General features: G+C 35.9%; 1 long non-coding RNA gene across 1 annotated transcript; it reads right to left on the reverse strand.

Moving 5' to 3' along the window:
* Positions 1 to 22,570: 22,570 nt before the first annotated feature.
* LOC141490074 (uncharacterized) lies at positions 22,571 to 94,716 on the reverse strand. Its single transcript, XR_012469059.1, has 5 exons — positions 94,500 to 94,716; positions 59,963 to 60,013; positions 54,834 to 54,926; positions 51,559 to 51,783; positions 22,571 to 22,669 (listed from the first exon to the last, which is right to left on the reverse strand). It is a non-coding gene; the product is annotated as an uncharacterized LOC141490074 (long non-coding RNA).
* Between the last annotated feature and the right edge of the window lie 49,463 nt (positions 94,717 to 144,179).

Raw genomic sequence — 144,179 nt, forward strand, 5'->3', positions numbered from 1 at the left:
CTGGGGAACTTAGCAGGGCTTTCACCACATCTTTGTAGAATCAATCAATTCAAGTTGGCTTGCTAAAGTGGAAAAGATGGAGCCAAGGCCAAGGAGGATGACAGGGCTGGTTCCTGCCATCAGAAACCACGTTAAAATGGCCTACGACAACTTAGTTATAAAGGGGACCCCCAAACTTGGCTCAAACTTATTATTTAAGAAAGATTCCTTATCATGAAATAATCTTGATGGCCAGCTAGTGATTGAGAAAACACTAGGTGTTTTGACTAGTATGGATATTTTTTTTTGAAGAAATCTCTCATACCATTTAATGAAAAAGCAAATTATCTTAATTTTGCAAGAATCTATAAGGTTAAAATAAAGTGATGGGTTGAAGCAGAGGGCTGTGAGGTTGGGTGCATAATTTCACACTCAAGAATATTATAGATTGACTTCTAAAATACTCTCCTACTGCTGAATTACCTGATTCCTGTAAATTGGACAACTCATTTATTAACAAGAACCTACTGTGTATACGCACTGCATCATCCCTCTCAGCAACTTTTATTTAGCATTCATTGGTCTCAAAAAACAGAAATAAACTCAATTTGTTTGCCAGAAAATGCCATTTCAAAGCTGTGCAAAGATGCATTTGAAAATTTGTTTATATCCTTTTAATTTATATCCTGATAATCCAATTAATGTATTGTTTATAGTCTATATAAATTTAATTTTGTTTAAAATCCTTAAAAAAAAGAATTTGAAGCTAGCGTGCAAAATTGGATTAATTTTGGAAACCAAATAATTTAATTAATGCAACAAGAATTTTAAGAGCACCCACTATGTTAAAAGCACTGGGCTAGGTATTGGAGATATAAAGATAAAATTGGAATGGTACCTGCCTTCAAGAGGGTTGAACAAATGATTTGATATTAAGATATTTTCCTTTGACATCATCAGGAAGACAATAAAATCTTAGACTCACTTTCAATGAGAATTGTAGTCTCTGTAGACATAGTTTGTTATTTTAGCTACATGAATTCTCGAGTCTTTCCCAACTCCAGGAATCTATGACCACATTTTATATCAGATTCCTCATCTGCTTTCCTTAGTAAGACTGCAAATAGACAAAAGCTCCTCTGGCCATGCTAGACCTCTTGCCTTTTCTGGTAACATGACAATGGTTACATTATAGGGCCATATCCATTGCCTTTTACTTCCTATTACCTACCTTTCTCTCTCTCTCTCTCTCTCCCCCTCTCTCTCCCTCTTCCTCTCCCTCTCCCACTCCCTCTCTATTTCTTGGCCTACCTTTATTTCTTCACAAGCTCCCTCCTTAGTCTTGTCCAAAGCAGATCTGCTCTGTTGTTTTTCTTGTATGACAATGGATCTAATATGTAACAACCTATTATATTATTATTATTATCATTATGCATATTATTATAAAATGACAGTGTAATGAGTAAATAACAGGGAAATACACATTTGAGGGTATGTTTGTGGACAGAAGAATATGACTTATAGCATAGGTCACTCAGTGGTCAGTCCCTTTGGGACAGAAATGGGAGGACTTTAATTTTGAATTTTGAAATTAAGAGTTGAAATTAATGAAGAACAGGGACTAGATTTACAACCAATGATGTTTCCTTAAGAACTTAAAAAAAATCATTCTTCAGACACATATCAATCCCCTTTCAAAGCAGCAAAATCCACCAAAAATAGAAATAGTACAGAAAATCTAGGAGTTGGCTCATCTCATTGCTTTAGATGAGATAAACTAAATTGTGGAGTTCTAAGTAGCCGAAGTTAAATACCCTTTGATAAACAGAAATCTCTATATAATATTCCTCATAAATGGTCAGTTGACTTCTGCCTCTAGGGATAGAGAACTCACTTTAACCTATCAGTCAGCCCTTTCTATTTGTGGTTGGCTTTTATTATTAAAAACTTCTTCCTTAAGAAAAAACACTCCTGGGGGCCGCTAGGTGGCACAGTGGATAAAGCACCGGCCCTGGAGTCAGGAGGACTTGGGTTCAAATCCGGTCTCAGACACTTACTAATTACCTAGCTGTGTGGCCTTGGGCAAGCCACTTAACCCTGTTTGCCTTGCACAAAAAAAAAACCCACTCCATATGTACACATAATATATATTGAATATGCTATAAATTATATAAAGAGTAGTACAAATAGAAAAATACATGTTTTATTGTATATACTATATATGCAAATGTATTCTAAAGAGAATATTCTTTTTTAGATTTATATTTTTCCCTCCCACACTTCTTACCAGTCAAAATTCTTTAAGAAAAAAGGAAGACTTTGATAACATCATACATATTCAAATAAATAAATTTCCCCTTGGCCATGTCTAAAACTGTATATGTTATTCTGAATTGTAAGTTTATCACTTCTGTGCTAGGAAGTAGGTCCCCTTCTTCATCACTGGTCCTCATACATCTTAGTTTGCCATTGAATAGACTAAAGTTCTAAAGTTTTCAAATTTTCCTAAAATTTTGACTACTGTTTTTACATGGACCGGATTTAAATCATATATTTAGAGCTGAAAGAGATCACAGGAAGTATTTTACCCAATCCTTTCATTTTACACATGAGGAAGAAGGTCCAAGAAGATTATGACTTAATCAAATTATGACTTAATCAAAAAACTTGATATACTAAATCACTACCTTATTTCATAGGTAATAATTAGAAGAATTGGTATTTGAATTCATGTCCTATAACTTCAGATTTAACATTTTTTTTTTTTACTGAGCTATGCCTCTTCATGCATGATGATTCAATGAAAGAAGGATTGACAAAGGGACTTTGGATGAATGATGGTATCTAAGAGATATGTCTATATATAGGTATATATATGTCTACCTAAGAGTGTTAATAGAAATGTATTTGTATGAAGTAAGAAGTTGCTTCATTTCTCTCATCTAATCTCTTAATTTTCTTAGTTTCTAATTTGTGACACTGAGGTAGAATTCTTTGTTTATTTCTTTTCACAAATAACAAGTATGGATGGTTCAGGAATTTTTCAGGCACCACGTTGATCTGGAAAAAATTGGTAGCAAAAAGTTTAGAACATGACTTGAGCTATATTTCTCCAAATAGGAGCTCTTGACTCTGTTTTCTTTTATTTTGGATGATTTGTAATAAACTATAGGATACTAAAATGCCAAGACTCTGAGTCTACAAATTTACAGAGGTTTGATTTTTAAAGAGGAGACTTCAAATAGGCAGTGTAGACCAACAATTTTATATTTTAATATTTTGAGTAACATTCAATTTCACCTCTTAGATTAATTCCAGATCCAGACAGCAGGGATTAATCTGAACTACCTGATGACACTATATTTAGGTGTCTGAGGTTGAGTACTCCATGGTGGTCAGTGGGATACTGGAATCTTTCAGTAAGTCCATCTCACAATTATGCTAGAAAGAAAATAATGAAGTCACTACCCTAGTGGATGAAGTAGAGTGTAACTGGAAGGCAACTCAGAAGTTGCCTTCTTTTACTGAATAATAAATGCATCAATACCACCTTTCTAAAGACTCAATGGAGTCACATGACAAATCTGAACAGTTTATACTATACAAGTATAACACTTATATTGAGTTTAATTCTTGCATCATAGTAGTTCTAATATCATCAAGAATATAAGAATTAATAAAATATTTTTTCAAGATAGCCATTGATATATTTAAGATAGCAATCATGTAACTCATATGAACTTTCTCATTTATAAGAGCTGTTAGAAGGAGCATATAGTAAAAAGATGGAGTCAATGGGTGATAAAGGAAAGTACTGAGAGGAAGGGAAAGGAAATGAAGAAGCTAAGAAATTTCACATGAGAGTCAAGAAAAAGCTTTTTCAATGGAATGGAACAGGGGAAGACAAGGGGGAATGAGTGAGCTTTCATTCTCCTCAGAGATGGCTCAGAGAGGAAATAACAAACACACTTAATAGGGTAAAGAAATCTATTTTACCCTAGAGAAAAATGAGAAGAAAGGGATGGGATAAGGGGAAAATGGGGGGAGAGTAAGGGGGAATAGGCGATAGAAGAGAGGGAAGATTGAGGGAGAGGGTACTCAGATACAACACACTTTTGGACAGGGCCAGGATGAAAGGAGAGAGAGAGAGAGAGAGAGAGAGAGAGAGAGAGAGAGAGAGAGAGAGAGAGAGAGAGAATAGAATAAATGAGAGTGGGGAGGAATAGTGGAGGGAAATACAGCTAGTAATAGCAACTGTGAGAAAAAATAATGAAGCAACTTCTCTGGTGTATTTATGATAAAGAAAGCAACTCACCCCAAAGAAAGAGCCATTGGAATCTGAACACAGACTGAAGTACATATTTATTCCTTTCTCTCACTATTCTTGAGGTTTCTCATCTTCGGGGTGGGGGGGGGGGTTATGTTTACTCTTATAACAAAATTATTGTAATAATAGTAATAATAAATTTAAGTTCACTTGCAATAAAAAAGAAAAAAAGATAGCAATCATACCTTAGATAAGTTTTAATTTTTTTCAAGCTAATTATATCAAGTTTTCTCAACTGGTTTCCATATGTCATTATTTTAAGACCATTCACAGTCCAGAATGACTTCAATAGAAAATCTTCATTTTGTCAATCTCTTTCATAAAACACAACCCTGAGGGTTGCATATTGACTTAGAAAACCATATTAACATTATTCATGTTCTTCTTTATTTTTTTATTTTAATAGGTGTTTAATAGGTATTTTCCAATTATATTTTAATCTGGTTAGATCTTGGACCACATAAACCCAGTAGACGTTTGACACTATTTAGCTGTGAGGTAGATAGGAATGTGTTATTATTCCTGTTTTACTAAGGAGACCATTGATGTTCCAAAAAAAGCTCTATAACTTCCCAAGGACATAGAGCAAATTAAAAAAAAAAAGACATTAGGACTATAACCAAATACTTCTAAATTTAGAAATTATGCTCTTCGTACTAGAGCATATCATATCACTTAAAACCTCACATCAACAGAAATTGATAAATAATGAAGCAAACACATAGGTATGTGAAGAACAATGGATTTTGAATTAGAGATACTGAGTTCAAATCCTAGCTTCATCTTTTGCTGCTTATAAAACATTGTGGAACATAACTGAATCTCAGTTTCCTCACCTGTAAAATGAAGGGTTAAATTAATTATCCTCTGAGGTCTCTTCCATCTCTAAATCAATGACTCTTTGAACTGCAGATTTTGACTAAATTTCATCCTGGAGATAAAATTGAGAGAATTGAGCAAAGTAAATTTGGAAGGTTTTGGTAGCAATATTTGAGAGAGCAATATTTTGAGGGTACTATTCTTTTTTTTGATAGGAAGTTTTTAAAATTTATTTTCATCCATTTGCACATGTATATTTACAAGTTATAAAGTTTGCCTCCACCCTCCCTTCTCACCCCCTCCCCTCAGTTGGGAATGCTCAGGTTAGCATTTTACATAAATATTTTGTTAAACACATTTACAAATTAGTAGTTTTTGGTATGAGGAATTAGGATTAAGGGAAAGGGATATATAAGAGATCATTTTTATAAAGTGTTCATCAGATGTGGTAGGGTGTTTTTTTCTGTGTATTTTGTTTTGTTTTGTTATTCTTCCTCTGGTTGGGGACAACATAGTTCATAATCTGAGAAATATGGTTGTCCTAGCTCTCTGGACTGCCAAGAGGGGTTGCTTCCATCAAGGTTGTTCATCTCACAATGTTGATGTGTAAATTGTTCTCTTGGCTCTACTCCCTTAGCTTAGCATCAGATCCTGTAAGTCATTCCATGCTTCTCCAGAGTTCAACCATTTGTTTCTTATAGAACAATAATATTCCATAGTATTTATGCACCACAACCTATATAGCCATTCCCCAGTTGATGGGCATCCCCTCAATTTCCAAGTCTTTGCAACTACAAAAGGAGCTGCTATGAATATTTTGGAACATGTAAGACTTTTTTCCATTTTTTTACAATTTCTTCTGGATATACTCCCAGAATTGGAATTGCTGCACCAAAGGGTATGAACAATTCTATTGCTCTTTGGGCACAGCTCCATATTGCTCTCCAGAAAGATTGGATATATTCACAACTCCACCAGCAATGCCTCAATGTCCCAGTCCTCTTCAAACCTCTCCAACATTTATCATCCCTTTTTCTCATCTGAGTCAATCTAAAAGGTATGAGATGACACCTAGTTTGTTTTAATTTGCATTTCTCTAATCAATAGTGATTTGGAGCATTTTTTCATATGATTACATATAGCTTTAATTTCTTCATATGAAAACTCTCTGTTCATATCCTTTGACCATTTATCAATTGGGGAATGACTTGTGACTTTATAAATTTGATGCAGTTCTCTCTCTATATATTGTAGAAATAGACATTTATCAGAACTCCTGGTTGTGAAGATTGTTTCTCATCTTGAGAGTGCTATTCAATGGAAGTGCATGTTTTCTTGTATGAGATAGGAAAAGGTGATTTTCACTTTGCTGAACAGAAAATATGATATTTTCCCATTGAAAATAATAAAAGAAAAAGTTTCAAGAATACATTGCATATGAATTAATATTTTTACTACCAATACTTGAAATATTTATCTAATATTTAACTTCAAAGGGTTATATTTCTTTAAAAATAATGGAATTAATAAATTAGCTTGATTTCTTCATTTCAAGACTTTAGCAAAAATTGAAAATATGTTTCTACTTTTTTAAAATAATGACATCAACAAGTTTCATTTTAAGTTTTTAAATGAGCTTTGAATTTTTCAGTGATATTTTATTTCATTTCTTCAATTATAGGCAAGGAAAGGTTTCAATATTCATCTTTTGGTAAACTTTTGAGTTCCACATTCTTAACCCCCCTTTTTTCATTCCCCCTCCCCATGACAGCAAGCAATCTGACATTGGCTAAACATGAACAATTATGTTTAACATAATTCCATATTAGTCATATTATGAGAAGCATCAGAACAAATGAGATAAAAACCATGAGAAAAAGAATAAGCATATAACAAGTTTTAAAAAGTGAAAATAGTATGTTTTAGTCTGCATTGACTCCATAATTCTATGTCTAAGTGTCTTCACTTCTTTTAACACCCTCCAGATTTCCAAATATTTCTCCCTGTTTCTCTTTTATTGATTATATTGATAATATAGAATTTCACTACTACTATATTGATAATATAGAATATTAAATTTTCTTTTATTATTTTTAATTAAAACTTTATGTGTAACCCAAACTATAAACAATCACTTATTAAATATTCAATCTGTGCTGTATACCATAGACATAAGTAAAAAAAAGAGAATCAATTAAGTTTGTTGTGAATTTTCCAAGTAAATGCTTATCTTCTAATTTTGCTGCATTTCTTGTGTTTGTCCAAAAATACTTTTTAATCTTATGTTATCAGAATTGTCCATTTAGTCCCTCCTCTTTCTCTCTACTCCCAATTTGGTCAATAATTTTTTTCCTTTTTTAATACTTATAAAAGATATCTTCTTTGTGTTTACAATATCTTCTTTTATATTTAAATTGTATATCCATTTAGAACTTACAACAACATTGTAGTATATGATGTGAGGTGTCTCCAAGATGGCGGAGAGAAGACAGGCACAGTTCTAAAGTCTCCTGATCTCTTCCCCATCTATCACATGAAACAAACCTCTTAAAAGAAAGCCGAACCAGGAAACCCAGAAAGAAAAGCTAGGAGAGGAAGATCTACCTCAGGATTTGTCTCCCGCAGCACTTGGCTGAGTACCGGCAGGTGAGTCTGGGCTCCGAGGGAGACAAAGCCTGGGATCAGCCAGATTAACAGCTGAATTGGAACCAGGAGTCTGAGGGCCGGAGAGCTGGACCTGCTGGATCAGAGGTGGGGCTGGACGAAAGGGGCTTGGGTCCGCGGGGAAGCAGAAGTGCTGGTGTTGGTGCTCGGGGACCAGGCTGGGAGAAGAGTTCTGGTGCAGGAGAACTGCAGACACCATCCCTAGGGCTTCTCTGGTCTGAGAAACTCTGAGGGCACGCCTCCATTGCACAGAGGCCTCTCCTCAAACAAAGGCAAATTACTTCTGCCTCAGGCCCAGGTGTGTGAGCAGAAAAACCAGCCCAGCTGAGGAATGACCTCAGGCCAGGGTAAAGCCCACCATTGATTGAAGGCAAAAGAATTCAATAGTTCCAACTCCTGCCTTCTGGCAAAGGGAGAAGGCCTCCCAACCAAGGTCACAGACACTCCAGACAGGGCAACCAGCACCTCCTACTGGCCAGCCAGAGAAACTGCACTCAGTAAAGCCTTTAGCGATCCCAAGCCCAGGTGAACCAGCCCCGCCCAACTCAAGGTCTTAGCATAATGAAGAAGGGTCAGCGGAAAGGTGGATCCATAGAAAAATTCCTGGAAGGGAAAGACCCCAACCCAGAGAGACCTGGAACCTCTGAGGAGAATACAATCTGGTCTCCAGCACAGAAAGATTTCCTTGAAGAAATAAGGAAGGAGCTTAAAAATTTGGGAGAGACAATTAATACCTTAGAAAGTACAATTGGACAAACACAAAAGAAGAATAAATCTCTCAGATCATCAATTGGACAATTGCAAAATGAGAATAATTCTCTCAGATCCTCAAATGAGCAAATGCAAAAAGAAATTAATTCTCTCAAAACCTCAATTGGTCAAATGGAAAGCTCTTTCAAAAGTAGAATTGACCAATTGGAAAAGGAGTTGCAAAAGGTTAATGAAGAAAACTCCTCCCCCCAAAAAATAATGGACTCTACAGAAACTAATGACTCCATGAGACAGCAAGAGTCAGTTAAACAAAATCAAAAAATAGAAAAAATAGAAGCAAATGTAAAATACCTCATCAACAAAACCACTGACCTCGAAAATAGATTGAGGAGAGGCAACCTGAAAAGTATAGGACTTCCTGAAAACATTGAAGAGAAAAAAAGCCTGGACTTAATATTACAGGATCTAGTGATGGAAAACTGCCCTGATACCATGGAATTGGAGGACAAAGTAGTTATTGAAAGAGTACATCGATCCCCACCAGAAAAAGATCCTAAAATGAAAACACCAAGGAATGTTGTGGCCAAACTCCAGAACTATCAGATAAAAGAGAAAATCCTGCAAGCAGCCAGAAAAAAAAACAATTTAAATATCAAGGAGCCACAGTAAGGATCATGCAGGACCTGGCTGCATCAACTTTAAGGGATCGAAGGGCCTGGAACGAGATATTTTGAAGAGCTCGGGAGCTCGGAATGCAGCCAAGAATCTACTTTCCTGCAAAGCTGAGCCTTCTCTTCCAGGGAAAAAGATGGACATTTAATGAAATGGAAGAATTCCAAAAATTTCTGATGAAAAGACCAGAGCTAAACAGAAAATTTGGACATCAAACAGGAGGTTCAAGAGACACATGAAAAGGTAAAAAAAAGGGGGGGGGCAGTAAAAGGAAAAAAAATGCAATCCAGTAAGTTGAAACTGACTATATCCCAGCATGGGGGGGCGTGGGGAAGAGACTCTCAAAAATCCTGAGAAATGTAACTCTAACAGAGAGAATATACCTAGCCAGAAATGATGGACATCCATGACCTATCCATGAGACTGCTATCTAATGGGATGTAACTGACTTTAACCCCACTTGGGAGAAAGACTCTAATAACCCTCAGGAATTTTGACTCTATTCAATAGAATATACTGAACTAGAAGGGACAGACAGAATTTTCTATGACCTAGATAGAATGATCTAAAAAAATACACTACCTCCCTAAAAAGGGGGACAGGAAAGAGACCGGAAGAGGGAGGGGATTGAATGGGACAAATCTCATTACACTAAGAGGTACAAAAAACCTATGGTAATAGAGGGGAAGAAGGGAGCAGAAGAGAAACACCTGAATCTTCTTCTCATCAGACTTGGCTAAACGTCAACCTACACATACTAGTTAACTTATAAAGCATCTAACCTTTCAAGTATTAAAAGGGGAAAAAGGGAGGGGGGATGGAGAAAGGGAAGGGGAGTGGGGGAAATAAGGGGAAATAACAAAAGGAAGGGAAGGGAAAAGGGAAAAAGGGAAAGGGGAAAGAAAGGGGAGGGTGTGATATAGGAGGGCAAACACACTGAAGGGGGTGGTATTCAAAAACAAAATACTGGGGAATATGGATAAAAGGGGGGGAAGGGGGAAAATACAAACAGAGGGAAGATAGCACAGAGGGCAATAAAGAATTAGTATATGATGTGAGATGCTACTCCAAATTTAATTGTTGCCAGATTGATTTTTCAATTTTCCCAGCAATTTTTGTTCACAGATTCTTTTCTTTAATATATAAATTAGGAAGAGCTGCTGAACTGTATGCTACATTTGCATCTAAATCTTGTGTTACTTATCTGTATCATTGATATATTTTTCCATTTTTTAACCATTACCAAATAGTTTCAATAATCAATAAATTGTAGCATAGCTTGAGATTTGGTACATGATAGCCCCCTTTCCTTTCCTTATTTTTTATTATTTCCCATAATATTTTTATCTTATATTCCTCTAGATGAATTATTTGTTTTTTTCTAATTCTATAATCTAACCAACTACCATTGGTTGTCATTGGTTAAATAAATTAATTTAAATAGTATTGTCATTTTTATTAAATTGGCATGACCAAAATGTGATTAATTTATTACAGATCAACTTATTTAACCTTATTTTTTTCTACATAGTGTTTTGAGGTTTTATTTATATACTTTGGTAGTTAGACTTCCAGATATTTTATTTAATCTTTGGTAATTTTGAATGGAATTTCTCTTTTTGATTGCTTCCTGGATTTAGTGGAATTAGTAATAATATATGGAAAGACTGATATGTTTGCATTTATTTTATATTCTGCTACTTGAGTGAAGCTAATTATTTCAATAAATATTTAGTTGGACTTTCTAGGGGATATTATTATAATACATACAAAATGTGATGTTTTCCTCTCTGTCTTTGCTCATTTCATTTATTTCTTTTTCTTCACTCACTATAGTATAATTAACATTTCTTATACTACATCAAATAATAGTGGTAATATTGACATACTTGCTGTACTATTGATTTCATTGCAAAACCTCTATAATTTTACCAATTCTAGCTTGTAAATTTTAGCTACATGTTTATCAGAATGTGGGAAATTCTATTTAATCTTATACTTTAAATGTGTTTTTTTCAAGTATCAAGTGTCACCATATTTTTCAAAATCCTTTTATGCCAAGGATGCAATATTGCTGTTTTTTATCAATTATTTATTATATTTAGCTTTCCTAATATTAACCAAATCCTGTTATTCTAATAAATTGAACTTACTCATAGAATTTAGTTTTGTTAATTTTTTGCTTTAGCCATTTTGCTAATGCTATATTATAATTTCTATCCCTTATTTCTTTATTTATTCACTATTATATTCCTTTAAAATATCTCTTTCCTTTCTTCTCTCCATACCTATCTGTCTACCTATGTGTATGTATACACACATACATACAAGTACACAATTGAGAATTTATATTCAGCTCTGATATTTTCATCAAGTATGTTTGAAAATCTTCTCTTCCATTTGAGTAACATTTTTCATATTTGTAGTATGATGATCAGCCCTGCCAAGTAAGTTAATTCATATTTTGCCTTTTAAAATATCTTATCTCAGAGTTCTTTTAAGGAGGGATGCTTGTACATAAAGTTGAGCGCTTTTTGCCTCTATAGATCTTCAGAAAATATCTAAAATTTGCACCAGACCAAATAATGATCAAGAAATCCAATGAGAAATTAAAGTGAATGGTTTTTTTTCCTACCACAAAACTATACCAAAAGTTGACCAGTATTTCATAGAAAAATAGAAATGGGAGATGCCAGCAAAGTCAATTCCAGAAGAGGTATCAAGAGTAGAAAGCTCCCTTAAGAAATTTCAAAGTAGAAAGAAATCCCCAAAATGGTCAGATGTCTTCAAAGGTGGACAGGAAACTCCATTGAAGATCTTGAAAGCCATCAGTAGCAACAATGACCAGTTTAATATGATGGCATTAAGAATGGGGCAGTTCAGATACTGGGGCTTCAAGTTTCCCATTATTCTGCCATAGAGCACTCCAATGATTCAATATTTTAAACCTCAAAGTTTGAAGGAGGGATAAAGTTAACCCCATAAAAGAGAGGTCAGTATAGGAATCCAGGTAAATGAGATTAAACAGGGGCAGCTAGGTGGCACAGTGGATAGAGCACTGATCTGGAGTCAGGAGGACCTGAGTTCAAATCCAGTATCAGACACTTCATAATTGTCTAGCTGTGTGACCTTGGGCAAATCACTTAATCCCATTGTCTTAAATAAATGAAAAAAAATGAGACTAAGCAAGGGAATCATCTCACCTAAAAGTTCATGTATAGCACTCTATTTCAAGAAGTAAAGCTGGAGAAGTCACAGAAGAAACTGAAGAGAGTTAAAAAAAAATTTAAATCTAGAGATGTCCCCAAAATTAGATTAATAGGAGTGAATAATTACATCTCACTGTTTACAGAGACTCAAAATTGAAAAAAAATGGATTCCCCATAAGTCATGCAAATACCTAGAAGTAATGAACCTTAAGGTATAAAAGAAAATCAAAGTCCTCAGGAAAATCATTGGATAGAGAATAAAGAGTTTATGACTGAAAGAGATAAATTTTCCCCAGGAATATGCTTACTACAAAATAGAATCAGCCAAAGAAAAATAAATGACATCAAGAAACAACAAGATGAGCTAGGACAAAATCAAAAGATCGAAAAAAGTCACATTGGAAAGCAAGTCAAGGGCAGAACATTCAGGAATCATTGAACTCCTGTAAAACTGTCACAGAAAGCAAGCCTAGAAACTATTTTTTCAAAAAATCATAAATGAAAGCTTCCTATTTGGAACATAATATTAAGTAAAAAGAGAATTTATCAATCATTTCCTAAAATAAACTCTAAAAGGAAAAGCACAGGAATATTATATACAATTATTATTATTATTATATAAAATGCAGAGGTTTCCCATAAAAAGTTACTGAAAGAAGATTAAAGTGCCAGGGGACTTAACCCTGATGAGCATATCAAAATGTATCAGTGTACCTTATCAGAGTTTTGATAGCCCTAGGCTAGATACTCTGTGGGTTCCTTTCTGTTCATCTGAACTCATTCTGGCTTTCCCAGAAGGAATCCTTTTTTGGGGTATATATATATATATATATATATATATATATATATATATATATATATATATATGTATATATATATATACATATATATATATATGTGCATATATATATACATATATATATATGTTATATTTTTGTACATTCCTGGATCAGAAGGAGCTCATTGATTTTTATTTTTGTATTTCTTGATTTATATTTTCTCTTCTGCTTTCTTTTAGATCACTGCTGGTCTATTTGTGAGAGTTCTAGGCTCCTCTATGACTATTTATTCTTTCTTCTTACCTAGAAGTAGAGAACCTATCACTTTTTTTCCTAATCAGGAAATCTGAGTTTAGGAGAAGATTGAAATCATGAAAGTTTCTCAGGAAAGGGACATCTGCTCAAACTGATCACCTGCCAGAAGTGCTAGTGGGAAGTCATTGGAGATTTTCAAACAGCTGTATGTTCTCTCACTTGGAATGTTGTAGAGAACATTCATAGTTAGGTGTAGGTTGGTCTGAAAGACTTCTGAGATTCTGTGAATATTCATATACTCAAACATATTTATATATACATAGGCATAGGCATATATATTTAATCCAATACACATATTCTTAAGTAGATCCTACCCTATTCAGGAATTAACTCTATAACAATGCTGATGGATAGTCATCTAGACATTGGAGGAACTCATATAGTGATGCGCCACTCAGTTTTAGCAAGGAAATTTATTATTTTTCTTTGCATTCCAGAGCTTTGCATAAAGCTTGTGCTTAATGAATATTTCTTAAATTGCAGATTCAGATGTATTACATCAACTGGATGAGGCTTTTAAATTGGCCTTGTGAATTTTTAATTTGCTTTTTAATGTTAATAATATTTTATTTTTTCAATTACATGTAAGGATAATTTTCAACATGATTTTTACAAGATTTTGAATTTCAATTTTTCTCCCTTCCTTTATCTTCTTCCCATTTCCCAAGGCAACAAGCAATCTGATAGAGGTTACATATGGTGCAATCATGGAAAACATATTTCCATATTATTCATCTTGTGAAAGAAGATACAACAAAAAAGAAAAGGTCATGGGAAAAAAAGCAAGTAAAAACAGTTTCCTTCTATCTGCATTTAGACTCCATCATTTCTTTCTCTGGATATGGATAACATTTTGTGAGTTATTTTTAAAATACACATTACACACACATGCATGCACGTGTGTGCATGCACGCATGTGTGTGCACATGTGTGCGCGTGTGTGCATATTGACAATTGCATCAAAAATTTGGGTTCCTTTGCTACTTATGTATTTTATGATATATATTAAAGGATTCTGAGAATGAATCTATAGTCTTCACCAGACTTCCCAAACTATTCATGGCACAGACAAGGTTAAAGTTCCTGACTCTAGGTAATTTCAGATTCATCTTTAGGACTAATTAGATGTATGAATTTCATAAGTCTCTACATTTCTCTGCACCCCCAACTTCCTCACTCACAAAATGAGGGGTTTGGATTAGATAGTCTCTACAAGCTCTTCTATGACTTTATGAATGGGAAGGAATAGATAAATAGTAAACTTGAACTCCAGGCTGAAACAGAACTAGAATTAATAATGGGACCAATTAGAGTAACCCTAGAGGATTCTTCCATAGTGACTCCTAAATGCTGGACATTGAAATCAAATGTAATGGAATTTTCACTCAGCAGTTCCTCCAAAGAAGGAAAAAAAATCCCAATCATTTCTTGATCAAATTATCATAATATAGAGCTTTCATCCAAAATCCTTGTTCATCTTTGACTCCAACTCTTCATAGGACTAGTCTGTTAATAATGAAGCATTATTCATTCATTCAAGATATATATTGCCCCCCCCTTAAAATTAGGTGTTTATTTTCTTTTCTCACCATGAAGAGTAGGCTCTGAATAGGGTCTTTCAGAGATCACAAGCCTTTCACATTGTGATAGTAAGAAGAATAACTGCCAGTTATAAAGAGATTTATGATGGCAAAGCATTTTACATATATTATCAGATTTCATTTTCAAGACAGCCTTTTGAGGCAATTAGGAATAATGGAAATAAAATGTTCGGAAAGAGGATGAGAATCCAAAACTTAGATTTTAGGCAGAGACCTACTACTAGCTAGCTGCTATCCTGGGCAAGTCATTTGACTTCTTTGACCTTTAGTTCCCTAACCTGAATACCACTAGCAGTATTCATTCCTAATGGCAGAACCCATGCTTACTAGTGGCAGTCATGATTAAAGAGTAGATACTGTACCAGTAGATACCAACTAAAACCAAAGACTTTCTAAATCAGGGAGGGATTCCTAAACTTTAAAAACTGATAGCTAAATTTGGTTTCTTTTGTATTACCATGTATTTTATTTTATCTATTTAATTAAAGCATTATTCTCAGAAGGGTTCCAGAAACATTTGCTAGACTGCTAAAGTGGTCAAAAACACAAAATAGGTTAAGAACTCCTCTTCTAATTGGAGGCCTCAGCCTGAAGAAAACCCTATTGAAGAGAAAAATGAAAAATTCTGAGGAGAAATCAATGATCATAATTCAGCATTACCTTGGCCAAGCAGTCATTTCCAAACTAGTAGAATAGAAAGTGTAGAAATCAAAGTTCTTATATTCAAAATCTTGTTCTGCACTTAGTGCCTATGTGACCCTGAGTAACTAATTAAATCGCTCTAGATCTCAGTTCCTTCATCTCTAAAATAATTTGGAAGGAGTAGATGTTTTCTAAGGTCCTTTCCATCTGTAATTTTATGGTCCTATGATTCTAAAATATTATCTAGCTTCCAAGCCATAGAGAAAATGGCAACCAACTTTCATCTTGAGTAGAGCTGGAAAAAAAAAGAAGGGAGATGGATTGTATCCTATTCATTGGCTCCATGACTTTTACTCTAATCTTCCACCTAATTACATGTTGAAAGGGAACTTTGATATATAGTTCAGCTCTCTCAATTTACAGATGAGGAAACTGAGCCCCAGATAAGAGGATGTAACTAACCTAAAATTACTTAACTAGCCCTCTTGTTTCAAAAAGATGGGACTGGACAATGAGGCATAATTTGTTCCAGGCTGCTATGGTGGAGACATTTTTTGCTTAGTCCTGAACCTAAAGTCATAGTCTTGGACTTGATTTCTAAACCTTCAACTTGATTTATATTTTCTTTTGTCCCTGCCTTTATGTCCCTTGGATGTGAGAAATACCTCCAAATGGTTCCTGAGTTCTGGCTAGAAAGAGACAGATCTGTCTAATTTGGACAATGTTGGACATTTTAACAGGAACACCTGTCAGAACACTCTGGGTAGGGCTTTAGAGTATGGAGAAGGGCAGAGAAGGCAGCTTTCTCCATTCATCCCAGCACCAGGGGTTAATAGAAGGAAAATATTGATGTTTTATTGAATTACACCTATAGGTCAGATCATGTAACATATCCATGATCTAAACAATGATTTTGTTCGGGTGGAATGCACAGCTGAGACAGATGAGATAAACTTTCCCCTGGAATCTCTCTCCAAGCCTAGTTAAATTGCTTCCTTTATTTAATTACAAATTAATTGAAAACACTCCCACTCCAATAAAACAATACTTAGCCCTCCGATTTGTTGATAATAGTCTAATCCCCTTTTAAGAGTCCAACAGAGGGTCTAACATGATTATGTCATCAATTTTACACTTGCAAGACCTGGGTAAACAGGGCTGCCTGAGGTTCAGTAAAAGGATACTAGAAAGAGGTGATATTGAGGAGAACCAAGGGAAAAGGATTGAATTTTTACTGGAGAGACCTAGGGAGGCGACTTCTCATGAGACCCTCTTCAAAAGTTATAGCATCGAATGAAGATTCAGCATATTCAGATATATAAAGAAATCTTCAATTCAGCCCAAATTGAAGTCATTCGGTTCCACTCAATTTAATAAAAGAAACATTTATAAAATATTTTTTTCTAGTAAATGTGTTCTAATAAATAATATTTATTAAATATTTACCTTCACAAATGAGTCACTCTGATGCCATGGGAAATCAAGGAGGTGAACTAGCATTTTTGAAGGTCATGCCAAAGTGTTCAATGCCACAAAAGATTGAATTTTTAATAACAAAATTCTCCAAGTCATACAGCTAGGTGGCACAGTGGATAGAGTGTTAGACTGAAGTCAAGAATATCTGAATTCAAATTCAGCCTCAGGCACTGATTTAATGCTTAGCGTTTGACTAGCACTTCAATGTTTGCAAAACATTTGACAAATATTTTCTCATTTCTTCCTCATAATAATTTTATTGTTATTTATTCTATTGTTGCCATTTTAAGAATGAGAATATTGAGACAGACAGAAGTTGAGTGACTTATTGAGGGTCACTCAGTGTTCTAAACATGGACAAAGCAGAGAAAGTGTCAAATGGTATTGTGAGAAGAATAGTCTCATTTAGGAGTTCCAAATACCAATGGAATCACAAAGCCAGTCCCAATCCCTTGTAGTATGCATCTTTTAAATTACTTATTTGTATTCCTGCTGGGTGGAATGGAAGTTCCTTCAGGGTGGAAACTATTTGTTTTCTTCTCTATCCCAAGTGTCTATCACAGTGCCTTGTATAAAATAAATGTTTAATAATGTTTGATGAATTTAATTAAAAAGTAAATACTAATCATTTCAAAACCCGTTCTTTGTTTATATTTCATCAATCAAGAGTAGCATCCTTAGTCAAGAAAAGTGATGTAATGTGCTTGCAATTCATTATAGAATTACTGACTTATTTAAAGAGAGACAAGGAAGGGTAAAAAGGGGAGGAGTAGATCAAAAACATTCATGTTGCTCTTCTCAAAGAAAAGTCTTCCATTATGGAAAACAAAACACTCCCCAAAGGGAAGAATCATTTTTAAAGAAGCCACTGAGATCCAAGAAATGACAGCAAACAATAGTATGTGGTTGGGTAAGTCACTCACCAGAATGGGAGACATGGAGACTATCAAAATAGAAGAGATAATCATACTTGAAGTTGCATTACCCTGTCTGCATTTTTCTAGACAGAATAACAAAAACCATTAAATTATTCTCTGCTAACCTCCAAGGGGGCAATAACAGCCTTTGTTTCTGCCACTTGAGACACCCACTTAAATTCAGTTGAAGGGGCTGGATGAGTCTTTGGCAGAAGCAACAGCAGCAGAGTATTTTTAAAAGGAAAAAGTTAGCATTAAATGACTTACACAAAGCAACTTGAGTGACTCCCTTTGATACTTTCAGGAGAAAATGAAATGTGCTCCCATTTCATGGGTTCAGAATTACAGAATCTCAGAGTTGGAAGGGATATCAGAGGCTGTCTGATAAAACCTGTATTTGCATAAAAAATAATTTTAATTCAACATCCTTGTAGTTCCTCCTATATGTATAGGTGTTGAAGATGCCAAGGCAAAATGGTTCTGATACAAGGTAAATTTAGTTTTGATTGAAACAAAAGTTTCTGCCCTCAAAGACTTTATATTTTACTTGGAGAGGGGAATATAATCTATATGCAAATGGATTGCAAGAGTCAGAAGTGAAGAAGAGAGAACCATCCAGGCATTGGGATACCTTGGGAAAAGACAGGGATAACACATCATTGCTAATTAGACCTCTGTCACTCCTTGCAGTTTACCTTCAAAGACTACGGGCAAATTATGAATTTTTTTTTGACATCTTAGACTCAGTTGTCTAAACCCGATGCACTGTGGTCCCTGACCTTGGAATCATCCAAACTTTTATCTGAACTGTTTGAAATCTCTTTTCTTTCTTTTTTTTTTAATAAGGAAGTTGTTTATTTCCATTAAAATATATCTTATTTTCCCCATTTGTATGTAAAAACAAAGTTTTGAGTTCCAAATTCTATCTCTTCCTCCTTTCCCTTTCCTCTCCCAGAGATGGTGAGCAATTTGATATAGGTTATACATGTGCAAATGTGTAGAATATATTTCCACATTAGTTATTTTGTGGAAGAAAACAAAAAAAGAAAGAAAGAAAGAAAGAAAGAAAGAAAGAAAGAAAGAAAGGAAGGAAGGAAGAAAGAAAGAAAAAGAAAGAAAGAAAGGAAGAAAGAAAGAAAGGAAGAAAGAAAAGAAAGAAAAATAAAGAAAGAAGGAAAGAAAGAAACAAAGAAAGAAAGAAAGAAAAGAAAGGAAGGGAGGAAAGAAGGAAGAGAGAAAGAAAGAAAGAGAAAGAAAGGAAGGGAGGGAGAAAAGGAGGAAGGAGAAAAAGAAAGAAAGGTAGAAGGAAAGAAACAAAGAAATGGAGTAAGAAAGAAAAGAAGGAAGAAAAATGGTATGTTTAATGCTGAATTCAGATGCCATCAGTTCTTTGTCTGAAGGTAGATGGCATTTTCATCATTCGTTCTTTCGACTTGTCTTGAATCATCATATTGCTGAGAATAACTAAGTCCTTCACAGTTTGTTCATCCTACAGTATTGTATTTCCCGTGTATGATATTTTCCTTGTTCTGGTCACTTCACTCTCCAGCAGGTCATATCTTTCCTAGTTTTCTTAGAGCATCCTGTTTGTCATGAAATCTCCTTTCTTAAAGTCTGGGAACTGTCTGACTGGGCTGAGGGAGGGCACACTTGGTAAGATGACATGGTTATTTTTCTCAAAGCCAGTCTTTTTGTTTTGCTCCCAATATCTTAACATTTAAAGCTAGAAGGAAATGTAGGCATTCTTTGTTCCACCTCCCTCATTTTAGAGATAAGAAAACTAAAGTTTAAAGACTTCAAGTGACACACTTAAAGTCACACAAGAAGTAGTATAGTCAATATTAAATCTAGGGTCTCTGACTTCACTTTCTCTGCCTCTCCACTATACACAACACTGAATTTCACAGAAACAGTTGTAACAATTTAGGACAGAAATCAAGGAGAGTACCATATCTAAACAAAATTGAAATTGTGTGAAAGGCATGAAAGGTAAGACATTATACATTTCTTTCCTGGATAGAAACTTGATAAATGAGTATCACTCCAAAAACAAAACAAAACAAAAAAACTAATGCATGTAGACACCGCTGAAGTTGGAGCCACAACAACCAAAAATATAATGCAAACAATGACATTGTAGAGGTGAAGGTGAAGTAAACGTTCTGAAATATAAAACATGCTCCGGTCAGATTTAACAACCTGACTGGACAAATATTTTGCTGAAGGTAATACAGACCAGAGAAGTGACCCAGAGTTGAGGCACAATAATGGCAAGTCCATTGGATCTGAAGTCAGGAAGCCTAGGGTGTAAATGCCACCATGCCTCCTTAAGAAGTGGGCATAAGGGCATAAGGACATGGATAGAGTTGGAATCAAGAAGACTCATTTTCGTGAGTTCAAATCTGGTCTCAGATACTTGTTAACAATGTAACTCTGGACAAGTCACTTAATCCTGTTTGCCTCAGTTTCCTCATCTGTCAAATAAGCTGAAGAAGGAAATGGCAAACCACTCCAGTATCTTTGCTAAGGGTCAAATAATAGTGAAATGACTGAACAACAGTGATGTTGGGCATATCACTATACCTTTATGGGCCTCACTTTCCATATCTGTGATGGAAATGAATTTGGACATGAGGAACTCTTAACTTCTCTCTTTTTTAAAATCTATATCTAAGATCCTATGTTATAATCATTATGAAGAGGAAGGTAAAGGGTGTGTTCAATTACACATACATCTTCTGAAAAACTTATTCAATTAAATTTATAAAATGTAATGCTTTGGTAGAAGGATTCTAGATTTAGAGTTGAGATCTAAATTCAAGTGTGAGCTACTATTTAATGCTACTATTGCTTTGACTCATTTTCTCCCCTTTACTGGTCTCATTTTCTTAATCTGCAAAAGCAGTGGAGTTAGACAAGATGATCATATTGCTCTGAATCTCTGAATCTCTAATAAAGTTTTGCTTTACCCAGCTAAAATTTTTTTAATTTTAGTTTGGATGTAGGAGCCATGTGGAAAGTTGTGTTCCCGGACTTAATCTTTTAAAAACCTTGTTTCTTTTTAAAATAAAATTTTATTTCTATATTTTGTTTTTATTATTGTTGTTTAAGCATTTTTCTTTTGTGTCTAACTCTTCATGATCCCTTTTGTAGTTTTCTTGGCAAGGATCCTGGAGTGGTTTGCCATTTCCTTCTTCAGCTCATTTTATGGATGAGGAAACTGGGCAAACATATATAAGTGACTTCTCTAGGATCACCCAAATAGTAAAGTATCTGAGGCCATATTTGAACTCATGAAAATGAATCTTCCTGACTCCAGCTTCAGCATTTTATTCACTGTGCCAACTAACTCCTCCTGGTTTAGGCCCATGCTTTAAGAAAGGCAAGGAGTTTCATAAGGCACAGCCAGAATGAGAGCTTCATCACTGAAAACCATTTTAGATTCTTTCTTTAGTGTGACTATGGAACAACATCTGGGCAGAGGAATGAACCCAAGATGCCTGAGGGGAACACTCAGAAATCATTTCCCATAGCCAAAAGGCAGCACTTTGGAATGGGAAAAGTCTGAATTTAGAATCAGAAGACCTAGTTCAAACCTTCCCTCTCTTAATTTTTTTGCAAGTCTTTGGGCAAACCAATAAATACCTCTAGTGTTCTGTTTCCTCTAGGAGTTGAAAACGACCTGCCTCATTGGGTTGTAGTGAGGAAACCATTTACAGAAACATGAAATCAATAATTGTCAGTTATTATTCCCTGAAGGTTAGGAGTGCTCAATACAAACAGAAAGTCACCTCTCATATATTCAAACTACACTCCTGTTTCTGTTGTGCATCTGTTTTACTTGAGATTCATTTCCATTTGCTTTTTCCTTCCTCTGTCTCTTTGTCTCTTCTGTTTCTGTCTTTGTCTTTCCATCACCTCTTCTTCTTTCTTTGTCTGTCCCTGTCTCTCTGTGTTTGTCTCTCTGTCCATCCCTTTCATTATGAATATATCATAGAAGATTTCCATACTTACATATGTTAACTGTTCAAGGACTCAATGTGGATGGAAACATTAACATATCTGATCCAAAGCAGCCCTAACAACTCCCTCCTGCTTCAATTATGAGAGTTGGAATTCTGTCCAATTATTTAATTGTGATTGCTCATTGAGAAAACTGGCGCGCCTAGGTGGCAAACTGGTATTCCGCTCAGTCTACTGATACCATTGGATAAGACTTTCATCTAACCAATCCATTGTTGCTTGATTCTTAAAATGACTGGGACGACTAAAGTGAGTACTGCATGGGTAGATGATGTATTGTAGTTCAATACATACATTGGCAGCTAGATAACTCAGTGCTGGGCTAGGGTTAAGAAAACTGGAGTTCAAATCCAACCTCAGACATTTATTAACTGTGTCATGCTGCACAAGTCCCTTAACTTCTGTTAAGCAGAATGAAGAAATGACAAACCACTCCATTATCTCTGTCAAGAAAACCGACAACAATACATTATCTCATCGCAGCATAGCCAGAATAAGCCGAAATAATAGCATCCATCTTGTTCCACTTTGTTCTCTGGTTAAAAAAAAAAAAAAAGTAAAGTCCAGGTTAATGAGATTATCTCCACATTCAATTTGCCTTGTTGTCTTAAGGGTATTAAAAGGTGTTGATGATTAGCATTTCCTAATTTTATTCTGCCCTTCTTGTCCTTACACAGACTACCTCCAATACCTGTAATGCACTGCAAAACATCTTTTCTTCCTTCAAGCCCTAGCTCAGGTACCACCTCTTCCATGAAGAATTCCTAGATTCTCTCAACAACAACAAAAAAATAAGTTATTTTTATTTCTTGAAATAGCTTGAGTTTGAGCTGGTCTTTTATTCTCTGTATTCAATTTTTAACTGAAGGTAGACAATATGAATGTACCTTTCTCATAGTAAAAATTCAATACATGTTTATTTCATTGAATTGATAAAAAGCTTGGTCTACTTGTTGAAGGGACAGGATGCCTGTTCCAAATCCATGTCTACGCTGTGTTTGCCTGTCATCAAAACTGGTCCTTAGAGAAAGGAAAACAGATGCTTCAGTGCTCTTTGTGAGAGGGTTGCCAGTCTTACTGAAGGGCAAAAAGAGCATGCAGTTTTATATGGTGACAGTGTTTGACACCTTCTCTGAGAATTCCAACTGGAAAAATCTAAAAAGGATTGGACCAATCATTCCTTTCAGGCTGTGATTATGTTTTCACATTCTGCAGACCTGTTGATATCCTTCTGGTCTTAGAGCTGCATCATCACATACCCTGATGGAGGTCATTGAAAGGGTGTGTGAATGGGGAGGGGGTCAGGGATGAAAATAAAAATCTTGTCCCCCCCCAAAAATCTTGCCACTAAGATTCCTAAGCCTTTTTTTTCCCTTTTGTGACAACTAAGCATCTGGCTCACACCACCCTAGGCTATGGGAACCCAAGGTTCTAAGAGTGAGGTCTCCATGATCCTGACAAGGAGGGAAAGTAATCCAATCATGACTAATTAATTTTCAGTTCACAGTTATTTGAATATTTCCAGTAGGTAGGGATTTCAAAGTTTTAAGGCACCACAGTGATTTTCAAAAAATGATGGGTTTGTAGGAAGGATGGGGAGTGCATCTGGGCTAAAAAAATAAAATGGAGAGTGAGTTCCCCTCCCACCCACTTCCTCAACTTCTCGCCAGTTTTAAAAAATTGCAGTTTTACATGACAAGGTAGTTCCAAGGGATAGAAAGACTTAAGAAAAAGAAGGAAAGGAAAGGAGAGGAGAGATGAAAAGAGAATGGAAAAGAGAAATGAAAGGTGAGGAAAAGGGAAAGAAGGAAAAGAAAAAGGAAAGGAAAGAAAGAAAAAGGGAAGGGAAGAAGGAGAAAGGGAGAAGGGAAAGAAGGAGAAAAGGGGAAATGGAAGAAGAAAGGGTAAAGGAAGGGAAAGGGGGAAAGGAAGGGAAAAAGGGGAGAGGAAAGGAAAGAAAGAGGGGAAAAGGAAAGGAAAGAAAAGAAAGTAAAAGAAAGGATAGGAAAGGAGAGGAAAGGAAAGGGAAAAGGGAAAAGGAAAGGAAAAGGAAGGGAAAAGGAAAGGAAAAGGTAAGGAAAAGGAAAGGAAAGGAAATTACATGCTAAGTTAGTTTTCTTCATTCATTCTTTTGTACAGTTTGAGTTCCACATTTTCCCACTACCCTCCCTTCCTACTCTCTCCCCATGGCAGTAAACAATCTGATGGAATTATACACATTACAGTTATTTTTAAAGGCATAACAGAATTACGTCTTCAATTCTACAGTTCTCTCAAATTTATCAAAACAATTCTTCACACTTACTGCTAGTTATCCTTGAAGAAATTTTATTACCTTTGATTTGGACTCTGGAAAATTTATGCTTTACAAATCAGAGCTCTCTATTAATCTCACTCAGGTGGGAAACTGAATGTGGGCTGACTGCCTTAAGCAAAGGACATTCAGAACCTGCAGTGATACTGAACAGGCTTAGATCCCCTACACTTGACAAATTCCTCCAGAAGGAACAAAAAACTGGCAGAAGAAATTTTGGAGACAGCAGTAATTCAAGAACTTTGCTGGTGAAGAGGATCAGGAAAGGCACCATACAAAGATAATTCTCGGGCTGCATCTTGAAATGCAGAATTCTATTAGATAGAATTAAGAAGGAAATAGAGTCCAGGGACAGATGATGACCAGTGCAAAGGCATGGACTTTAAACAGATGTGAAGTGGGATGTGTGTTTGTTTGTGTGTGTGTGTGTGTGTGTGTGTGTGTGTGTGTGTGTGTGTGTGACAGAGAAAAGGTCAGTCTACTTGGTTTACCTAGTGTAGCAACGGTAATGGTATATGGCAAAGCTGAAAAAAAAAAACATGTTGGCCAATTTGTAAAGAACGTTAATAGCTGAACAGAAAAGTTTCTATTTGATTCTAGAGGCAAAAGTGAGATCTTGGAGCTTTTAGAGTAGGAAGTAACAAAGTCATATGATGTTCATCCTTTATTTTAGAAGAGGACCAATGACATCACTGGATGATGTCTTGACTTCTGTGTGAATTGCCTTTAGTTGAGGTAGAGTTGCACAGTCATTACCTTCACTCTCTCTCTTCCAAAGTCATCCAAGTTCAGTGTCAGGACAAAAGTCAAGATGACATTGGTGATATGTCTTTGATATCTGACCAAGCTCTAAGCATTCCACAGTGCCTGCTTCAGCTGTCTTTATGATCATTGGAACAAATTGTTCTCATCTGTCTATTCCCCTGGGAAAAAAGTCTTCTCATGTTTGGGGGAAGCATACTGCTACTTCACAGATGGGTTTGAGACCTGTTGGTTATTCTCAACCTTGTCCAGTCCATTTACTGAGAGAGTTTTACTGGGATGTGGACTTGGCACAAGAACAAATATCCAGGAGGCAGATAGAAATCAAAGAAGAAAACTCGGGAGAGAGATTCAGACTGGATGTATAACTCTGGGGCTGAATTTGCCCATGGCCATCAATCACACCAGCTGTTTCTATCTTACTTGAATAAAGGGAGTCTCAGTCAACTGTCCTATTTGAGTGTTGTTGCTGTTCAGTTATTTCAGTTCTGTCCAATTATTTGTGACTTGATTTAGGATTTTCTTGACAAAGATATTGGAGTGATTTGCCATTTCCTTCTCCAGTTCCTTTTACAGATGAAGAAATTGTGGTAAATAGGGTTCAGTGACTTGTTTAGGATCACACAGCTAGTAAGTGTCTGAGACCAGATTTGAACTCAGGAAGATGAGTCTTCCTGACTTTAGTATAGGTACTCTGCATTATAGCATCACCCATCTGCCCTGTTTGAGTACTGCATTAAATGTAAGTCAATGATAATCATGAAGAACACAGACTGAAAGGATATGGAACAGGCAGGAAACATTAGCTACCATTTAGTTTCCCTCTTTCATTTAACTGGAAAACTTAGAGATAGAGACAGGAAGTGATTTTGTACAAGGTCTCACAGGTATTGAGATAACAGAGACATGATTCATCAACCTAAAACCTTTGACTCCAATTACAGAGCTTTTCTCTTCTACTTCTTCATTTAATGGACTATGAAACTTAGTCTTGGAAGTTAATGTGTCAACTAAGTTCATATTAAAAGGTGTAATCAGTGCTCTCTTCTTTGAGTGTGTGGACCAGGGCCAGGACAGTTGCTGCAGTTTTTGGTCAGTGTTTCTATGGCATCCTTAGTTCAGCCTTCACCAGGTGGCATTGCTGCCCTCACACTATTTTTAATCATGGATCAGTTATCCCTGGCTGTGCAGCAACATATATTAATAAATTGCACCCACTGGCATCTCCAAGGGGGCCAGAACATCCACCAAAGCAGTCATGAGTTGTTCATAATAAGATTAGAGGATTCATGCTCAATTGTCTCTTTTTTGCTTTTATTAAAATGGAAACAACAAGAAAAGAGTTACAAAAAATCTGCTCATAGCCCTTAGTAGCATGTCAGTAAAGATCATTTGAATCAACTATGTTCCTTTAATTGTAAAGACAAAGTTGATAATAAAAATGATAAATGATCCCTCTCCTCCTTCCCCACAGACTGTATGTAGGGGTTGATGGTATGGATCTAAGAGTACAACAGTATATGGAAATTCTAGCATGGAAATTTCCTCCATCAATAGTGGCAGACAACTGTTCTTCAATTTAGTTGCATAAGAAATGGATAATTTAAATAACTTTCTCATTGTCACAAAGGTGGTTTATGTCAAAAGTAACCTTTGGCCCCAGAATGCTTTTTCCAAAGGTCAGTTTCTCTAACCACTATGTAATTTGGTCTCTTAATTATGATAATATTAGTGATAATTGTAACTCACACTTTCATAGCATTTTCAACTTTACTAAACACTTTAATCACAGAGCTAAAGAACAGTGCAAGTTTTTTTTTTTTTTTAACCCCCCATGTTACAGATCAGAAAACTAAGGTCTTAGGTTAAATGACTTCCTTATGGTCTCAAGGATATAACTTGTAAGTAGTAAAGCCATGACTTAAACCCAAGCTTCCTGGTTCTACATCCAGCTTTTTATTTTTCCTCTATCATGGTCACAGTGCCCTTGAAACCACCTCAATCACCGGGTGTCTCTGGGCAAGTATCAGACCTATAGCCTGATGAGGGCAGCTAAGGCAAGAAAAAACTTGAAAGGCACTTCTCATGATTATATCAGCATGTCTTTGTTAGGAAAAAAAAAGCCTGAAGCTTTGGGAAATCAAGTAGAGTCAGAGACATGGTTAAATATGAATACACCCTTAATTTTGGCTTCCCCATCTAATATTTAATTCCTAGATTGGAAGGATTTATTGAAACAACTTTCTAAGTCCCTTAGATCTCAGAGTTTTATTGAAATTCTATTGCCAACCTAGGTATGACTTGTTCATCTGACCTAGGCAAAAACTGGTCTTCCTCAATCCCCAAGGTCTTGTCTTCTCACTGATAATTTTTGGCTCTTCAATAAATATGATACAGTAGTCTTCTCTTAGGAACACCCCAATTTATTTTTTTTTTTACCCTAGAGGTACTCACAGCACACTTTCTGTAGAGGAACTTGGGATGGGCCACTGGAGGAATGTTTCCACCAATCTACTTCTGGAGCCCAACACTCCTTAGGAAGTCAATTTAGTGATGCCCCATGCCAGCTGTGAGGGGTTGTACCCAGCTGAGCAATCCTCTGTCGTAATCACATCATGTTCTGAAATTTCAGCTTTGATCACTCTGATCTTTTTTCCCCCTTGACCTGAGATGAATGTAAGGAATGATCTTAAAACGACCCCGTTGTTTTCAAAATCCAGTACCATGTTTGACTTGGCGATCTCCAGTGGCAGTGAATTACACCAGCTGACTTGGCTTTGCTTCATGTTTTTATTTTGGGTCCATTTGCCTCATCAAATGACCCCTTGTTCCTGTGTCAGGGAGGTAAAAATAGGGCATCCAGCTCCACACCTGAGTCCTTGCCAACTCAGCTGTCTGCCGAGAGACAGTCTCTCCTGCCTAGAGCTGACACATCTGGCTTTCATTACACTGATCTCATATTCTCTTGAGATTGTATGATCAATACCTAACATAGAACAGGGGACAAAGACCAATAATTTAGTTCTAGTTTTCTTAATGAGCTTAACCAATTCATCATACTTCTTAGAATCAGGGTTTTCAATAAATAGATATGAAACTATCATTAAGTTTTAAATTCAGTTTGATTCATTTCTATTTAATTCAATAACCTTTGGGAAGTCACGTAATAACTTCAGTTTCCTTCTTTGTAAAATGAAAGGAATGGACCAAGTCAGAGATTTTTAATCTTTTTTTATGTGTGTGTGTGTGTGTGTGTGTGTGTGTGTGTGATGAATCTTTTTGGTTTTCTGGTATAGCCCATGGATCAGTTTTCATAATAACTTGTCTCCATGATTTAAATAAAATACATAGGTTTATTTTTTCTTATATTTTTAAGATAATATTTTATTTTCTTCAAATCACATGTAAAACAATTTTAACAATTTTTTTAAGTTTTGAGTTCCAAATTCTATCTCTCTTTCCCTTTCCTTTCCACTTTCCCCTTCCTGAGATAGTAAACAATCTGATACAGATTGTATATGTATGATCTAATACACAGGATTATAAAGGAAACCAATTCTTTTGAAATACAATTATGAAAATACACATTCATAGACTACATGATGAGAACCCCTTAAGTGGATAACTTATAAGGATCTTTCAATCTCCAAATCTTATGATCATCATTAATTTAATCTAATTTTATTCTACTTAATCTATTAAATCAATAAACTTTTTTTGGAGTATTTATTGGTCTCTGTGCACTTTACAATCCAGTATTGGGAAAATTAGAAGTAGAAAATAAGAATGTAAAAGACAAACCTAAGGTCAGAACTAAAATTATTAAAAAAGGAATGTATTAGGGGTGGCTCGGTGGCACAGTGGATAGAGCACCAGCCCTGGAGTCAGGAGTAACTGAGTTCAAATGCAGCCTCAGACACTTAATAATTACCTAGCTGTGTGGCCTTGGGCAAGCCACTTAACCCCATTGCCTTGTGAAAATAAAAATAAAAAGGAATGTATTAGTGTTAGATGGGGGTGGGCAAAGGAGAAGATGAGGTGATATTTGGGCTGAGTCCTGAAGATCTTGATACCTTATCTGATAGATGTTCCAGAAATGGATTTCTGTATCTATACTCTTTTGTCTATAGGATTCTGGAGGTTCTCAGTAGGAAGGGGGAAGCTCTTTGGGAGTGATAATTACTCTTTCCTCCAACTGAAGACTTTGCAATTAATGCAAACTATACTCCACTCCATTGCTACCATCAGTGTGTGGCATCCAGAAAAAGAGAAGCACCTCCTCACAAAATGCTAAATCCTCTCAAATAATAAATTAAGGAAGCAATGATATATTGAGTATCTACTACATTACTGACACAATATTATCTATTTGCTCCTCAGGGTAACTAGGTGACACTGTGGATAGAGCACTGGCCTTGGATACAGGAGGAGAGGAGTTTGAATCTGACCTCAGACACTTGCCACTTACTAATTGTGTGACCTTGGGCAAGTCACTTAACCCTGATTGCCTTGCATCCTGGGTCATCTCTAAATGTCCTGATTCATATCTGACCATAGGACCCAGATGGTTCTGGAGGAAAAAATGAGGCTGGTGACTTAGAACAGGATCCCTTCACTCAAATACAATTCATGTGCTTGTCATGGCATTATCTTTCCTGATATTGTGGTCTTCTTTGAAATGAAGTGCAAACATTATCATTATTTGCTACTCATTAATGCTTCATTCTGATCTATAAATTTTGCTTTTTTCCCATTTCTTCCTTCATATTATCAGTCAATATTCATCTTTGTCAGGGGCACAACTCTACTTCTCTGTGGTTTAGAGAAGGAGATGGAACAAGAGGAAGGGTTCCTTCAAAATGTGTTTCTGCTATCACTACTCTACTGCTGATTTGGAATTTCAATAGCAAGAGGTACTTGAGATGGTTGTACAAATACATGGACTGAAGGACAACAAAATGGTTGTTCTTCCCAGCTGTTGAGCACAACTAGGAAAACCCAGACTATAGGCTTCCAAAGGTCACACAGCTTCTAGAGATAGGAAGGCAGGTCTATGAGACAGACTAACTAAATTCGTAAATAAAGTCAGGCACAACAGTTTTAAGGATCTGAACTATTTCCAACCAACTAGGATTGGAAGGTTCAAGACAAGACTCTTTCCCACTGGATTTCTGTGATCCCAGAAGAGCAGTGATGTGTGTGTGTGTGTGTGTGTGTGTGTGTGTGTGTGTGTGTGTGTGCGTGTGTGTGCGTGTGTGTGTGTGTGTGTGAGAGAGAGAGAGAGAGAGAGCGAGAGAGAGAGAGAGAGAGAAATTTTCATATAGTTTGAAGATGATTGAAAGAAATCTAACAGCATTTAAAAGAATAAAAGTCATTGGCCAAAGAATAAGGAAAGATTTTTCTGGTGGACCATAGAAAGGGATTTATTAAAATATTCTGATTTCCAAAGATATTGAGATTGAGATTTGGGAAAGTGTATTCTAGAAGGGCAGAGAGACCTCAACTGACCATCTAGTAAACTAGTAAGCTGGTTCATTTCTATGACCAGTGTGTCTCTAAATATGACCTAAATTGATATAATACAAGGCCCAATAGGAGTTCAGAGGAAGGAGAGTCACACTTAATTGTGTAGAAAGAATAGAGAAAATGCTTCATGTGACTGGTCATCTTAGTCACAGCCAATGGTAAGAAATTAGAAAGAATAAAGAAAAGGAGAAACATGTGAGGAGTGGTCACCTGTAGTACCTTTAACACCTATGAAAGAGAGAAAACAATCTTTTTTCCCCTTAATTCCAACCCAATTTTCAAGTGTTTTTATTTTCCGAAGTAAAGTTAAGGAGAGCAACTTGGTCTAATAGAGAGCTTACATCTTTATTAGAAGGAAGTCTTCTGTTCAAGTCCCTTCCCTGATACCTATTGGCAATGTTATTCTAGGATGCTTTACACAATTATGATTCTAAATTGAGGAAAGTTACATATCTTCATTGAAAAGGAAATTTTCCTTGCTGATAAACTCCTTGTATCAATGAAAACTCTTCCCTAAATTGCTTATTATAGTTATTTTTAATAATATTCTTTGTCCTTCATTTTTGAAGAAAACCACCACACCAGGGAGGTGATACCATGACAAACAAATGATTTTGATTTGAGTGAGGGTTGAGTGTACTAAAGTTACCAGCCTCATTCTCCCCCGCAGAGTCACCTAGGTCCAGGGACCAGATTTGAATCAAGACCAATGGAGATGTGCCTGGATGCAAGGCAATCAGGGTGAAGTGACTTGCCCAAGATCACACAGCTAGTAAGAGTCAAGTGTTTGAGGCTGGATTTGAATTCTTGTCCTCCTGACTCCAAGGCTAGTACTCTAACCACTGTGTCACCTAACTGCTCTACAATTATTTTTAAAGGCATAAGAGAATGATATCTCCAATTTTACCATTCTTTCAAATTTATCAGAATTTATATTTTCTTCATACCTACTACCAGTTTTCCATGAAGAATTCTTTGTTGACTTTAATTTGGACTCTGAAAATAAGTTACTCTTTACAAATCAGAGTTCTCTATTAATCTCATTCAGGTGGGAAGCCAAAAGTGGGGTTGACTGCCTTTGACTTAGGACATTTAGAAGCTTATAGTGATGCTGGACAGATTTAGCTCTAGTCGACTGGTCAGATTCCTCCCAGAGGGTATAAAAAACTGGCAGAAGAAACCTTAGAGACAGCAGTGATTAGAGAACTCAAGAGATTCCATATGACTGGAAAAAGACAGGAACCTTGGTTAACTTCCAGACTCTGGATTGTAAAAGCCAAAATCCCATAAGACACAAATGTTTGTGGGAGGAAATGAGCTGTGGATCCTCCTTTGGGGAGGGGTGGGGAAGTCATTGTTTTCATAAACAGAAACATTCTAATGACTGGAATAAAGTAAAGGTTGGCAAAAATGGTGTAGATACAAAACATTGAGATTTGAAATAAATCCTCTTGGAGTACTTGGATTACCACTTGCAAAGGAGGGGCAAGTACAGGCTTCCCTTCTGAAGTATCACAGTTTGGGGATACTCCTGGCCAACACTCCCAGCCAGGTGTGCCCTGGCTGCATAGAGAACTCAGATACTGACCCATTAATGACTGGGCAGTCCAGAAGTTTCCATAAATCAATGTTGTCATGTAACCAAATGTGAACTCCATAGAGATGGCATGTTACCATGTCAGGAATCCAGAGCTTTCATTTGCCACATTTCCTAGTCTGGGATTTCCTTTTAAATGTCAAGTAGGTTATCCCTTTGTCCCACTTCCCTCCCAACTATTGTTACCTAATGGCATGTCTGTGTAATCACACATGTATATATACACACATGCATGTTTCCATATGTATATTTATATAAACATACTGTCATATTACATATGTAAAGTTTTTTTTAAACTGGTTCTGTGATTCATTTTTACAAGGAACTCTCAATGGAGAAACTTCCTCTATCAAGGCAGATTAATACTGGAACTGTCACTTATAATCTTAGAGAAATCCCTGAACATTGGTCTATATCTATATCTATATCAATATAACATCTAATCTAGGTTTTTGTCTATATATCTACCTCCATAGCCATAGTGATTAGACCTAGGATATCATTAAACCTAGGATGTCATCTCGGATCAGGAGACTCTATATCAAAAGCACTTTTTCTGCAATGAAATCTGATTTAGAAGTCAAGTGTCTTAGGCTCACACAGACAGTATGTCCGAAGTGGAATCAAATCCAGGTCTTTCTAAATCTATCCATTGTGTCACACTTCCTCTGTACTTCTATCTCTAGCTCTATAACATCTCTAGAGATAGATGATCAATATAAAATTTCTTAGAGTTATGGAACAGTACATGTACAAATAGTTATAAACATCATTATTTTTGAACATTTACAGAGATACAGATCCCTCTCGACATAATAGTTTTCTATTTTGATAAATTTTATTGAGATATATTATATCTCTCTATCTAGGAGTAGAGGGGATATAGTATATTATGGTCTCAAAATTGAATCAGGAGACTTAGGGTTTTTCTCTGTGACTCCACCTCTCACTGTTGTTTTCTTATTTTTTCCCATTGTTTTCAATATACTTTTCATCAAATTTGAATTGCTCGGGTTTAAAGGAATATTTCTTAGATTATTCTTACTGACATACAAGATGTATGCTTTCTAAATATCAGGAGACTGGATACGAGTTAAGTCTTGATCTCAGAACTGACTTGGACACATCACATTTTACAATCAATCTCTTGAGACCTGGCTGTTGCTTGTGAGGATTAGAAAAGCAAAGGCAGTAGCAAGCTGTTTCAGATGCTATTTAATAAGGTGGGAATAAATGGAGGAATAAACTTCTTGTAGTGAGCTCTGCACTTATGGCCATATGGCTTTATTCCTTCTCCTACAATAGGATACCATGTGTTTTAGCATTATCATATCAGGAGAAATGCTTGATTCCATGCCAGACACTCTGATTGGAAATCCTTGTTCTATTACTATTTATGTAACTATGGGCAACTGAATTTAATTCTATGAGTCATAGTTAATTTAACTGTAAGATAAAGGAAATAGATTACATGATAGTTTGGGGGTCCTTCAAACTCTAAATCTACAATCCAATAATAGATGTTCATACCTTTAGATTAGGAATTGTAATGATTATTTTTCAATTTTTTTTGAGCAAAGCCATACACTATATCTAAAATTTCACAGCATAATTTCCACACCCAGAATGTCATATAACAACTGAAATTATATTTCAATATTCCCTCACCTCTGAGCCAACCACTCTGGAGAGCAATTTGGAAATATGCCCACAGGAAAATAAAAGTGATCCAGTATTACCACTATTAGGTCTATATCCCAAAGAGATCATAAAAATTGGAAAAAGTCTCAAATGTTCAGAGATAATTATTTCAGTTCTTTTTGTAGTAGCAAAGAATTAGAAATTGAGGAGATGCCCATCATTTGAGGAAAGGTCAAACAAGTAGTGATATATGAATGTAATGGAATACTATTGTTCTTTAAAAAATTATGAGAGGCTGTGCTTTAGAGAATCATGGAAAGACTTGCATGAACTGATGCTGAGTGCAAGGTGAGCAGAACCAAAAGAACAATGTACACATTAGCAATAACATTGTGAGATGATCAACTATGATAGATGCAGCTCCTCTTAGCAGTTCAGTGATTAAGGAAAATTCTGAATGATCTGTTTTGGCTAATCCCATTCACATCTAGAAAAAAAAAATCCATGGTGTCTAAATGCAGAGAAAAGCATATGCTCACGTTTTACAACTTCTTTTATATTTTTCTTTTTAATACTTTTTTCTCTCAGTTTTAATTGCTCTTTTACAATATGACTAATATGTAAATATGTTAAACATGATAGTATATGTACAATTTAGATTTTTTACCACCATGGGGAAGGGGAAGGGAAGGTTGCTTGAAAAATGTGGAACTCATAAACTTGAAAATGGATGAATGTTGAAAATAACTTTTGCATGTAATTGGAAAAGAAAAAAAAGTTTCTCCCAACTCCCCTAATAATTTACTAGAATTAGAAGAATCTTTTTTTTTTCCCCTTAGGTTTTTGCAAGACAAATGGGGTTAAGTGGCTTGCCCAAGGCCACACAGCTAGGTAATTATTAAGTGTGTGAGGCTGGATTTGAACTCAGGTACTACCTGACTCCAGGGCCAGTGCTCTATCCACTGCGCCACCTAGCCACCCTAAAATTGGGAGAATCTTAGAGCTCACCTAGTTCACTCCAACTTACCTTTGAAGTTACAATTGTAACTTCTCAGCTGTTCTATTCATCTACAGTATTCTATATCTCTAGTCCTCAATCTAAGAAAAGAGAGAAAAGGAGGTGTCTCCTTATATATCTTTGGGACTCAGTTTATACTTCATAATATAATCACATTCAATTTAAATTGCTTTTTCATTTACAGTTTTAATTGCTAATTTTAATAAAATTTTTAATTCCTAATTACATTTACATTGTTATATACATTGTAAATATCATTTTCTGGCTTCTTTGTAATTTATCATTTTTATATGTTATGTTCTAACATTATTCTATTGCTTTCAAATACTATAACTTTTTAGTCATTCAATAGATGGACATTTAATTTGTTTCCAGAGTTTTGCTATTAAAAAATGCTGCTTAAATATTTGGGTTGCATATCTGATGTATTTATTTTTATATTAAGCTTTTAGGGATAAATCTAGTCATGTAATCATTGGGCTTAAAGAGTATTTTCATTTTGGTTACTTCAAATAATTCCAAATAGATATCCAGAATGGTTGAACCAATACACAATTGCACTAATAATACATCAGGTTACTGATCTTCTCACAACTCCTGTATTTATTAGGCTTGTTCTCTTGTCAATTTAGCCAATTTCTCGACAGATAAGTGGAACCTCAGAGTTGTTTTGATTTGAATTTTTCCTTGGATTGGTGATTCAGAGCACTCTTTCACCTAGTTGTCAACAATTGAAATTTTATTTTGATAAGTTACAATTTTATTTTGAGAACTGTTTCTTCATTTTGTTGGATTACTTTTCTCTTGGGGAATGGCTTTAGTTATCATTTATTTGTATTAGTTAACTTTGTTTATTATATATATCAGACTCATTTCAGAAATATATGATGAAAAGATATTTCCTCAGTTGGCTGCTTCCTTTTTTATCTTAGTTGCATTCATTTTCTTTACATAAAAAGTTTTCAATTTCAAAACAATGAATTTTATCTTCTGTGATCATTTCTTCCCCTTTTTGCTCAGAATTATTCTCTTAACTTTAGGCATGAAAGAAGGTAGCTAGCCCTTCTAATTTCTTCTTAAAAATTTTTCAGTTAAAATTTAGTTGTATCCATTATGAATTTGTTACGTCATATTATGTAAGACTAGCAGGTGACATAAAGCATTGGACTTGGAATCAGGAAGATCTGAGTTCAAATTCTGCCTGAGAAATTAACTTCTCACTAACTGGAGATTGTAAAATCACTTAACTCAAAGGTACGTTAATGTGAGGATCAAATGAATTAACAAATGAAAAGCCTTTTGCAGACCTGAAAGCACCATACACACACTAGTTATTATTATATACACACAATTATATATTATTATATATGCCAGAGAAAAATTTCTGTCAAACTGCTTTCCAGTTGCCTCAGTAATTTTTTTACTTGGAGAGTTTTAATCTAAGGAGTTTAATTTTGATTTATTGAAAAATTGAACTATTGAATTCTTCTCTTTCCAATTTGTTCCACTGTACCCTGAACCTACTAAGTATTTAGTTGGTGGAATCAATTTTTTTCTTACATTTGTGCAATCCAAGCATTTATCCTGAATATCCTTTCAGGTCTTTAAATTATTCTCTATTTCTTTAGGGATTAATTATATCTTTCCATATATTATTATTATCATTATTATTATTATTATTATTATTATTATTATTATTAGTAGTAGTAGTAGTAGTAGTAGTAGTAGTAGTAGTAGTAGTAGCAACTTTTAGTAAAGTTAATGGTATTTCCCTTTCCATTATTTCTTTCTGGATTTTGTTATTGCTCTATAGAAACAATGTGGATCTTTGTAGGTAATTTTGTAACTTGCTTACCAGAGGTGTCCTGATAAATGCTAAATAATCTGCTATACAAAAATTTTCTTCTTCTTCTTCTTCTTCTTCTTCTTCTTCTTCTTCTTCTTCTTCTTTTCTTCTTCTTCCTTGACTTCTGCTTCTTCTAGTTCTGCTTTTTCCTCTCCATAAACATCACCCATTACCATAGCTGATTGTTTTTACAATAATGATATACATGAAATAATAATAATCTCATTTGATCCTCACAACAATCCCAGGAGGTGTGATATCTCCATTTTTTATAGATGAGGAACCTGAGGCAAACAGAGGTTAAGTGACTTATTAGGGTTACACAGCTAGTAAGTATCTGAGTCTGGATTTGAACACAGGTCTTCTGGACTCCAGACCTGACATAACCTCTATAGCACACATTATAACTTTCAGTCTAATTTTATTTATTATGATTTTCTCTGAGAATTTCTTAAGTTCAGAAAGCCAATAAAATAACAAATCAATCCTGGATTTGTGATTTTTTTAGATTTCAAGATGTAAATGCTTAGACTGACAATTTAATAAACAACTCTTAAGAGTTAATCAGAGCTAGCTCCAGCTTCTCCTTACCTTTTAATTTAGAGAAGCTATTGTCTCAATTTTTTCTGTGTTCTTTTGTTAAGTTTTTTCCCCAAGGCAATCACTATGTAATAGGTGATTTTTTTTCAGTCTTTTTTGCCTTTATAATTTCTACATTTTGTCATGTCTATTACTATAATTTCTAGACCTATGTCAAATACCTAGAGGAAAGATTTGTGGTTGGTCAGTAGTGTCCAAGTCTTTGTGACTCTAATTGGGGCTTTCTTGGCAAAGATACTGGAGTGTTGGAAGCAGATCCAAGATGATGGAGTAAAGGCAGGGATTCCCCAGAGCTTTCCCCCAAATCACTCCAAATGCCTTTAAAAATGATTCTAACTAAAGTTTAGAGAGGCAGAACTCACAAAAAGACAGTGAAACAATTTTCCAGGCCAAGACAACTTGGAAGATCTGTGGGAGGGTCTATCGCATCAGGTTAGAAAGGACTTGCAATGTAGCCCGGACTTCACTGGAGAGAAGCAGCCCCAGTCAACCAGAAGGAGACTCTGGGGCACCAGAGTCAGTGGTGGCAGTGGTAATTTCCAGTCCTCTTAGGCCAGGGATTGTCAAAGATAACTTGGAAGAGGAACAGGAAAACTCTGTTACATCAAGGTGAGAGTGGAGCATGGTCCATACAAGGCTTCAGAAGCACAGACCTGACCCCAATGGACAAGGAGCAGGTCTTGAGAGCTACTTATAGAGCTCTCAGCTCAGGAAGGGTGATCTATTTGCTATCTCTGAGGCAGGATTCCCAGATTACTCAGATCCCAGTCACAATCTGGGGGTCACAGTCTCAGGAAAAGGAGAAGAAGTACAACAGAGTTTACTGCCTTATCAGAGCAGGGTTTCTCCTCACAGTTTCAGGACAGAGGGGACTACTTGGGGTCACTTACAGACCAGAAAACAGGGTCAGGAGAGTAGTCAAAACCTCTCATAAGGCCTTAGAGGAATTGAAAACTTGCAGGTCCCTGTGGATGTCTCTGAAAACAGCTGCAAAACCCCTCAAAAGCTTGGGGCAGTGTGTCTTCCACCCTGGAAGTAGAGTCCCCCCTTAACATAGAGAAATGAGGGAAAAAATCTGACTATAGACAATTGTTTTGGTCATATGGAAGATCAAAATATTCACTCAGAAGATAACAAAGTCAAGACTTCTTCATCAAAAGCCTCCAAGAAAAATATGCATTGGTCTCAGGCCTTGAAAGAGCTCAAAAAATTTTGAAAATCAAGTAGGAGGGATAGGAGAAAACTGGAAAGAGAAATGAGAGCTATTCAGGAAAAACTTGAAAATGGAGTCAGCATCTTACTGAAGAAAATAATATCTTAAAAACCAGACTGGGCCAAATGGAAAAAATGATCCACAAGATCAATGAGAAGAATGCCTCAAAAAGCAGAATTGGCCAAATTGTAAAGGAGATACAAAAGCTCACTGAAGAAAAGAATTCCTTAAAATATAGAATAGAATCCTTAATTAAAAAAACTTATCTTATTTTTGTAATCTTACTATCTCTTTTACTTTATTTTTTCCTTAAGGATATGATTTCTCTCTCATCACATTCAACTTAGATCAATGTATACCAAGAAACAATGTAAACTAACAGACTGCCTTCTGTGGGGAGTGGGGAGAGGGAAGCAAGATTAGGGGAAAAACTGTAAAATTCAAAATAAATGAATAAATTAGAATAGAGCAAAGGTAAGCTTATGACTTTGTGAGAAATCAAGAAACAATAAAACAAAAACCAAAAGAATAAAAAACTAAAACAAAATATGAAATGTCTCATTGAAAAAACAACTAATGGAAGGGATGTGGGAAATCTGGGACACTAACACATTGTTAGTGGAACTGTGAACTCATCCAATCTTTCTGGAGAGCAATTTGGAATTATGCCCAAAGGGCAACAAAAAATGTGCATACCCTTTGATCTAGCAATACCACTACTGGGTCTATATCCTGTAGAGATGATAAAAAAGGGTAAAAACATCACTTGTACAAAAATATTCATAGCAGCCTTGTTTGCAGTGGCAAAGAATTGGAAATTGAGTGAATGCCCATCAATTGGGGAATGACTTAATAAACTGTGGTATATGTATGTTATGGAACACTATTGTTCTAATAGAAACCATGAGGGATGGGAATTCAGGGAAGCCTGGAGGGATTTGCACGAGCTGATGCTGAGCAAGATGAGCAGAACCAGAAGAACATTGTACACCCTAACAGCAACACGGGGTTGATGATCAACCTTAATGGCCTTGCTCATTCCATCAGTACAACAATCAGGCACAATTTTGGGATATCTGTGATGGAGAATACCATCTGTATCCAGAGAAAGAATTGTGAAATTTGAACAAAGACCAAAGACTATTACCTTTAATTTAAAAAAAAAAAAACCCAGTTAACTTATTATATTATTTTACTGTCTCTTATACTTTATTGTTTTCCCTTAAGGATATGATTTCTTTCAACACATTCAATAGATCAATGTATACCATAGAAACAATGTAAAGACTTATAGACTGCCTTCTGTGGGGGGTGGGGGAGGAAAATGAGATAGGGGGAAATTTGTAAAATTCAAAATTAATAGATAAATTAAAAAAAAAAGAATTCTGGTTCTGGATTCAGGGGACCAGGGTTCAAACTTTCACTGATAGATGCTTCCTCAGTTTGTGAATTTGGACAAATTAGTCAATAAATAATTTAAATAATTTAATTCTATTTTTAGTCCTAAATTTCCTTCCTCCTCTTCCCATTCATTGTCCAAAAGTAAAAAATAAAAACCAGATAGGAAGGGAAAATTAAAATAAAATATGCTTCAATATTGAAAAAAACAATTGACCTGGAAAAACTGATCCAGGAGAAATAATTTTAAAATTATTGAACTAACTGAAAGCCATGACCAAAAAAAAAAATCTAGATGTCTTTTTAAAAGCAATTAAATTCCCTGAAGCAGAAGGTAAATTTGAAATTGAAAGAATTCACTGATCACCTCCAGAAAGAGATCCCCAAATGAAAACTGTCAAGAATATCATAGGTGACACAGTGGATAGAGCACTGGCCCTGGAGTCAGGAGTACCTGAGTTCAAATCCAGCCTCAGACACTTAATAATTACCTAGCTGTGTGGCCTTGGGCAAGCCACTTAACCCCATTTGCCCTGAAAAAAAAAACAGAATATTATAGCCAAATTCAGAACTCCCAAGTCAAGGAGAATGCATTGCAAACAGTCAGAAAAAAAAGATCAATTCAAGTATCATGGAACCATAGTCAGAGTAATATAGCATTTAACATTTTCTACTTTAAGGAATCATAAGACTTGGAATATGATATTTCAGAAGGTAAAAGAGCTTGGCTTACAACTATGAATCAACTATTTAGCAAAATTGAAAATACACTTTCAGGGGAGAAGATGAACATTCAATGGAATAGGGAATTTGCAAGCTTTCCTGATGAAATAAACAGAGCTGAAAAGAAAATTTCATCTTCAATTACAACTCAAATGAAGCATGAAAAAGTAAACCAGGAAGACAAATCATAAGGGACTTAATGATATTGAATTGATTATATTCCTGCATGGAAAGATAATTTTGGTAACTTATGTGAATTTTAACATTTATTATGGTAGTTAGAAGGAGCATATATAGACAAGGCACAGGTGGGAGTTGAATTTGAAGGTAAAACAAATTTCTATGATAAAGATTGCATTTCTTAAATATAGAGAACTAAGTCAAATTTATAAAAAATAATAGCCATTCTTCAATTGATTAATGACCAAGAGATATGAACAGTATACAGATGAGGTTATCAATGTAATCTGTTTAAATCATTTTAAAAAATCAACTCACAGGGACAGCTAGGTGGCGCAGTGGATAAAGCACCGGCCCTGGAGTCAGGAGTACTTGAGTTCAAATACAGTCTCAGACTCTTAATAATTACCTAGCTGTGTGGCCTTGGGCAAGCCACTTAACCCCATTTGCCTTGCAAAAATCCCTAAAAAAAAATCAACTCACTATTGATTGGAGAAATGCAAGTTGGAACAATTCTGAGGTACTACTTTATAACTATTGGGTTGACTAATAGGACAGATGTAGAAAATGACAATATCTCACATATTGCTATGCTGTTAGAGGAATTGTGAAATGATTCAACTATTCTATAGAGTAATTTGGACCATACCCAAAGGGCTATAAAACCATACTTACCCTTTGATCTAGCAGTGTCATTGCTAGGTCTTCATACCAGATGAGATGAAATAGAGGAGGAAAATAATCCCTCTCTATATAGGGATATTTAAAGCCATTCTTTTCTGGTGATGGGGAGCTGATAAAATCTTCAGGGGTTACCTATTGGTTGGGGAATGGGTGAACAGATTGTGGTATGTGATTGAGATGGAATACTGTTCTGTTATAAGAATTGATGAACAAGATGCTCTTTGTAAAAAAAAAAAAACCTTATATGAGCAGATGCAATGGGAAATGGGTTAGGGACTGTAGTGTATGGGAACACAGTAAATGATCTTCACCCAGTGTCCTTGAGTACTAGAGCCTTATCTTACTAAGTACCATGGGAGTGGGAGTGGATTAGAGACTGGAAGGTATTTAAACACTGGTGTTTTGTAAATAAAAGGAGCACTTGGAGACCTTGATGGAGTACTTGACTTGCTCCTCATCCTTGTTTCCCACCCCTTCATGCTCTCCTGGGGAAAATTGAGGGAGTACAGAAAAGGGACTCAACATAAGAGTTTGACAGGGACTCTACAGAAATGTACTGAGTATAAAGTAACAACAATATTGCAGGATTATCAGCTTTAAATAACCTACCTCTTCTCAGCAATGCTATGACTCAGGAGAAAACTGAAGTATTTATGATAAAGGCTACTGTCCATCCCAAAGACAGAATTATGGCATCTGAATACAGATTAAATCATACTTTTTTCCTACTTTATTTTTCTTTAGGTTTCTCTTTTTTTTTTTTTTTAGGGAAGGGTTACGTTTACTTTTACAACATGTCTATTGTGGTGGTGTGTTTCATGATTACACAGTTTTAACCTCTATCAAATAATTTGCTTTCTCAGTGAGGGAGACTGGGTGGGAGGAAGGGAGAGAATTTAGAACCCAAGGCTTGGAAGTAAATGTCAAAGTTTGTTTTGCATGTAACTTGGGGGGGATTTTTAAAAAAAAGATGCTGGAAGAGTTGGCCATTTCCTTTTCCAGATTATGTCACAGATGAGAAAACTGAGGCAAACAAGACTGTGTGACTTTTCCAGAATCACATTGATTATCAGTGTCTGAGATTTAATTTAGGTATTTGCTTTTGTGGCTGCCACATCACACTGCTAACTGATATTGAATTTGCAATCCACTAAAACCTCCAGATATTTTTCATAACAACTACTAATAATGCATCTACCAATTTATACTTTTGATATTTCCTATTAAAGCCCAAGAATTTGCATTTGTCCTTATTGCTTTAATCTAATTGAATTCATGTCAATGTTTAATTTTTATGGATTCTAACTCTTTCAATCAATATATTAGCTATATCATTTATGCCTTTATCCAAGTCACTGATAGAACAGGCTAGAGCCTGTGATTCCCCTGATAAAGGAATTTCCAAGATAGGCTTTTCCATCTAAAAATTCAGGTCAATTCCTTATTTGCAGTTTATAAAACTATAGTTTCAGAAAGTTGCCTAGAACATTGAGAGGTGAAGCCAACAAGGATTAAATAAGCACCTAACTATTCTTAGTTCTGGGAAAACAAAGAAAAGTTTAAAAAATTCCCTATTCTCAAGTAACTAGCTCACATAGTAATGAAGAAGACATATTCAGACAAGAGTATATAAATAAGAGATACAAGGGGAAAACTGAGCAGCAATTTCAGAAGTCATTAAGATAGAGAGCAGGAACAGTTTCTCATAGTTGGTAGGTCTTTAGTTGATACTTGAAGCATGCAAAGGAAGCTAGGAGGTAGAGGTGAGATTGAAGGGCATTGTAATCTTGGAAGACAGACAGGGAAAATGCTCAGTCAGGAGATGGAGTATTGTGCTAAAGGAATAGCCAGTAGGCCAGTGTCATTGACTCATAGAGCGTGGGGAGATTACAAGCTTCAAAAAGACTAGAAATTTTAAAAGAGGGTAAACTTTGAAGGGCTTTGAAAGGCTAAAAGAAGATTTTCCTATTTGATTCTGAAAGTAATAGGAAACCATGGGAATTTAGTGAATAGGGTGATATGGTCAAACAAGCCTTGACAGAAGAGTGAAGCATGAATGAAAGGAAGGAGAGATTTGAGGCATGTAGACAAGCCAATAACTAATGTAAAAATCTACACTTGAGGTGATAAGGGCTTGTACCAGGGTGAAAGCATTAATATAAATAAGGAGAGGTATATAAAGCAAGGTTGAATGAAGAAATTACTCTGCTTCCCAAATGGTGCCATTCAGTCCCATCCTCTATTCTCGCTTTCTAGAAACTATACTATTTCATATCTAACATTAGACTTCTTCTTACCCTATCATTCTGGGCTTTATCTGTCCATTAGAATACATGTATATACTGTTTTTATGGTGAGGTACTGCCTAAGAAGGCATAGAACCCTCTCTGAGAATGTGATTGGCATTAGGTGGCTCAGTGGATAGAGCACCAGCCCTGGAGTCAGGAGTACCTGAGTTCAAATCCAGCTTCAGACACTTAATAATTGCCTAGCTGTGTGGCCTTGGGCAAGCCACTTAACCCCATTGCTTTAAATTGAAATAAATTTTAAAAAGTTAATTACCTGAGAATGTGACTGGCCAAATCTCAAACTAACTAGACTAAATTCAATTATAGTTATTCCTTCCACATCTCAAGGATAAGGGATAAGTTTCCCCTGTGCTCTTGAAAATTCATGTGAAATTTTTTGGCCCTCCCTTCATATCAGTGAAACAATTTTAATTTTTTTCTTTTTCTTTTATGGGGTATTTGCAATACCTTATAAAATATATATCAAAACTTCAATGGGAAAAAGTCATGATGTGGAAGGAATAGCTATAGGGTGCTCATCTCCTACTACAACCAATAACTCTTCTTCTACCATGAAAACACTCTTTAGCAAGAATCCTCCCAATCATAGGCAATTTCCCTTTACAATTTTGTTCAATCAGCTGTCTTTCCCATCCTCCCACAAACTTTCAGTTACTGTTGAGAAATTATAGGCATCAACATCTCTTAAGTTTTATCCCATGGACTTATCTTCCCATTCTGATTAAATGTTTATTTCCCTTTGTCCTTTTAAAAATCTCTTTATATTTCTTTGGTATAATTTTGTCTCAGACCAATTTTAATTTTTTATCTGACATAATTAATTTCATTGCTTCTTTCCTTAAAGGTTGTATGTTTGTATTGTTTGGGATGTTTATAGGATGAATATTCTGCTTGCTATTTTTCCAGGAATATCTTAAATGTTGGAATCTATCTTTTTTGATCATTGTAAGTTCTAGTTTATAATCAAGGCAATGATCCAAAACAACTCCAAAAGACCCATGATGAAGAAGGCTATCCCTCTCCAAGAGAGAAATGATGAACTCTGTTTGGAGATTAAATAAACTTACTCTATTTTTCTTACTTTTTTGCAGCATGGCTAATATTGAAACATGTTTTAAATGACTTGATGTGTATAATTGACAATATATTGCTTTCTTTCTCAGTGGTTGGAAAAGGTATGGGAGGATTGGAGAGAATTTGGAACTCGAAATTTCAAAAAATAAATTAAAAGAATTAATGGGGAAAACTTAAGCTCAATGCATCTTTAAGTTTATCCTTGAATTTTTGGTTGTTTTATTCCCTTATCAATAATATGTAAATTGTCTTAAGTAATGCTTTAAGATAAAGTTTGATTTATGCAGATACTTGTTATTTTTTTGTCTGCATGCACAAGTTCTGGATATAATCAGGTTTTATTTTATTTGTCATGTCCTTGTGGAAGATCTTTGATCTTTCATTCATCTCTGTGCAGACTGTCTTCAAATTCAGTTATTTTGTCTTGTGTAGGATCCATGTGCTAGTTATCATTATTTCTTTTTTGTTTTTCTTTTATAAATTTTCCTTTCATTTTAGGTTTGTTGGTATTCCAAACCATTTAATCTTTATTTCCTCTCTTTTAAGAGATTTTTCTATCCAGGATTCAATTTCTTCTAATTGCTAATTGAGTTTTAAATTCTGTGTTGAAAATTAAAATTTCAGACCAGCATTCATTCCTAATTTCTTTTATTTATTTATTTCAATTTTCAAGCATTCTGAAATTTCTTATTGTTTCATGACCTCTAGAAAGTCCGAAGCATTCTGTCTTTCATCAGGTACTTTTCTTCATTTTCCTTTATTTTATTAATATTCCTGAAGAGAGTTTGTTTTCTCTGTTAGGTTTTGGTTATTCTGGTTTTTGACTATTGATTTATCCGTTTGTGAGCTGGGATTTCAGGAATGTTTTTCTCTTGATGATGACTTTGGTGTCTCAGTTTTTGCAATGACCCAGATTAGTGAACATACAACTCATTAACATATTACTGAGGTAGCTGGTGCAATCAATAGAGTGTCCAGTTGAAGACAGAAGACTCATCATCTTCCTGAGTTTAAACTTGACCTCAGGGGGCAGCTAGGTGGTGTAGTGGATAAAGCACTGACCCTGGAGTCAGGAGTACCTGGGTTCAAGTCCAGTCTCAGACACTTCATAATTACCTAGCTGTGTGGCCTTGGGCAAGCCACTTAACCCCATTTGCCTTGCAAAATCCTAAAAATAAAAAAAAATTGACCTCAGAAACTTACTAGTTTTGTGACCCTTTGTAAATCACTTTACCCTGTTTGCCTCAGTTTCTTCATCTATAAAATGAGCTGGAGAAGGAAATGGCAAACTACTACAGTCTCTTTGCCAATAAAACTCCCAAAAGGAGTAATGATGAGTTGGACACAACTGAAAGTGACTGAAAAACAATGAAACTACCCAATCTGTTTGTAAGATTGAGTCAAATTGGATTTTATTCCCCTCTCTTTCCTGCCTGATGCAATCCCAAACATCTCTACTCATTCTTTCCTTGCTTTCCTATTTTTCATGTGGTTGATCACAGCACCCATCTCTTACTTCTTGCATGGAGAGGAAATAGAGAGGGTGGGATTTAGGCAGAATCATTGCACTAACAGAGGGTCTCTAGTAAAATGATAATATATTTTCTCCAAAATAATTCCTCCTTTGTTCTACTCCTCTCCTTTATGTGGCTGAAGAAAACAAAATGTGGTGATTCTTTCAGGGGTAGGAAGCTGGTGAGAGGACATTCAGCCATGAGTTAGCAGCATAGGAGCTGGATCCTTAAATCAGCTTATAAGTTGGTGTCCCTGATGGAGATGTATGAGGCTATTAGAGGAGGGGAACTGAATGGCTTAATACTGTAGATAGTAAATGAATTCCCAGTGTTTATTCATTAAAGGTCTTACTTTATCAAGACTTTTGTCTCTGTGGCTTAGTTTTAATCTTATATCACTTCTTTTTTTGATGAGTTGGAGAGTGATCAGTAGATTCAGAGAAAATGACTAATATACCATCTTATGCCCAATGGTAGGGTTTGAATACAATTTCTTTTTCACTCTAGAAAAAAGACTTCTCCGCTGTATCAAGCATCATCCCTCATCCAAGGTCACACAGAACAACAGAGTTGGAATTCAAAATCAGATTTTCCAATTCAATATTCATTTTTCTTTGCTATTAAGTCAACATTGGTTTTTTTTTTTTTGTTTTGTTTTGTTTGTGAGGCATTTCAGCCATGTCTAGCTCTTTGTGGCCCCATTTGGGGTTTTCTTGGCAAAGATAATGGAGTAGTTTGCCGTTTCACAGATGAAGAAACTGGGGCACATAGCATTTAGTGACTTGCCCAAAGTCACCCAGCTACTAAGTGTCCAAGACCCAATTTGAGCTTAGGTTCTCCTGACTCCAGAGCCTTCCTTCTATCCATTGCGTCTTTTTAACTGCCCTGTAGCTGCTATTTTTCTCTCCACTTTTCTGAAGTCTCTAATACTAATTACTGTCTAATCATAGCTTAAAAGTTAAAGTTAAAAATCATTGTATCCAACCCTTTTTTATCCTCTGTCATTTTAGAGACAAGGAAACATATTCAGGGAAATATGGTGACTTACCCAAAGACACATATTTAATATGTGGTTAAGATGAAAGTGGGCCAAGGGAACCTAAACCTGGATCTCCTAACTTCAGGACAGTATTTTTTTTCCAATATAGCACCCAATTTCTACACACATTATTCTCTAATTGATCTCATCTACCTTCTCCCAAAGAATATAAACTCTTTGACTTTTGGTACTACTCCTTAAATGTGTTTTGTTGCTTCCATAGTGCCCATCACAATACTGAGCACTTGTTGATTGATGGAGATCTGCTTTGACTCCTTCCTTGTGCTTGTATTTTACATTATTTCTTGACAGTTTTTGTTCCCCCCCCCCCCCCTTAAAATCCAGAACTGCTCTTTAGCTTGTTTAGGGATCTAAACATCTTCTCAAGTGTGAAAGAAACCTCTTCCTATCATTAATAACAATAGGAGACAGGAGGGGCAGGGGGAATGGTAAAGTCATAAATTAGCTCAGGGTAGGGAGGTAGGAGGAAAATGGCTCCAAACTGCTGACAAGATTAATATGCAGTTGATGGGGAGTGTTTTCACACCAGGGTGCCAACAAATAAACACAATTCAGAAATCTGGCCTTGGCCTTACCAGAGGAGGCAGATTCCTGAGCCAAAGAAAGGGAACAAACTCAGGAGAGAAAGAAAAAGAGAGGCATGATGTCCCCATGGCTGTTGTTATGCCAGAAATTCCTCTGGTTAGATCAGATGGCAGGTGATGACCTAAGCCATGGGCCCTGCTGGGTTACACATTTTCCAACTGAAAACAGGGAAAGAAGGGCAAGGGGGCAGAGGTAGGGTTTGGTACCAAGGCTCTCGTGCTCCCCTCATGAAAAGTCTGGGCAGCTGAGTTTGGCTCAGCTACCAAACCTGTGGGTGGCAAACTTCCACCTGCTTTGTGGGCAAGACCACAGCTTGTCCCCACAGGAAAGAATCTGGGAACCTGATTTTTTGGCAGGACACAAAGTGCTAGTTTTTTCAAATCCATGTCATACTTCTATCTCTTTCTGGAAACTCTGACTCTCTTCTCTCCTTTGGGTCCCCATTCCACTTGTCCTTTGCCTATCCAAACCTCCAAAATACACACACATACACCATAGATCAGTCTGTGATATCTTAGGAGGAAACTTGGTGAGAACCAGTAAGAGAAACCCAAGTAATCATCTTTCTTAGAAGTGTAAGATGATGTTGAATTGGGAGAGGCAGAATGTTTCCATTCAAACTCACTTTTAAAAACAAAAATATCTTCATTTACTTCCTGTAGGTTCAATGAAAATGATTTTGAAAAAAAAATTCATGGGTAAACCTACAAGTTAGCAACATACCCAGTGGTCACTGGGTCATTTTTCAGTCAGATCTTTTCAGCCAATGATCTATATTCTATGGGAAGGTTGGAGAAGAAATTTGTGTGAAGTTGTAAGTCAGAGAGGAGGCCCTTTTGAGCTTCCTTCTAACTCTGAGATTTTGAGATTCTATAAAATATTTTATGTTTATCTGCAAGACAATTTTAGTTCAAAAATTTCATTGTTTATAGAAATGTTGTAGTATTCCTTACCCAAAGGTGTCATTTGGGAAATAGTGGCAGCATAGTATACTGGAAGGGGTCCTGGACTTGAAATCAGAAGATCTGGGTTTGAGTCCCTGTGTTATCCAGTTGTTATCTGGTTCATTTTTTTTTTCAGTTTTTGGAGTCAAGGTCTCTCCTGGAATATTCAATCTGTACAGGTACAGATAAATCCCCTAATATAATATTCAAGCCTACCACCACCACTATTAATTTTTACTTTGGGAGTTGGTGAAATATTTAGGAATGAACCTTAGAAACCTTCTCTCTGCTGAGCACAGACTTTTGAGTGAGCTTGTTTTAGTTTAGAGTCCTATAGGAATTGAAAGCTTAGAAGCAGTTAAATAGCTGTTGTCTTCCCATAATTCCCCTTTGCATGAAAACAAAACCATAGAGCCAAACACTGAAGAACTAGAGGATGCAGTACTCACAGGGAACCCTACTTATCTCAAGATTGTCATGGACTGACTCAAGATTATATATGGGATCCTGGGTAAAGATTGCTCATTGGTCAATTTTTATAGTTTCGTTGGGTTCTGATGAAAATTCTGAGATGAGATCTGCTTTTTTTCCTTCTACCTTTCCCTTTAAACCTTGTGAAAAGTGTTTGCAGAGTAGTTTTAAGTTCTTTAAATTTCAACTTAAAGTTTTATATATTATTAATGCCTAGTAACATAAAAGTTTAAAGTTTTAATAGCTTTAAAAACTGTCCTAAGAATTTTGATTGCCCTTCTCCATAAAGTTTGCCAGTGACTTTGCATGAACTATGTCACTTGATTCTTAGTAGACTCCCTAGTATTGTAAGTATTACTCTTACTGCTATTGTTGATATCTTTTACCCCATTTAAGAGATGTTAGGTCACTTGCCTATGGTATGTATCAGAGATAAAATTCAAAGCCCAAGTCTATTCATACTCCAAGTTTAGATTTTTGTGTTGGCAATAAAGAAGACCCCAACCAGATAGCAATCTGGAGCTATTATTTCCCGGGCTTATTTTCATTGGAATCCAGGTCAGAAATCCCAGGGATAGGATGACCTGATTGAAATTGGAATGCAAGCCACTGCCAGATTATATCTTGCCAGATTATAGATTTCTGTATATATGCTTGGTGTGTGGGTTTGCCCGGGGATTTGGCATCTCTAGGCAAAAGTTCTTGTATTATGTCACCTTCTATAAGACACCTTCTCTATTGTGTGTGTGAGGTGGTCAAAGAGAGAGAGAGGAAGAAAAGTTGTCTGTCTTGTGCAATCCAAAATAGTGTGAAGAATCAAGATGAGAGCCAGGGAGGAAGGGAGGCTATATTTGCAGTCACCTACACAATTAATTGTCTTCTGAAATTAAAAGTCTCTATCTTATCAGCCCATCAAACCTTATCTCTCCCTTTTGAATTTGGAGCTGTTTGGGATGGTCCTTTCCTCTGCCTGGTGGAGTATAGGATTTCATTGGCCTGTGAGCTTTTTCACTAAGGTTTCTTTGCTGACCTTGAGGGCCCAGGACACAGTGTTGATCCCAGGGAAGACAGTAATAGTTCTGTTGACAGATACATTTCAACAGCTGTATAGAATCTAAAGGGTGGGGAGCTGGGGGAACTGGGAGTGGAGGGCTTCAAAGTTAACCCTTTCTTAGTGTCTACTTCCTTTTTGTAAGAAGGCTCTGCTTTTATTGACTCCTGATTCAGAAGATGAGAATACGTGGAAATGGTTGAAGAAAAAAAAAGACTACTTAGTTATCGACTCTGGCAAAGAATATTTCAAAGCTTCAAACATTTGGAGATTTTGAGTCAGAAATAGCCCTAAAATGAATCTAGTCCAAATCTCCCATTTAGTAATAATAGTTCATTTATATACTTATTTATATAGTGCTCATTATGTCCCAAGCACTTTAAAATCTTTTTTTTTTTTTTTTGTTTCTCACAACAACCCTGGGAGATAGTTGCTGTGGTTATCACTTTCCGCTCGAAGAAACTGAAGATCACACAGTAAGCAATCTAAGGCTAGATTTGAACTCTAGACCCTGTACTCCATCCACTTCATCACCTCGCTAAAGAAGGGTATGTGAACCCCTGAAAATTGAAGCTAATTAGTTGAGGATTATAAAACCAGGAAACTTTAGAAGGAAGATTCAAACCTAGGGCTCCTGATTTCTAATCCAATGCTCCTTAACACCATTACCACACCCAACCCATCAGGAAGAGGTGAATATTGAGGAGGTTTTCTGGACCAAGGCCAATTAATATGTTACTAAAATTGGGTTTCTTTGGTAAAGAGTCCCATAAATCATTTATACATCTCTTCATGCTACATTTGTCCTGTTGAAAATGAGATCATTTTCCTGAAAACTAGGGAAAGAGAAAGAAATGAATTGCTTTTCTTCCTTTCAATCCACTTTAAATGACAAAGTCTAATCCACAGCTTACCTTGATATTTGTTTAAAATATATACATAGCTGGAGAGTGATGTCTTCTTTGCATTCGTTGTGCCACTTTAACCATGTGACATTTTAAGTGATAATCCAGTGGGACCATTTTCTAATACTGGTGTTGAGGGACAGGACTAACACCCATGTTATAATAATAGCTTGCATTTTTCTGCAGCCCTTAAAGGTTTACAGAGTTCTTCACATACTTTCTCTGACAATAGCCCTGATGGGGTGCAAGGTGATAAGAAAGGAGGTAGTATCAGTATTACTTTACAAATGAGGAAACTTAGAAAATTCTCCTTAAATATTTATTAAACACCTATTTTGGACTCCAGATACAAAGGTAAAAAGATAATGTATACTCTCAAGAAACTTCCAGTCAAATGGGGGAAATAACAATTACCTATAAAAAGAATAAATTGGAAATAATCAATAAAGGGAAAGTACTAGAATTAAGGAAGATCAGGGAAGACTTACTATACAAGGAGGAACTGAAGTAAATTAGGGAAGCCGATAGGCACTCATTCTATTGCAGATTAAAGGGGTCACCTCCATTCTGCTTCTGGACAGTTCTAACTGTGTTCAACTGTTGACTTCCCTGACTTCCTTTAAGTCCTAGCTAAATTCCTACCTTTTTCAGGAAGCCTTTCCAGATCCCCCTTAATTCTGCTGCTTTTTTTCTGCTAATTATTTTCTATTTATCCTGTATACAGATTTGCTTTATATATATGACCGTTCAATATAGCTTAAGATCTAATAAGTCTTCTTGATTGCCAAGTCAGACACTGATCCAAATTGAGCTTGTAATCCCCAAATTGCTTTCATATGAATGACTTTCTAGTCATACTTCTCCAATCCTATACTGAGTTTCTCTTTAAAGAAACTTAGCAGAGACTTTATTTTCTGCAAAATACTAATATGAAATTTAAAAAATATTTATTTTAAACACTAATTTAATATTTTTTTACTTGTAAATCCTCTTTTTCCCTCTTGCTCCTCCCTCACTTATTGAAAAGGCAAACCACGGGACAGCAATTATACAAAGAGATGACATTTCAAGAATAAAAGGGAACTCTTTATATGGGAATTTCCTCCATTGATAAAATTCAGCAGAACAAACATTTTTTAAGCATCTACCATATTTCAGAAGCTGTTCTAAGCACTAAGGATATAAAGAATAACAGAAGCAATAATACCAACAACCAATAGTTCTTTTTCTCAAGGATTTCTTTGATATCTCCCTACATGTCTGACTAACCACTTGGTTGACCATGATGTTTTTCTTTCAAGTTGGATAATTATCTTCCTTGACAGATAAACAGAAACAAAATAAGAATTGCCTTCTTTTAGTTGTGATTTGTCCTCATACCATTCACTCCAACAGCACCTCTTATCTCTTCCTCCATCCTCCTTCAATTCTTTTCCCAATGTAACTTTTTAAAAAACTCCAAAACTAAATATCCTTTTCCCCCAACTGAGTCTTCCTCTCCAGCTTATTCTGAACTTTAGATTTCAAGGCGATATCTTGTAAGAAAATGCCATATTTTTGCCTTTTAATTACCTTTGCTGCCACTTTGCTCTGCATATCAAACAATACTCAACATCTCTTTCTTCTCTGTTATAAAATTTAAACTAGTGTAATTACATCTTCGCCACCTTCCTTCCATTTGTTTTCACTTCTCCAACCAGTCTCTAAACTGTTAAAAGCAGATCCAGAATAATAGTTCAACCTTGCTACTTCCTTTATCTGCTGAAATGGATATTAGTCAAGAATATATCTACATGAAAGAAAGAAAATTCTCCAAAAGATATATTAAGAAATCTAGCATATCATCTGGTTAGATTTATAAAATGAATACACATGAAACAGATAAAGACTGGTACATTCTTAATAGTATGGGATTAATAAAGGCAGGATTTAGCGAAAGGGTAGATACATGTTAAAAGGAATAATTAGAAAAAAGAAAGCTTTATTGAACCCAGTGATGCTTCAAAATAGACTTGGAAAAATGGGCACTGAATGGGCTGTCATAGATTCAATTATCATCTCTATTCTGATGATTTCGCTGATCTGCTTATCTTGCCCTTACTTTTCTCTGACATCTGCTTATTGTATATTTCTAATTGGACGTCCTGTGTCCTGTAGACATCTTAAACTCAATTTGTCCAAGTTTGAACTCTGAAAACTTCCCTTCCTCCATTGTTCCTTCTTCTAAACTTCCATATTAGTGTAGAAGACAACACCATCCTCTAAGTCCTCCAGGACTGAAACCCAGGTATCATCCTTGATTCCTCACTCTCTCTCTCTCATTCCCATATGCAATTTGATGTAAGTTTTATTGATTTTACCTTTATAACATCTCTCACTGATATATCTGAGAGCAGGAATGCTTTCCTTCCTCATCTCTACAGTCTTTACTAGTTCCTTATTGCCTCCAGAACTAAAAAGGAAATTTCTATTTAGCATTTGAAGTCCTTCATAGGTTCACCTTCCCTTCCCTTTCTATCCTTCTTATACTTTATTTCCTCCCCAACTATATGTTCTTCATTCTAAGTGACACTGGTGCCTCCTTGCTGTTCCTTTCCCAATTCTTCTTTGGATGCCCAGAGTTCACATAGTGTCTGTCACAAAGTAGGTGCTTAATAAATTATTTATTAATTGACTTACTTACCTTGATCCCTTTTATAAATTCCAAACTCATATTTCTAAGAACCTTTACAGTATATAAATATATATGTGTGTATGTACATATGTGTATGTATGCATATAATGTGCATATGTGCATATATGTAGGTAAGTGGGAAAGCTAGGTGGCACAGTGACTAGAAAGTCAGGTCTGGAGTCAGGAAGACTCATTTTCTTGTATTCAAATCTGGTCTCAGTCACTTATTAGTTGTGTGACCCTGGGCAAGTCATTTAACCCTGTTGGTCTCAATTCCTCATCTATAAAATGATCTTGAGAAGGAAATGGCAAACCACTTCAGTATCTTTGCCTAGAAAACCCCAAATGGGTCATGAATAGAAAGAGATGACTGAACAAGTATACTATGTATATGTGTGACGATCCATAAATGTGTGAATTCATAAATTTTTGTATGTACAAGTGTGCATCAAAATGAACACATATGTGTATTTGTGTATATAGACATGAGTATGTCCCACTGGTATCTCATTTTGAAAATATCCAAAAATGAACTTATGATCTAATTCCTAAAGCATATTCCTCGTTATATCACTATGTCTATTTTACTATCACTAATCCAATTACTTACATTCAAAATCTATGTGACATCATTTACTTTTCCTTCTTTGCCTCATTTTTCATAAGAGCATGATCATAATGGATAGAGTGATGGATTTGGAGACTGAAAAGAACAGATTTTATTAGCTGTAAGACCTTGGACAAGTCATTATAGGCAAATTGATTTGTATCCATACAGGGAGTTTTCATACCTATACTTTTCCCATATGGATATAATTCTTGTCCAGATATATCACACACACACACACACACACACACACACACACACACACACACACACACACACACTCTCTACTTTTGCATCAGTTTCTTATCTGGTTTTACTCTTTCCTCATACACACACACTGACTGACTAAATTTTCTTAAGCAAAAATATAGCCTTCTGCTCATAAATTTCAAGAGGCTTCTTGTAACTTTATGAGTTAAGTTCAGACCCCCTTATCCTGGTATTCAAGACCCCTTTTCAGTTTTACATCAACATATATTATATCAATATAATATTATTTAAATACTTCAATGCTCCAATGAAACTCAGCTACTTCCTGTTTCCGCACATTCTTTCCCCCCTCCTAGTTACCCCTCATACATACCCTTCATGCATCTCATACTTTAGTTCTCTGCTGTCTTTGTTTCTGCTATTTTCTAAGTCTGTAATGCCTTTCTTCCCTACCAGTGCATCATGGAATGTCCACTAGTCCTTTGATGTTCACTTCAAATGACACTGCCTTCAAGAAATTTTTTCATTGGTAATAATCATTCATCTCTGCACCTTCGCAAAACTATATACTTATCGCCCTTATTCATTTTTAAAATGATTCATATTTATTTTTTAATTGTTACATTTTGGATATTCATTAACAGGGTTTATATTTTTGCCTAAATATTTAAGAAACAGCATTTTTGTATCTGATCTGAATACCATTGCTATTTAGTGTTCAGATAAATGCTGTTTAGTGTTATCTTCCTTTACATTGCTGTAATCTTTGTGTATTTTTGTGTTTTTTTTTTATTTTGCTCATTTCATATGTACCTACATTTCATAGAGGACAAGTCTTCTCATGTTTATTTGAATTCTTCATAATTGAAGTTTCTTACATAACAACACTATTCCAGTATAATCACACACTATCATTTCATTAAATCTTGGAATTTGAGAGTTGGAAGGCATCTTAATAATCAAAATTGCTATAGCAAGACTTAAGATTTAAAATATACAAAATAACATGTACATAGTATTTTAAGGTTAACAAAACACTTCACATATTTTGTCCATTTGATCTTCACAATAACCTTAGGAGAAGAAGCTATTTTTTACTCCCCTTTCAGAGATGAGGAAACTGAAGTAGATAGGATTAAGTTATTTGCTCAGGTTCAGATAGCTAGAAAGGGTCTAAGACTGGATTTGAACACAAATCTGACAATTTTAAGGGACTTGTGATGAAAAATACCATCCATATCCAGAGAAGGAAGTGTGGAGTTTAAATGAATACCAAAGCTTATTATCTTCAATTTTTAAAAGCTATCTAATGTTTTCTTTTTTTCTTTTGGATTTGATTCTTCTCTTATAACATATCAATTTCAATTTATGCTCTAGTATGGTTACAAATGTAAAACCTATGTCAAGGGGAGGCTAGGTGGCACAGTGGATAAAGCACTGGCCCTGGAGTCAGGAGTACCTGGGTTCAAATCCAGTCTCAGACACTTAATAATTACCTAGCTGTGTGGCCTTGGGCAAGCCACTTAACCCCATTTGCCTTACAAAAACCTAAAAAAACAATCTGATATAGGTTTTTTTGCAAGGCAAAAAACACAGCTAGGTAATTATTAAGTGTCTGAGATTGGATTTGAACCCAGGTACTCCTGACTCCAGGGCCAGTGCTTTATCCACTGTGCCACCTAGCCTCCCCTTGACATAGGTTTTACATTTGTATCCATACTAGAGCATAAATTGAAATTGATATGTTATAAGAGAAGAATCAAATCCAAAAGAAAAAAAGAAAACATTAAGAGATAACAAAATTTCCACCTAGCTGCCCCCAGATTGCTTTTTGTCAGTGAGATAGAGAGGGATGGGAGGGAAGGGAGGGAGAGAAATTGTACAACTCAAAACCTTGCAAAAAAAAATATTACTACATTGCATGTAGTTCGAAAAACAAATAAAATATTTATATAATAAAAAAATAATAACCCTGCTGTAGAAAGATTTGGTAGGGATGGAATCTATGAAAGTAAAATATCTCATGTCTTTTCTGTTGCTGGGGCAATAATAATCTGGTATCATTTTCCTTCATAACTTTCCTTTATTACAATGGGAGTTCAGTGGTGTCTAAAGGAGAGTGTATTACTCTGGTGTATAAATAAAAATCATCAATAAAACTTAAATCAAAGGAAAATATAAGAAAATAACTGCATAATTTTGAGCTATATAATCTCTCATCCTCTGTTGTTTCATCATGTAACTTTTTCTATTTAAAGTAGTAAGCCATTATGGCATTTGTTATAAGGTATTTATCTAAACCTTCATTCCTCCAAACTACTTTCCATCTTCTCCAGGAGTATTTGGTGAATAAGAAATCTTTCATCTAGGTATTTGTGCTCTTTCACTTATTTAAATATTAAATTTCTGTATTGGTTGCTTGCAGGTCATGCTTATTTACTCTTTTACTCTGATTCTCTTGTTTCATAGATTGATTTGTCCTTCTGGTGCTTTCAAATATAATATAGATTCTTGACAGTATCTATTTTAACCTGATTTTTTTAAAGCAAAATCATGATTTCAACTCCTTTTTTAGATTTTCCTAAAACTCATTAAATTTTGCTACCATCCTTCATTTATTTTGTATGTAGATTTCTATTCAAAACTTTTTCATATATATATATATATATATATATTAAAGTTGGGTAGTAACTATTTTGTAAGTATTCCATCTTTTGGATGAGCTTAGCACATTAGTATTCAATCAGATAAGGAGAAAAATCATCTGTCCTCAATACTGTTATATTACTTTAAAAACAATCAACATGAGAAATATTGTTTTGCTTGAAACAAAACTGTGATTGTCTCAACTCTGAGATAGTTCTTTTATTGTCCAAATACTTTCCTTGCCCAGTATGAGGTAGAATTCTACTTTTTCCCCCTTCCTTACTACTATTTCATCAACAATTTGATTGCCTAACTTTCATCTACAATGATCTCTTGCATGAAACAATAATTTATATCTTATCCTTCTTCATTTCTTCCCCTCTCTTGGAGAGTTCTATTTTATTTCCTTTTATTGACTTTCCCCATAAATATTCTCTCTTTGTTCTTGCAATGATTCTCAATCATCTAAAAAACATCAGCATTGTTTACCTGCTAGAAGTAAATCATTTATAGCTTTGATTTTTTTTTCATCAAAACCCTGACTATTCATTTCCTTTCATCATTTATCAATTGGGGAATGACTTCTCTGTCATTTTGATGAATGATTTCCCTCCCCCTACTCTCCATCCACTTATCCATTAACTTGTAGTATAGTATAACTTCTTGTATACATATTTTATCTCTGCTGTAATGTAAGTTCCATGAAGATAGGGCAGTGTCTTTTCCAAATATTTTTTGCAACATCTACTATGTTTCATCTAGTATCTATACATACTGTATACTTAATGAATATTTACTGAATTGAACTGACTGATACCATAATAAAACATTAATTTATAATGCCCGCCTATCTCATAGGTTTGGTTGGTTTGTTTGAGACTGAATACTTTTTTGGCATAGTATTAAAGGGCATCTCTTTCATAATAACATGGAACGTTTACAAGGTATTAATAACTGTGCTGTCATGGACTCAATATATTCATCTTTCTAAAGTAACAAAATATAGACAAAAAGACTATAATAAAATTTAATCAAATTCATAATTTGGAATATATCATGAGGAAAAGAAACCCATTAAAAAGCTTTAAAAGAATGTAAAAAAAGGCATCATCAAAACAGCAAAAAGGAAAGAATCTATATTTATATATATTCTTTACACATACACACACATACTTTCTCTCTCTCTCTCTCTCTCTCTCTCTCTCTCTATATATATATATATATATATATATATATAATTTGGAAAGTTGGAGAAACAAATATATTTATATAACAATGTCAGTACCGATATAGCTATTTCCAACTTTCAATCTATAAAGTTGAGTTTAACCATGGATATCCTTCAGAAAAAGAAAAATTAAATGCATTTGAAAAGAGTATGAAGAAGTAGAAAGTTTACATTATAAAAAAATAGACAGGGTAGTATCAGGAGCTCGGGTATGGATGAAGTAGGTAGGACACAGTTATTATTAGTGTTTATGGAATACTGTATTTTCCCCCAAGTTTTCCTAAGTCATATTTTAAAATGAACGCATTTATTGTTGAATAAAAAAGGAGAAGCAAAAATGATCACCTTAAAGGTAGGTGATATAAAATGTTGGGATGGATTTTTACTCATGCCATTATCATTCATTCAGCAAGTGATACTGAACAACATATTGAATTTTGTGTGTTTTCATATCATTCTCTCTTTCTGAAGAAAGGGGAAAAGGTGATTTGGCCATCCCTCTAATATTGGCTTGTTTCCTTCTCTGCCTTTACCAGATGTTGCCAATTATTCATGGTATATTTCTTGAGCAGTGCTTGGGAAGAATGACTTTTCTTCCACAGTTTTCAAATAAAGTGAACAAGTCAACAAATATGATTTGAACCTTGAATATTAAGTGCTTTCTTCTTATATAGTATTATTATTTTGTAGTTCATGAAATTTAGTATACAAATTTGCATATAAATTTTTCCAATATGAATATCTAATACTCATTAAATGCTTTCTTTCAGTGTTTGTATAGTATATGTGTGTCTGTGTATATACCAGAGATGGGGGTGGGGAGAGAGAGAGAGAGAGACAGAGAGACAGAGAGACAGAGAGACAGAGAGAGAGACAGAGAATGGAAGGATAATGTGCCGGATTTTAATTGTCCAAATATTAATATTTCCTTTTTTGTATAAAAGATTCCATTGAAAGATCTGATTTCCATATTTTTTCCAAAGAGCCCTGGACTTGAAAAATAAGTAAGTACTTGCTTGGGCTATAATTCTGGAATATCCTTATATACCTGATAAGCTTGGTCAAGTCACTTTCCATTTTTGGTCCTCAGTTTCCTCATCTGAAAAATGAAGAAATGATGCATATGTTTTAATCCAATTCTAATATTCCTTAATAAGTGCATGTGGCTAAAGTTTTTGCTTAAACTTTCATTCTCTATCTCTGCTTTTCATGGCCAAATTCTGAGAAAAAGATATGTAGCGTTATTGCTTCCACTCCCTTTCCACTCCCTTCTTAACCTTTTGAACCTTGACTTTTAATTTCATCACTAAACTGTTTACTCCAAGCTTACCAATGATGTTTCAAAATATGAATTAGATTTATTTTCAGTTCCTGTTCTTCTTGGCCTTTCTGAAGCATTTGACATTATTGACCATCCTCTCTCTCTCTTGCTTCTCTCTTCTCTTAAGGCTCTCATGATATTGACCTCAACTTTTTCTCTCTCTCTCTTTTTCTTTCTTTCTTTCTTTCTTTCTTTCTTTCTTTCTTTCTTTCTTTCTTTCTTTCTTTCTTTCTTTCTTTCTTTCTTTCTTTCTTTCTTTCTTTCTTTCTTTCTTTCTTTCTTTCTTTCTTTCATCTTCAGAATTCTAAATACATGTGTAAGATGTTGTTCATTTCAGGTACTACCCTATCCTATAGCATATATAAATCAACTCACACTTTTGAGATCAATTTTGCTTATATTAGAATATGACAATTTGTAATATACTGAAGCGACATGGAGACTAAAGCTATTCTCTAATTATGGAACAATTTATCCGGTTATAGTTAGATGATATGAATTTGGTTTCTAAACATAAACCAAAATAGAGTCAATCATGAAGAAAGCCATCATATGAAATGAAAAAAGATTAGAAAGATAAAAAGGAAGATTTCAGAACTGTATCACTGAAGCTTGAAACCGAAAGTGAAGTTGAGAAATAAGTTCAGTTGATCAGAGAAAGAGCTTGGAAACAAAATCAGAGCTGTCACAAAGTTGGATCATATGTCATGACAAATAAAATGTTAATCAAGTCTAGCTTAGAAGTAGCAGAATTTATTGATCATAGAATCTTCATTTGTTAAAGAACTTTTATGGATAATTCCTGAGACAAAAAATAGGACTTTAAAGTTTAAATGTCCAGAGTTGCGAGTTACCTTGAGCACCTGGATTTTCCTACTCCATGTATCTTCTTTTAAGTTTTTGTAGTTGTTTATCCATTTTCTTTCCCAGATACTGAGTGACATGAATGGTCAAAGATACATATATAGGTATATGTATATGTATGTATATATATGTATATATAAGTATATATATAGCAAACCCAGTTATACTTTTGAATTATGATATATTAGTATTCATCTACTTATTTTATTATGTAAGTACCTACAATGTTATTCTTTTTCATTTTGCTAATCAGATTTTTGCTGCTTTACCAAGAAAATAATAATGTTTAAAATCTACACATGTAATCATGGTGAGTTCTTGTATAACTGCATAAATGAAAAGCATCAGTGGGGCTCAGGATTGAAAGTCTTAAATAGGAGGGATTATATTCTCCCACCACAAGATTATTCCTAATTCCCTGAGAGAATTTACAAGTGAATATATAATAGAAATTCTTTTTTGGGAATTAGGATTTGTCAGTCTAAGAGCAGGTATGAGTGAATAAAGTTAACCCAAAGAATAAGTAGGTAGCCATAGTCACCATTTAAGGAGCATGAGGTACTTTAGTGCCAATGAATGCCCAACATATCTTTCAGCTACATAGTCATCATTCCCTGGTCTCTAGTCCTACATCTCCAATGGCCTATTAGATGTTTTTACCTGGATGCTGCATGTGTATCTCAAACATATATTTATGTCATAATTCATTATAGTTTCCCCCCATACCTTCTCTATTCCTAAATCTTCACTTTTTCTATTGAGGGTATTGGTATTTTTCCAGTGAAAGTTAATGATGCAGGAATCCAGAAAAGTGCTACCTGAAAAGAAATGAAAAGATGGCTATACTGAGCATCCTCTTTAAAGTGACCTTTACTACTTTAGAGTTATGCCCAATTCTACTTCTCCCTCACCCTCTATATTCAACATGGTGCCAATCTCCTCAATGTCACTTGAATCTGCTTTCTCATTTGTCTTTGGCCACTATTACCTGTTATATATCCTTTGGCCATTGTCTCTTAATTGATCTGGTCTCAATCTTTCTCAATCTTGTAATCTTTCCTTCACATAGCTATCAATTTAGCAACCCTAAACTAAAAATATGATCATATTTGCTTAAATTTTACCTTTACTTAAAAAAAAAACCTCTAGAGCTTTCTCTAAAATTAAAATATGAACTCCTGCACTTGGCATTTAAAACCCTTTGTGATCTGGCTTGGTCTGCATGACTTCAATGAAAACCTCACTTTTACAGAGGATGCTCAGGACAACCATTTCTTCATTTCTCAGCAGGTAGCACTTTTCTGGACTCCTCCATCATCATCCTTCGCTGAATAACATCCTTCCCTTTACTTTCATGTATTATCTTCTTTCAATGGTACATATATATGTACCATTGAAAGAAGATAATACATATCTATCTATTTATCTATCTATCTATAAATTCATCGAGGGTAAGATTTATCTTTCTTTTTTGCTTATATCTCTATTATCAGTATTTAGGTTTATGATCGAGAATAACTAAACCAGCAAACCTAAGCATCATTTGTCAGAAGAGGAAATTGATCTTCAGTGATCATAATAGCAACAACTACCATTTGTAGAATGCAAATGCTTTGCAGTTATACTTGATGCTCATAGCAATCCTTTAAGTGCCATTTATTCTTGTCTGGGAACAAGGGTCAAGCTCTTTGAGATGTGTACATGAGACTTGTTCTGAATCTTGGTGTTGAAATGGACCTCAGGGGTCTTCCAATCCAACAGTTGCCTGGTTTGAATTCTCCTTTACAACATACTCCAACATCAATTATTAGGTCCCCTGCTTCAGCTTCTCTGTTCATGGGAGAACTCACAATCTCACAAGGAAATCTGTTTCATCTTCAGGAAATTTTTAGGATGCCTTTCCTTCTATTGAACCCATATCTGTCCAAAACTCCCTTCCATTGGTATTACATCCCCCCCAAAGTAAGTAGAAGAAAGATCAAGACTCTCCCATGAGACAATGCTTCTGTTACTGGAAATGATTGTTCTATCCTCCCTATATCTCTTCTCTTTCAGATCAATAATACCCTGTTTCTTAAGTCAGCCTTTGTATTTACAGTTTTGAGTTTTCTTCTTCCACCTGTTCACCTTCCTCTAGACATGCTTTAGTTTTCCACTGGCTCTTCTAGGACTCAGGAGAGATGATAAATCCGATGTGATTATTTGTGTTCCTGTCCGTTCGTGTCCATAGGGGAAATACCCTATTTAACTGTTAGCAATTGGAGGAGATGAATTCCATCTTTTTTCCCCAGTATGCTTTGCCTAGCTTGTAGCAGAGAACTTTGCTTCTTTCCTAGACAAAGACTCATTAAAAATAAACAAGCAAATAAATAAATAAATAAAACCAAGAGGAAAGTTTCCAGTGCTAAAGCCATGAGTACAAGTCATGGAATATCATCACCTCTGAAGAATAAAATTGTGTTTGCCCCAAGAGACAATGCTAATGAATGTGGTGGCTAGGAGTAATATAGTATCAACTAAGGATCATGCAGAAGAAATACTGCAAAGGGTGCCCTCTGAGAGAAGTATGAGTAGAAGACAATAGGTTAATTACTTGACAAGAATGAGACAGGGAAGGATGGAGACTTGTGATTGCATTGGTTTACCCAAACAAGGAAACTCCCATTTCCAATATAATGAGGCACTTTCTCTGCAACCTGTATTCTCAGAGTTATCTGGTGCAAAGGGTAACTTGTTCAGGGTCCTAGAGTCAGCATGTTACCAGAACCTAGGTTTGGATTCAAATTTTCTTGACTCTGGAATTAGCTCTCCCCATCCAATATAACATGTTGTCAAGATGATTAGTATATTGTAATACAGCGTCTAAAGAACTAATGGACCATCTCCAATATGTTGGGTGGGGGGACCCTGTAGAAAACTTACATGAGAAGATAGAGAAGATTTTCACAGGATGAAAGAGCATGAATGTACTCTGATCCGCTTGGTGGAAGGAAGTACGTCTACGTGGACAATCAGAAACCCAACAGAATAACAAGACATTGTTGCTGAATGAAACAACTTTCATTGCCTAGCCTCATTAATTTCATTTTACAGTTCTTTTCCTTCAAATAACGTAGCCATTATTTTGAAGATGGGAATTCATAATGATCCATATTAAGTTAATTGATGCATAAAAGTCCTTTTGATAGAGTTACAGACTAAACTAGATTGTGCTTAGGGTTTGGTATTGGGGCAAGTTGTGGGTCTCTTTTTTTTTGAAGAAAATGCAAGGAAATCAGGTCAATAAATACAGCTGTAAGAAGAGTAGCTGAACTGGGGTGAGGGGGACTGCACATGGGGGAAGGGGGAGAGTCAGAGAAACTCTTAATTTAGATCTACAATCCTTGTTATGTATTAAGTGCCTGTAGACTTTTGTCTAAATTTTAATAAGGTACCTATAAGTTTGGTTTGCTTGATTGAATCCACCTGAATAATTTCCTGCCTATTTCAGCCACATTAATCATATGTACCATTTTCTGACACTTTTACTAATGTGGTAGAGGACATGGGCAAATGCTGCAGTTTTGTCCTTTATAGGATTTTTTAAAGGCTCCACATTCACTGGAGTGATCAGCAAATGCCTTTAGGAAAAGTCAGAATGTTATAGCACAACAGGAGGCGGCCTTTAATATGACCTCGCTAAACTAGGGGCTGCCTCATCTGGTGACTGTGAACTGTTAAACTAGCATGGCAGGAAAATAGGTGATCAGGCTACGTAAATACTCTGCTTAACTAAGGTTCTTCTTACAAAATGAACAAAGCACCCACTACCACAGAACCGCAAGGAGGAAAAAGTTATTTTGAATAATAATAGTATTATTATTGTTGTTCTTATGAATGATTCCTATGGAGAGACAGTATGGCAGGGTCAGGTCTTACTTCTGCCACATAATGGCTAATTTCTTCATCCTTCAGGCAAAGCTCTAAGACCAGTGATGTCAAACTCAAGAAAAGAAAGTCACTAAACTATTCACAAAGGCTAAAATATAATTGGGGAATGTTTTTAAAAGTAAATAAAAGGGGCGGCTAGGTGGCACAGTGGATAGAGCACCGGCCCTGGAGTCAGGAGGACTGGAGTTCAAATCCGACTTCGGATACTTAATAATTTCCTAGCCGTGTGGCCTTCGGCAAGCCACTTAACCTCATTTGCCTTGCAAAAGCCTAAAAAACAACAAAAAAAGAGTAAATAAAAGGACTTAGATTACCTCACATTAATATATCTATATTCCATTCTTTTTAACTTTAAAAATATTTCTTAAATGTATTTTAATCTGGATTCAAGGCATTGGGAGTAGAGAGTCCAGTGCCCCAATATTTAATACCTCTACTCTGACATTATAAATTGCAGAAGCACTGTGGAGATGTGTTGGTAGAGGGGATTTTGAAAAGAGGGCACTCCTATGTTAATGAAATCATAGGTCCAGTTGAGGAAAATAGACAAGAATATTTCATCTCTCATGAACTTACTAGCTTTCTTTGAGGAATTAGTAGGCACTTGAAGATTGGGAAAACCTCAGTGTTTGCTTGGAAGAGTCATTCTTTTAAGAGACAGTGGGACCTAATGTACACAGAGTGTTGAAGCTTTGATCTTGCCACTGACATTTGCCAGCTGTGTGATTATGGGTAAATCATTAACTTAAGTAATTTCAATTTCCTTATGTATAAAATAATGAACAATAAAACCTACTCCCTGAAGCTCAGTAATATAACCTATGTAAAATACTATTCACATGCCAGTTACTATAGTTAGTCTATAAGCAGTCACAGAGTAAGGGAGATAGGCAATTCCATAATGCAAAGAGAACTGGGTTTGGACTCAGAAAGACCTAGTTCAAATATGAACTCCAAGTCTTGCCACTTATGTGACTCTAGTTTACTTAACCACCATTTGCCTCATTTTTCTCATTTGTAAAATGAGGATTTTTAATAGTATCTGTGTCTCAGGGTTGTTGTGAAGATCAGATGAGATATTTGTAAAATACTTTAGAAAACCCTAGAGATCTATATAAATGCTAATGATGATGTTGATGATGCTGCTGCTGCTGCTGCTGATGATGACACCATTATGAGAGAATAGATTACCAGATTGGGAACCAGGAGATCTGAGTTTTCCTCCCAGTTTGTCACTGCTTGACCATCAAAAATATTCAGATCAAATAATTTCCCCTCCCCTGGCCTCCATTTTTCATTTGGGGAGATTTGACCAGATGATCTCTAGGTTTCTGTCCTTCCTTAATGTTCTGTTAATCTCTCAGTTGATGCACTTACATTTTGGCTTTTTTCAGAAATGGGGCTTCTGAGAAAAATATTTTAAAATCTTATTTCAAAAGATTAATCATTATAAATATCCTGAATTAGCAAACTTCTTTGGAAGGAAATGAAACATGGACATATAAGTGAATTTTCCAAATTGTAAATATTGCTGACATGAAAATCATATGAAATAAAAACTTCTAAAGAGGAATTCATTTTATTATATAGAACGAAAGTAGCAATTATCTTTTACACACCTGTCTATACTGAGCAAGATCCTGGTATATGAACTGTACTTCTGATCCCAAGGCAATGTAAAACAACAAATCTCATACTCTCATAGAAATACATTGAGGGTAATTAGGCAGTACTGTCAATTCTCCTTTCATACTCTTGGGGGCTGCCTGCTGCAACCTTTCAAGCGTAGAAGGTCTGGAGAGCTATTTTATTTTTTTCAGCCCAAATACTGGCTCACATGGAGACCCTTCCGTGAGCTGCTTCTAAGTGTTCTGGACCATAAAATGAGGCAAATTCTTTCCCATAATCTCCACCTACCTCCCTGCTCAAGGGTTGAATAGCTCAGGGAAAAAGTCTGTGTTCATGCTTCCCCTTCCCCCTCCACTCACCTAAGGTGTAAAGATGTTGAAAAGCTTACAAGTGAGTCTGAAAAATGCTCTGTGGTTTCCTGGAAGAAGCCAGGATTATTTGCAGGGATGGATCAGGGAAAAGTAGAGGAGGTGACCATTGTTTCTCAGTGTGGTTGCTCAGCCACCATCCCAACAAGTGTGCAAAGGTGCAACCAATCGGTATTTTCATTGATTGTTATTGACATAATGTGAGAAAGACACAGTCAAGAAACTTCTAATTTCTTAAATTTCTGAAGCAGAGATACAAAAAATCTTTGCCAATAACTAACTGTAAAGAAAGTAAGGAAAATGTGATTCTTCCCATTTTATAGTGGAGGAAACAAGTGATTGGACAATGATTGTCACATAATAAGTGCTAGAACCAGGATTCAGTGTCTTGTCTCCAAGGCCAAGTATGGGGCGCAATCTTTAACAAAAACCTTAAGAACATAAGACTAGAAAATACTAGCAATAGAGAAGGAAAATGGGATCGTAATATTTAACCCAGTTATTGTTAAATATATCTTGATTATCCATGCTATCTATGTCTATGTGTATATATAAATATGTATGTTTATATATATGTATATACACATATATATGTCTCTATTCCTGTATATTATGTTAATGTAAAAGAACTTGCTTCCACAAAGTATTTATAATTTTTATTTATATGCTTATATATAATTAATAATAATATAATAACTAATTATAATAATATATATTTATATTTTGTATAGGCAGTTAGGATAGTACACTAGGCCTTGGCAGGAAGATCTGAGTTTAAATCTTGCATGAGATACTTATGTTATCCTGGTCAAGGTGTTTAGCCTCTCTTTGCCTCAGTTTCCTTAATTATAAATTAGAGATAATAATAGAACTTATCTTGCAGGATGGTTGTGAAGATCAAATGAGATAATATTTGTGTAACTACAGTCCCAAAGCTCATTGGACTGGAAATTTCCTGCCCTAGTAAAATGACTAGCACACAGTAAGTCCTTTAAGAAATATTTTCTCTTACCATTCTGTGAGGTATAATTGCCCTGGGTCACATAGTTGGTGTGTTTCAAAGACAGGTCTCCAAACCAGATCTATCAATTAACCCTTGTACACAAAGCAGTTTTATTTATTTGTCAAGACAAGGGTTGTGGCCCTCACGGGGATATCTTGCTTCTGTTTAATATCTAAGGTCCCTTTTGGTTCTAGTGATCCCCCTAGTCTGGGAAGATTTTCCAAAAAGGGAAGGAATGATCTTGGATGAATGAAGGAGGTTGCCCTGGGCCTGTGGTGGTTGAAAGCATGAAATCTGCAGTGGGAGAAAAATGCCAAAGGTGAGACTCTTCAGGAAGGTCTGAGTGCTGTTGGCAGGAAGGAACAGATCTTTGAAATCAGAATTCTAGGCTCAAATTTTGTAGCAACTTTGAACTTTTTACTAATTGGGATATTTTACCTCTGGCAAAACAAAGCAATTTGTTTCTAAGAAAGAAAGAAAAAAAGGGAAGGGCTTGAAAAACTTCTTGGAGAAGAATACTTGAGAGAAACAATATTTTGATGAGTTAGTGCTAAATGAATTAGAAACATGTGGACTGAATTTCCCTTGAAATACAAATGGATCGAATAATTAATGAGGAAAAAAAGCTATTTGGCAAAAATTCACTTGGGGTTTTGCTGAACCCAAAACACTTGAAAATATTTTGAAATGTGCAAAGAGTACAATGCATCAGAATTTGCCCAGCCCTAGTCTGATTGCAGAGAAAAAAGACTATTCATCATTTATTGATCACTTAATGGAGATCTAGAGAGTGAACATTCTATGGTTATTGTGATTATGCATCCCTTAGACAGGTCAAGGTCATTCTCATATTCATTTTCATTTGGGGCCTGGAGGATGTGGATGGCTTACACAATAACCCCAGAAGGGCTCATTACCATTGCTTTAAACTCTGAGCTAAATGGTGCTTAGTACAGCTAAGCCTCCAGGCCATTCAGGTATTTTCACAGCAAATCTGGACCTTATGGTTCCAATGTGGGAGAAGTTTTTTTAACACTTTGCTGGTTTGTTTTCAATCATAGGCAAAGTCACAACTTAAGGCTCTGTGTTCAATTGTTTGTGAGAAGAGCCTTAAAAGGAGGTGTGATTCCTAGTACCTTGGGAAAGTAGTTGAGAAAGGTATCATAGCTCTTTTAGCTGGAAAGGACATTAAAGGCTATCTAATTTTACATTTCATTTTTTTAAATTTAAAATTTTTATTTTTTTTTTTTCAGTCATTCATAAGAAATCCCCACCAAAGAAAGATATGTACTCACTTTGAGTTTTAAAAAGTTGATGCCTGGGAGTCTTGATTATGGTCATTGCAAGATCATGCAATCAGATTTAGAGATTGAAGGGGCTTTCATGATCAACTAGCACAGTCCCTTTAATTCACAGATGAGGAAATGAAGGCACATAGAAGCTGACATCATTGTGATTAACTAGCATTTCTCAAATTCTTAATATGGTTTAAGCACCATTCTAAGAGTTGGGAATACAAATAAAAGTAGACACTGTCTGTTCCCTTAATGGACTGATTTTCAAATGGAGTATAAGGATATATAAAAGAAAGTAAAAAAAGGGAGAAGGCATGTGTGAAGAGGCAGGGGTACTTAGAGAAGGGAAATAGTAGAGAGAACCAGGGGGAGGATAGTCTGGAAAAAAAATGAGTGACATGGTTGACCTATTCATCCTCTTTTAATGAAAGTTCTGAAGAGTCATCCATGCAAAGGTGTAAAAGATGGAGGATGTTTCCAATGTGCGGATTCTAGAATTTCCTAAAATTTCCTAGAATTTACAAAACCTGGAATCAGCTTTCACAGGATGAAAAGCTAGGATGGCAGAAGAAGTTTAAAATGAAGCCTGAAAAGGAATGAACTAGAAAGTGTCAGAGGCAGGACTAGAATCCAGATCTTCCTAACTCTAAAACCAGTTTGCTCTCTTCTAAGACTCACAATCCTTCATTTTACAGAGAGAAAATTGAATTGTACAAGACTGAAGAAGAAACAGTTGATATTGAAGCCAGGTCTTTTGGTTTCAGTTAGAATTTTCTCTGAATCATGTTGTTGATTTGGGGACTAGATGGAATAATTGGGGATGCCTGCTCCCCTATAAAGTTTTCCCCATAGGCATGAAATTTAAACTTGCCACTGCTGACCATAGTAAATGTATTGCCAATTTGGATCCTGGAATCTTGTAATTTAGAAGACAATACAATACCAGCTGAAATATGAATTTGCTCTTTATAAAGCCTGGTTGCCTCTTATTAGCTATGGAATTATGGCATCAAGTAAGTTTACCTTTCTGGGTCTCAGTTTCTTCATGTGTAAAATGGGATAAGGCAAGTTAATCCTAGATGATCTCTCATAGTGCCAAATCTTTGTTCAAATGATCTATGGAGTAGATGGCCCCTGAGGCCAAAGGAGCATAGATTTATAGGTAGAAGGGAATTTAGAGACTTTTAAGTTTAACCCTCTTATTCTACAGATGAGGAAATCAAAAACCTAGAGATTAAGCAAGTTGCCAAAAATCACACAGCTAGCAATTTTCTGAACCATGATTAAAATATATCTTTTTAATCCAAAGTCAGCATGCTATCCACTATACCACCCAGATTTCTAGAATAGGCAAGTCTTTCTAACTCATGAGATTCTGTTAGTTTCTTCCCTATCTGGACACTGCCCATCTTAATTTGAATCAGGTATTGTAGGGTTGAAAAGTTCATTAAATTAATTAATGTACCTGGACTCTTGTTTATGTCCTGCTTTTAATTTGCAATATAGCTTTCAATAAATCACTTTAATCTCTTGGCTTTGATTTTCTAGTGGGGTTGAGGAGAGTCTCTAAGTTCCTACTTTTCTTAATATTCCTAATATTTTTCAATATTTCTTCTCCAGGGAAGAAGACTATAAAGTTTTTCCTTTTCCATTTGGTTGATTTTACTTTTTAATGAATTGCATTCTTTTCCCAGCTAGATGATTTTTACTTCTTGATGAGCTGTATAATTTCTCCTGGTAGTTGGTGGATTTTATTTTTTGATGAGATATATTATTTTTCCAGTTGATCCTTTTTACTTTCAAAGAAGTTGATTTCTTCATTTCATTTGTCATATTTCTCTTTCATGACTCTCATTTCTTTTCTCCATTTTTCTTCCTCCTCTCTTCTTTGGTTTTTACATGCCTTTTTTGAGCTCTTCTGAGAGGTTTTGGTTTTGAGGCCAATTCACAAACTCCTTTGAGGCTTCAAATGCCTGCAATCTGTCACTGCTTTCCTCTTCTAAGATGACAATTTTCTCATCCCTATCAGAATAGATTTAGTTCTCTTTTTGTTCTTTTTACTCATCTTGATAGTTGAACTCTGCTCTTGGGAGTCAAGGGTGTAGTTCTAGGCTTTTAGTGCTGGTCCTGGGATCTGGTCCCTGGTCTATTGCTTGCTAAGGTGTTGGCTTTGCAGCCCAGGCTTTGCCTATGTAGAGAACCAAGTCTGCCTTTATGCCAAAGTTTTGCCTATTCAACAGTTTCTTCTGAGTCCAGTCCCATCTGTTACGCTAGCATTCCCTGTCCTTGGACTTTGTCTTGGGATCTGGGGTTGGGACCTTCACTGCTGTTCTGCGGCCATACTGACTTGCTGAGCTAGGACCTGAGCTCTGCTGTGACTTTCCCGCTAGGTTCCCCACTCTCCTGCCTATGGGGATATACTTTACCTTTTACCCAGAACTAACAGACTTCTACTGAAGGTCTTTCACAGTACCTTTTTTAAAAATTTATTTTCATCCATTCGCATACATATATTTTTAAGTTACAAAATTTCCTTCCACGGGGGTGGCTAGGTGGCGCAGTGGATAGAACACCAGCCCTAGTCAGGAGTACCTGAGTAAAAATCAGGTCTCAGATAGTTAATAATTACCTAGCTGTGTGGCCTTGGGCAAGCCACTTAACCCCATTGCCTTGCAAAAACTAAAAAAAAAAATTCCTTCCACCCTCCCTTCCCACTCCCTTCCCCTCAGTGGCAAACAGATAGGTTAGCATTGAATCTATATATTTTGATAAATGTATTTACAGATTAGTTATTTTCTGTATGAGGAATTAGGATTAAGGGAAAGAGATACATAGATAATTTTTTATGAAATATTCATTAGATTCTGAAGGGTTGGGGTTTTTTGGTGTTTTGTTTTGTTTTGTTTTTCTTCCTCTGTATGGGGATAACATTGTCCATAGTCAGTTGATTTAGCTCTTTGAATTGCTGAGAGGAGCTGCTTCCCTCAAGATTGCTCATACATTGTCAGTGTGTATATTGTTTTCTTGGTTGTACTCCCCTAACTCAACATCAGAACCTGTAAGTCATTCCATGCTTCTCTAGAGTTCAACCATTCACGGTTTCTTATAGAAGAATAATATTCCATAGTATTCATGTGCCATAACTTGTTTAGTCATTCCGCAATTGATGAGCACCCCTTCAATTTCCCATTCCCTGCCACCACAAAAAGATCTGCTATAACGTTTTGGAACATGTAGGACTTTCCCCTTTTTTTTCAGTTTCTTCTGGATATATAGACCTAGAGTTGGAATTGCTTAGTCAAAGGGTATGAACCGTTTTATTACTCTTTGGACACAGTTCCATATTGCTCTCCAGAAAGGTTGGATCTGTCTACAACTCCACAGCATCTTGAGTTGAGAATTTTTTTCACTCTTTGGTGTGATCTGTAGCTTTAATTTCTGAAGAGGCCCCATTTAAAGTTTTGAGAAAAGCTCTAGGAACTTCTTAGCTTTGAGCTGCCATCTTGCCTCTACCACAGAAGTCTTATATAGTTTTTTTCAGTAAATTGATTCAATGCCTCCTAATAAATCTGCTGCAGTGACTGTGGATTTTGCTGTCCTATGTGTATGCGGGGAGAGAGGAATTTTGTTCTCAAGCAATTTGGGGGCATAGTGTAGCCTTTAATTCTTTAGCATCATTCATTAGCTTCCGGTTATTCCCCAAACTTGTTCCTACTATATTTCCTTATTTTTGAGGGCAGTACTTTCAGACATATACTTCCTTTACTCAGCACTATGCAGTCATCTTCCATTCTTTTGTTGCTCTCACCTTACAGCTTTACTGTAAATACTTTTTCATGTTATCTTTTTTTTTACTTCACCAGAATTTTTCCTGGTATTTCTTTTTCTGCTCCCCCCATGTTATTCCATATAGCAAATAATATTTTTAAAGAAAAATCAGTAAAAACATTAATACATTGAAATAGCATAAAAATGCATGCCTATGTCTCCAACTTTAACAGGGAGGTATAAGAATGTATTCTCACTCCTTTTCTTTGGGGATAAGCTTGTTCTTTATAATTTTGTGGCATTCACTTCTGATTATTGTGTGGTTGCTATGTTCTAGTCTCCATGTATATTGTTTCCTTGGTTCTGTTTATTTAACTCTGCATCAAATCATGTAAATCTATGGTTCTTGATATTTATCATATTCATCCTTCTTACAGTATTGTAATGTCATTACATTTATGTACCACAATTTGTTTAACCATTCAACAATCAATAAGCATCCATTTTGTTTCCAATTATTTACTGCCAAGAAAGAAACGCTGCTAAAAATATTTTGGTGTTCATGGGATCTTTCTTCTTTCTAATTGTCTCTTTGGAAGATAGATCTTGTAGTTTAATCTCTAGGCCAAAGAATATGAACTTTTTTGATGACTTTATTTGCATAATCCCAAATTGTTTTCCAAGATGGTAGCATTGATTCCCAGTTCCATGCACTATTGTGCCTTTATACTCACAAATTTTCCAACATTGATTCTTCACATCTTTTTGCCATCTTGGCAAATTGACAAGGAACTTCATCTTCCATATTTAATTAATTTTCAATATTGATTCTACAACATCTCTCATGGGTGTCCCCTTCTTTCTAGTCCAATAATTACTGCCTTGGTCCAGGCTCCTATCACCTCTCATTTTCACTATTACAATAGCAAACTAATTGCTTTTTCTGTTCTCATGCTCTCTCCTTTCACATTTACCTTCTATACAGCTGCCAAAATAATTTTCCAAAAGCACAGAGCTATATTACTCCCCTGAACTAACTCTAGGGAAGGCTAATTCTCTAATCTTTAAAATGCTTACTCAGTCCCTTCTCCTCCACCACGCACCATAATTTGACAGGGCTGTGCAAAGCCACCCATAAGTTTGCAACACAACTCAACTCTGATCCCACTTCCCTGTTCTGTGGAAAGCCAAAAGTAAAAGCCTGACAAGCTACTCTTTCAAAATTCTGAGGAGCAGGACATTGATGTATGTATATGACTCCAACAGGCCTGAAGCAAAGGGGACTGGCAAATGACTATGATTAGTACAATTCCCTGTGAAGTCACTTGAGGAAAACATGAATTGACAAGTGGAGGGGAAGAAACAACTTTGGAGCTTAAGGGAAGGGGTAAAAGTGAGAGATAGAGAAATTAAAGGGAAAATGTCTGAAATTAGCAAAGACTTATGGAGGAAGAAAACATAATTAAAGGTCTTGAACACAAGCAGATAAACCAACATGAATTCTTTTAAACCAACAGGATTAATAACAGAAAGAAATATGTCTTCCAGATCAGCTAAATGAGTATTTACATCTAGGAATAATATTGTAAGACAAAGGAAAATTTACACAATAGCTAATGAGACAGTAGACTTCACTGATTCTCCAAAGAATATGGAACTATATTAGCAAGCTACTTCTGAATAGCTTAAGGGAGAAATAAAAATTTAAAAGGTAAAATGTATAGATTGCTCAGCAAAAATAAGGATTAGAATAGAAAGGCTTAAACCCACATTGGAAAGGTCCATAACAGAAAGAAAAGAGAATAATTAGATGAGAATTCAAACATATAGAAGTAAAAAATGATATGGAGTAAAAGAAGTAAAAAAAGTTTAAAGTAAATTAACTTAATATAATATCTCTGAATATTGATTTTGAAGCAAGATAAAAAAAGGCAACTTAAGAATTACAGATCTCCCAGAAGAAATGAGAAATTGAAAAGCCTGAATACAATAATGTAAAAAAATAATAATTTTAAAAATTGCACAGAATTTCTGAATACAGAAAAGAAAGTACTAATCCAAAGAATTCACAGATCATAGTATGTACTCAATAAATATTCTGATTAATATTTCTTTCATTCTAGTCCTCTCTGGCCATTAGGCGAAAGCTATCAAGAGTTCTAGCACCATAAAAACCTTTCATTGTTTTAATTTTATCAAGTTGACATTGCCCCATTGATTTTTAATTTTTGCATCCAGACATTCAACCAGTTCTGAATCCAACTCAGTACAATGTGTTTAGTTAACATTGCTGGCACTTATCTATCTAATGTTTGTCCATTTACGAAGAAGACCAGGACATCAGGGAAGCGATGCCATGACAAGCACATGAATTGGATTTAAGTGAAGGGAGGCTGTGGTAAGTCACTAGCCTCACTTTTTTCTCCAGTCACCTAGGTCCAGTGACCAGATATGAATCAGGTCTAAGGAGATGGCGCAGAATGTGAGGCAATCAGGGTTAAGTGACATGCCCAAGGTCACTCAATTAGTAAGAATCAAGTGTCTGAGGCTGGCTTAGAATTCCTATTCTCCTGACTCCAAGACCAGTGCTATATATACTGTCTATAAGAACAGCATGAAATATTTCATCAAATACTTTTCTAAAAAATTATATCTACTGTTTTCTTTTGATATTTTAGTCAAGTTTGTTGTTCAATTGTTTGTTCTATTTGACTTTTGTGACCCCATTTGGATTGTTCTTGACAAAGATAAGAGAGTAGTTTGCCATTTTATTCTTTAGCTCATTTTACAGATAAGGAAACAGAGGCAAATAGGGTTAAGTGATTTGTTCAGCTTGTATCTGATGTCAGTTATGATTTTTAGAAGATGAATCTTCCTGACTTCAGACCCAGGACTTCAATCATTTTGCCTGTCCTTTTGAATGTTTGCCATTCCTTGCATTTATTTCGGTTCAATTCAACATTTATTTAATATCTCCTCTATACCAAGTAGGTATAGATGCTTTGAAGATGTGAAATTAAAAAAAAAAGAAAAACAATTTCTATTCTTAATGAACTTTTGTTATACTGGGGATGTGTACAACATGTACATAAATAAGTAAATAAATAATATATATTTAAAATTAAAGATTTTCAATGGAACTCTCACAAATGGGTGATTCAGAAAAATGCTCTCATACATGAGCTGAATTTTGGAAGGTTCTAGAGCATGAAATGGATAAAGAGATTAGAAATGGGGAACTGAAGCAGAAACTGTTTGGGTATGAAGTCACAGGGACCTGAATCTTCATTCATAGAAAGATTGTGGTTTGAATGGAGAGAAGGAGATGATTGTAAGAGAGATATTGCAGAGAAATGATTCAGACTAATCTTGGTGCTTTCAGGCCTCATTTAGAAGGTTTATTTCCATTTCCTGGTAAGCCAGGTTTCATCAGTATTTGCCTCATGCATATACTTCTTTGGCAATGACTTGGATTCCCCCCAAGTTGACTGTGTACTACTAAACAGTTCTAGAAAGATGGAAGCATTTGGATTTTTGAGTGGGTGATCATATGACACATGGGTCATCTGAATGTGTGAGTAGTTTAATGAGAATCCTGACTCTAGGCAATTGTCAATTTACAACTCCAGAGGATGGAGAAAATTGCTTTGCCACAACTGGAGCAGTTTTCCTTTTCCAAGACCCATCTGCCAATGAATCAGTGTTTCCTCTTTTTCCATCTGAAAGAGTAAACATTATCTGTTCCTCTCCCTTCCCAGCCAGTCTGGCAGTCATTGTGCTTGTCAGAGAGCCATGGTTCACTGCTGAGAAGTCCCTTGAGATACTTATGTGCAGTTTTGCAGCCACTGAATCACACATTTCAGACCCTGCCACTGAGAACACTGGTGTGTGGCCTCAGTCCACATGGCACCATGATGGGTAATGTTTGCCTCTCTTCAGTGGACTGAAGACTTTTCTAGTGGCCTATAGGCTAGGAGCTAAGATATGGCCTGAGGAAATGCAGTGGGTGTACTTGGACCAGGCCCTTACCCTTCCCAACCCCATCTTGGCATGTTCCCTCTAGCCAGAAGCACATGGCCTGCAGCCTCTGGCCCATCCCACTGCAAATGATTTGGACAGGAAAAGAGAAAAACAAACAAAACAATGAAAATATATTTTCTTTCTTGGACCAAGTAGCTGGTAGAAGAAAAAAAAATACAGTGAAGTAGCAATGGATTGATGAGATTTATAAGAATGAGTTTACTTTTTCTTTGTCTGATGCATGTGTAATATTATTCTTTGATGTATTCTCTTCTGCTTCTTTGTATGGTCACCCTGGGATTGGTGTCTTCAAAAGCAGTGGCTGAGAAGGGTCCACAATTCTGTCTAAGCAAGAAGAGTTTGGGGAGCAGAGGGAGCTAGAGATGGATGGAGGGCATTGCAGCTGAGAAAAGTTTGTGAATTGAGAAATCTAAGACCTCTCCAGAAATCCTGATTCATTGAGGTCCTAATCCTTAGTCAGGAGGCAGTCAAGAAGCATTGTGAAGAGCTTGCTTTATCCTGGGAACTGTGCTAAATACTAGAAATAGAAAGAAAGACAAAAAGAGGTGATGAGGATGATGTTTGTCCTTTGTTCTTGAAGAAGACCATGACATCAGGGAGGTGATGCCATGACAAGCACATGAATTGGATTTGCTTGAGGAGGTTGTGCTAAGTCATCAGCCCCACTTTCTTCTCCAGTGTCGTCTGGGTCCTGTGGTCAGATATGAATCAGGAAGACTGGAGAAGTAATCAAGGTTAAGTGACTTGCCCAAGATTATATGGCTAGCAAGGGTCAAGTATCTGAAGCTAGATTTGAATTCAGGTCCTCATAACTCCAGAGCTGGTGCTCTGTTTGTGCCATCTAGCTTCCCCTCCCCACCCAACAAAAGTTCACTGTTTTTTAAGGAATTCCTATCCTAATAGAGGAAACCACATGCAAATATATTAGTTTTTATAAGATGCAGTGTTTAGGGGAAATAATCTCAGGGGGACAGGAAAACATTCTAAGTATGAGGGACAGGAGTGCAAACATTTATTTCTTGCCTACTCTGTTCTAGTCAATACACTAAACATCTTACAAATATCATCTCATTTGACTTTCATAACAATTCTGGGAAGTTGGTTCTATTATTCCCATTTTAAACTTGAGGCAACTGAGGCAGATAGAGGTTTTTTGATCTGCCCAATATTAAACAGATATAAATGTCTGAGACTGAATTTGAATTCATGTCTAACCTGATCCCAGGCCTGGCACTGTATTTCCTATACCATCTAGATGCCTCATGGTAGGGATAGTAAGTAAATTACAGCAGTTGGATTGTGGAGAGATGTAAAGTATAAGGAGACTGAAAATAAATGAAAAGACCAGGTTTATAAGGGCTTTAAATGCTTAAAAGAGGATTTTATAATTGATCCCAGAGGTAAGAGGGAGTCAGTAGAGTTTGTTGAGCAGTGGATGATATTGTCAGACTTGGGTTTTGGGAAAAATCCCTTTGGAAGTTGATTGGAAGATGGCCTGGAGTAGGAAAAGATCCAAAGCAGGAGGTCAATTATTAAAGCAATCAATAAACATTTATTAAGTTCCTACTGAGTTTCAGGGCTACAAAAAGACAGTATTAAGAAGAGATACAGTTCCTATTCTCAAGAAGTTTCTCATTTTATATAGGTGCAAAATATTGATAGAAGATATGAGTTTGAGGACATAATTCTGAGGTCATAGGTTAATCAATAAGCTAATTTATTTGACAGGACCTGCCTTCAAGGAACCTACACACTAATGAGGGACATGACATGCAAACAAAATCTATACAAAAGTTATAAAACAAAGCTAATGAAAACAAGTTAAATGGGGAAACATTTTAATTAAGAAGGGCTAGGAAAGACTTTCTGTAAAAGGTGGGATTTCAACTGGAAATGAAAAGAAGCCATGGAAGTAAGTAGTCAGTTTTGAAGGGAGAGAGCATACTAGATGTGGGGAATGGCTAGAACAAATGAATTGTATGTAGTAGTCCAATTCTACTAAATGAGAGATGTAATGTCAGAAGACCAGTGTCACTGGATCAAAGAGTTCTTATCAGTTCTTAGGTGTAAGAAGACTGGAAAGGTAGGAGAGGCTGAATTATGAATGACTTTCAATGTCCAACAGTTCACTTTGTATTTGTTCCTCGAGGCAATAGGAAGCCTTAGGCATTTGTTAAGTAAGGAGTGTGGGGTGGGATGACATAACCCACCCTGTGAGTTTCAGTGGAGTATGAACTGGAAAGGAGAGAGACTTGAGGCAGGCAGACCTACTAATAGGCTATTGCAATCATTAAGGATTGAAGTTAGGAGAAATTATACCAATGTGGTGGCATATCAGAAGAGAGAAAGGCGAGAATTTGGATGTTGCAAAGATGAAATCAATGGAACTTGACAGCTTACCTATGGTGGCCCAAAGATAGTGAAGAATCTAATATGATTCCTAAGCTTAGCAGTGAGCTTAGCAGGCTGAAAGAATGGTGCTGCCCTACAAAGTGACAGGGAAGGTAGTAGTGGGGAAAGAGTTAATGAAGAAAGATAATAATAATGCCTGTTTGAGACATTTCAAGTACTGGATATCTACTAAACTTCTTATTTGACATCTCTGAATAGTTGCTAGGTTAGAGCAGGCAAGGTAGATTTGAGAAACTTCAACCTAGAGATGGTAATTAAATGCATGGGAACTGATGAGATCACCAAATGAAGAAAGTCTGAAGTGAGAAGAGAAGAGGGCTCAGGACAGAACCTGAGGGACACATGATTAGAAGGCATGATCTGGAGTAAGATGTAGTAAAAGAGAGAAGGAGTGATCTAATAGGTAGGAGGAAATTCAGGACAAGAGGAATGTTAAGGAGAGAGTGATCAACAGCATCAAAAGATTCAAATAAGTCAAGGAGAATGGATTTGGCAACTAAGTGATCATTAGGAACTTTGGGAAGAGCAAGTCTTTGTAATCGTCCAGGCAATAATCTAGGAATGAGGTTACAAGGGCTTATACTAGGGTGGTGTCTATGTGAATGGAGACACTGGAGTATAGACACTTGGATTTGACAAAATATAAAATATGTGGGGTGAGCGCATATGAAGAGCTAAGGATGACAATGATGGGAGAAAATGAATTCTGTGTTGCAAATTGGTAGCCTATGACTCCAGAATCATATCTCCAAACTCTCATCTTCTATCAATATTTTTGCACCTACAGGATAAATTAGATTAGAAACTTCTTGATAAGAGGATCTATCAATATTTATCTTTTTCTCAAAGTACCAATCAATTGACAATTTGACTTCAGAATTTCAGGAGGCCAACAGGACATCCATTTTAAGATATACAAAAGCAACTGGTAATGCAAGAGTAGAATTCAGCAGAAAGAGTAGAACTAACTGTAGATTTGAAATCTATAGATTTGAAAATCACCTACACAGAAATGATCAATGAACATCAATATAGTCAGTAAGAAGGAAAAGAGACAGCTAATGGGACCTGGATGATTATCAAAGGAGACAGAAGAGTCGTTAGACAGATAAGAGAAGAACCAGAGGGAGAAAGATCATAAAAAATTAGAGAAGAGAAAGTATCCAGATGAAGATGAACATCAACAGTGCCCAATGTTATAAAGAGTCAAAGAAGGATGAGAATAGAGAAAAGTTCATTTTATTGAACGTCGTTTTTAATTTTGGAGAGAGAAGCTTCAATTGAATCATCCATGATATTCAATAAATTGAACAACTCTTTATTGTGTTCAGTTATTTCAGATTCTTTCAGAAAGAAATCAGAGTGATTTTTAATTTCCTTCTTCAGTTCATTTTACAGATGAAGAAACAAAGCAAATAGACTTAAGAGACTTGCCCAGAGTCTCACAGTTTAATGTCTGAGTCTAGAGGTGAACTCATTAAGATGAGTCTTCCTTACTGCAGGTCTAGTACCCTATCTAGTGCACCACCTCGTTGCCCACAATGTCCTATTAAATGATAAAAGAAATATAACTGTCCAAATCCTGATTCAGGAATGTGCCTTCCTATTGTCATTGAGCAGGGGCATTGTCCAACTTCCCTAGCATATTTCTAATTCTTCACATTTAAGGTCTGGATCAACTAAATAAAGAAGAAAGTCGGGGGGAGATCCCTTATCCCAGTTCTAGGGAATTTTTCTCAAAGTTTTTTTTTTTTATTTCTTACTTATGTTAAAGTTCCTTCTAGTAAAGTCTGTCAGAAATCACTAAACTAAAGTTTTCCATTTCAGAAGGCCTATACTGTTGGGATTTTTACAGAACTACTTTCCATCTTGCTCAGCTTAAAGTTAATATCTGCCCCACCTACCTTTCCTGAGGGACTAACTGTGCCATTTCACAAAAAGCTTATAGCCTCCATTAAATAATAATCATTAAAAATGAAAGATAGATTCACCAAATCCTCTATTCTACCACTTCTACCTCCAGGCTAAAGGATTGCATGCACAGAACCACTTGCAGATCTTAGAAAAATTTGTCATTTATTACAAACACATTGGAACTACATAGTCCAGGGAAGGCTGAAAACAAGACCTTCTCTGTGAATGACCTGCCTTTTATAATCCTTCTAAGTGGTAAAGTTAAGCAATCAAACTGAAGACCAGGTGAGAGAAAGCATTTCAGTTTTTCCTATGATGGTAATTGCTATTCCTCTTATGAATAGACAACCCTATACTCTGTATAATGAGACAGGGGGACAGGACATAGATAAATTATATTGAGAATTCCTCAAGGACTAGAATATTAAATTTCTCTTCTTTTCAATACCACAATAATATGCTAATACCACAATATGAACACAATAAATAACTTGTCAGTTGATTGAGAGTTGGAGAAAAAAAATCACTTCCTGTTGTCAAGAAGTTTCTAATACAATTCCTCATATGGGTCCAAACTCCTGATAGAAAAGGAACATTTGGGGGCATGTTTCTGGAATCGTAGACTAATAAATCTAGAAGGATTATAGAGAACTCATCTTGAAGCTAGGAATAGAGTAATTGGCCTGCTTAGTTTTCAATATGTGGTTTTCTTATGCCATTGTACGGTTCCTTGTTATTTATAATTAATAATCAACATTCTGACAAATCTATTGATATTGTGGCAGAACTTCTCTAACCTTAAAGCTAAGTAATTGAAATTATATTCTTACAGAATCTTTTTTTTGACTAATAACAATAGCAAATATTCCTGATATCCTAAATATCTATGGAACTAGGTAGAATAAATAACGTGAATGGACCAGACATGCTTGAATTGAATTGATCTGTGCCAGTGACTCATTGATTGAGCCTGGGACTCATGTTATCTCCATCATTAGAACTTGGGTTTTTCTTTTTGTGCATCTTTTCCAATTTTTTCTGGTCTATAAATTTTCAAGATACACCTGGCCACATGGGTCATAGCACATTAGGGGGTCCCAAATTCCTGTTTGATGAATTGAAAATATTTTTGGTATGATGTTTTCTTGAGTAGCAGAAAATTTCCTTGATATAGTAAGACCAGATGAAAATCAGTTCCACCTTTACAGCTTGAAACATTATTTTGCCAGAATTGTCTGAAGAAAAAAATATAAATTATTTTCAGGACATTAGCCCATTTAAAAATCTACTCTGCCCTATCTAAAGCAAACACAATAGATAGGTAGATGGAGAGATTGGAAGATATATAAATTGAAATATAGATCAATAAATAGGTAGATAGGCAGGTAGAAATTTATATAAATTGATAGGCATATTGATGCATAAATTCAGAGACTGATAGCAGCTAAATTGATGAGTAGATATAGATAGATATAGCTAGTTAGTTAGCTAGACAGATAGGCAGATTGGCAGATGAAAAGATAAATAAATTGATAGGCATATTGATACACCAATTCAGAGATAGATGATAGGCAGATAGATAAAATTATAGGTAGCTAGATAAATCAACATAGCTAGCTAGATATATAAATTGATAACTCTAAATATAAATCGATAAACAGATAAATATATAAATTAATAGACATAAATACATGGATAGATTAATATGTAAATTGATAAATAGGTAGCTAGATGATAGATAGATAGATAGATAGATAGATAGATAGATAGATAGATAGAGCACCTTTTGGACTATATCCAACATAACATAGCTGCCTCCCTAATTCCCATGCCCAGACTAGATCACCTAAATGAACACCAGATTGTCAGAGATCTAATACAACCTCAGTCCTCAGATATACACTAGTTAGGTGACATTGAGCAACCTATATCATCTTTCAGAGAATAGTTTCCCCATCTATAATTTAAGAATGATAATATCTAGCCCAAATGTACAAAGATGTAGCTTTCATCTTGAAGTAAGGAAAAGCTTTCTAACATTTAGGGCAGTTCCAAATGGAATGGGATTATAGAGACTATCAAGTTCATTACCCTCTAAATTAAAAATAAATAAACACAAGCACAGGAAGGTTATGATTTACTCCAAGAATCAGAGAGAGGGTTTAAATCCCTTTTCTTTTTCACTCCAAAATCCATGCTCCCTGCACAGAGCCACACTGGAACTGGTAACTCTCTCCCTGGTTCCTAGCCTCTTCCTGTCTCCTTTGTAAGTTTTCAGGCAGAAGGTGGTTTACCACTAATTGGGTAAGTCATAGAAGACATGTCTTTAGACGGGTATGGGTTAGTTTAGATGAACTAGAGATTCTTGCCAATTCTGAGATTCTATGATTTTATGAGTGTATTACCCATTCAGACTGGGTTGTTGTGAGGGAAATTTTTGTTAACCTTAAAGGTCTGTGTAAATGTGAGTTATTATAATGATGATGACTGACTATGGGTAAGGAGGTCTCAGTCTTTCCTACCACACTTGGGCTGCGGGATGTCTTTCAAGGAAAATAACAATTAACGTCAATTACCGAAGTGTCTGCCATACATTGGCAGCCTTTTTCAGGATTTAAAAACAATGCGATTCCAAAAGAGAAATGTGGAAATGAAGGAGGGAGGAAAGGTCACTGTCACTTCTTGGTTTTACAGTTAACTCCAGCTAAATCTGGACTTTTTCTAACTCATTGCTTCCCATAGCAAAAATATTATTAGATCTTTATATTTAAAGTGAATTGAACTATTGCGTGTTGGTAGACTCATTCTTCTTAGATAAACAGTTGGCAAAACAAACAAACAAGCAAAAACAAAAAAAAACTTGCGGTAGGAACTATAGAAACACAATTAACTAGAAATTCATTAGAAATTAGGGCAAAATGGGGTGGCTAGGTGGCGCAGTGGATAGAGCACCAGCCCTGGAGTCAGGAGTGCCTGAGTTCAAATCCGGCCTCAGACACTTAATAATGACCTAGCTGTGTGGCCTTGGGCAAGCCACTTAACCCCATTGCCTTGCAAAAAAAAAAAAAAACTAAAAAAAAAGAAATTAGGGCAAAGCATTATTAAGTTAAAGACAGAGTATGGCATTCAATATGGTTGACATGAGTGTGACACCTCTGGCTAGGTCTTTTTACTCAAAGCATCTTGTGGATGTGAATCATGGAGTGGGTCACTACCTCCAGGTTTTGGAATAATAGTCTCAACATATTAGGTTCTGTGTACACTCTACCCACCCCTTCACAGAAAGAAAAAGAAAGACAGAAAGACAGGAAGGAAGGAAGGAAGGAAGGAAGGAAGGAAGGAAGGAAGGAAGGAAGGAAGGAAGGAAGGAAGGAAGGAAGGGAGGAAGGAAGGAAGGGAGGGAGGGAGGGAGGGAGGGAGGGAGAAAGAGAGAGAGAAAGAGAAAGGAAGGAAGGAAGAAGGAAAGAAAAGAAAGGATGGAAGCAAGGAATGAAGCAAGGAAGAGAGGGAAGAAAATGGGAGAGAGGAAGGGAAGAAGGGAAGGAGAGAGGAGGAAGAAAGAAAAGAAAAGAAGAAAAATTTAAAAATGGAAAGTTACTTAGAATTTAGTATTTAGAATGTAAATAATCAGATAATGGACATACATACAATGTGCTCTTTCCATTTTAATTTTCATCACTTTCAAAATCATTCTTAGTCTAGCTCAGGCTGAACACTCCAATTATTTGATGCCAAACATACCAGTTAATCAAACTTGTGTAACTAGAAGGGGAGAGACTTGTTTACTGGAGGGTTGGACTAGAAGTCTGTCCACTATGGTGCCTTATAGCTCTGGAGGCATCTACATAATAATAGAGATTCACAATTTCCTATAGGATTCTCTTTTTTCTCCTTTGTACATGGAACACCTACATTTTTTAAATTCTTAATGAAAAAATTTAAATATTAGTTAAAAGTGATTTCTTATTCCTTCATCTTATGACTGATGAAGGGGGATGAAGAAGAAAGAAGGGTAAGGTAACAGAGACAGAGACAAGTGAGTTTGACCTCTGAAGTCTTTAGGCACTGGACTACTTAAAGACTGAATACTATCTGAAAGGGTCCAGAGTTGAGAAGAGGGGATGATCTACCCTGAGTCCTCCATCTGAGCTGAATAGAAGATAAATTATTTATTTCACTTTCTCACTAATTACTTAATCATGGTATATGAAGCAAGGACTAGCTAACTAACAATTTGGGGAATTATGGAAGACTTCATATATGGAGTGGTGTAACTGAGATGAAGAATCTGTGAGGGACTGGGGATAGAGGGATTAAAGAAGAAATGCATTCCACAAATGGGTTGTGTCTTATAGAGGAATGTACAGTGGCAAGAGATGGAATGTTAAGTTCAGAGAATAAAGACTGGTCTAGTTTGACTGGAATGTGGACTGTAGGAAGGCTAGCAATACAGAATAGAAGTAGATGTTAGAAGTGAACTATGGTAGACCTTAGATGCCAAATTCCTGAGTTTGTATTTGATTCTAAAAGCAAAGTAGAAGTGAAGGATGAAGGGTCAGAGGTACAGTGGGCATGGAGGTGATGTGGAAGGTCATAGATAAGTTTTTCTTCCCCACAAAAACATCAGCAAATATCCAAGGGAACAGTAGATTAAATAATTATCAAGAAGACAAAGAGGAGCAGCATTAACCTCCAACCCAGATCTGAGTAGGAAACGAGAAACTATAGGTTCCTTAGAAAAGCGAAGAGTTAGGTGAAGCAGGTGCATCATGAACTCTGGGAAATGAACCTTAAAGCCAGTACGATGAGGATTCTGAATTGAACAGAGGCAGTTTGCTAAAGTTCCCTTAAATTATTTTTCATTACACAGTTCTTTAAAAAATTGTTTAGAGGGATTATTTGTAACAGGATTGTTACACTGTAAACAGTGTTTCTCAGCAGCAAATAATACTAACTCTTGGTTTTAAATAAAATTTTTTCATCATATTAAAGAAAGATCCTTCCATGCTTATGCTTTTGTTATTTGTTTATTCATTTGCTTTTATAAGCGTTATGTTTCAAACAAAAAGGTGTGTGGTATTTTGTCAAAAAATTTTTGTATTTATTGAAATATACATTTTTTGGTTATTTTTGCTTTAAATGGAAAAGAAGAAAGAATAAAAAAGATCTGAAATCAAATCCATCTTCAAATACTTATTAGCTGTGTGATCCTGAATAAGTCACTTAACCTCTGTCTGCTTTAATTTCCTCATCTATAAAATGAGGACAATAATAGCACCTACTTCTCAGGATTGCTGTGAGGACCAAATGAGAAAATAATTATAGTTAATTTAGCAATTATGACAGGCACATAGTAAGTTCTACATAATGTTAGATAGTATTATTATTATTACCATTATTATTATTGTTGTTGTTGTTATGAGGCAATAGAAAGGTGCAATGGATAGAGCATTGGCCCAGTATTCAGGAGAAACTGAATTCAAATCTAATCTCAGACTCTTACTAGCTGCAAAGACAAAAACCGTTTGTTGAATATTTGTAAAGCTCTTTGCAGAGTGTCTGACACTAAGTAGATACTTAATAAATATTTGTTCTCTGTTGGGTGACAGGGACATATCTATTCCTTAAAATAAATTTGGTAAAATCTCTTCAATCTTTGTTTTTGAAGATTGTTTGTGTGTGTATGTGTGTGTATCTGTGTGTATGTGTTTGCTTTTTTTTACAAACAGATGTGACAAATGTTACTTACATGTTTGATAGAATTCATTTGAGATTCTGTCTGATCCATTATCTTTTGTTCCTTTTTGATGATTCATATATGGCTTACTTAATGTACTTTGCTGAGATTGGATCTTTTAAAATCTTTATTTCTGGTTTATCAATTTGGGCATTTGTTTATATTTTGTAGATACTTATACACTTTTTTTAAATTTTCCATGCTGTTTATCATTCATCATCTTCATTATTTTATTATTATTATTAACTATTAATTGGTTCATCTCATGGAAACTGTTATTAATACTATTTCATTTCTTTTGAAAATTCTACCTATTGATTTTTACCATGACATTTTAGGTTTGGAACAGGTAAACTAACATATATTGAATTTATTAATTTATTTTAAATTTATATCTCAGTTTAATCAGTTCTATGAAATTTTTCTTTTAATCTTCCCTTTTTATCCTTTTCAAGATTTCTTATTATGAACTTGCATTACAAATCTCAGCCTGTTTTCTTTCTAATCCTTTTCATTGTCTGCTCAGTTCATTAATCCTGATTTAAATTAAAAAAAATTTTTTTTTTAGATTTTTGCAAGGCAATGGGGTTAAGTGGCTTGCCCAAGGCCACATGGCTAGGTGATTATTAAGTGTCTGAGGTCGGATTTGAACCCAGTTATTCCTGACTCCAAGGCTGGTGCTCTGTCCACTGTGCCACCTAGCTGCCCCTAAAATTTTTAACATAATATTTCACAAATATACATTTTATTTTAAAGATTACTCTATGTACAAATCATAAGATTTGGTGTGTTGCCCTTAGGATCATTTTATTCAACAAAATTATTTATTGTTTCTATGATTTTTTCCTTTCATTTAATATTCAGGGAAATATTTATTTGCATGTGCTCATAACTTATTCATCATTTTTCATTACTTTTTATGTTGCATTAAAGGCTATAAAGCATATATATTTATAATTTTTTATCTTTTCATAATTATATTATGATTGAAGTGGTAAGAAACTGAACTTGCTATCAGAGGAACTAGATTATGTCTCTGAAACTTTCTGCCTGAGGGATCTTGTACAAATCATTTCATCTCTGTTTTTCAGCTGGTTTTATCACCTATACAATATCTAGGTTATCACTGGATAATCAATAAATTTCTTTCAAGTTCGAAATTGGTTTTCCTTTAATCATTTATATTCCAGCACAAAATATATTTTATGGAGATATTATGCTAAGTAAGCATTTAATAAAATAATATAATGCAGTTTTAAGCTATTAAAGTTGAAGACTTTTGTGACACTTTGGATTCCCTCTCAGAAATCACAATAGATCAGTTAAACATATTTTTCCAACAATTTTTTCAGTTTTATATTTTCATTCATATTTAGTTTTTGATTAGATTTATCCAATTTTGAAGAAAGTACATTAAATCCTCCTAATCTTTGTATATTACCATAAAAGTCTTTTTGAAATCCACTCAACTTTTCTTTCATTAATTTAGATTCTAAATTATTTGGTATACATGTATTTAATAAAGATTTTTTTCTTGTTTTAGTGCTTTTTGGTATAATATAGTTTCTCTGTTTGCTTCTGAACATCATGATTTTATACCTTTTTTACATTGTATTATGATTGAAGTGGTAAGAAACTGAATTTGATGTCAGGGGAACTAGATTATGTCTCTGACACTTTCCATCTAAAGGGTCTTGGACAAATAACGTCATCTCTTTGGTTTTCAACTGGTTTCACCTGGTGACTATACTTATTATTGATTTCACGGTATATTCCATGAACATAGTATTTCTTCCTGCCCATCACTATGCCTCACATGCTACCTTCTTCGATTAGAGTATAAGCTCCTAAAACCTAAGAATTATATATATATCTCTATCTATCTATCTATGTATATATATACATGTATATATACATATATATATGTATATATATACATATATATATATGTACATTCCCTTTCTATTTGTAGCTCCAGTACTTATATCAGTACCTGGCATATAGCAAAATTAATACTTTTTTCCTTCATAAATAATTTTAATCTTCTACTTTTCTTATTTCATCCTTACTCTAGAATCAATTCTCAGAAATGTTAAACATCAATCGATGCAAAAGAGTATACTAAGAGATACAATTGAGGGTCTATTATCCTATTCTTTGTTATTTTCCTAATTTTGTCCTTTTGATATCATAACATCATCTTTTTAACCAAAAACTACTTTGAAGAAGCTTTTCTTCTGAAGTGTCAAAATGCTCCTCCAGAATCACTTTATAATATTGCCAGATACAGCTAGTTATCATCCCTTTCTGTAGGACTTATCATACATGAAATCTATTCTTTTTCTTCTATTTTTTTAGGTTTTTTTTTTTTTGCAAGGCAAATGGGGTTAAGTAGCTTGCCCAAGGCCACACAGCTAGGTAATTATTAAGTGTCTGAGACTGGATTTGAACCCAGGTACTCCTGACTCCAGGGCTGGTGCTTTATCCACTATGCCACCTAGCTGCCCCTTTTTCTTCTATTAACTTAAAAGAACAATGGGAATCAAAACCACGTGTCTCTATTCCATATTATCAAATGTGATAATATTTTAATAGCATAATTTAATTAGCAAGTTGCTAATGATGATGTTAACTATTCCCTGTGAATTCTGAAAAAAATTTTTCCTGACCTTTTACTTTTCAACTTCTCATATTTACATTTCCTATAGACAAAATGAAATTTTTCCATTCATTAAGTATTAATATACTTCTTTTTGATTTACTCCTCTGATTATTCCCTTTATCTTTTGACCTTTGGATATTTTAGACTATTGATATTCTTCTTGCCTTCTTAATTTCTCTCAAGTAATGGGTAAGTCAACAACCACACCTCCCCCATATCAATGAATAGACAAAAAACCTATTTCATTTGTCTTAATCTAGCTCTAATCACGTGAAAACAAACATTTTTATTTCTTAATTTTTTAAAATTACTATTGAAAATGTTTAACTTTCTGTTGTTTGGTCAGTTTACGTGTTGAATACTCAGCATACTTTGGCTTCTTTTGAAGGAATGAGTTGAAGAATTAGCTAATCCTTTGTGCTGAATATCTGATTATTTTAATGCTCAGTTTCAATTTTGTGATATATTACATTATGCATTAATCCAATCAATATATACTTTCCAAAAAATTGTATTTTAACTTTTTTCATTTTTTTGTAAATTAAAATTAATTTTACATATTTTTGCTTCATGTTCTTGAGATGGGAATAAATGTTTGATTCTGTAATTATTAAATTTGTCAATGATGTTTTGGAGTGAATTTCACTTGGAGTGTCTTTCAATTGGTGTTTTGTGGATTCTTACAATACAAATTTTGCTGTTTTCATGATATCTAGGTAATTTCCTGAATAATTATTTGAAATAGAGTATTTAATTTTTCCTTTAATTTATTTTTTGCAGAAGATTTAGGTTAGTTCTAAATGATACTTAGATTATTTTATTTCATCAAAATTTCAAGTTCTGTATTTTTGTTTTATACCACTGTGTTGTACAAATTTTGTTGTTTTTAATTTTGGTTAGTAAATTCTTTCACCTCTGTATTTTACATTCCAATTCTAATTTATCTTTTTTAAAAAGAGTCAACCACTTTGCAGAGAATTGTTATATTTTGCCAAAGTTTTTCTACTCCTTAGTTAAATTTCACTTTCTTTTCCTTCAGAGTGCTATTTTCTGGACTCATATGACTGTTTTTTCCCTTCTGAGATTGCTATTTTGAACTATTATGAACATTATCAGAGTTGTTCCATTGGAACCTGGCTTACAGGATAGGGTGCTAGATTTTAAATTAACAAGAAAAGCTAGCATTATAGTTTCTTCATTTGTAAAACAAGAATAATGATAACATCTGCTTCTCAGTATTGTTCCAAAAATTAAATGATGTAATGTACATAAAGAGTTTTGAAAACCTGACTATTATTATTATATTTGCTAATGCTTTAAGAAGTTTTGCGTAATTTGTTGTAATATACGCAACTTTCTCAGTACATTTTGGGAGGGTTCTCTTCTTAAATCCATCTGTCAAAAGATTAATACTAAAAAGTGTCTGAGGTCAGAATTGAGCTCAGGTCCTTCTGACTCCAAGGCTGGTGCTCTATCCACTGAGCCACCTAGCTTCTCTGATAAGTGCACTTAAGAAAGAATTTAGGTCAGTATTCTCAGGTTTATGAATGCCCTATGGCTAGCTGTCCCTTCCATTCCCTCTGGAGTTTTTACCTTCATACTCTAATCCTGAGAAGGTGAAGTTTACACCTTAATGCCAACACGTCATTGAGGCCCTAATAATATTGTTCCAACCCAATAGTTCCTGGATCCTGGGTGCCTGGATAAGATTTCCAAGACACTCATGCAGCATCCTAAGATCCTTTTTTTCATGTACTTTATAAGGAACCATCATGAGATCTTCCTTCATAGAGCATGGAGTTAGAGTGAACTTGAAAGGACTCTACCTTGGTGACTGAGGAGCTAAAGGGGAAATGGGGTGTGGATGTCACTGGGACAGAGTGATGCTTTCTGGGGAGAACTGGGGTGTTAGCCAGGTGTCCTGGCCAGGGTCCAACCATGGCTCAGGATGTTTTACCTCCTGAAATTCCCCCCTGTAGTTCTAATTGGATATGGTATTCTCTCTGGCTTCCTGTCCCAACTGCAGAATATGGGATTGTTGGGCGGCTGTGAAACAGCTGCTTGCATTCCACCCCTGAGGTGCAGGACAGGCTCCAGGGGTGGATGAAGCAAGCCTTCTGCACAGCATAGGCAAAGTATCAGCTTGCACAGAGTCTGAGGATCCTTTTGGGCTGAAGGGCACCATGAAGAGCAGAGATGCTATAGTGATGACGTGTATTGATTCATTGTTATCTCCAAGGCCAATGAGGGCTTTGGGATGGACAGTCCAAGGCTGCCTGTTGACTTTTTTCTACCAGCCTGAGAAGCTACGTGAGAGTAATGACAACACTGCATTCACAGCAGGGTGTTGTGATTGACAGCAAAGTGAAGCCCCCAGGGTGGGTTTCAGCTGCCAGGTCAGGCCAGATGGGAGCTACCTCCTCTGTGTGCAGTGAGGCTGGGAGGAGAGCACAGTCATGTTTCCCTGACCAGACTTTGCTTGACTTTGCATTTCAGAATTTATACTTACTTGTTGGAATGCTAATGGTCCATGACAAGGAGGAATGTGATAAATGCAGTAATGACAACAATGAAATACTATACACTGACAGGAAAATCACGACACTCTCCTGGCGTGGTGAGCCCCCTGCGAGGATGGACGTGGGAAGGTCAAGGGAAAGCAAAATATTGCAAATATCTCATTTTATGACAAGGACTCCAACCCTTACCCACAACATAAAAATGGATCTGTGAAGATTAACTCAGAATTACAAGAATGATAAAGAGTACATTCATTATCTAAGAAGAAATTACCAACCCTTGAATTTCGAAGGGAAAAGCCCCTACGTGACCTTGAACAAGTTAGTAAGATACTTTGGGCCTCAGTTTCTTCATCTACGATATGAAAGGTTTGGACAAGGTGGTCTCCAAGGCCCTTCCCTGCTATAGAGTTCTATGATTCTTTTGGTTATTAAGTCAGACTGGCCTCAGATTTCAGAAATAAGGCCCTAGTGTATGTGGAAGAAATGACTGTGATTATTTGTCTGTCATCCATAGGACCATGGAGACACGTTTTGGGAAACCAGCCCTAATTTGTTCTAATGAAGTCAGGTAATGACTTGAATTTGATCTGCAAATATAGGAAAAGCTTTAGCAGCATAGACTTTCTATTTTTTCTGAATGTCTTTCTTTTCCCCCGAGCATCCTTATATTCTTTTTTTTCCTGTTGTGCTTCTCTTTTATTCCATGTACTTTCTTTCACCCCAGTTCATTATACTGGAAGCTGAGGCCAACAGTTCATATGAGTTTTATTTAGTTTCTTCTACTCTCCTGCTGGAGAACTTTCCTTTTTGTTATTGTTATCTAGTCATTTTTCAGTCATGCCTAAATCTTTGTAATCCTATATGGAATTTTCTTGGAAAAGATACTACAGTGATTTGTCATTTCCTTCTCCAATTTATTTTACAGATGAGGAAACTGAGGTGCACAGGATTAAGTGATTTCCCCAGGATCACACAAATAAGTGTCTGAGGCTAGATTTGAACTCAGGAAGATGAATCTTCCTGACTTTAGACTGAGTTCTCTATCCATTAAGTTACCCCTTTCATATACAATTCAATTTATTAAAGATTTTATTTGTTTTACGATTTTTTCTCCCAATCTTACTTCCCTCCCCCCACCCCCCACAGAAAATAATCTGTCAGTCTTTAATTTGTTTCCATGTTGTACATTGATCCAAATTACATTTCAATTTAGATTATCCAAGATTTCATTTCTCTCTCTCTCTCTCTCTCTCTCTCTCTCTCTCTCTCTCTCTCTCTCTCTCTCTCTCTTTCTCTCTCTCTCATATATATATGTATATATCTATAGATAGATAGACATACAGCATATACCATAAATCATATCTGAGATGAGCTTCATTATGTATTCTCTCCACTGAGTTGGGGGTAGAGGAGGGTATAGATATGAATCTGGAATCCATAGCATAGTGATAGGAGAATGGAAACAGCGCTACAAATCAAAGGTTTACCCCAGCCAACAAAGTTTTGGGGCAAAATTCATCATCCAGTCTTAGACTGCTAAACTGTTTTTATTATCCATAACTTAAATTTGACAGTTGGGAGGTGGGGGGGTGAAGGAATGGAGGCATCAGATAGAGTAGTAAAACTGGAAATAGATTTTGAAAACTGCCTCAGACATTTACAAACTGTATGAAAGTGGGCAAGTCATTTAAGTTTCTCTAAGTCTCAGTTTCTTCATTTTAAAGTGGTCACGATAATAACACCTACCTCCCAAGGCTGAAGTGAGGATCAAATGACAACATATGGAGCGTGTTCTTTAAATATTAAGGCACTGTACAAATTAAAGTTTTCGTTGTTGTTATATCATGCCTCTCTTGAGTAGTCTTTAGAAGGCTTTTATGTCCCATTTCCTCTGCTTAAGCTGATACAATATATAAGGGCGGGGTGGGGCTTTGGTACTACATCAGTTAGGTTTTTTTCCCCCCATGATTGCATCCTAAATTTTAGACTTCATAATAATTGGCCCATGCTGTCTTTTCATTTTATTATACAAGGCCAATCCAATTTCCTTGGTCCTTCCTTGAAACTGAAAGAACATCTATAGAATAACATGGCTGCTCATCTGTTATCCTTCACTTACATTAAATATTCTCTTATCCTTCATTTTCATTATATGAAGGGCCCATCATTTTTGGCTTCTCTGTTTCTTTGATGATCTTGTTTTCACTTTTCCTGCAAAGTTTCTAGACTCTAATTGAATCTCAGATGGTTCAGCAACCATGATCCTCTCAATTGTCTTTTTGCGACGATAGTCCATTTCTTCTTTTTGTAGACTGTTGTGCAACCAAGAAAATACAGGTCTCTTGAAAAGAAGAAATTTGATGCCATTAGGAGAACATTATAACTTCCCCAAAGCAGTGAACTTTATTCCTTCTCTTGCTCAGTGATGGATAGGATCTATAGGTTGTGTATTTTAGTGTTGTCAAATTCAAATAGAAATGGATTCTTGCCCAACTTCATATTGCCTGGAAAACCATAAATTAACATTATCTATGGTTTTGTACTTTTTATTTTACTTTGTTAAACATATATAAATTACATTTTAATCTGATTTGGAGCTACCTTAGGAGGTTTGCAGCTTCCATATGATCTAGCAGTTCTAAAACTTTTTGTTCTCTCTCCTGCTCACACAACAACCCCTGCTCTCTTTCAGAGCCTCTTTCCTTCATGCTTGGGCTATTGCAATGGTCTTTTAATTGGTTTCCTTGACTCTAATTTCTCCTAACTCTGATCAGTCCTTCGCTGGTCATCAAATTTATCTTCCTAAAGTTCAAGTTTGACCATTTTACCACCCTACTTCATAAATTCCAGTTTCTCCTTATTCCATAGAAGCTCAAATATAAAAATCCTCTGTTTGGTTTTTAAGGCCCTTTACAATCCAATGCTTTCCTATTTTATTACATATTCTCCCCCTCCATTTACTCTATGTCTAGCCTAAGTGGCCTGCTTTGTGATTTTGTTCTGGATCCATTCCCTGTTTGTAATGCATCACCTCTTCAATTCCCCATCCTGGAATCTTTGATTTCCTGGAAGATTCATTCTTCATGAGACCTTTTCCTATTCCTCACTGCCCAAGTTTTCCTTAATCTGTTTTGTTGTGGTATTTTTTTTAAGCATTCACAGCAAACTCCACCCTCTTCTAATTAGAATGGAAGTTCCTTGAGGGCAGGAAATATATTTTGAGAAAATGTTTTGTTGACCTTAAAGTGACAGTTAAATGGAAGTTATTTTATGTCATTAAAAATATTTTTAGCTTTCTTTGATTTTGCCTGCACTTTACTCTTAGAAATAGACCTTTTAAATAATTCCCAGAACCCCACTACTAGTGGGAAAGCTTAATAACTAGCTTTGACTGTAACAATCAACAGAAATATGCACCTAAAGAACTCTATGAAGATAGAAAATTGGACATTGATCATTGGAGCTTCCATCTGGGAAAATAGTTGCTGAGATATGTATAATCCAATGAAGATTTAATAAGTAAAGATCATAGGGGGCGGCTAGGTGGCCCAGTGGATAGAGCACTGGCCCTGGAGTCAGGAATATTTGAGTTCAAATGCAGCCTCAGACACTTAATAATGATCTAGCTGTGTGACCTTAAGCAAGCCACTTAACCCCATTTGCCTTGCAAAAACCTAAAAAAAAGTAAGATTATATAAAAAATTAAATAAAAGCAGACCCTGATTTTTGACTAATATGTTTCTAGAATATCATAAAATAGATCATTTCTTTCTAGAAAAGTGGGAGGGAAAAATCATCAAACAGACTTTAAAAAAAACCCCTTTGCCATCTTAAAAGAATGGAGAATTTGATAGTTGCCAGAGAAGTAATATGATTTGATGGACAGGTTCTTGGAATCAGGAAATCCCAGGTTCAAATCTTGTCTTTCATCTTGAATATCTTTTTTGACCTTGAACAAATCTTTAAACATTTCAGAACTTCTGCACCTATCCACAACTTATTTAGCAAAGTTGTACATGGCACACCATTTTTATCCGTGTATGTTTGTTTGTGTTTTGTTTCCTTTTTTATTTTCCTTGTGAGGCAATGGGATTGACTTACCCAAAGTCACATAGCTAGTAAATATCAAGTATCTGAGTCTGGATTTGAACTCAGGTCCACTGTTCCACCTAGCTGTCCCTCTTTATCTGTTGGGGACTCCCGCACTAGCAGTTCCTTATGTTAAAGTAATTGGAAACCCGTCATATAACTAGGAAATGCAGAACATACACATGCATATATTTATGTACGTAAAACACAAAATCATTTTTAAAGCACAAAGAAATACAATTCTACAGTATATTTAATGTATTATTAATATTAATTAATTAATTAAACTTCAAATAAGCTAGTTAACCACAATTAATCAGAGTTTGGGAAGGGGGTGGGCAGCTAGGTAGCCCAGTAGTTAGAGCAGAGGGCCAAAAGTCAGGAAGACCTGGACTCTGACACTTACTAGCTGTGTGACCCTGGGAAAATTGCTTAAACCTCTTTGCCTCAGTTTCCTAAACTGTAAAATGAACTGGAGAAGGAGATGGCACATCATTCTAATACCTTTGCTAAGAAAATCCTGGATGGGGTTAGAGTCAGATAAGACTCAGGACTGAGTCACAACAAGAAAAGGAAGGAATTAATTGTTTCTTCCCCCAAGTTCAATTTGAAGACTTTATCCAGGGTGAGCCTTGGAACATTTGCAAGCTCCTCTTCCTATGAAGTGTGCATGTTCATTCCCACCTTCTTAAGAAAATGAAAGACCACTGTTGATTATGATTCTGTGATTAAACTTGCCTCCAAAATGATTTCAGTGACTTGAATTTTTAAGAGAATGGTGTTTTGTCAAGAGATATCACCTTTCTTCCTGGCATTTAAAAGAGAAAAGATAGATCAAGCTGCTTTTTTTTTCCCCTTTATTTTTCAGAAGTTGATTTTTATGACTATTGCCTGGGAATTACTCTTTCAGACAACCTGAACACATATCTGCTAGTACAAAATGCTTCGGTGATAATTTTTGATATTCCACCCACGACCTAGCTTTTGCTGTCATTTCTCAAGTCGTCCAGTCTTCTCCATGTTCTCAGATAGGGAGACAGAATGCAAGGGTGGAAGATGCTAGGAGGATCCTGCTCAGGTGTACTGGGAAACCTTGCCAGTTCTCTTTTTAACCCAGCGCAGAGGGGGATACAAAACTCCTCTAAGGTCAATGATCAAGGACAATCCTGAGAGACCTGTTAAGGAAAATGCCATCCAAGCAGAGGAAAAAATTATGGATTCTGAATGCAGAATAAAGCACACTATATTCACTTTTTAAAAAAAATCTTTCATTTTTTTCTTCTTCTTCATTTTTCCCTCCTTAGTTCTAATTCTTCTTTTACAGTGTGACTAATATAGAAATATGTTTAAAGTGATTTTACATGTACAACCTATATCAGATTGTTTGCTGCCATGGTAAGGAGGGTGGGAAGGGAGAGTGGTAGAAAAATGTGCAATTCAAAAACTTGTAAATTAATAACTAGTTACAACTATATTTGCATATATTTGGGAAACAAAATTAACAATAAATAAATAAACAAAATTAGTAGTGATGACTGTCTTCCCCGTAGGTTCAAAAACTGATATCGGTAGTACAAGATAAGGGAGCCAGGATGAGATAGTAATTTGAAAATGATCTGATGCTTTTAATGGACTACAAGCTCAACATGAAACAATAATGTGATATAGAAATTTTTTAAAAAAACACCAAAACACAAATTAATGATTCTTTGAACTTCAGTAGAAGAAGCATGGTTTGCAGAAATATAGAGGTAATAGTTCCAGTGTATTACATCTTGCTTAAATCAAATCCGGAGTATTACATTCAGTTCTGAGTACTACTGTTTTGGAAGGACATTGATAAGTTTAAGAATATTCAAATGAGAATAATCAGAATGATGAAGAGCTTCATATGACAATGGCAGGAACTAGAGTTTCTTAGCCTGGAGAAGAGATTTGATGGTGGGAAGGTTTCAGGAAAGTTATAGCTATCTTCAAAGAATTAAATAGTTAACATTTGGAAGATAGATTAGATTTATTCTTTTTGGTCTTAGAGGGAAGTATGAGGAGCAAGGGGTAGAAGTTGTAAAGTCCAATTTAGTCTTGATGCTACAATAAAAGTTATTAAAAGGATAATGAATTGGTAGTTGGTGCATACTCACTGGAAGTCTGTAAGCAAAGTCTACAGTTTCAGTTGTGGAATATTTTGGGTGTGGGATTCCTTCTGGTGTATTGGATGCACTAGAATAATTGAGGATCACTGAGGATCTTTCCAAGTCTGAGTATGTGGACTAAAACTTCATTGTACTTATATGTTAGGACCACAGGTACCACAGAATATTATTTTTGCATCTGTAGGGAATCTGGCACTCCAACTCCTATACACATCCTTTTTTTGGGGGGGGGAGCAAATTATGTGCAAATGAAAAGTGTTAGGGTATTATTTAATTGACTTAGTACAGAATTGTCATATCTGTTTTTCTGAGAACATCAGGTTCACTAATGGGATTACTCTAGCCTGCATGTTTTAAGTGGTCCGTGGTCCTCAATGGATAGTTTCATGTTAAGGAAGTCACCAGTGGTTTAGTGGGCTATGACAAAGTTGGACTAGCAGACAATGAAAGGATGTCCTCTGCTTTATTCAAGAATAGCCAGGTCCAATGGGAGCTGACAAGCCATAATCCTTCACAGAAATAATATGATTCAATTCAACATATATGCATATGCATATAGCAAAGGATAGATAGGTGGTACAATGGATAGACCTCTGACCTTGGAATCAGGACAGGGCAGTTCAAATCCAGTCTCTGACACTTACTTACCTGTGACCTTGGGCAAATCACTTCACCCTGATTGCCTCCCATCCAGAGCCATCGCCAGTCATCCTGATTCCTAACTGGCCACTGGATCCAGATGACTCTAGAGGAAAAAGTGAGAGGTAGCACAGCATCCCTTCACTCCAATCTAATGCATGTGTTTGTCATGGCATTACCTCCCTGATGTTGTGGTCTTTTTTGAGAATGCAGGACAAAGATCATCATAGATACCAAATACAGGAGTACAAGCCTATGCCCCAAAGCTATGCAATTCAATGAAAATACAGTGACAAAAATTTAAAAACAATTCCTGACCTCATAGAGTTCACATTTGTCTAGGGAAATAAAATCTAATCAAAGTAGGAAGGGGAGAGAAGTGCATAAATTCACAAGTGGGAGAGAGCAAAAACACATTGCCAAGTTCAATGTCTTTAACAGAAGAAAGAGATCCACTGGGGAAGCAGCATGGTCCTGAATCAAAGAACTTTGATTCCAACTTTTTGTGACCTGAGTTTCTTTCTGCAAAAGGAGATTCAGGGTCTAGCAAAGGACCTAGCCTAATGTGTGTGTTTGTATAGCCTGAGAATTAAGATTGGTTTGGGACCTCTGACCATACCTAGGTGACCCCTTGGCTAGTTGGTTGCTGACTTGCCTTCTAGTTCTAATTCAATGATCTTAGAATGTCAGGACCTGGGCCAAGTCCATGGTTCCCAAGCGTCCTCTGTATATTACCATGGACAAGTCATTTAATAATCATATGTGTGCATATACAAATACATGCATATATGAGCACATGCAAAAATATATAAAAAGAGAAAGAGAGAGAGAGAGAGAGAGAGAGAGAGAGAGAGAGAGAGAGAGTGCCAGGCCTGGCTAGAGAAAAAGGAGACAGATGACTTGACTATATGGTATATCAGGAAAAACACAGAAAACTTTCTCCTTGCTCCTCTCCACCTCCTAAAATTATTTCTTTTGCCAGCCTCCTCCAGTACTTTACTGCTCTTGAGCTCTTCTGTGAGACTGTCATCATATGTATGTCTTACTGGTCCATATACTTCAGAACACTTTTGGTTTTATCTCATTTTATTTTATTTATTTATTTGGTGCTTTATTTTACCTTCCACAGAATGGGATCCACAGTATTTAAGCTATATGAATACATTCAATTTGAGTGAGTTTGTAGTTTTTCAGCAGATTAATTAATATCTCTTTGAATTTGACATTCCAAGTTTTACATCCAATCTGATTGTCAAATTTCTATGCTTATCTGAAAATTCTATAAGCACTTGAAATTCAACATATCCCAAAAGTCATGATCCTCCCCCGACATTCATGCACACACACACACACACACACACACACACACACACACATAAATTTCCATTTCCACAGAATTCTTTTGGTATGATCAAGATTAAAGGACAGAGCTAGTGTCATCATCACATGTCTCTAAGAATAATAATATTCTTTCCATTTCTCAAGTATCTTTAGAGCCCATGGACAATCAAAATCAATGGAAGTTCTCTAAACCCATTTTCCAAGGTATAATAGTATATGACTTTCTTCAGGAATGTAACCAGATCCTAACCCCATTCTCCCACTCCACCCCCAAGGAAGCCACAGATTCTCACATAATAGGAATAAGACCTGGGAATCTGCACCACAATAAACTTTGTTGGGTCCACTGAGCCTGGGACACTCATTTGGGGAATGTTCGCTAGCACACCACACCCAACTGATGTGTTCCACATTTTGCTTCTGTGGAACCTCAATTGTCCTTTTTAAAAACAAAACAGAACACAACAACAGTCTCCTACTGCTGAAGATTGTCATTAAATGTCCTTCCTATAATTCCTTCTCCCCCTGACTGCCATTACCCACAGATCCACTCGTCAGCCTGAAATATTCCTTAAGACTACTCTTTACTCCATTTCTTATACTACCTCAGAAACTTGCCTGTTTCTTTTTGTTGTTTTGTTTTCTCTGTCACATAAGTCAGAAAGTTAGGATGATGGGAAAGGGAACTCTGAAATGAAAGGTGCTGTCAGGTGTCACAGAGGGGATCCTTGGTCTTTATAGGGCATAGTTTGGAATGACTATCTTCTACAGTCCAGTGGTGGAGTAGAAAGTAGATCTTAAAAGGAATCATCTAGTCCAACCCAGAACTAAACAAAACTTCTCTCCACAGTCCCCTGAACACCAAGACATTTCCAACAAGTGATTGTCTGCCCTTCATCTAAAGAACTCAATTAATCAGGAACCTGCTACTTCATTAAAACAACCTCACTTTGTAAAATTATAAACCAATTTGGTATAATAAATTCATGGCTTTAAGTTCCATCCAGTTCAAGATTTTCATTTTTCATAAAGGAAAACTGAGACCTGGAGAGACTGTAACTTGCCCAAAGTCACATAGTTAATGAGAGGTGGTAAATTGAGATTTGTAGCAATGTTCCCTGACTCCAAACCCCAGCACATTTTCTACTAGTGGTCTCTTATAATAGCTAGAAAGTTTTTCCTGGATTAAAGCAAAATCTTTCTACAGTTTTCACCTCTTGTTCTAACTTTTGTCTTCAGGAAACAAGGAAAACAATTCTACTTTGTTACACTTGATAGGCCTCAATATCTGAAGGCAGCTATCATATTTCTTTCTCTAGGTCTTTTCTTTCACTAAATAAACATTTCTAATTTTTTCAGGATATGGAATGCTCTCAAATTTCCTCAAAATCCTGGTCATTTCCCTCTGAATAGCTTCCAGATTATCAATGTTCTTCTCAAAATGTGACACATTAGCATCATCATCATCGTCATCTCTAACTTCTATACAGTGACTAACATGCAGTAGATACTTTGCTAATTGCTTTATAATTATTAACTCATTTGTTACCTATCTGGAAAGTAGCTACTATTACAATTCCCATTTTATAATTGAGAAAATTGAGGCAAATAATAGTTAAGTAACTTGGTCAAGGTCACACAGCCGACAAGTGTTTATGGATAGATTTGAACTCAGATCATCCTTACTCTAGGCCCACCTCTCTGTCCACAACACCACCTAACCAGAATTAAATAAGAAATTGAATATGATACTCCAGTTGTGAACTGATCATTGAGCTATTCATCTTCTCATTCCAGTTACTGTGCTTCTGTCACATAGGTAGGCTGTTTTCTTATGATCACTGTAGCCTTTTTTATATATTCACTAACCATCCTTTTAATATTATGTTTTATAATATTGCCTGAAATCAAAGGTGAGCTCATTGTTCTGTCTGTAACTTTGTTCTCTTCCTTTTATTTGAAAATGGGAAAATTTGCCCTTTATTTTTCTTTTCATCATAGTAGTGACATTTTGGGGAAAAGTGAAAAAAGTTTTTTTGAGAGAGGCAGCATGGATTGACAACGGCCCAAGATCAAGTTCGCTTAGCTGAGGTCCTTCCTATTGGCAAATGGAATATCCTTTGCCCTCTTTTTTTAAAAATCCATTCTTAGGGCTCATGCGCTGTCTGCATAACTCAGAGTCAATGTTGCCAGCAATTTTTGGCTTGAATTTTTTAACTGGTTTTCATTTAGCAACTATTTTCAAGTTTTTCTGCAACTGGACATGTTTTTAATGAAGAGAAATATTTGACAACCTTTGGCCAACTTGGACATGGGGGTGGAGGGTGGGGTCCACACTACTGGTTGCAGTTCATTCCTTTCTCATTTAAGGAAAGAAGGATGATGATAAACTGTTCATTCTGTACTTAGGTAGAGTTGGGTTTGGAGTCAGAAGACCTAGATTTGAACCCCTATTCTGTTACTTGATATTTGTATGACTTTGAGTAAGTTCACAAGTTTTGTAATAAAGTTATTTGGAAGGATGTTCTCTTAAGCTAAGTAGTCCCCAAGACCATCTAGAAAAATCCAGTCATATCATTTTAAATATGTCTTCTGCACCAGAACATATCAAATCCTAATATGTCTAAAGAAACACATCCTTCAAACCTTAACCCAAATCTCACCTTCTGAATGTCTTTCCTCTCCCCTCACCCCCAATTGCTGTTTTCTTCCTCTGAAATTATCTTCCAGCAACCCTGCCAATATCTGTTTTTGTACTTAGTTACTTATATGTTGTCTCCTTTATTTGAAAATGAGCTCCTTGAGAATCTGGACTATCTGCCCCCTTATTTTGGACTCCTAGCACTTATACTTATACCAACTGGAAAATGCCACACACTTAATATATACTTTTTTTTAATTGACTGATTGATGTTGTTCCTAACCTAGCTTAGGGGCAAGCAGAAACAAAAGGACAGGGCGTGCCCAAAAGTACATCCCAATATCTCAGGGGAAAAAAATGACTTTTTCAGTTCCCAAATTTAAGTTAAGAACATTTTAATGGCCTTTATGATTGAGCACTCAATAAGTTAAATCTTAAAAATGAATAACTAAATGAATGAAGGAACAACCAAATGAATGAAAAATAAATAAAGGCTCGCCTGGCAATATCTAATGTGCTAGGATACATATACCTAAGGTGAAAAACGAAATGTTGAAGCTAATCAGCAAGCAGTATGGTAATAATAATAATAATAATAATAATAATAATTTTATGTAGATTTTAAAAATGATTTCCTCATTTGTGTATGAATTGGCAACTGTGTCTTCCTCTTGTGTTCATAGGAGAATGGGGAGCTCTTAGATAAATATGTATTGATTTGCTATCCATTTGTGGACATTAAAAGAGTCCCAGGGAGCTTGAAGACCCAATTTAAATGACATAAAGGCCTCTTCCTACTAGCTCCCCATCAGATAGCCATTCTGAGGCACTCCCTGTCTTTTTTTATAATATCCTACACTAGTAGGGAATGAAGTGACTTCACAGGTACCATCTCTATCTTTTCACTAGACTAGTATCCCATAGTTCAAGGAAAATCAAATACTCTTTTAGCAATTCTCTAAGAAAAAAAATGTGTTAAGTATCCCTTTCAAAAGTTTGTGCTAATGATCTGCTAACTACCTTTTTAATGACTTCTTCAATGATTATGAACTGCTCAGATAGCTGTTAATAAAGTGCCAAGTAATTTAGGGGATCTTGTGAGAGCTGGCTGGCTTTTTGTTTGTTTATTCAGTTTATGTTCAGCAGCACATAAAAAAAAATACTCAATTCTTGAAGCAACATAGCACAGTGCAGTTCATCCTGGTCAAGTCACTTAATCTCTATTTGCCTCATTTCCTCATCTCTGAAATGCAGATAATGATAGCTCCTACTTTCCACGGTTGTTGTGAGAAGAAAATGAAAAATGTTTTGTAAAACACTTTACAAAGCTTAAAGCACTATATAACTGGATATTTTCATTATTATTCATCTTTTCTGTATCATGGACTGCTTTGATGATCTGATGAATGTTGTCAATACTTTTTTTAGAATAATGCTTTGAAGAAATGAGAAGAAATGCTAAATTTCAGTTAGAGTTCAGGGAAAATTTAAAATGTGTATTTTTCTCCCATCCAGATTCATGAAGATCCCAGGTATTAAGGGCTAACCTTGAAGGATTCAGACATGCCCTGATTGTGTGACATGGGCAAATCACTTAAATTTCCATGCCCTTAGGTTACACTCTACTTACTGTAAGTTGAGAGGTAGACCATACACACACACACACACACACACACACACACACACACGGGCATGCCTATTTTTGCCTTCAGGCCAACTCTTCACCATGATTTAATTGTTTGGAGTTTAAAGGATTGGCTGAAGTGCAAGTAGTTCCCCCTCTGCGCTGGGTTAAAAAGAGAACTGGCAAGGTTTCCCAGTACACCTGAGCAGGATCCTCCTAGCATCTTCCACCCTTGCATTCTGAGTTTAATATATACTAACCATTTTCCTAATATTGAACCAGCTCTGCATTCCTGGGATAAATCCTACTTGTCATTGTATATTATCCTAAAGATAACTTATTGTAATCATTTTGCTAAACTTTTATTTAAGATTTTTGCATCTATATTCATCAGGGAGAAAGGTCTATAATTTTCATTCTATGTTTTACTCTTCCTGCTTTAGATATCAGCACCATATTGGTTTCATGGAAAGAGGCAGAGTTCTGTCTTCATCCATTTTTCCAATGAGTTTATTTGGAATTGGAACTAATTGTTCATTAAATGTTTGATAGAATTTACTTGTAAATCCATCTGGCTCTGGAGAATTTTTTCTTAGGGAGTTCAATAATGGCTTGTTGAATTTCTTTTTCTGAGATAGGGTTATTTAAGTATTTAATTTCCTCTTCATTTAACCTGGGCAACTTATATTTTTGTAAATATTCATCCATTAGTTTATAAATTTATTGGCATAGAGTTGGGCAAAATAATTCCAAATTATGACTTTAATTTCTTCCTCATTGGAGGCGAGTTCACGTTTTTCATTTGTGATACTAACAATTTGGTTTTCTTCTATCTTTTTTCAACCAAATTGACCAGAGTTTTATGAATTTTATTTTTTTTTCATAAAACCAACTCTTGGCTTTGTTTATTAGTTCAATATTTTTCTTGCTTTTGATTTTTATTAGTTTCTCCTTTAAGTTTCAGAATTTCTAATTTGGTATTTAATAGGGGTTTTTAAATTTATTCTTTCTCTAATTATTTTAGTTGCATGTTTAGTTCATTAACTTCCTCTTTCTCTAATTTGTTCATGTAAGCATTTAAATATATAACACATCCCCTAACAACTGCTTTGGCTGTATCCCATAAGTTTTGGTATGTTGTTTAATTATTGTCATTATCTAGGATAAAATCATTAATACGTTCTTCAATTTGTTGTTTGATCCATTCATTCTTTAAAATGAGGTTATTTAGTTTCCAATTAATTTTGGGTCTATCTCTCCATGGCCCATTATTGCATGTGATTTTTATTGCATTTTTGATCTGAGAAGGATGTATTCATTATTTCTGCCTTTCTGCATTTGATTATTAGGGTTTTATGCTCTTGCACATGGTCAGTTTTTGTGTCAGTGCCATGTACTGCAGGAAAAAAAATAATATATATTCCTTTCTCTCCCCATTCAATTTTACCCAAAGTTCTATCATGCCTAGGTTTTCTAACAATCTATTTGCCTCTTTAACTTCCTTCTTGTTTGTTTTATAGTTAGATTCATCTAAATCTGAGAGTGGGAGGTTGATGTCTCCCACCAGTAGAGTTTTGCTATCTCTGTTTTCCTGTAACTCCTTCAACTTCTCCTCTAAGTATGTGAATGCTATACCATTGGGTGCATACATATTTAGTATTGAAAATTACTACTGTGGCACATGTTAGGAGGATATAGTTTCCTTCCTTATCTCTTTTAACACTATCTATTTTTGCAGTTGCTGTGTCTGAGATAAGGATTGCTACTCCTTCCTTTTCCACTTCAGATGAAGCAAACTATATTTTGTTCCAACCTTTTACTTTTACTCTATACTTAGCTCTCTGCTTCAAATGAGTTTCTTGTAAGCAGCATATTGTAGGATTCTAGTTTTTAATCCATTCTGCTATTCACTTACATTTTAAGGGTGACATTCAAATTCACATTCAAAGTTGTAATTACTAAATCTTTATTGCCCTCCATGCTATCTTCCCTATGTTTGTATTTTCCCCCTTTTCCCTTTATCCATATTCCCCAGTATTTTGATTCTGAATACCACCACCTTCTGTGTGTTTGCCCTCCTATATTCAACCCTCCTCCCCTTTCCCCTTGCTCCTTTTTCCTCCCCTTCCTTCTCTTCATTCCCCTTTTCCTCCTCCCTCCCCTTTTCCTCTTTGAGTGCTTGAAAGGGGAAAAGTTTCTTAACTTAACTGACTTTATGTATGTTAACTTTAAGCCAAGTCTGATAAGAGTAAGATTCAGTCAGCCTTTTCCCCTCTATTGCAATAAGTTCTTTGTACCTCTTAATGTAATGAGATTTACTTCACTCAGTCCCCTCCATCCTACTGTCTCCTTACTGCCCCCCTTTTTAAGGAGGTATTGTTTATAAATCATTCTGAGTCCCAGAAAACTCATGAGTATCCATCACTTCTGGCTAAATATATTCTTTCTAATAGAGTTACAATCCTCAAGAGTTATTGGAGTCTTTCTCCCAGGTTGGGATATAGCCAGTTTCATCATAGCAGTTTTTTTCCTTTGCCCCCCTTTATTTTTTATCCTTTCATGTATCTGTTGAGCCTCCTGTTTAATATCCTAATTTTCTATTTTGTTCTGGTCTTTTCATCATGAAATGCTGGAAGTCTCCCATTTCGTTAAATGTTCATCTTTTTCCCTGGAAGTGAAGGCTCAATTTTTCTGGACAGTGGATTTTTAGCTGCATTCCAAGCTCCCTTTCTCTTCATATATCTCATTCCAGGTCCTTTGATCCTTTAGTGTTCATGCACCCAGGTACTGTGTAATCCTTATTGTGGCTCCTTGGTATTTAAATTGTTTCTTTCTGGCCGCTTGCAGGATTTTCTCTTTTATTTAATAGTTCTGGAATTTGTTCACAACATTCCTTGGTGTTTTCATTTTAGGATACCTTTCCAGAGGGGAATCAATGTATTCATTTAGTAACTATTTTTCCCCTCTGGTTCCATGATATCAAGGTAGTGTTCCATCACTAAATCCTGTATTATTATATCCAGGCTTTTTTTTCCTTCAGTGCTTTCTTAGGTTGTCTCTCCTTGATCTATTCTTGAAGTCAGTGATTTTGCTGATGGGGTATTTTACATTTTCTTCTATTTTATCGATCTTTTGGTTTTAACAGAATCTTGATATCTCCTGAAGTCATTAGTTTCCACAGATTCCATTTTTTTTTAGAGAAGAATTGTCTTCATTTACCTCTTGCAACTTCTTTTCCAATTGGTCAATTCTATTTTTGAAGGAGGTTTCCATTTGTCTAAGTGTAGTTATGAGAGAATTATTTTCCTTTTGCATTTAGCCAATTATTCTCATTTTTGTAATTGTCCAATTGTATTTTCCAAAGATTTGTTTTCTTGTTGTGAGAGCTTAATTTTCTCTTTCAACATGTTAATTTTCTCTTGAGTTTCTTTCCCCAAGTTTTCCAATTGATTTTAAACACTGTCCTGATTTCTTCGAGGAAGTTTATCTGGAGTACAGACCAAATCATAGTCTCCTTGGAAGTTCTAGATCTCTCTGGGTTAAGAGCTGTGCTTTCAAAATAATTTTTAATGAACCCCCTCCCATTACTGGGCTTTCTTCATTTGCCTAGGATCTTATGTTAGAGAAGGGGCTGGCTCTCACAGGTTTGCTTTTGAAATCCCCAGAAGCTTTGCTCACATGGCTTAGTAACTCCAAATGGGAAGCAAGCAGGGGGCATTGGTTGCTTTCATTTGAGGTCCTCAGCAGTAGGGTCTGAATGGTCCTTGAACAATGTGCTGGGTCCTGAGGGAAGTAGTTAATCTCCCTTTCAGCTAAGGGAGCTCTGCTGCCCATGCTTGAGCCTGAGGGGGGGAGCGGCAGTTACTGTTTGTTCTGGGAGGAGGGCTCTGCTAAAAGTATGGAGCTCAGGCCCCCAACCCAGTGGCTTGATGTCCAGTTGTGCTCTGCATCTTTGTGCTGGAACTCACCCTCCAGCCCAGTTGGGACTTCCCAGACCTCCTCTCCTTCAGCCAAGATTCTGCAGCTCAGCCTACTACTCACCAATGCCTCTTCAGCTAAGGCCTGTCCTCTGCCTTCACTCTGCCACTGTCCCTGTTCTGGCTGTTTGCTCTCCACACCCAGTTCACCCCATGGTCCCCTGATACAGACCTTTTAGTAGTTGTTCTTCTCCTAGTTTCTGTTTCTGGGTTTTGTGCATCAAATTTCTTTTAAGAGGTTTCCTTCATGTTATTTTTGGTGGGGAAACCAGGAGACCTTAGCACAGTGCCTGTCTTCTCTCCACCATCTTGGCCAGAACATGAAATGTGTTGAATGATTAAAAAAAACAGGTGGAGGAAATATTAAATTATGCAGATACACTTAGGCAATAGAAACACAGCAATTAACAATAGTGAAAAGGCCTTAGAAGTCATCAGTGGTATTGAATAGAAACAAATTCCTGTGGGCCCCACATTGACTTAGAAAACCACAAATTAACTTGACTTATGTTGAATTGCATTTTTATTCATTTTGTTAAACCTTTCCTAATTGCATTTTAATTTACTTCAGACTTCATTTGGAGGTTTTGTGAGGCCCCAATGTCTCTCTGGTAAGTTTGATACCTCTAAGTACTTCAACTCAGATTTGATCAAAAAATCTTCTTTATGATATCAATCAGTTGGCATTTACTAAATGCTTATCATGTGTCAAACATTGTAATAAGATACTTAGATAAAAATATTAAGGAAAAAATGCTGCCTTGTCTTTAAGGAATTTACAATTTATTAAAGAAAATGGCATATATATATAAATATATATATATATATATATATATATTATATATATATATATATATATATACACACAAATGTAATGGAGGGAATGATCTTTGATAACCTAATCCTTATCAGTATTCACAGCATATTTCTGCCCTATGCAATTGCTTATTTGGATTTCAGAGCATGTTCAGGTATTCTCTTTCCTGTGTACTTATCTTGTAATATAAGGGAAAAAAAAAAACCTTGTTTGACTGACAAGCCAAAAGGTGTTCATTCAATAATTCTGACTAATTAAAGTGATTCTCTCTCTCTCTCTCTCTCTCTCTCTCTCTCTCCTCTCTCTATCTATCTATCTATCTATCTCTCTCACATACACACACACAACACACATACATCTTTGTTTCTCTGTCTCTCTGTCTCTGTTTCTCTCTTATTATTCATTATGATAGCATCTGACACCCACCAAGTGATAAAATCATAGGAGGGGGAAAATGACAAATGTTGGAGGGGATGTGGAAAAATTGGGACATTGATACAGTCTTTTTTTTAATTTAAATTTAATATTTATTCTCATTTTGTACAATTAATGTTATTTTTACATTAGTAATATATTCTTGTTTAACAGTAGATGAGATACCCCCTTCCCCCATAAATATAGACTTGCTTCAGCGATGAAGTAAAGGGGAGAGAAAAAATTAAAATTAAAAAAAATAATAGTAATAATTGTAGGTATGGCCAGGTGGCACAATGGATGGAGCATCAGCCCTGGAGCCACGAGCATCCGAGCCCACATCTGGCCCCGTACACCCAACAATCACCCAGCTGTGTGATATGCAAGCCACCCGAACCCCACTGCCTTGCAGAAACCAAAAAAGAAAAAAAGAAACAAAATAAAATAAAATAGTAATAATATTAGGGGTGGCTGGGTGGTGGACAGAGCATTGGCCCTTGAGCCAGGAGCACAGGGGTCCCAATCCGGCCTCAGACACCCAAGGATCACCCTGCCATGCGGCCCCAGGCAGCCCCCCCAAAATAATAATAATAAAAAATGTGCTTCAGTCTTTGTTCCAACACCAACAACTCTGTCGTGTGTGGATCACATTCTTTATGATTAGTCCATGGCAAAAGTTACTTCCATATTTTTCCAACGTTGCCATTGCTGATTGCAACTCCTTCCTTTGGTATTTCTCCACTACCATATACTATATTTTCTCTCTCCTTTCACTCTGACTCTGCTGTAGGGTAGCTGAGTGGTACAGCAGACAGATCCCTGGCCCTGGCCCCTTGGAGCCAAGAGGCCCCGAGTCCCCATACCACCCCTTAGATCCAGAATCCACCTGGCCCAGTGGTCCCGGACAGGCCATCCAATCCTAGCCCCTTGCAAGAAGTAAAAAAGAAAATGTGTTATATCTGACCACTCTCCCCCCATGGTCCATCCTCTCCTCCATCACTCACATCCCTCCCTTCCCCCTGTTGCCCCCTCTCCTTCTTACTCCAAATGCCTATATCCCATTGAGTATATATGCTGTTTCCTCTCCTAGCCACCTCTGATTAGAGTGAAGTTTCCCTCATTTCCCCTTGCCTTCCCCCTTACATATCATTGCAATAGCTCATTATAATAAAAAAATCTTATTATATGAAATATCTTGGCCTATTCCCCCTCTCCTTTTTCTTTTTCCCATTACATTTCCCTTTTTTTTCTATTGACTCAATTTTTACACCATATTTTATCTTCGAATTCAGCTTTCTCCTGTGCTTCAACTATAAAACCTCCCTCTACCTGCTCTATTAACTGAGAAGGTTCATATGAGCATTATCAGTGTCATTTTTCTATACAGGAATACATGCAGTTCATCATCATTAAGTCCCTCATATTTTCCCCTTCTCCTCCAATCTCTATGCTTCACCTGAATCCTGTATCTGAAGATCAAACCTTCTGTTCAGCTCTGGCCATTCCAACAGGAACATTTGAAATTCCCCTCGTTCATTGAAAGGCCATCTTTTTCCCCTGGAAGAGGACATTCAGCCTTGCAGGGTAGTTCATTCTCGGTTGCATTCCAAGCTCTTTTGCCTTCCAGTATATTATATTCCAAGCCCTACGAGCTTCCAATGTAGTTGCTGGTAAGTCCTGTGTGATCCTGACTGCAGCTCCATGATATTTGAACTGTGTCCTTCTGGCTGCTTGTAATATTTTCTCTTTGACTTTGGAGTTCTGGAACTTGGCTATGATATTCCTAGGAGTTGGTTTTTTGGGATCTCTTTCTCAGGGGGATCAGTGGATTATCTCCATTTCTATCTTGCCCTCTGCTTCTAGGATATCAGGGCAATTTTCCTGTAGTAATTCTTTGAAAATGATGTCAAGGCTCTTTTCCTGATCATGACTTTCAGGTATTCCAATAATTTTTAAATTATCTTTCCTAAGTCTGTTTTCCATATCATTTGTTTTTTCAATGAGATATTTCATATTTTCTTCTAATTTTTCATTTTTTGGTTTTGAAGTATTGATTCCTGATTTCTGGTAAATTTTTCAATCTCCCTGAATTCTATTCTTTGTCTGAAGGATTTGTTCTCCTCAGAGAGTTTTCTTATCTCTTTTTCCATCTGGCCAATTTTGCTTTTTAAAGCATTCTTCTCCTCCATATCTTTTTGAACTGTTTTATCCATTTGACGTACGCTGGTTTTTAGCATGCTATTTTCTTCAGCATTTTTTTTTTTTTGATTTCCTTGACTAGGCTGCTGACTTCATTTTCATGTTTTTCATGCATCTCTCTCATTTCTTTTCCCAGTTTTTCTTCTAACTCCCTCATTTTATTTTCAAATCTTTTTTAATCTCTGTCATAGCCTGAGCCCAATTTCTGTTTTTCTTGGAGTCTTTAGATGTAAGAGCTTGTGCTTCCTCATCTTCAAACTGAGCATTTTGATCCTTCTTGGGCTCATTTGCAAAATATTTCTCAATTGTGTTCCTCTTTTTTCTCTGCTTGCTCATTTTTCCCAGCTTGTGCATGTTTTGGGGTGCTTCCTGATCTTTTGGGACACTCCCACAAGGGTCTCAGTTTGTGAGGCTCTGTCCACCCTCCTGGTCTGTGAATGACCATATGCACCCCCCCTCTGCCACGGGGCTGAGGTGGGGGGGGGCCCTGCTGCTCTTCCGGGGGGGGGGTGGCCTAGATTGGGATCAGGATCTGAATGTGGTCAGAGCCCCAGAGTCCTGTTCCTGGGGCTGAGGCCAAAGCTCTGCAGTCTCTTTCTTTTCACTCCCCTCCCTAGGTTCAATGGGCTCATGCCCTGGAGACTCCTGCTTACCAGCTCTGCCTGCTTCTGTTCCTGGATCAGGGCTGCAGAAAGACCACCTTGCTTGCTGTGTGCCCTGAGGGCTGGGCTCCAGGTGCTCTCTCTGGCAGAGGTCCCCCGCTGTTCCCCCACTTTGTGTCTGGTGCTCCCCGGGGTGCTGCTCAGGAGACTCCCCCGCTGCTGTGAGCCACGGCTCCCAGCACCCTGGGGCTGCCTCCTGGAGGCTGAAGTTTTTTCACTCCAGCAGGCCACCCCTCTGGCAGGCCGCCCTTCCAACCTGGGAAGCAGAGCCTTTCTGCTCTTTTCCAGGTTACCTTGAGTAGGAGAACTGCCTCCCTGGGTCCCTCTGTGGGTTCTGTCTCTGGAAAGTTTACTTAGAGTCCTTAGCTTATGAGCTTTATCAGAGAGTGCCTAAGACTCCATCCTTTCTTGTCTCCATCTTGGCTCTGCCCTGGATACATTCTTGATGGGACAGTTTTGGAGAGCAATCTGGAATTATGCCCAAAGAGTTATAAGACTGCATATACCCATTGACCCAGTATTCAATCTCTTTCCCAAAGTGATCAGTGAAAAATAAAAAGAACCCATACATTGTAAAATAGTTACAGTATCTCTCTTTGTGTTGGCAAAGAACTGGAAATTGAAGGTATGCCCACCAATTGGAAAATGTCTAAACAATGTGATAATGATGGAATAATATTGTACTATAAGAAGTGGTGAAAAGACAGACTTTAGAATATACCTGCATTCTGAAACCATCAGCTCTGTCTTGAGTGGATCACATTCTTTATGATAAGTCTATCACAAAAGTTTTATTTCCATATTTTTCCACTGTTGTTGCTGATTGTAATTCCCTTCATTCATAACTCCCCACTAACATATATTTTCTCTCTCCTTTCACTCTGTCCCTCTTCAAAAATGTCCTGTAGGGTAGCTGAGTGGCACAGCAGATTGATCATCAGCCCTGGGGCCAAGAGGCCCTGAGTCTACATACCACCCCTGAGACCCAGTAACCACCCAGTCCCATGGTCCTGGACAGGGCCACCCAATCCCAGCCCCTTGCAAGAAGTAAAAAAGAAAGTGTGTTATATCTGAATATTTTCTTCTATGATTTACCCTCTTCTCTATCATCCACATTCCTCCCATCCCTTTCCCCCTTCTCTCCTTTTTACTCTAGATGTCTATACCCTATTTTTGGGGGGGAGGAAGGGGGTATCATGTTTATTCTTAAGCAAGAATATTTTAGTAATGTAAATTAAAAAAGCATCACTTGTACAAAAAGAAAAAAAAAAAGAAAAAAACCTGGAAAGACTTACATGAACTAATGCTGAATGAAGTGAGCCAGAACAGAGCACTATAACAGTAACATTGTGTGATGTTAAATTATAATAGACTCAGCTCTTCTCAGCAGTACATAAGACAATTTCAGGACTCATAATGGACAATACTAAGCACACCCAGAAAAAGAACTATTGAGTCTGAATGAAGAAAGAAGTATACTGTTTTCACGGTTTTTGGTTTTTTCTTTCTTGTGGTTTTTTTCTCCCCTATTATTCCAGTTTGTTCTTTCACAATGTGACTAATGTGGAAATATGTTTAACATGATTGTACATTTATAATCTATTCAGATTTCTTGTTTCTTGGGGAAGGAGGAGGAAATGGAGAAAAATTTGGAACTCAAAATCTTACAAAAATGAATGTTGAAAATTATTGTTACATGTAGCTGGAAAAAATAAAATACCATTAAGAAAAACAATGGAGAGAAGGTTGATTTTAACAAAAACTATGAAAAAGACTTGCTGAAAAAAGAAGAATGAAATGAGTAGTACCAAGTAGTACCAAGTTTTACCAAGAGAATATTGTTCAAATCAACTGTGAATGATTAAGCTACGAAGCTACAAAGGACTTATAAAAGAAAATATTACCCACATCCAGAGAAAGAACTAATACAAGTATATATAGTGTGAATTTATATATGTGTCTATGTGTTAAATAACAGCTTTCTTAACTGAGAGATAGGGAGGGAGGGAAATCATGATGAAAAAATTTAAAACAAATAATGCACATTAATCTTAAAAGATTTTCCTTTAATATACTATCTTTTTTTTTTTCTGGGAAAAAATGGTTGTTAAACATTAATGGCATCCCTAAGGGAATGACCTTGTCAGACCTATGATTTAGGAAAATCACTTTGGGAAACTGTGGAGGGTAGATAGAATGGTGAAAGGAGAAACTTGAAGCAATGATGCCAATTAAGAAGTTATTGCTTCTTGGCAAGAGTGGATGAAGATGTAAACTGGAATGATGATTGTGTGACTAGAGGAAAAAAAAGACATTTAAGAGAAATATTATAGACATAAAGACAGTAAGATTTGGCAAATGATCGAATCTGTGATATGTTATCCAGTTTGGGCCAGATGGCTTCTTCCCAAATTCATTTATATTTAGTGTTAATTATTGAGTTTTTCCCTTCATGTAAAATTGAAATCTATCTCTCTGAAAGTTACATTCTTTGCTCCTCCTTGTCATGCTCCACAATATTCTTGATATTATTTGAAATTAAATCGGTTTTCCAGGAACCATCCATCCAAACACTTACACATAGTTTATGGTTTCTCTTATCTTCCTTCACTAAACTGTCAAATGTCATGATCTTCAGGCATTTGAATATTTTGGTTGCCTTACTTCAGATTTTCTAGTTCATCGGTGTCCTTTCTAAATTTCAGGGTCCAGAACCTTGCATTATATTCTAAATGATATCTCACTCTGACCTCAGTGTTTAAATTAATACAGCCTAATATGATATTGTTTTTCCATTCTTGTTAATTCACAGTTGATTCATATGTTTGCAGTCCACTAAAATCTGAGTTCTTTTCTAAAGGATCTAGAGCCTTCCACATTTTGTCTATAATTATGAAGTTGTTATTTGAACCCCAAGTGAAGCACTTTACATTCACTGTGATTCAATTTCATATATGTAGATTTGACTTAATTTGCTAGCCTGTCAGGAATTTTGTGGATGCCAGGTCTATCATACAATTTATTGGGCTTTTTCCCATTTTTGTTTTAATTATAATTTTGATAAGTTGTCCATTTATGCCTCCATCCAAGTCATTGTCTTATAAATATAGAGATGAAAGAGGCCCCAGGGTTTTGATCACATTGTTTTTATATTATAGAAAAGAATGTGAGACCCAGGAAAATCAAATAACTTGCTCAATATCACCTAGGTGGTCAGGATACTTTTGAAAAAATTGTTCAAGGGTAACCCTGTATTGTTCTACTAGAAACCTTTTCTCGGGCTGCTTTCAATACACTAATCACCATTCTTTATTATTTGACTGACTCCAAATGCTATGGTAGTCCTAGCCACCCTTGCATCCAGCTCACTATTTTTCCTCTTGTCCACAAAGATATTATGAAAGATTCTGTCAAATACTTTGCTGGAATTCAAACATATGCTATGCCTTTGGTGTCCCCTCATCTGTCAGACTAGTAACCTTGTCAAAAATGGAAATGCCCAGAAGTTAACACAACCTTCCAGATGATCTTTGTCTAGGCAGCTTGTCAGAAAGGGAAATGCTCAATAAATATTTATGGATTGAATGAAGGAGGATGGGTGAATCAGACCTGGCAGCTGGGAACACTGCCAAAAGTTGAGGAGATGTATTCAGAACTGCTCCAAATCTTGAATGAGTCTTCTTCCCATAGCAGAGATACCCCTTAACATATATGCACATGATGTTTATGTTTCTCCATAGCAACAGTAGAAAGAGCAAAAAGTGAGTATGAAGCTGGATAGATACAGTTTTGAGGTGAATGAGTATTATAAATTCCTTGAAACCAGAGACAATGGACTATTCATCTCTTTTATCTCCTCTGAGGTAGGGGAACTAGATGGAACAGTGGGTAGGGTCCAGACCCTGAATTCAAGAGGACTTGAATTCAAATCTGAATTTGAGCATTGACCTTGGAGTCACTTGATCCTTATTTCCTTGCATTCCAGGCTATCTCTTATCATTCTGATTCATTTCTGGTCATTGGACTGAAATGACTCTGAAGGAGAAAATGAGGCTGGTGACTTAGCAAAGCCCTCCTCACTCAAATCCAATTCATATGTATGTCATGGCATTATTCTCTGATGTCATGATCTTGTTTCAATATGAAGAACAAACATCATCATCATCATCATCATCATCTCATCTGAGTGCTTACATGAAGTAGACTTTAAAGAAAGCCAAGTTGATCTGTCTGAGAAAAAAAAACACAAAAAACTTGGTGCATGAAAGGGAGAGGAAGAGTAAAAAATACAATAGTACTTAAAAATGTCATTCACATAATTAGATTTTGCTTTATTTTTTAATAGGCAAGTATTCATTATGAGAAATGCATTTGAATCTTGGGCATGGAGATTTTATTACCTTTCCTCTTTCTCCCTTGTCCCTTTCCACAAAAACCTCCAAATCATTTATGGAGACAGGCAGACCAAGCACACCAAGTCTATTCTATTTCCTTATAATAATAATAATAATGAACATTTATATTACCAAGAAAGCCAGACAGACAGACTTTTGAAATAGTTTTTTTCCCCCCTCTTCTAATACTAAATCCATTTTCAAGGGTCAGATTATACTCTCAGATATACACATTCACACACACACACACACACACACACACACACACACACACACACAGACACACACTTCCCAAAGATAGATTTCTATAACTGAAGGTAAAATCAGACTCATTAATTTTCCTTGAGTGGACTTTTTGGTGAAGCCAGAATTTCACTTGTATCCTGTTTTTTAAAAAAGGGTTCTTGTATGGGTTTTATGTGATTGGAAGGTTTAAGCTTCTAAATGTTACTTTAAAAAGAGGCAAGCAATTCATTGCTGGAATGATGGATTTTGCTTTTTGTTCAGAAAGACAGAGCCCTCGGGGTGGGGTCTGGCTATTTCCTGCTGAAATGCACAACTGTAAAGATCAGTCACATTAAAGGTCTAAACAACTTGACAGGACCCCTTTAACTAGTCCAGCAAATAAAGGTGACCCCCACTGGGGGGCTGGGAGGAAAGGTGGCAGGGGTTTAATTCACTATTAATGAACAAGCAATTCCCCCCACTGGTAATTCTGCTAAAGAAGAAGACTGTCTCAAGTTGACTGGATTTGGCAAAAGGATGCAAAACCTGGGGTACTGCTCCAAAGGTAGTTATGAAGTTCTTTGTACTGTTCTCATTCATTTTCATTCTCTACAATAAATAACTCTGTTCAGACTTAAGTGACTGAAGTCTTATTACATTCTGAAACTTGAAGTCAATAATATACATATATTCATGAACATATAAATATGTCCGTATACAAGTATGTATATGTCAAAAGGCAACCAGATCGCTCAATGGATACAGCACTGGTCTTGGAGTCAGGAGGATAGGAGTTTGAATCTTACCTCAGACACTTGGCTCTTACTAGCTGTGTGACTTTGAGCAAGTCACTTAACCCTGATTGCTTCACTTTCAGGGCCATCTCCGGTCAACATAGCTGGCCACTGGACCAAGATGACTGTAGAGGAGAAAGTGAGGCTCATGATCTGGCATAGCACCCCCTTATTTAAATCCAATTCATGTGCTTGTCATGGCATCACCTCCCTGCTGTGATAGACTTGTTCAAAAATGAAGAATAAACATTATTATGTATATGTATATGTATACGCATGTGTATGTGTATGTGTATGTGTATATGTATATGTTATAAAGCCCAAGAACCAAGTCCAATGATTTCAAGTCCTGAATTGACAGTGGATTTTGCAGTTTAATGAATTATTATCTCTCGGTATCCTAACTACTCTCTGGTTCAGTCTACTTCTGCACATTGGAATGATAACTGGGTAAATGGATATTGTTGTTCAGTCATTTCAGTTGTGTCCAACTCTTCATGACTCCATTTAAGGTTTTCTTGGCAAAGATGCTGGAGTGGTTTGCCATTTCCTCCTCCCACTCATTTTAAAGCTGTGGCGTTGAGGCAAACAAAGTTAAGTGACTTGTTCATGGTCACAAAGCAAGTGCCTAGGGTCAGATTTGAATTCATCAAAATGATTCTTCTTGACTCCAGTACCATCATTCCATCTAGTTAAATAGACAAAAAACAAAAATAAGTTTGAGTAACTGGGAATCTTTGGGGAATGATTTTTGTGTCTAGCTGAATTTCTTATTACCTTAAAGTTAAATATAAAATGTCTTATTTTAGAAAAAGAAAACATTTTATTATTGTAATTTCCTGACTTATTATTAGCATAGGAAATTACTATTAGCATAGTGAGCACAAATGAACATTTTTGAAGTGATTAATGATTTTTCTAGGGACTGAGGGTGGTCATTATCCTTGTTGAGTCACTTAAGTTTTCTCCAATTCTTCATGACCTCATTTGGCATTTTCTTGGCAAAGATACTGAAGTGTTTGTCAAGGTAATCATGATGACTATTAATTCTCACTATAAAAGTTTTGAGTAACTAGAGAAAGGGCAGGGAATCTATGTGAATATCTAGGAAATGTTTCCAATAAGATAGGAATCATAAGTTACTTGATTTAGAAATGAAAAAGGTCTCCAGAGTCATCTTATGCAGCCAGAACATTTTAGAGGTGAGGAAACTGAGACTATTTAAAAATACAACTTGAAGAGATCTTGAGTCTCTGTTTTGCTGTCATTAGCTTTTTCTTCATCAAAGTTGCCTATATATAGAACTTGTCTATATATACAACCTCTTGTAGAACAGATACTTTCTGGATTTAAGTGGTGCTGCACTCTTAATTCAGCATCTTTGGCTTAATTCGTAGACTCTTAGACTTGAAAGAGCCTTAGAGATGCCACTCCCTACCTCTATGATATGAAGCAAGTTAATGCCTCTCAATAAGACTCAGTTTCCTCTATGGTGATTTAGGAGAGTTGGCCAGATGATGTTAAAATCCTTAAGATGCTGAATTCTGTCCAGCTCTGATTTTTCAGAAGAACTAGGGTTTCTAAAGCTGAGTGGGATATAAGTGGGGGAGGGATACTAATTGGGAACTCAGAAGGGAAGTTCACAAAGCCAGTGATTTGATCAGCAGTTGAGCCTATCCACTCAGAAAACCTTGCTAATCTGTCCAAATTTGTTTATTTCCATATTATTTGTAGTGCTGCTACATATTTATATCTTTGAAATCATTTAGTTCAGATATTCACTTTCCAGATGGAGAAATTGAGACCAAAGCTTTGAACACAATTTCTTTTGGTCCCAAATCCAGTAGTCTATTCAATGGATAAAATCCCTTTCTTTTCACCTAGATTATGACTTAATCTGAGTCCTTCTCCAAGATTTATTTTCTGATCAATGATCTAACTATGTAGTTTGGGTTTTATACTGAACCTGTGACTTTATTGCTGTAACATCCTCTTGGTGAAGAAACTCCCCCTATCAAACCAGAGGGGATCTACTCTGCAATTTTTGGTCTTAGAGCAAGGATGCTTTTTAAAAAAAATATTATTTTATTCTAAACTAAAGAAATAAAGCAAACATTTTCCTAATGGAAAATAGAAAAAAAAACTTATCTTGCATGAAATTGTAAATCTATTATTTACAAATTGACATTCTATTTAAAGATCTAATAAAGTTATCATATACATTTTTCTTTTGTTTTTGCTTTTTCTTTCCTTCCTCCCTTATCCCTGGAGATGGCTACACTCAAATGTGTATGTGTATGTGTATGTGTGTGTGTGTGTGTGTGTGTGTGTGTGTGTGTGTATGAAAATATATACATCATCTAATCTGTATACACACATATACACACACATATATATGTGTATACATATATACTTCTATTTATCATGTCTTTCTTTGGATACAGAGAGTGTCTTCATATGTCCTTTGTAGATAATTTAGATATTTATAATAGTCAAAATTAATTAGTTATTCAAAGTTGTTCTTAAAACATTATTGCTGTTACTATATACAGTGTTTTCTTGATTCTTCTCATTTCATTCCTGATTATTTTGTGCAAGCCTGACTCATGTTTTTCATAAATCATTGAGTTCATCATTTCTAATATTAGTATTGAATCATGAGGTTCATGATCCATGGAAAAACTACAGAGAATTAATGAATTTATTTTTTAAGTATTTTCATATTTTAAGAAAATATTCCATAAATAGTTTCCTTTGCATTTTCCTATGCATTTTATTTCTTTGCATTTCAAAACATTTCTTTGAGAAATAGTCCATAGGTAACATCAGATTTCCAGCAGAGTACATAGAACATAAAATAGGAGTATTGACTAAAGATATAATTAATATGAATTCTTAGTGAAGCAAGATCTCCAGAATCTTCTCAAGATAATTATGGAAAATTGAATGGCAAGACTTGAGACAGATGGCCCTACCCCCTATGTTCAAAGAGAGAGCCATGGCTAGGTTACTCTTTAAGAAAGGCTGAGCTCACTTTTCAGTCTGCCTTGAAAATCCAGGTAGTGTTTTTCTTCCTCTTAAAAGATCCAAGATTACTGCATTTGTATCTTGACAGGCATTCGGATGTAATGGAGCTCTGCAAAGGTGAAGGGTCAGTATCCATTAGGAAGAACTGTGGGAGTTAGAGAGTGGGGAGGGGTGAGGAGCATCCAGATGTGGTGCTGAGGGACATTTTAAAATGAAAAGGGGAAAACTGGCTCCTTGGATTAATTTGCAAAGGCTGAAAGAAAATGTAAAGATAGCAACTGAACTACAAACCAATCCAATTTTCCCTCTGGCTGGTGATTGGAAGTGGTTTCAGGATTCTCTTCAATATGTCAACTTCAGCCATTACCACTCATTACTTGCCCTGAATCATGTATCCAGGCTGTTAATATGGAGGTACAAGGATGGTGTGACAGGTAGTGTGGAGGAAGGAGATAAGAATGAAGAAAGTAGGGAGAGACAGTGTGGTATAACTGAAAAATCCCAGGTGTGTTATTTAGTACCTAAGTAACCTTGGGCAAATTGATTAAATTCTTGGGGCATCAGTTTCTGTAAAATGAGGGGAGCTGACTAAAATGCTCCCAAATTCTCTTTTACCTCTAAATCTTACAGTCTTAAAAAAGGCAGAGAGTCAAAGTGGAGCAGGGATATTCCTCTGGTAAGGGAATTGGAAAACAAGTTTGATATGTTCTTTCTAACTGCAGAAAGGGAATGAAGAGATTGGAGTTAAGTGGAAGAATCCCCAAAGTGAAAATCTTTATTTTTGGACTTCTCTTTTTTAGGCAGTTGGACCATAACTCTTCACATGGTCACTGTGATGGATTAAAAAGAAGCATTACCTGTGTAAAGGCAGAATTATAAGAAATAACATTGTGCAAAGGTAAAGAAAGTGAGGTAGTTTACTTAAACTAGAGAATAAATAAAAGTGAATGCTAATCCTGGAAAGGTCAGCAGGAGCATCCTATGTACTTCCAAAGTGTCTTTGTTTGATCTAAATGTTTTTCATGTATGCGGTATATCCTTCCTTTCTCCTTTCTTCTATTACAATTAAGGCTTGGACTTTAAACACCAGATGTCCATCCTAAGTGCTTTTTATTATTGTGGTTCAGTTCTAACTCTTCATGGGTTTTCCAGAGATACTGGAACAGCTTGATATTTCCTTCTCCAATTCATTTAATGGATGAGAAAATTAAAACAAACAGGGTTAAGTGACTTACCCAGGGTCACACAGGCTAGTATGTGTCTGGGACCAGATTTGCTGGAAAAATGAGTCTTCCTGATTCAAAATTCAAAATCCAGGGCTCTATCAAATGTGTTATCTACTGGCTACTCCAATAAGAACTTAATAAATACTTATAACATTGGGTTAAATTGATCATATTGAGGGAAATTTGAATAGGTATGGCAAGATTACAATATATAATATTTCTCATATTGACCAGTTGTAGGCTCAGTCTTGCCCAGAGACAAATAAGGAGCCTATCTATTTAGTGTTGTTTTATACCAGTCCCAACATTTAATATCTTCCACCCACCTAAACCCACCAAGCTCATGCCTGAAATTTCACCTTTAGAACTTCATTCCTTTAGCTTATTTTTTTATCTCCCTTAAAGTATAAATAGACTTCTATTTCAAGGAGAATGGATGACAGGCTAGATTTCACTACCAATCCAACAACTGCCCTTATATAAGCTCTGAAAGAAGGGGAGAGGGGAAAGGAGAGAAGGATCATATTGCAAGTTTTATGTAATGAAAAGAATGCCAAACTTGAAGTCAGAAGAGACCTGGCTTCATATCCTAATGCTGAGTTGTTTTGGGGATAGCACTTAATCTCCATAAATCTCAGTTTTTTCCTCTGCAAAATGGGGATAATGAGAGCTATAGTGTTTATCACATAGGGTTTATATAAGGACCAAATGAGAAAAATGCCATTAAGACTTTTGTAAACTTCAAATCATTATCTAAAGGTTATCATTATACTAAAGTGCCTTTAAGTTTTTCAGATTTTTTAAAACAGTTTTTACACTCAGGGAGAGGTTAGATGGGGAGATAATATGGAGAACATTGGAGATCTCTATGACTCCTTCTAGTTCTAAATTCAAGGGAAGAAGTTTCCTTTGAAGGGATCAATAACACTTGAGAAAAGGCTAAAAATATGAGAAAAACCCAACAAAACTGAAGACTGGCAATGCTGATGATAGACTTCAACTGCTTTATACTTTTGCTGAAAAATAGATTTAACAGATAAAGAGGAAGGGGAAAAAGCTTTTGTTAAATACCTACTAAAATCAGTCAGTACATGGAGCCATGGTGCATAGAGCAATTGCTTGGAATTTGGAAGACTTATTATCCTGAGTTCAAATTGAGACTTAGATACTTACTAGCTGTGTGACCCTAGACAAGTCACTTAACCTTGTTTACCTCAGTTTCTTCATTTGTAAAATGATCTGAAGAATGAAATGGCAAACAGCTCCAGGATCTTTGTCAATTAAACCTCAAATTGGGTCATGAAGAGTCAGATGTGATTCAACAGCAACAAAAATGTGTTAGGTCGTGTGTTAATCATTTTACAACTGTTACCTAATTTGATCCTCACAATGAACCTAAGGGATAGGTGCTATTCTTTCCCATATTCATATTTCATTGTTGAGGAAACTGAGGCAAAGAGGTACAATGACTTGTCTAGGGTCACACAACTAGCATGTTCATTTCCAATGCAGGGTTTGAACTCAGGTCTCTCTTATTCCAGATTTAGTGCACTAGCCACAGTACCACCTAGCTGCCAAAGATAATGCCTTCATTTGAGACTACTTCTTAATCATTAGAATGCAAATTACGTGTTAGCAATTACTAACTACTCTTTTTTACCATGTTTGACCGTGGACAAGCAATATAGTCTATCTGTCTGGCATTTTAACTCATAGTAACTTTGCCACCCTCTTATTCATTAAGTTTCAGTTTTAAGTCATTTTCCCAATAAAGTAAATTTGCTTCCTGTGTTTTTATCATGTAGATAGTTCTTGGGAACAAGGCAACTAAGCAATTCAGTTGATAGAGCACCCAAGTGTGCAGTCAAGAAGACGGAAGCTCACATTAAGCCTCAGACTATCCATGTGACCCTGGGCAAGTCACTTAACCCTGTTTGTCTCAGTTTCCTCATCTGTAAAATGAGCAGGTGAAGGAAATGGTAACTCACTCCAGAAGAAAACTAAAATGGGCTCACAGAGTCAGTTATACTTTTCTTTTTGTGGACTAGTATGGAGAGATTTTCATGGATAATGGGTTGAGTTTGGCTTTAGAAGGCAAAAATTCAAACTCTACCTCTGTAATTTGCTCACCAATGATCCTGGACAAGACATTTAACCTCAATGGTATTCAGTCTAATGCAGGATTCCCTATGCATTGGAAACTCCTGTTTGCCTTTTATAGACACCTGGAGAATTGTTATCTATTTTTGGACATATAAATATGCCAGTAGTTTTTTGAATTAATTTACTAATTAATTATATTTACAGAGAATTTTAAGATTTTTTAAAGAACTTTACAAACATTATCTCATTTTATCCTTATAGAAAACCTTGGGAGATAGATTCTATTATTATTCCTATTTTATAGATGAGGAAAGTGAGGCAGAAAATAATGAAAACATTTTCATGAGGGTCACATGACTGGTTTGAATGGAAGACCTCCAAATCCAGAACTAGGGCTCTATTCATCTAGCTGACTTGTAATTCTTACACAGATCAGATCAAGAAGGGACCACATATATTACCTGACCCATTCTCTTTATTTTTCAGAAGAGCAAACTGCAGCCTGAGACATCATACATTTAGTTAATAGAAATTTTGACCTCAGAACATTTGACTCCACATCCAATCAATTTGCTCCTTTTTACATGGAGTCACATGATTGTGTGTTAATCACCTCAAACCCTGTCTGCGTCCTTTTAACCCAGTGTTTTGTACGTAGTAAGAACTTCATAAATACTCCTTAACTGACTTGTGATGCAGAAGTGATGTTAATCTTTGACATCAGGACTCTGAGGCATACCATTCTCATTGATGTAGGACTTTGAGGGTAACTTCCACTTTGCAATGTGTGACTTCCCTCTTGGCTAGCCCCTCCTTGGCTTCAGGTCAAATGTGACTTCGTGGTATGAGCTGAGTCCTTGTGTTATACTGCTGCTTAACCAACTCAGTCCTAGAAGAAGAAACAACAATGGGCTATAAAAGGCTAATGTCCCCTCTAATCTTTCTGTTGTAGCTTAGGGATGGTTACAGTCAAGGAGAGCACATTGGGAAACAGACTTGGCAGAAGATTTTCACCTAAATATAGATGAAACTCCACAAAGTAGGAGGCTCTCCACTCCATCTCAAAGGCAAATGGATCTTCCTAAAGGACATGTATGATTTTTGTCGTTCCCCTACTCAATAAATTCCAAAGGTTTCAAATAGAGAATCCTTTTTTTGTCATTCAAAGCCCTTCATAGACTCACCTACTCCGACCTTCTTTCCAGTCTTCTTCAGCTTTCCTCTCCTCTACATCTCCTATGATGCAATAACACCAGCCTCCTTGCCATTCATCAGATAAGACACTCCATCACTGCTTGAATTTTCTCCAGCTATCTTTCATGTTCTCCTCCCCAACTCTGCCTCCTATCTTCCTTAGCTTTCTTCGAGTCTCAGGTAAAAGCCCATCTTCCCCAAGAAACCTTTCCTAAGCTTTCTTCTTTCCAGTGCCTTCTCTTGTCAATTATCTCCAATTTATCTTGAGCACAGCCTGTCTTTTACTTTTCTTTGTATCCCTACCACTTAGCATAGTGACTGGCAAGTAGGTGCCTAGTAAATTCTTATTGTAGTGCAGAGGCTAGCACACTGACCTTGGAGTCAGGAGGATGGGAGTTTGAATCCAACCTCAAACATTATATACTAGCTGTATAACCTTGGGCAAATCTCTTAACCCTTACTGTCTTACATCCAGAACCATCTCCAGTCATCCTGATTCATAACTGGCCACTGGATCCAGATGACTCTGGAGGAGAAAATGAGGCTGGTATCTTAGCACAGAACCTTCTCACTCAAATGCAATTCATCTGCCTTTCATAGCATCACCTCCCTGAATGTCTTGGTTCTTCTTTGAGAATGATGGACAAACATCAGTGTCTTGGGGACTTATCATATCTGGTCACCAAATCACACATATGTCAAAAGAAAGTGGAGGACTGAAAATTAAGAGAATTTTCTTGAATTTTTACCCCTCTTGTTTGTATCAATATTAAAACCAGTTTCAAATCCCATTTCTATGTGACCTTGGATAAGTCCCTTTTCTGGATGGAGCTGAGTGTGCTTTCCATGGACTAAAATATAGAGGGCGTGCTTTGGTGCCTTGCTAGTTTGTGACTAATAGAACCCTTTGGCAAAATGGTGGGGTTGGACTAAAATGACTCCTGAGATCCTAAGATTCTAATTCTAGGTCTTATGGTCCTATAAATTCCTGTAGCCTGACCTTATACTCTATCTCTTAAACTATGTTGTTGCTTCTGGGCCTGACCTTATCTCTGTTCTGAACACTGTCTTTGTTCACTCAATTAATATTGGTATCCTAGGGGCTTCTCATAGTTTCTGGAATGTAGTAACCTGTGTTGTTAGGCATTTGATGAATTAATATATGATTATTGACCAATCATTTGATTATTTCATTGATTCTAATGACTAACTCTGATTGCATGGTCATTATATCCCTGAATTATTCAGGAACTTCTTATTAGTCTTGCCTTGATTACCAGCTATGGAAACTTCAAAATATTACTTGAAAAGTCTCTCATCATCTTTAACTCATGGCGAGGTCCACCCCCATCTCTCCCTAGGGATAGGATTTGGAGAAATATTATGCATATTTGAAGGAATGTGCATTTCTTGTCATGGTCCCTTGGGTCTCCTATGCCCTATGGTCCTGTGCCATTCTAATGTGAATGTTGCAAAGGGAAGACTGAGAACAGTCAATAAATGAAAATGCAGTCAAGAGAAAACAAAAATTTTTCCCAGCTTTTTGCTTCAAGAAGAAAAACAAAAAAGTTCTTTCTGGTCTTCTCTCCTCCATCCCCCCCCCCCCACTCCAATTAAGAAACCTTCTACTAATGGGTCAGTAGCAATGGAGTTTCTGACCATGGCTACTTTTAATGAAGACATTCATGCTCAAAGATTCTGAAATGGACAAGAGACCCTAGAAAAATTACCCATTCTTCCCCCTATGCAATTTTCTGGAATATTCCTCTCACTGAGGTAACTCTGCCATATGTGAGAGCAGCTAAACTGGAGGGAAAACCTGGCACTGGAAACTATTTTCAGAACAAGAGATCCTGTTTCCATCATTACACACTTTCCCAGAGCTTAATCAGCAGTCAAGCTCTGGGGAGATTTATGACTAGCTTTAAATATTCATGCTTGCTTACTGTTGAACATTGGAAAGTCAAGGGTGAGAGCTGGGTCGTTAGCAGTCAGAGAACTCTCTGTTTGGACTCCCAGGCCCTGGAAAGTCCTCAGATTTGTCTTTTGGTGTCTGTTCTACCAATTTCCCTTGGCCTCATCCCTGCAGATTTCCTCAAGGGTTACACACAGCTTTATAAAATATTAGATGATTTATATAAATGGCCTTTCAAAGAATAAGACAACCTTGCAGACAATCACCAGCCTGCATCCCAATGGAGAAAAGCAAAAGAACTAGAGCTATAGGGCCCAGAGCTAGAGGGTATGCCAAACTAGGGGAAAGATGGCACCAATTTCTACAGACCTGCTATTCAGCTCAAACAAACTCTGAATTAGCAGGCATCTACTCTCACCAAAACTTTCAAAGCTTCTACTTAACTCTAATGCCCAAGGGATCTTGCTAGGCACTTAGAAATCTGTCAGAATGGTGATGGAATCTTCACTTAGCTATCAGCAATGGAAATACTGCCCTCCAAGTCCCCAATGTGTCAATAAATCAACTGTGATGACTGTGGGAACTCCCTTCACCAAGATGCATCACTATCCCTTCTAAATAGCAGTCTTGATAGAGTCCTAGAATCAGAAAGACCTGAGTTCAAATACAGCCTCAAATACTTAATAATCCCCCAGCTGTGTGACCTTAGGCAAGTCACTCAACCCCATTATTTTGCAAAAACCAAAAGTATATATAAATAAATAGATAGTTAAATAAATAGCAGTCTTTAGAGATTTGCTTCAGTGAGTTCATCATTACTCAGCCAATAAGAGTATAAAGTGCCTGAGAAGCAACTGAAAAATATTATCTCATTTGATCCTTACAAAGACTCTAGGAAGAAAATGTCATTATTATTCTTTTTTTCAATAGATGAGGAAACTGAGGGTAAGTGATTTTCCCAGGATCACATAGGTGGGAAGTGGCTGAGGCTGATTTTAAACTCTGGCTTCAGCCCCAGGATTTTGTCCATTGCATCACTTAGCCACTGTATTTGAACCCAGGTTTTTCTTATTCTAAGACTAACTAAGACTATTATAAGACTAAGACTTATTCTAAGACTAACTTATTCTAAGATTAACTATACCCCAGTGGAAATGGTGGTGAATTTGGAGTTTGAATTCTGGCTTTGCTACTTACTCCCTGGGCACCATGGGCAAGTCACTTAAACCTCTCTGTGTCTCTATTTCCTCAATTGTAAAATGAAGGGGTTGTATTTGATGGCACAAAGGTCCCTTCTAGGCCTAAATCTCTGATTTCAGGCTCTCTCCCTACCTCAGATGTGACTAAAACAAAAAAAGTTTCTGCTATTTTTCAGTTCAATAGCCAGCAGGGGAAAAGACAAGGCAAAGCTCCTGACTCATCCATATGTGTGGAATGAAACCAACTGAGGATAAACTCACCAAAGAAGTCAACAGGTCTAGTATACCCACGATCCCACTGTTTGCTTCTTCCAGAAACCATTAAGATTTGACTTCTGGCTATTCCTGTCTGGTTTCTCGATGCCACCACCTCCCCTGTTGGGAGCTGGCTCGCCACCACTCTAGTTAAGTCTGTGGTACTTTCCTTCCCCCTTCTTTCCTACCCTATTCCCTAAAACCAGAACACAATGACAAGTATTTTTAAGGGCTTAAAAAAACCCCAACTATGCACTATGGGGAAATATATAGAGGGGTTATAATAACAAACCAACGGGGAAAGTTTATGGGTTTGCAGGGGTTTTAACACTCAGTCCTGGCCCTACTTGCAATATACCTAGGAATGAAGTTTTATTCCCCCTGTTTCCCCTTGTTTTGGCTGAGTCCCTTTCCACTTATTTTTGAATCCTTTCCCTATTTTTTTTTTTTTTTTGGTCTATGGACATTAGGTCAAAGTGCAAGTTTCCAGCTAACGTCAATTAAGTTGGCAAGGCTGCTAGTGTGCCAGTCCTAGAATTTTCTTCTGATAGCTAGTGCTCTAACTGTGGAAGTCCAAGGTCATTTCCCTTCCTCTTACTTGTTCATACTCCACAAGACTGAAGGTAAATGAGAATTGACATTCACCTCAGCCTAGACATGCTAGTCATGAGCATTCAGAATTTGAATCCTGAATTTCTGGACAGGAGAGATCCTTTATTGTCTGGCTTGCCAAGACCTCACTATTGGTCTTGCTCTGGATTCCCAATAGCATGCACCATTTTTCTCTTAAAGTTTTCAATACCTCTAGCCCTTGTTCAATGTTCTTTATTTGTTGATTGATAAGCCAATAGCAAATCCTCTAGTCTCTAGTCTCTAAGGAAACAATAAAATTTTCCCCTTCTGACTCTGCCCTCAGCCCTTATCTCTCAATGAATTCTCTTTTTCAGAACCTCTTTGATTACTTGCTCCTGTCAGACACACCCTGAGAGTCAGGAGACATTGGGTACTCTTTAGTTAGTCATGCTATGGGCTTGGTTCACTTTTCTATGTCTAGTGATTTCTCTTTTGATTCTCCCTCAAGGGGGGGGTGAGTAATCTGAAAATAATCTGAAAAAAGTACTTTATCAATAAAATAAATAATAATTTCAAAATATTTCCTTCTTTCTCCCCTGCCTCCAAGGACAAAGTATATCTTCTCACTTAAGTAGAAGATTGGAAGAGGACTGATGATGTTGCTGTTTATTGTTCCTTCATTTTTTAGTTATATCCAAATCTCTGTGACCTCATTTGGAGTTTTCTTGGCAAAGACACTAGAGTGGTTTCTCATTTATTTCTCTAGCTCATTTTACTGTTCAGGAAACTGAGGCAAATAGGGTTACTTGAGTGGCCCAAGGTCACCTAGCAATAAATGCCTGAGGCTGGATTTGATCTCAGGAAAATGAGTCTTCCTGACTCCTGGGCAGTGCTCTATCCTCTGCTCTAGGCTTATAATACCTAACCATCTTTACCTGTAAAGAATATATTAAATACAGTTTTGATAAATTGAGCAACCACAAACCAATTGTGCTCTCCTTACTGGACACAGTAATACAAGGGACATATGAACTTTTTTGTTGTTAGTTGTTTCAGTCAAGTCTGACTCTTCATACACCTATTTGGTGATTTCTTGGCAGAGTTACTGGAGTGGTTTTCAATTTCCTTTTGCAGTTCATTTACAGATGAGGAAACTGAGGCAAGCAGAGTTAAGAGACTTGCCCAGGATCACACAACCAGTTTTTAACTAAAATCTTTCTGATTTCAGACCCAGCACTCCATCCATTGACATCATCTAGCTACTCTGATATATAATAGTCTCTGTTTTCAAGATCATTGCTGTCCATGCTTGATCAGTGAGAAAATACTGGCCAGGTAGTTTGGAGATCTGCATTCTAATCCCTTTCTGACACATTATATGATTTGGGGAAAATCATGTCATTATTCTGAGATCTATTTTCTCATCTCCAAATGGGGATTGATATGGTCACTGAATTATTTCTAAAGGCCCTTCCATTTGAAAATATATATGTCTCTGTCACTTACTTTTAACTCAACATAAATTAGGCCAGCTATTGCAAAGCATCATGTTACATGCCGGAGATGCAAAAACAAAAATGAAATTTCCTTGATATCAGATGAGAATTCACAAACAGCTCATTGGTTTACACAGTCCTTCTGAAATGGTTAAAAGATCACTTCTATCATCATTGAAACAGGGGTAGAAATTGAAATCACCATTGCAAATGCCTAATCCATCATCTCTTTTAATAAATGGGTTGCAACTATTTAAGAAAAGGGGAACTTACTCTACTGAAGGGGTAAGCTATGTAAACAAGTAAATTCAAAGTAATTTTATGGTGGGAGAGGAGGCAAATGAGACAAAGAAAGTAAATGAATGAATAGAAAATATTGATAAAAATTCCTTCTATGAAATAGGCAAGAAATATGTTTTAAGGATACAAATATAAAAATAAGACAATTTCTACCCTCAAGGGACTTAAATTCAAATAAAATTACGCAAGTGGGAATTGATTTGCATAAGAAATTCAATACCATAACCCAGTAGAAGGAATGGAAATGGGAAGAGGAGAAGGTTTAAGCCTGTTGTTAGAAGCAGGACTGGGAGGGGAATGAAGGATGGTGGTCCTGAGACCCTTTCCAAAATGGTAGCCTCATGAGGAGTCACCAATAGCAGAAGAGGGACTAGCAAAGCAGAGCAATTTCACAGGGTTGAAAATTCCAGGCACTGAAGAAAGTTCTAGGCTGAGGTCTCATTCTTTTTTTGGTGACAGTGATGGTATTGATTTTTGTTTGAGATGGGAAAGGAAGGGAGCAGAGAGTACATAAGACTGTAGAAAGTTATAATAAACTGAAGGGTATGAAGGAAGGAAGGGTATGAAGGGAAGAAAATGGCCAACATGGAATGATTGGGGCCAACTAGGTAGAGTGCTCATTAATCAATACAACATAAACTCTACAGAACAATTCCAAAAGAGAGAGGGTTCAAAGTTCAAGGAGAGCAATGGAGATACTGCCCTCCAAGTCCCCAGTGACAGTAGAAGACAAAGGGCAGCTAGGCAGTGCCATTGTGGATAAAACTCTGGGTCTGTGTGAGTGAGAAATACTAATCTTCCTGAATTCAAATCTGGTTTCATACACGTAATAGTTGCATGAACCAGAACAAATCTCTTCACCTTTTTTGCTTCAGTTTCCTTATCTGTAAAATGAACTGGAGAAAAAATGGCAAATCATTCCAGTATCTTTGTCAGGAAAGCCACAAAAGAGGTCACAGAATGTTGACTATGTTTGAACAATAGCAACCATAAAAGCAAAAGACAAGGTTGGTCCAGTAGTCTGAAAAGTATGATTTCTGTGATCAGAAAAAGTCATCTGAACTGAGGCATGAAGAGAACTCAGTAATATAAAAAGCAAATATGAGAAGGGAAATACTATGGATATTTGGATGGAGGCAGGAGATGCAAAGTTTTGTGCAGGAAACAGTCAGTGGGGTAACTTATGTCAAACAAGGAGTATATCAAGAAGTAAAGTGAAATGAGCCAGAGAAGATAAATCAGAGTTAGATTGTGAAGACCTTTAAATGCCCATGAAAAGAGATTGTATTTTATACTAAACTTAAGAATGGGCATAATAAAATTGAAATACTAAATAAATCTGAATAAAATCAACTGCCAGACAATAAGTGCTATAGGCAATCAATAAAAGGAAATAATGATGTGGACAGAGGGGGAAAATGTACATCTGGTCCCCCACTTTAAGAAAATGATCTTAAAAAAACCCTGAGCTTAGACTGTGATTTTCATTCATATTAACAAAGGAGTCTTTGATTTAAAGAGTTTACCATCCTGTTCCTTTATATAGGGAACTACCCTAATACACATAAAATATGATGTGCTTTATAAAATGTTTGATCTGCAGTCTATCTTTCAGAAAGGCATCTCTTGTATAAAATGAGGTTTCATCTATATTTTCATTTCTTCTTAAATGAATATTAAAGAAAAATCACCCAACGTTGCCCACAGGAAATCTAGAGAGATTAGGGTTGAAATGGAAGAGAGTATGAAGTGGTGCCTCTATAATGGAAATACTCTATAATGGAGAGTATTTCATTATGAATATTCTATTTGTCTTATTTCCATTTAGGCCAATTCCCAAGAAAATCATTAGGGAAATAGTTGGTTTTCTATAGCTCCTATCATTACATTTTCCCCTCTCCTTAGAGCTCCTCCCATCCCATACCCTCATGGTCTTCTACTATTTCCAAATTAGGAAATATTCTGAAATGTCTCCCTATTACCATATACATTACACACGGAACATGGGCCTATGTCTTCTTGATATGACCCTAGTTTCTAGTCATTTCCACTCCACTGGAGATCTCGGTTTCACCTCTGCCTCACTCAGTTCTCATAAGGATAACTTTGCACTTATCTAGCCAGGCCTGAGGTCACCTTATAATTTCCCATAGTCTATTCACCAGGTTCTTATTCTTGTACTCCCATTCTATTAAGAATCCTTTTATGTGCTGTCTTTCCTCCCTTAAGAATTTCTAGCTCATCATCTTTCCTCCCTTAAGAATTTGTAGCTTAATAATTGTCTAGCTGTGTGACTTTGGGCAAGTCACTTAATCCTGATTGTTATGCATCCAGGATCATCACCAGTCATTATGAGCCATATCCAGCCCCTGGTCCCAGATAACTCTGGAGGAGAAAGTGAGACTGGTGACTTAGCAAAGCACCCCATAATGCAAATCCAATTCATGTGCATGTCATGACATCACCTCCCTGATGTCATAGTCTTCTTCTAAAACAAACGACCAACAATAACAACAATTCGAGGAAACAGGCAAACAGAAGTTAAATGACTTGCCCAAGATCACACAGCTAGCAGTGACTGAGACTGGTTTTGAAATGAGGTCTTCTGATTCCAGGCTCAATGCTCTAATCACTGCAACCTAGCTGCTTCTACATTAGGTTTGAGAAGTAGGACATGGGTATTCATGTCTGTATTTATAGATATATTATAGATAAAATAATTATAATATAGATATATAATATAGATGAGATACTATATAATAAGATAATATAGATAAGAAAAATAGATAAGATAATAGATAAGAATAATTATAACAATATAGTATAATATAATAAAGATAATGTAGTATATTATATATTATATTATAGAAAATATAGTATGATATAATATAAATAAAATAATTGTGATATAGATATACTATAGATAAAATATATTTATAGATATTACATATATATATATATATAATGTGTTATATATCTATATCTAATTCTAGTTCTAGACTTCAATGAGGTTTTATGCCCCTGGAAATGATTACTTCTCTCTGAGACTCTTTCCTGTGCATGTTTAACCCATTTCACTGTATCCCCTTTTCATATCAAAATGTACAGCTTTTCAGAGGACCTGAGCTCAAGTGTTACTTCAGTTACTTAAAGATGATATGATGCCAGGCATATTACTTGCTATTCCCCTAAGCCAGAAACAGCTCTGAAGAGCAAGACTTGTATCAGGAGAGAGAGAGAGAGAGAGAGAGAGAGAGAGAGAGAGAGAGAGAGAGAGAGAGAGAGAGAGAGAGAGAGAGAGAGAGTCCTAGCAATCAAGAACTGAGCTGAAGGGGATCATCCAATACCCCTTGGCCATGTGTTCTCTGTGTGTGCACCCCAGTGCTTTAGTACTTTAAGTTTGGGACTTACTCTTCCCACAGCAACTGTGAACTCTTTTTGGAAAGGGTTTCCCATCTTTAGGGAGGTGAATGTTTTGTAGCTACTGCTTTTGCTAAGTTGTCTTATGAAATGCCTTTGCTAAGAATCAATTGTGTCTCCTGAGTTTGTGAACTCTGTTTTAGAAGGCGATCCTCAAAGGGTTATCATTTTTTTTTGCTGTTTTATTTTTTTATTTTTATTTTTTAGATTTTTACAAGGCAAATGGGGTTAAGTGGTTTGCCCAAGGCCACACAGCTAGGTAATTATTAAGTGTCTGAGACCGGATTTGAACCCAGGTACTCCTGACACCAGGGCCAGTACTTTATCCACTACACCACCTAGCTGCCCCCGGGTATCATATTTAATACCAGAGAATAGCAATTCCTTTCCTTTTGAATATCAAATCTCATATTGTAGTATATGAGAATGAAAATTTGGGGAATAACTTGGAGATGGTGTTACATATGTGAACCTTAAAGCATTATCTTTTACGAGAAGCAGTTTGCTATCCAGACTTGGAGTCAGGAAGACTTGAGATTGAATCCTATGCCAGACACTTAATATCTATTCACCTTTGTGCAGGGGCAGCTAGGTAGCATAGTGGATAGAGCATTGACCTTGGAGTCAGTAGGAGAGGAGTTGGAATCCAGCTTCAGACACTTGACTCTTAGTAGCTGTGTAACCTTGGGAAAGTCATTTAATCCTGATTGCCTCACATCCAGGACCATCTCCAGTCATCCTGATTCATAATTGGCCACTGGATGCCAATGACTGGAGGAGAGATCGAAGCTGTTGACTCAGCACAGCATCCTTTTCACTCAAATCCAACTCACATCTTTGTCATGGCATCACCTCTCTGATTGTCATGGTCTTCTTCAAAAATGAAGGACAAATATATTCTTTGTGCAAGTCGACCTCCGTTTGACCGATTTTCCTCACCTGTAAAATGAAAATTGATGATGATGATGATGATAATGATGATGATGATGGTGGTGGTGGTGGTGGTGGTGTTGAGAGCAATACTTACCTCAAAGATTTTTGTAAGATTTAATGAGATGATATTTAATTATTAAATAAAACTTTAATAACTGAATAAATTTTAATTAGACCCTAAAGTGCTATAAAACTATTGAATGTTTTCATTTTCTTTTAAATCATCTTTTGTTTATTGAAGTACAGAGAGAAACAACTCTAGGAGAAATTGCTATATTATTAAATAATGTTTGATGGAGTTTTGAAAAGTTAGAATTAAATGAAGCTTTTTGTAGCTGAATAAAGCATTGGAATGTAAACTTTTCTTCTGTAGACTACTTCCAGTAGCAGAAATAATAATAGGGATGATATGAACTTAATTCTTTCTTCAAATAATTTCAATTTTTTTCTGAAAAGTTTCTGTATTTGAGAATTTTTCACTTTATAGTTTAGGAGTTGTGGATGACATAGCAACAACTATTAAATACACTTGTTTTGTCTGTACTGATAATTCAGATTTTGTACCATTTATCTAAAGAATTTTCAAGGATATTCTGGGTTTTGTATGTGCTGTGGGAGATTTGTTAGCCATTAGTTTATGAAAGTATGCAAGCACTTGGTATATAATTCTAGACCCCTGATCATATCTTTCTAGTTAGTGCTTAATTTTTGCCTTCTGTAGTGATTCAGCATTGTTTCTATCATTTTCTTGCAGAATCTGCACCAATTGTCAAGTCCAATCTCCTTAAGAATGACCTTTCTCAGATTTCTTGTAACAGCATCTGAATCTTATATTGCCACCATAAATCCTCCTTTTCTGTAAACAAATGATACATGTCATCATTTCTTTGACACTTGTTTTTGGACATATTGTTGGATGTCATCCATGGAGTGGGGGGTTGGCCAGCTGAGATTCCATTCTTGGATCATTATCATTTTCTTCCTTTTCCTTTTCTGCTCTTCAACTATATATGGATATGTACACACATGCATAAATACATGTATCTACATATGTATATGTGCATATGCATACAAGGAATAGTTTGCATTTATTATTGTGATAAGACCTCTAAAGGGTCATATATGAGAAGTAGTCTCTTGCATGGTAGGTGGAGAGCTAGATTCATAATAAGGCAAATCTGGTTTTATGTTCAACACTGGACATACATTTATCATGGAATCCTGGATAAATCACCCTATTTGTCTCAGTTTCCTCATTTGTAAAATAATCTGGAGAAAGAAATGGCAAATCACTCTAGTATCTTTGCAAAGAAAAGCACAAATGGGGTCATGAAGAATTGGAAGGGATTGAAAAAAAATGAATAAAATAACAATTCCTCCTAGGGAGGTTAGTTGTTCCATCTTTGTGGAGAATAACAGGATGGTGTTATCATAAAGCAATCACTTATTGTTCCTCTATCTTCAAGGGGTCCTTTAGCTTTGAAATTATTTATATTTACTACACATTGGATTTTATTACTATCAAGGTTTGATTCTTATTGAAAGTTCAGGATAAAAGGATCTCCAATCACTGGGGGCAGGGGAGAGAAGAGTGGATAATCCTGTTTTATTCCTAGAGAGTAGCAGTTAACTTAATCTCACTATCTTTGTTCTTCAACCAAGCCACATTATACTAGTAACAATCACAGACAGCTAGTAAACATATGTATCAAAATAAGCAGATAGAATAGTAATTGGGAAAAAGTATATAAATTTGCTGATAGAATGCCCAAAAAGTGAAGAGAGGATTTTACAAACTGAAGCAATATGAAGTCTATTCTTAGAGGACTCTTGGTAGACTATACTATTAGAATTAAGGGAGATATTGGAGTGCCAGTTCCTACCCATATACCAACAGTTACAGGGGTCTTTCAGTTACTACTCAAACTCTGTGCTTTCCTTTGATCCAATTTCCCCATCTTCTCTGCATCTTTCTGCTGAAAGACCCCTAGTCAGTGGGGAATCTTCTAGATTTATCCTTCAGGGACTGCTAAACATACTGAAGGTGATACCACACCACTTGTTATACTGCACTATTCTATCAGAAAGTTATGATGTATCCTTAGGTAGGTAATTTTTAAAGTTTTGCTGCTTTTAAAATGGTGACTATTATATCTAAGGGGTTATTGTTATTCCTGTCTCCAGGACATGTCACCTGTTATTAACATGATTTCAAATAAACCATTTTTCTGTATTACAAAAGTTTCATACAGAAACTGTGATATAGTGAAGAAAAGATCTTAGCGAAATCATTTAACCTCCTTTAGTTTCCTTATGCATAAATATAGGTTAAATAATCTTGCCTTATTGTAAGGATCATATGAATTAATGCATCTGAAAATACTTTGAAAAGAATTCCATATATGTGAGTTTATTGTGTGGAGAGGCAATATAATGTGAGGAAGGATAATTGGATTTGAAGTTAAAGACTCAGATCTGCTACTCTCTATTTATATAACTTTGAGCAAATCACCTGACCACTCAGGACCTCAGTGTCTTCATTTATAAAATAAGGTTTGACTAGATAATCTCTAAAGTTTCTTACAGCTAGAAATTTTATAACCTTACATCAAATTCAATAGTTATTTTTGGTCACCCACTGCACAGGGAATTTGGAGCTCTGCTCCTGGGAATTAGGAACCAATTTAGTCTACCCTGAACTGATCTATCCACTATGAACCCAGGCCCATCATTATTTCTGCCTTCTGTATATTCAAAGAACAAGGGGCAAAGCCATAGCACATTATCATTTAAAAAGTAGCCAACTGGAGTTGTGGACTGATCCAGTTCACCTGGAATGCTCAGAGTTATATGATCTAGTCATACCACTAACAGGTCTGTATCCCAAAGAGATTAATGAGAAAGGAAAGTGACTTATATGTACAAAAATATTTATAAAAGCTTTTTTTGTGGTGGCAAAGAAATGGAAATTGTGGAAATGCTCCTCAATTGAAGAATGGCTAAACAAATGGTGTTGGAATATTACTGTGCTTAACAATTGACAAATAGTCAAAGGATATACAAAGGCAATTTACAGATGAGGAAATCAAAGCAATCCATAGTCATATGAAAAATTGCTCTAAATCACTAATTATTAGAGAAATGCAAATTAAAACATCTCTGAGGTACCACCTCACACCTCTCAGACTGGCCAATATGACCATAAAGGACAATGATCAATGTTGGAAGGGTTGTGGCAAATCTGGGACACTAATATATTGTTGGTGCAGCTGAACTCATCCAAACTTTCTGGAGAGCAATTTGGAATTATGCCCAAAAGGTAACAAAAATGTGCCTACCCTTTGATCCAGCAATACCACTTCTGGGTCTATACTCTGGAAGAGATTATGAAAAAGGGTAAAACCATAACCTGTACAAAAATGTTCATAGCAGTTCTTTTTGTGATGGCAAAGAAATGGAAACTAAGGGAATGCCCATCAATGAGGAATGGCTTAACAAACTGTGGTATATGTATGTGATAGAACACTATTCTATTAGAAACCAGGAGTGATGGGAATTCAAGGAAGCCTGGAAGAATTTGCTTGAACTGATGCTGAGTGAGTGAGATGAGCAGAACCAGAAAAATATTGTACACCCTAACAGCAACATGGTCGTGATGATCAACCTTAATGGACTTGCACATACCAACAGGGCAACAATCAGTCACAATTCTGGGATATCTGAGTTGGAGAATGCCATCTGTATCCTGAGAAAGAATTGTGGAGTTTGAACAAAGACCAAAGACTTTCTATATATCTTTAATTTAATTTTTTAAAAAATTGTTTTATGTAATTTTGCTATATCTCATACTATATGTTTCTTCCTTAAGGATATGGTTTCTCTCTCATCACATTCAACTTAGATCAAACTGCCTTCTGTGGGGGGTAGGGAGAGGGAAGCAAGATTGGGGCAAAAATTGTAAAACTGAAAATAAATAAAACTTTTCTAAAATTAAAAAAAGGGTAGCTGGGTTCAAATCCTATCTGGCTAACTCAAGACAAAACACATGGTCTCTGTAGACTTCAGTCTGTTCATCTATAAATACAGTGATTGGATGGAAAGACCTTCAAAAAAAAAGAAATGATGAGAAGAATCATTTCAGAAAAGCCTGGGAAGACTTAAATGAACCAATGCAAGGTGAAATGAATTGAATCAGAAAAAAACACTATATACTGTAACAGTGATATTATATGATAATAAAATGTGAATGATTTAGTAGTTCTCAGCAATGCAATGATCCAAGACAATTCCAAAGAACTTATGTTGAAAAATGCTTTCCCACTCCAGAGAAAAGATACTTCTAATATTTTGGGTCTCAACTACAATAAATTTTGTATTATATGCAATTAATTTTTCTAAAGGTATCATGATTACTGAGAAAAAGTTATTCCTTTCTATTTCCATTCACTTCTCTCCAGATACCTATCATATGTAGTTTATCTAAAATTCTACTCATGGTTTTTTAATTTTTGCAAGGCAGTGGGTTTAAGTGACTTGCCCAAGGTCACACAGCTAAGTAATTATTAAGTGTTTGAGTTCTTTACTCTATCCCCAAGCTACCCCCTCTATTTTCTCAAGCTTTTAAAATTTATTTTTGGGTTGGATGTTTGATTTGTATTTTTTTTTGCATCATGGTTAATATGAAAGTGTTTTTGCCTGACATAATGTGTCATATATGATATGCATGCATAATCTATATCAAATTGCTTACCTTCTCAAGGAGGTAGGTTATAGAGGGAAGAAGAGAGAACATGGAACATAAAATTTAACAGAAAAACAAATGTTAACATTTTTATTTACATATGATAGAGAAAAAATAAAAAAGTAAAAAGCAACATTTTGTGATATTTTATTTTATTTTTTGAATTACATGTTATGAAAGTTTGTCAACATTCATCCACTTGCATATTTATGTTACATATTTTTCTACCACCTATCTCCTTCCCTTCAATGGGGGGTGGGTGGGGCAGGGAGGGAAATATTTTTATAAATTTTCCATTTTGTGTATGGCTAAGGGGAAAAAAGAAAATCATGGAATAGGAAGGAAAAACATACGAGATGTTTTTTAAAAAGTGAACATGGTATGCATTCAGATTTTTTTGTTTGTTTTGTTTTTTTTTCTTTTGGATGGATGGAGTTGTCCATAATGGGTCTCCAGAGCTTAGATGTCCTAGATCTCTGAACTGCTGAGAAGAGCTGTATTCATCATAGCTGATCAGTTCACAACATTGTTGTTAATATGTACAATGTTCTCTTAGTTCTGATCTCTTCAAAAAGCAATATTCCTAAAGCAAAAAAAAAAGTTGCCAAAATCTGGTTCTTATCATTCTCTGAGTTTTGTTATTGGAATGACACATATGAGATCTGCTCCAGGACCTTGGTGTGAGTCAGGGATGACTGTGAACTCCCTTATGCTTGGGTTCAGCCATTATCTAGGTTTGCAAACCTAGGGAGAACTTATTTTTCATCTTTGGGATATACTTTGCCCAGAATAATTATCCAGGGACATATGTTAGTGTGAACTCAGCATGCTGAGTAATGCAAGGACCATATTAAAGCAATTGTCTAATTAATTACTATGAAATGAATAGAGACTTGATTCTAACTTCATATGTATTTTCAAGGGAGATGTAATCCATATGTTTTTGATTCAGTTACAATTATATCATCATAATCATTTATTTTTCTTCTTTAAGTAAGAACTCCCCACCACCATATGTCCATCTTCTAAGCATTCTAAGCTTTATATCTTTAAAAAAGGTGAACACAATATTCAGTAAAATATGTAACTATAGTTAACCTCTGGAAATCTATGAATGGGAATCTAAATCTTTGGTCTTATGGAACAATATCTTATGACAAAAAAAATAGTCATGTTGCTATTAATTCTATTTTTTACCTCCTATTACAGAGGTCTTTCTCCAGTGCCTCATAGTGATATGAAGAAGATGCTGCATTCTTACAGTTAATGCCAATGGACTGGGAACAGTAGTATGCCCTACCTACCAAACTGAAAATTCTTTAAGTAAAGGTCTATCAATACATAGTGTGTGTGTTATCTAAGGACCAGTCTAATCAAGTGTAAAGAAGCCCATCATAAGAAAGATAACTATTAGGTAAGGACTTCTTTCAACATAAATTCTACCTTCAAAAGGTATAAGAATTATGATTCACACTGATCAAGAGAGACACTTCTTCCATTAAAATGATAAGTCCTTGAGTCAGTAAAGTAAGTTACTTTTGCAAACTTGTGACAAAAGTGGATAGAAATAATAGAGTTTTTTAAAAATCTAATAATATTATAGGATTATTATGGATTTCTTAACAAATTTTCAATTCCTGAATTTCAGTTTTATGTAATCAAAAGATAGTAGAATTTTAAGATGGTTAGAGACCTTACAGATAACATAACTCAACCAACTCAGTATAGCTATCTGGAAACTGAGGGTCAAAGCAATTGTGTGAACTGCATATGACAGACACAGCTGGCCTGTGATAGAACTCTGACTCCAACTCATATCTTTTGAGATGTTGTCTAGTGCTCTCCACATCATTCTGACCCTTCAATTGTGCATATACACACATATATATGAATCTATGTATGTATATACACATGTGCACGTGTATACATATAGATGTGTGTATGATTTATATATCATAAGAGAAGAGATGGGTGGGGGTGGGACAGGGAGGAAAATCTCTACTATCTTTCCTAACATGAAAGTTTTATGCTTCTATTATACTATAATCAAGGAATACCTTAGAGTACCTCCTATATAAAGTTAATATTCTCCTAAGCGGTCAAAATTACTTAGTTTCCATTTTATTTCTTGTGTTCTTTACCACAAACCTTTGAGTTAAATAATGCAAGTGCATTCTTTGTGGAAATGAATTCCCCCATAAGAAGGGGATAGGGATACAAGGGAAAAATTAGGTAATGTAAGTACAAAATGCAATGATAAAATTTATTTTTAAAAAGCAAACCAAAAACCAGAAGCAAAATTGCAAATGTCATTTGTACATTAAATTGAAAATGTCATTTGTCCCTATTTAACATTTAAGGGAATTGAAGCTTAAATGACTTACCCCACATCACACAGTTATAGCAGAGATAAAACTTGAACCTTCATACTAAACATAAAGGAGGTATAGAAATAGAGTATTATTGTCTTTTGATAAATTCAAATATTCTTAGCCATCGACTTTTAGCCATTTGACTTAGCCATTGTGTTAATATTTAACTATTAGGAAAAGTAGAGTAGTATGGCAGAAACTGAATTTAGGTCAACCATTTTCTCTATATATACCAAGATAAATTCCAAACAGATATATGTTGTTGAATCATTTCAGTAGTATCTGCCTCAATATATCATATTATAAATATAATATAATAGTAAGGAAAGTCAAAGAATTCATGACAATAGATAGAAGATTAAATGGACATTTGTAATTACATTAAATTGAAAAGTTTCTAAACAAAGTCAAATTAGAAAGGAGTTAACTGAGGGAAAAATACTTACAGACCATTCTTCTGATAAAAGTCTGATATCCAAGACACATGTGAAGTTAGTCTACTTTCTATCATATGCTATATCATTATAATGATTGGTATATAATGATAGTGGTGGTAATGATGATAATTTATATATATATCTATATGTATGTATATATATTTATATTTGCCTAGCTAAAAAGCACCAGAATAAGGTGACTATATAATTCATAGGGTATAATAGTCCAGAAAAGATTCACCTTAGATATTCACATAATGTGAATTACAAGGAAATCATAATCCAAGTAGGCAAATCATATAATTTGGAAAATACTAAGTTGTTGGAGTAGTTACCTAAGACTAGAATTTTGCTCTACACGGGTATATCTGATTCAGTAGAAACAAGACAGGCAAGGTGTTGGGCAGTCCATTAGAGCTACATAGTAAGAAGATACATTCATAGTGGAGGCCATTTGGGTGAAGGACATTGATATAAACCTATATATGAGCAATTTTAAAAAAGAACTCCAATAAACAGAGACCATAAATAGCATAGAAACAACATAGAGGAGTGACGGGGTTTATGCCATTCAGTCATCTGGGAAAGAAGTGTGATTGAAGAAAAAGAATGCTGATTTGAAATCACAGTTCTGTCACT

Source organism: Macrotis lagotis, chromosome 5 (genome assembly GCF_037893015.1).
Source record: "Macrotis lagotis isolate mMagLag1 chromosome 5, bilby.v1.9.chrom.fasta, whole genome shotgun sequence".
NCBI classification, from domain to species: Eukaryota; Metazoa; Chordata; class Mammalia; order Peramelemorphia; family Peramelidae; genus Macrotis; species Macrotis lagotis.